This window comes from Camelus bactrianus, chromosome 19 (genome assembly GCF_048773025.1).
Source record: "Camelus bactrianus isolate YW-2024 breed Bactrian camel chromosome 19, ASM4877302v1, whole genome shotgun sequence".
NCBI lineage: Eukaryota > Metazoa > Chordata > Mammalia > Artiodactyla > Camelidae > Camelus > Camelus bactrianus.
In genome coordinates, this window is record NC_133557.1 from 8654085 (window position 1) to 8796866 (window position 142782).

General features: G+C 51.0%; 1 protein-coding gene across 2 annotated transcripts; it reads right to left on the reverse strand.

Moving 5' to 3' along the window:
- Positions 1 to 20572: 20572 nt before the first annotated feature.
- On the reverse strand, positions 20573 to 64531 carry LOC105083055 (tyrosine-protein phosphatase non-receptor type substrate 1). Of its 2 annotated transcripts, none has more exons than XM_074347038.1 (9): positions 64177 to 64531; positions 63222 to 63309; positions 44056 to 44409; positions 37810 to 38130; positions 36906 to 37232; positions 35035 to 35145; positions 31996 to 32020; positions 25544 to 25583; positions 20573 to 23083 (listed from the first exon to the last, which is right to left on the reverse strand). In XM_074347038.1, exons 2-9 carry the CDS (start codon positions 63298 to 63300, stop codon positions 22829 to 22831), a joined length of 1512 nt encoding a protein of 503 aa, XP_074203139.1. In that variant the 5' UTR covers positions 63301 to 63309; positions 64177 to 64531; the 3' UTR covers positions 20573 to 22828. The 2 variants fall into 2 exon arrangements, with proteins under 2 accessions (XP_074203139.1, XP_074203140.1); XM_074347039.1 differs by lacking the exon at positions 64177 to 64531 and adding an exon at positions 63790 to 63935.
- Positions 64532 to 142782: the final 78251 nt, after the last annotated feature.

Sequence of the window (142782 nt, forward strand, 5' to 3'; positions counted from 1 at the left end):
TTCTACAAGAACAGAATTTTAAGAACCAGTTTTTCGAATTGGTTCTGAGGTTTCTGGAATTGGGTCTCTAATGCGATTAGATTTATATATACTAATGAATCCCTCATAGTAAAGAGAACACTGACAGTCTGTGGTGTGAACTTCTTATGCAAAACGTCTACGTTGGAGAGTCCTAATAGGCCACTTATAAGAAACAAAAAGCTGGGTGACTCCGAATCTGATACTTTCAAACATTTTGGGAAAATTAAGACTATAATAATGTTGGTTGGTTGCTTCTAATGCTGCGGGTCAAAGTGGTGGAGGGAAAGGGTGAGCTCAGGGATTCAAATTCCCATCTCAAGCGTGGCCTAAATGATTGAAGAGCATCCAGGTGTGCCCCGAAGGGGCTGAAACTGCTACAGATCAAATGCAGAACATCATCCTACGGCTAGATGAATTACAATACAGTGCAAGTTGAACTCAGCCTCACCAGGTAACTGCTGTTAAAGTGAAGACATTGACTGGGAAAGAACAAGATCCTGTGAATTGGGATGTGGACGTGTAGGAAGACCCTGATGAAGGTGGGGACATTAAACCCCTAAATTCTGATGACCTTCTTTGCCAGTGGAAGACATCTCCCAATCTCCAGTGGAAGAGATCTTCCCACCCCCAGTGGAAGTGGCTCCCCACCCCCTTGGTATAGTCCTTTCTACCTGGGTTGAGGGAATTAACCCCATACTGCCTGGGGAAACTGTAATGGCCTCCCCTGAGGCAGATTTCATGCATGACAATGCTGATTCTTCTTGGGACCCAGCCCCACCACCGCTCTCTCCTTCTAGACGGTTAACTAGACTCAAGTTCCATCAGCCCCAGAAGGTGAGGTACAAAGCGGGATCCGAGAGGAGGTGAACCACACTCCAAAAGATCTAGGTGAGTTTTCTAGTTTATACAGACAGAAATCCAGGGAACATGTGTCGGAATAGATACTTAAGGGAGTGGGATAATGGTGGAAGGAACATAAAATTGAATCAGGCTGAATTTACTGACATGGGCTCACTAAACAGAGATTCTGCATTTAATGGTGCTGTTTGGGGAGGTAGAAAGAACTCTAACAGTTTGTTTGATTGGTCAGCTGAAACGTGGACCAAAAGGTGGTAGATGAACTGGAAATGCCCAACCTCCCTTGGTTTAATGTAGAAGAAGGGGCTCAGAGGCTTAGGGAGGGTGAGATATTACAGTGGATTTGTCGTTTAATACCCACTCACTCACATGAGAGGGTCCAGAAGACATACCTTTCACCAATACTTTGAGAAATGAATTTGTCAGAGGAGTCCCAGCATCCTTGAAGAGCTCCACGATCACTCTTCTCTGGAGGCCAGACCTTTTGGTGGGAACTGAAGCCACTCAGTTGGAAAAGCTAAATGCAATGGAAGAAATTGGGTCCTGGGGTGGCAGGGGACAAATGGTGACACTCAACCACCAAAGGCAAGGTAGGTGTGGTTACCATGGTGGAACAGCACCAAAGCATTCAGAATAGTGTGACTCATGTAGACCTGGTCAATACCACGCTAGTTAATGATGGTATTCCTAGAAGTGAAACAGACAGCGAACCTGCTGAGCTCTTACTTGAACCTCACCGAAGAGTTGAGGTCAAGTGAACACAAATCAAACTTGAATCATAAAAATGGAGTCCAGGCCCCTCAATTAATTCCCAGACTTGAGTCAATTTACAGACCCAGAACCCCTTAAATGAAGGGGAGGCCAGGTCCACTTGAAGAAGGATCTTGATATACACTCTGGAAAATGTATACTGTTAATCTTTTCTCCCTGCCTTCCCCAAAGGGACCGACAGCCTTTTCCCAGGGCAACTGTTCATTAGGGGAAAAGAAATAATCAGAACTTTCAAGGACTACTGGACACTGGCTCTGTACTGACAGTCATTCCAGGAGACCCCAAATATCCCTCTAATCCACAGCCAGAGTAGGGGCTTATGGAGGTCAGGTGATCAATGGAGTTTCAGATGAGATCTGTCTCTCAGTAGGTCCCCAAACCCATCCCACTGGTTGTTTCCCCAGAGCTAGAATGCAAAATCAGAACTGACATACTTAACAGCTTGCAGAATCCCCACATTGGTTCCCTGACCTGTGGAGTGAGGGCTATTATAGTGGGAACGGCCAAGAGGAAGCCATCAGAATTGCTTCTACTTAGGAAAATAGTAAATCAAAAGCAATACCACCTCCCTGGAGGGACTGCAGACATTAGTGCCACCATCAAGGACTTGAAAGATACAGAGGTGGTGATTCCCACCACATCCTCCTTTAACTCTCCTATTTGGCCGGTGCAGAAGACAGATGGATCTTGGAGAATGACAGTGGATTATCATAAGCTTAACCAAGTGGTAACTCCAGTTGCAGCTGCTGTACCAGATGTGGTTTCGTTCCTGGAGCAAATTAACACATCCCTTGGTACCTGGTACTCAGCTATTGATTTGGCAAAGGCCTTTTTATTCACACATTCCTAGAAGGCCCAACAGAAGCAGTCCGCTTTCAGCTGGCAAGGCTAGCAATATACTTTCACTCTCCTGCCTCAGGGGTATAGCCACTCTCCAGCCCGATGTCATCATTTAGTTTGTAGGGCTCTTAACAGCCTTTCCACAAGATATCACACTGGTCCATTACATTGATGAGATGCTGACAGGTCTTAGTGAGCAGGAAGTAGCGACTACTCTGGACTTACTGGTGAGACACTGGTGTGTTAGAAGGTGGGAAGTCAATTAGATAAAAATTTAGGGTCTTTGACCTTGGTGAAATTTCTAGGGGTCCAGTGGAGTGGGGCATATCAAGGCACCCCTTCTAAGGTGAAGAATAAATTGTTGCATCTGGCCCCTCCTATAACCATAAAAGAGGCACAGTGCCTACTGCACCTCTTTGGATTTTGGAGGCAATGTATTTCTCTTTTGGGGATGTTACTCCAGCTCATTTACTGAGTGACCTGAAAAGCTGCTCGTTTTGAATGAGGCCCAGAACAAGAGAACTTCCTGCTGCAATTTCTGGCTGTTGTGCAAGTGTTGCAGCAAAATATGTGTTACAGCTCAGTGGTAGAGCTCAATTGTGACAGCAACCTGAATCTGGGCGAGACACTAAGAAGCACTTGAAGAGTTAGAGAACTCAGGTTTATTATGCCAGCGGGCCCAGAGGAGTTAACATTCCAAGCTCTGGACCCCGTCTGTAGGTTTACACAGGCTTTTATAGGCTGCCAGTCTACACTTTGCAACGTCATATGCAAATATGGTGTAACAAAAGTTGACTAATTAGGAACGAGCTTTGTAGAAATGGACCAATCAGGAGTGATAGAAATGGACCAATCAGGAGTGATAGAAATGGACCAATCAGGAGTTAGCTCAGGGAACCAATAGAATCTTAGGGGTAAGTTCCACTTTCCTAGAAGTAAGCCATTTCAGAGGCAAAAAGTGAGATAATGCCACCGGGCCAGGGAACTGGATGGTGTTGGCAGGAGAGTAGTGGCCCTGCCTGGGGGTCCTGCTGGTCTTTTTCATGGAGCTTCCCACCTCACAAGTTCTCTGCCACTCGGGCCACATGATCCAGCAGATCCAGTTATAGGAATGAGGACTGTCATTGTCACGAGTATTTCCTCCTTATCTCATGATGAGTGTGTGTGTGTACATATATACAGATTAAGCAAATGTCTTTGTTTTTTTCTATTCTTACTACATTATCACGTAACATAAGACGTATTGACCTTACATAGTACTGACGTAAAGTTATGGGATATCAGGAGAAGAGTAAACATCACCCAAGAAATTTATCTCCTGGGGAAGACAGTAATGCATTTTGGGTTGTTTGCAGGGTGATTTTATCACGTTAGACAGAATCATGACCTTTTATTGTCTTTACTTGGAGATTAACTGTATGTGTGTCAAATTGACAGGTGATAGACTTATGACAGGGACAACCTCAGGTAGTTTCCACACATGCACGTCGTGATGTGAAGTTTTTGTGTCAGCATGACTGGGCTGAGGGATGCCCAGAGACCTGGTGAAACATTATTTCTCGGTGTGTCTGTGAGAATGTTTCTGGAAGAGGTTAGTATCTGAATGCGTGAACTGAGTTAAGAAGATGGCCCTGACGTGAGGGCAGGTCTCATTCAATCCCTTGAGGGACAAAGAGGTGAAAGAAAGGTGAATTTGAGCTGAGACATCCATCTTCTTCTGCCCTTGAACATCAGACATCAGCGCTCCTGGCTTTCTTCCTGGTTTCTTCCTGGCTTTCAGACTTGGGTCAGGACTTGCTCTTGTCAGCATCCCTGCCTCTCAGGCCTTTAGACTCTGAATGACTTCACTATCTCTCCTGGGTCTTCAGCTTGCGGACGGCAGATTGTGGGACTTCTTGGCCTGTATAACCACATGAGCCAATTCCTATACAAATCTCCTCTCATCTTATGTAAATGCAGTTGATTCTTGAACAACAGGGTAGTTCGGGATGCCAACCCTCCACACAGTTGAAAATTTGTGTAAAATGGACCCGCGCAGCTCCAACCCATGTTGTTCAAAGGTCATCTGTAAACATATCCTATTGGTTCTGTTTCTGGAAGACCCTGGCTAATACAGACATATTCATCAATCCTCAGATGGAGATTCGAGGGCTTCACTGCAGATCTCCAGAGCTGGCTCCTTCTCTCTCTCTCTCTCAGTCCTTCCCTCTTACACACTCTCCTTCTGTACAGCTCTCTCCTCAATGATACTCCGCCCTGTGAATGGCGGCCACCTTGGCCTCTTGGCTGCAGCTTCTCACTTAAGGAGACCATGGGGTTCCACCAGGATCCCCGCTCCTGCACCGTGGTCTGAAAGTTCTCTCCAGATAGTAAGCTGGGGGCAGTCGTAGGGCCCCCCTCTTTTGTTTTCTGTCTCTCAGGGATCACTGCCTTTGCTGTCAGATGCCCAATGTCTTTAAAACTGTTGTTTCATATATTTTGCCCACTTTTTTGTTTCAGGGAAGGAGATAAACTCAAAGCTCAATGAATGAGCCTAGATTTCTTCCCAGGGAACCAATATATCACAAGATGTTTCTGTTGGGCAACGAGGATGGAAAACTACTGACCTAAACCATCCTAATTCCTCTTTAAATTGTTTTAAAACACTGGATGGAGCAAACAAGATCTTCCACAGGCTATATTTGGCCTTTGGGTGACCATTTTGAGACTCTTAACCCATCTTTTTCTAGATATTTTTTTACTTGTTATTTTAACTAGTTTAAGCCTCAAAATAGTCTTCACCTTTTACAGGTGCCAAAATAAAGACTCAGTGAAGTTAGGCAACCTGCCCAAAGCTAGGAGCTGGAAGAAACAGCATTTGAATCCAGGTCCCCTCTGACTTCAAAGCCAGTGTCTTTTCTTACCTGAAATTCCCACCCGCTTGTCCCTCTCGACACTGTTATATTTTGCTGCATTTTGTGTGTGTTTCCTGTATGCTCCTTCCCCTCTCCCTCTGCTTTGAGATCCCTCTTTTTTTTTCATCTCCACCCATTCCTGTTTAGCAAAGGGCCTGACCTGTGGGAGATGATAAGGGAGTTTTGGTGGAACAAATGTCTTCTCTCCTTCTGTTTGCCCTCTTACTGTTCCATGCCTTCTCCAGTCCACATCTGTCTATTAAGTGGGAGCTATGTTACCAGCAGCTCAGGTGAGATTTCAGTCAGCAGCTGTTAACTGTGAGATGAAGCCTGCTCCCCCAGCGTGAGGAGCGCGGAGGATGCCAAGATGGGGTTGGCTCATTAGAGGGGAAAGGGGCTGGTTGACATCATGTAAACACAATCTTTGAGGGATTTAAAAAAAAATTCTTTTAAGTGCTAGGCTATCGGAGGGGGTCTATTCAACTTGAACAGTCATTGCAAAAACTCAAATTAACAAACAAAATATTAGCATAATTTAAAAAACAACACAGATATCGTTGAAAGTACAAGGAAAAGATGCTCTCATATGCTGCTCATGGCATTATAAATCAGAGCTATTTTTCTGGAAGGCCATTTAGCAAAGCTTATCAAAAGCCTTAAATACGTTCATCCCATTTGACTCAGCAATTTCACAACTAGAGCGTTCTATCCCGAGGAGATAATCGGACAGGTGCACCATGATTTATCCAGGAGAATGCTCATCACAGCGCTGTTTATATTATATTAGTTGAACACTGGGCTGTGATAAACGCATCCATTCAAAAGCCAAACCCACAGCCTTTAGAAACAAACACGCAGAAGAAGAATGACTTAGAATGTGTTTATGAACAATTGCTGAGTTGCAAAAACGCAATTAGAAAATTATATGCATATTAATCAGAACTAATTCTTCCCATGTGCTTTATTTATTTAATTAACCCATTTAATTCTTACAATAATCTTCTGAGGCAGGTGCTGTCCTTGGATAATAGAAGCTGAAGCAGGGCGAGGTGACTGACTGCCCCGTAGGCAGGTGGAAGGTGAAGGATTCCAGCCAAATCCCAGCGTCCACGACCTGAGTCGTCAGGCCGGCAGTTCCCGATATGTGGTCCTTGGGCCAGGAACTCCGCATCACCTGGACCTTGTTCGATGTGCTAATTTCCAGGCCTTCTGAGCAGCGCTGCAGGGGTGGGAGCTGTGTATGAGCAAGCCTTCCACCTTCTACCCAGTTCCACTTTTGCCTGCAGTTTTGATTTTAAAAATGTATATGGATATATAAAAAATGTCTTATGAGTTAGTCACTCAAATATCAACAGCATCATCTCTGGATGGTGGGATGCTGTGTGTGATTTTGATTTTCTTCTTTGTGAAATTTTTTTTTTTTTTTTGGCATTTCCAAAAGTTACACAGTAAACACTTGTGACCAGGAGGAAAAAAAAAAGAAGCCATCTTTAAAAAAAAAGAAAAAAGTCCCCAGGGAGAAGGAACTCTGTTTTAAAGCTCAGTGAGCAGGTATATATTTGCAAGGTAGGGTGATGTACAAAAGGAAATAGTTTCCCTAAATCATGTAGAAACTCAAACAGGGCTTCTTGAGTGCCTATGAATCACCAGGGGTTCTTGTTACTATGCAGACTCTGATCCGGCAGGTCAAGGTGGCTGAGATTCTGGTTTTCCAGCCAGGTCCCAGATGGTACACGTCCAGGGACCACACTTTGAGGAATTTTGAGGTGTAAGCTCTCAACTCCCAGGATGCAGTCTCCAACAGGGAGACCCCTTTTCTCGATCAGTGATGGATTCTCATCATTGTGAACAGAACAAAGAATAGTTATCAAATATATGCACGGAGAAATCGCAAGCTGGGGATCCTGCTGTTCCCAACCCAAGAAATTGGATTTGACCATGGTTCTGCACCTGTGGCCCACACCCTCCCAGGCAAGCTATGGCCTCCCACTGTTCACTGGGCAAGGTGACAGCTCTGGGTGACAGCCACCTTTTCTATGACCCAATGTGTAAGCCCCACTCAGTCTGGCCCCCAGGGCTGCCTGAGATTTCAGCCTTGCTCAAAAGAGAGTCCCCAAATTTATGTATGTATATGCATGACTGAGACATTGTGCTGTACACCAGAAACTGACACATAACTGACAGTATTTCAATAAAAATAATGATAATTTAAAAAAAAACCCAACAACCAAAAAAACCAAAAGAGTCCCAGGAACTTGGCAATTGGTGGCCAGGAGTAGTTCTGAGAAGCCATGGAAAGCAATTAGAAATGAAGAAAATCTCTACATTCAGGTTTCCGTAGAAACATGAGCTCATCCGCATAGGCTGCGAACTGCATTTGGATTACAGGTTAGGCTCGTAAGCCTGAAATAAATTATATACTCTTCGTATTATTCAGCACGGTACTGTATAATAATAAATTATACAGTTATAGGCCTGAGCCCAAGTTATAACAAATTATGCCACAGCATATAATTACCCTGCACTGCACCATATAATAATAAATTAGACAGCTACGAACCTAAGTTGTGATTCCAGAAAGAGATATGAGAGTGAACGTGAGCTGTGGCTCCATTCCTCTGATCGGAACCTTGTCAGACAAGCCTGGGGCGGAAGGAGAAAGAGATAGGGCCTTCCTTCCTTCTTTCCTTCCTTCCTTCTCTCTTTCCTTCCACATATGTGGATGCCTCCTCGATTCTCAGTAGACTTAACCTTGGAAATCTGGGCTAATTGGAACTAACATCTGTTCTCAAGGGGTCAGTTGTCGGGGGTAACCACACGTAAACTGAAAATGCAACACTGTGTGACAACAGCCGTATGGTAGTCAAACAATGAAGCAGCCAGGTATCCAGTGTCTTAACACAGATATTGACTCCACACAGCCCTGCAAGGTGGGCAGCTGCGTCTCCATTTGACAGGTGGAATGAACAAGGCTGAACTGACTTGCTCAAGGTCACACCCCTCGAAACGGCAGCATGGGGATTTTAACCCAGGACTACCTGCTGGTTATACTCCCCTAACGGTGCTATCCAGTGGAGTCAGCTTGGAAAGCAAAGTTCAAGTACAATAAATATTACACTTGACACATGCTTAGGAGACACCAGATTGGAGACCAACATGTCATCCCCAGTGAGTCCGGCACAGTCGATTTTTTTCTGCCGCCTTGGAGCAGGTGGCTCTTCCTTCCTAGAGCTAATGGGTCTGGTGTAATATGAGGTGGTAATGCTGTGAGCAGTCACGTGTTGTAAACATATTCTCTTAACAACCTTATGGAGTTGGTGTTCTTCTTACACCCATTTTATAGATGAGGAGCCTGAGGCACAGAGGGGTCAGCCATTTGCTCAAGGTTGCACAGCTAATAAGTGGTAGAGCTGGAATCTGAATTTAGGCAAGCCTGGTCATTCTATTCCTCATTGTTGACCACTATACTCCTAGTTTAAAAAGAAACAAAATGTATTTATCTTTAAATTCTACACTTATCCTCAGGGAGTTGTAAGATGAGAGACCAGGGGGACTGAGCCCCAGAGAACAGATTCCTACCTGTATTTTCCAGTCACTCGGGGTACGTATGTGCCCCCTGGGCCACTGATGCCTTATTTAATCATTCATCTTTCTTTTCTCTTCTTTTGTCTTAAAAGCATAGTAAACATGCATAAGTAGTGATTCCACAGTAATCGAGGTGAAAGAAGCCCAAAGGGACAGATAAGTGAAGGCAGGTGCCTCATTGCCTGCAGTGATCAGGGAAGGCTTCTGGGAGGAGGTGGCATTAAAGATGAAAATGGTGAATAGGAGTCTAAATGACATTCAAGGGATAGAGAGGCGTTCCAGGCAAGGAGAAGAGTAAAGGTAAAGACTGACAGGTGAGAAGAGACTGTCTTTTAAGGGGATAGCAGGTCCTAGGTGGGCAGGAGGTGAGGTGAGGTGGCAGGCCAGGCCCTTGGATGCCTCACTAAGGAACTGGGACTTTATCCTTAGGCAGTGATGATCAGTGTGTGGACTTGAGTTTCCTTGGGGACTTCCCAGCTTTACAGTGTAGTTTAAGAAGGGGAAACTGAGGACCAAACTCAGCCTGTCCTACTCCACCCTCCAAGGCTCTCAATGCTGATCAGGTACTTACTCGAATGTTCTTTGTGTCATGTCTGGTAAATGGAAGAGGCTCAGTTATGTGGGTCTCTGGAATGGCAGGAATGGAGGGGGATGGAGCTAGGCTGGCCAGATAAAACACAGGATGCTCTCATTCAATTAAATTTGAATTTCAAATGTTTTTAGCAGAAGTATGTCCCCAATATTGCATGAAATATACTTTAAAAGTATTCATTTTGTGTGTGTGAAATTCAAATTTAATTAGGCATCCCGTATTTTTATTGGCTAAATTTGTCAAATTTAGGGAGAGGGGAACAAGCCACTTTCCAAATAAAATTCAACAACTGGGCATCAGTCAGGGTCCCCTCAGAGGACAAGAGCCCTTACAAAGAAGTGATGCAGAAGAGAGGCTCCATCCTTCCATGACCTCATGCAGTGTGGGAGCTGACAGGGTTTCTGTGCGGGCTATCTCTGTGCATCTAGCATGAACCAGAAGTTTCTAAGGCTCAGCCAGTTCAGCAATCAAAAAGGAGAGCTGCTGTGGAAAAGAGAGAGGGGACAAACTGGAACCTGCGTCTTTCCCATTCCCGATCTCCATGCCACAGTGACCAGCAGGAGAACCTGGGGTCCTTCCCCATGGGGCTGCACATGCACCTCGCCCAGATCAAGGTGGTTTGGTGGGAGCTGCGGGGTCTGCGGGTCTGAGTGCTGACCCCGACCCCACGAGATGAGCAGCAGATCAGCAACAGCATGTGGGGCGGCCACTCTGCCTGGTGCCATGCGCCGGCTTCAGAGCATCACATGACTGTAGCTTCTTCACCTGTGCCTTTGAAACCTTGAGCCGAATGTCGCATATGATGAGTGTCAACCCAGAACCGTATTAGAAAGGAATTCTGGGACATCCAGGTCCAGCTTTGCTAGGCTGACCTGTGGGACCTGTGGGCAGCAAAAACTATGATTACAAAGGAAAGGAGTACTGGGTTTGCATCCCAGGTCTGCCCTTGACTACTAGCTCTGTAAGATTGGGTAAGTTAACTTCTTTGGTGTTTTTTTAATCGAAATATGGGCAGTTACAATGTGTCAATTTCTGGTGTACAGCATAATGTCCCAGTCATGCATATATATACGTGTATTTGTTTTCATATTCTTTTTTCATTAAAGGTTATTACAAGATATTGAATATAGTTTGCAGTGCTATATGAAAGAAATTTGGTTTTTTATCAATTTTTTATATATTGTGGTTAATATTTGCTTAACTTCTTGATGCTTCAGTTTCCTCACCTGTAAAATGGGTCACTTACAGAACTCCTGAGCAGATAGAGTGAGATGATGAGTCCAGTCTGACAGCTGACACCTCATAATCAGTTGATGAATAATAATGACTGCTCGTGTCAAAGAGTTTGCTATCCATCTATTTTGTTACAAAAGAAAAATATCACTTGCCTTGGAAGATAAAATAATGGAAAACATTCTGTTGCAAAATCCTCAGTTAAATAACTCACTAGGTCAGTCTTGGAAAGATAGCATAAACCATCTTCAAAAGCATCTCTGAATGCCAAGGTTAAGTCAGACACCGCATGCGCACTAGCTGTGAATCTCTGAGATCTTAGCAGCCCTTCCCCTTTCCCCAAGTAAACAGCACAAATAAGCCCTAAGTGATGAGAAAAAAGTTAAATTACGCCTCAACCCTGCTGCAGATGCCGTGCCTGCTGATGAAAAGAAATCGCCTTCTTGAACAAGGCCATTTATGAAAAGGAAAGTTTGGCAGCGGAGCAGGCGTGGAATGGAAGCCAGGAGTCCGGCCGGCAGGTGGTGGCCACCACCAGGGGATACGGACAAGGTGTGAGCCGGGGTGGGCTGGGTGGGGCCCAGGATGGGGTGGGAGGCAGAGGGCTCCCAGGGTAGCAGCCTTCTCGTTCCTGGTACCAGATAGTGGTCAGGAGAAAGCTTTTCCAACTGGCCCTTCAGCATTTGTAACCTCAGGGCCTGTTTTCAATGCCATCTCCGCACCGTGCCTTATTTTCACAGCTGAGCGAGGGGAGAAAAAAAGCAAATTCTCTGTGGTTGGAAGAATAGGGGTAAATTGGCCTTTTGGGGGTGTTGAAGATCTCTCTCTGACTCCCACTGGAAAAGGCACCCCCCGGGCAGTCTTTTTAGCCACTTAGCCTGATTCTGAGACTCTCTTCTTAGCAACTTGTAATTCCAGATTGCAACAGGAAATACAAATGCATCTGAGACTTTGTGGTTTGGGGCCAGGGCTGGAGAAGTTGGAGAAGGTGTTCCCAGGAGCAAAGCAGGTGGAGAAAGTTCTGAGTGGACATGGGAGCTCCTGCACGTATGTCTGCAGGGAGAGACGCGGAGGGCGCTGTGGCAATCTGGATACGATAGCAAATGTCCATGTATTAAATCCTACCATCCTACTCCTAGGAATTTCTGTGCAATGATGTTTATTGCAAAATTGTTTGCAAGTAGAGAAAAAATAAAAACAGCCCCAGCCTCCATCAGCGGAGAATTTGTGATCGTCCTCCTTCCTCCATTAGCGCCCCTTTGTCTGATTCATTCCTACCCAGCCGTCAGAGTGGTTTGTAAAAATGCATATTAGAGCAAGCTGTTCCTCTGCTCTGCTGGCTTCCTGTTTCCCTCCAGGATAAAATCCTAGCTCCCCGCCATGGCCAACGGGCTCCACGTCACCAGGCTCCAGCCGCCTTCTCCACCATCATTTCAAAAAGGCTCATTTTCTACTTCCAGCCAAACCACACTGAGCTCAGTCCAGCCTCGCTGCCTTTGTCGTTGCTGTTCCCTTTGCCTGGAATATTTTAGCCCAGCTTCTTCCCTTCCCTCCCCCCTTCTCCTTCTGCAGGGGGCAGTATAAATGCAAGGGAGTTACAGCGCTGGTTCTGAATAGTTTTCCGTCCCCCCTCCAGTGTCTCTCCATCACTTTGCCTCATCTTATTTTCTTCACAGAATTCAGCTGAAAGTGAGATGATCTTGATTAGTTATATGTATGCTTGTAAATTATCTCTCCCACTAGAACTGATAGCAAGGGCTCAATGGGTGGTGTGGCCTTGCCGGGTGCGCTGAAGCCACCACCGTACACGTTCTTGGCAAATGAATGAATGAATGAACAAATGAATGAATGAACAAATGAATGAATATCAGAACACTACAAGCTGTATAAAAGAATGAAGTCAATCTCTATGTGTCACTTGGAAAGATGCCCCACAGGCATAAAGTACTTGGAGATAAATCCACTTATGTTAAAAAAAAAGTCTATGTAATAAGAATACGTCCCAGTTTCTGAGGGCCCAGCTGTAACCACTTTTACATTTATTGTCTTGTCTCCTTTGATCTTCACAGCAACCCGTTGGGGTAGGCACAGTTTAGGCCCCTTTCTACAGAGGAGGAAACTGGCACAGAGAGGTTGAGAAACTTGCCCCCGTCCACACAGCTGGAAGAGTAGAGCCAGAGAGTGAATCCAGAGAGTCTGACTCCCACAGATATATTCACTAAATGGTAGAGAGTGATTAGCTCAAGGGGTGGAGAGGGGCTGAGCTGAGATTCAGGGGGCTCTGGGATGTCAGAGCAGGGGTCCAGTTACTAATGCTATTCCTACAGCGCTGTGTGCAGTCCTTTCTTGGTGCTCTCCTGGGAAGCCGGGTTGGTGGTCCAGAGCTACTGAGAAGAATAAATCGGATAATGGAGCTAAAGTGCTGTGAACAACTTGGGCCGTCAACACGTGGTAGCCACCAGCAAGGATTGTGAACGTGTGGGGAAGCAGACCTGATTGTGGCTGCCTGAAAGCCTTGTTCTATTTCCTGGAGCCAAAGGCCACATGGGGTCTCCGCAGGGCTGGTTGCTTGGCTCAAAGCAAAGCTCTTCCCCTGGGGCCCCAGGGCTCCCAGCTGTCGCTCTGCCCCTGGTGCTGCTCCCACCAAGCTGGAATGCGCCTCCCTGGGCAGCTCAGCCAGGGGAATTCGCAGGGGTCATTCTTGAAATAGCTGAGCTCCGGGCACAAGGTGCTAAGAGCAAGGCAGGCGATTTCAAAGGGCCTTTGCCGCATCTCTTGAAAGATGAGACTTTAAAACTTGTCCAGCCTCAGCAGAACACACAGGTTGGGAGGGAAATCAAGTTCGGAGCAGGTGGCTCTGGCCTTGGGTGCCTGTGGGCAGCGCTGCTTCTGCACAAATGGGTGAGAGAGTGGTTGTGGGCAACTCCCAGTTTGGATGGCGTATTTGGGTTCCCTGCACCTCCCTTCTGAGCTGCAACCTCGCATCCAGTTTTGTGATTATTTGGTGATCCCCTCCGCCCTACCCCCAGGGGCCTGGGAACCTGTCAGTTGCTCTCCATGTGTCCACAGTACGACCTGCAGTTGATGCTGGGTAAATATTTCTCAAATGAATCGATTTTCCCCTTCGGCCAGTTTCGTCATGTTGGAAAGGCCCTGGGATTTAATCCTGCTTGTAGGATTGGTTGGGTAACTTTGAACTTCACTTTCAAGGCTCTGAGGCTCCAGAGTCAGCCTATCTAGGTTTGAACCCAGGCTCTGATTCTTACTAGCCACATCTCTGTGCCTCAGTTTCCTCATCTGGGAAATGGTCCCTCCTCGCACCTACGTCACAGATTGGCAAGAAGGAGAAGTAGCTCAGCATGTGGCAAGTGCTTACAATGCGGACAGGCACAGAGTAAAGTCTAGATAAATATTAGCTTGTATTATTTTATTCTCACTATGAAGTCAACTTTATTAAGGTGTAACTTACAAGCCATGAAATGCACTCATTTTAAGAATACGGTTCAATGACTTTTGATTGATATATGCACCCATGTAAGCATCACTGCAATTAAAGGACATGCTCACCTCCCCAAGTGTTTCCTGTGCCGCTTCAGTCAACCCCTTCTCCGCCAGCCCCCACTTCTCTGCTCTTGGTCTTCATAGCTCAGTTTCGCTGGTTCTGAAACTTTATAGATTCCATTATAGAAATAGAATCTTACAGTGTGCACTCTGGCATCTGACTCCCTTTGCTCAAAATGGTTTTTAAGATTTGTCTACCCTGATGCATGTATTGCTAGTTTGTTCCTTTTTATTGTTGTAACTCATATTATTACCAATGATTTTCTCAGTCTCAGTTTCCTCTTCTGTGAAATGAGGTTAATAATTTCCACCTCAGAGAACGTGATGAAGAAGAAACAAGACCAAGAGCAACGTGGCCGCATCACTGATTCCCACAGGGGAGACTCTGCGTCTCGCACGCAAGCCGTGCTCCGCACCACCTCCCCCTGGTCCCCGGAGAGGGGTGCCTTCCATCGTCGCAGGAAGCCTGGAGCCCGATGGGTCAAGGGCTCTGCAGAGTTGAAGGAGGACCCTTTGGATATGCGCAGCCGCGAGATGATGGCCGTGTTTATAAAGCAGATTGTTATTTTTTAATTCTTTGCCTTGTGTCCTTTCCCCTACTTCTCTCTTTTAAGGATAATTAAAATGCAGGCTGGCACTCCCTGCGAGGAGACAGCTGAAGATTTAATTGCCCCAAGAAAAATTTTCCAGTGAAAGGTCCTGTGGTAATGGCAGCTCCCAGCCTGGCTGCCCAAACGCCTTTGCATCGTGCACATAATATTAGCGCTAATGCCTTAATCTGCATGGGCACAGGGTCCATTTACTGGCACGGAAGGAGCTGGGGCAGAACGGAGCCGATAGCCTCAGTCGGGCCACAGCCTTCTCGCCATTAAACTCTCACCCGGCCTCATTCTGGAGACAGGTCTGTGGCCCAGATCCACGCGACCGGCTGCCGCAGCAGCTGATCCTGCCCAGAGTGGGCCTGCGGGGGCAGGAGGTCCGGGCGCCTGGGAACGGCCCCTTCCACCACGAGGGTTTGGCCTGTTGTCCTTGAAGTGGGGCCAGGAGGACACGTCTGCCGAGCAGTCGAGCCCCGCCAGCTCTCCAAGTCGGGCCGTTTGCCAGCTGTGCCAGGGTTGTGTAATTTCAGGGTAGAGAAGGAGCTTTGCAATCTCATCCTGTTTTCGAAGTGCAGTCCCAGTTTCCCCAGATGAAGCATCAAAGGCTCAGACAAGGGTCACTGGCTCCTTGTCGGTTGGGGAGACTATATCAGTTTTTTAAAAAGCGATTTCTCTGAACCCAGGATCATGATGAAAGGCAGAGGGTCTCAATGCGGAAAGTCAGACACACTGGGGTTTAAATCCTAGCTCCAAACCTGCCTGCCAGCTGGGGTACTTTGAGTCTTCTTAGGATGCTGTGCAGTCTCCAAATGCTGGGCCTTCATGCATGCTATTCTTTCCTCACCTTCCTTCCCTTCCTCCCTTCCTTCCTTCCTTCCCATTCGTGCCTCCATCCTCCATGCACCTATCCACCCATCCAGTCACCCTCCCTCCCTCCTTCCCATCCATCCATCCTCTCATCCTCCATCCTCCCATCCCTCCATTCCTCCTCCCATCCATCAAACAAATATTTATTGGCTGAGCACAGGAGTCAGATGGGTGAGCTACGCCAACACCCCCTCGCCCTGAGGCAGCTCCCAGGGCAGTGGAGGAGCGGGTGTTAATCAAGTAATCACAAGGTCAATGTATACTTACAAATTGTGACCAAGGCTGCAAAGGAGAAATTCAGGACAGGGTTAGGGTGGTGTTCAACAAAGGAACTCGACCCATCTTTGGATTGGAGGACAAGCAGGAAAGACCTGGCAAGTATACCTGGCAGGAGGGAACAGCATGTGCAAAGCCCCTGAGGTTCATTCCAGGAACTGTGAGGAGGCTGGTGTTGCCCATGAAGGGAGTGATGGGGAGAGTAAAACAGGGCCAGTCCACACAGGGAAGGCTTGTTCTGCGGGCGCTGGTGCCTCTACACCCTCTTTAGCTCTGGCTCATTCTTTCTCATCCTTTATGGCTCAGCTCAGGAATTTCCCCTGCAGGAAGCCTTTCTGCCCTATCCAGGCCTGTGTACTTTCTTCTAATAATAAAGTGTCCAAAACTTGGAAATAAGGCAAAAAAGTTGTCTTTTCCTTATGTTGCCATACTGGATTGGGGCACTTTTAAAAATCCGTTATACTGGCCCCCTGAAGGATTCTTTAATTCTGTGGGAATATACCTGAGTTTGACTTTGCTTTTCTGGGTTTGTACATGTCATGTTTTATCATTTCTTGAAAATCACACCTTGACACCCCGTTGTTCTGGGGGCGATCCTGCCATGTTGGGATAACCAGATGCTCTGGCCCATCACACCTCATGAACTCACAAGGGTGTGGCCATCTTGTGTCAAACTTGCAGCCTCAGAATTTTGCACAGGGCCAGGTTCACAACCAGGAGCTTGAGGAATAATTATTGGCTGAATGAGTGATCTTGACCTGATCTCTTCGCCTCTCTGAGTGTCAATGTTCTTATCTGTGAAGTGGACGTCTTGGCACCCGTCTGCAAAGGAAGTAAAGGTCCAGTGAAATATAGAATTCCAGTGCCCATGACCCTGTCCGGCACAAGGTGGGCTTGAGTGCCCTTTCTCCCAAGGGCTGGATCCCAAAGGTAGGAAATGAAGGTCAGGCGTTGGGAGCTCCTGATCTGGTGTGGGCACTACTAAGTCACTGGGGGAAGGGAAGGTGACTCTCTGTGGGGCCAGGGAACTCAAAGGCAGCCCCACCAGGTATTTGGTGGGATAAGAAGACCAGCCTGGCCAGAGAGTCCAGTCTGGGCTGGGGAGGAGCAGAAAGTGTCCTTAAATAGACTAGGTGGGGAAGAGGATGCTGGAAACCAGGCTAGGGTGCTGGTTTCCCCAAAATTAGTAAGAGGGAGCCATTGCAGGCTAATGAGGGAGGGAGGGACTTGATACAATTATTTTGGCCAAGATAGGAGCACCACCATTGTTGAGCTCCTCTGATAACCTGGCTTTGGGGTGTGTGTGTGTGTGTGTGTGTGTGTGTGTGTGTGTGTGTGCGTGTGAGTGTGTGTGTGAATGTGTGTGTGTGGTGACTGCTGTCTCTTCCAAAGGGTCTGATCAAGTCTCCAGTTAACCTTCACTAGGACACCCCTGAGGGGAAGATGCTACAAGATGTACAGGTGACCAAAGGGAGGCTCAGAGAGGAAGCCATTTGCCCAAGGTCACAGGGTGAGGACTCTGCGCAGCTGTCTTGACACCTCTGGGTGGAGAGAGGAGGGCTGTGGGCGCGGGGTGAGCAGGGACGGGGGGCAGTAATTAAGGTACTCTCAGCAGACAAAGTGATGACAGGTAAATGGCTGACTGCTGTTCCATTTGCTATTTTGGTCACCTGGATGCTATCTTTCAAAGGAATTCAGTGACACTGGGCCAGGAACTGGGCTGGGCTCCTGGACAAAAGACAAGGTGTCAGCACCATCTTAAGAAAGTGTCAACTTGGGGCAGGCATCAAGGTTGGGAATAGGGTTGAATCCCCAGGGGGAAAGGGCACCAGTCTTCCTAAAACTCTGAGGTACAACTTGTACACAGAAAAATGCAGACATTGAGTGTGTACTTGATGGATTTTTACATCTGCAAGTCCCCATGTACTCACTGCTCAGGAGGGGACACAGAACAACACCGCAGGCGATGCCTCAGGTTCCTCTCCATCACTGTTCCCTCCAAGGATAGCCCTCTCTGACCTCTGTCACCAAGTTTTTAATCTGTTTTCGAACATCTGGGGCACATGTCTTTTTGGAAAGCATTTTTAGTATCATAATCCTGTATTCAGAAAACAAACTCAAAACCTAGTCAAACACAGTGCCATGTGTGGGGGAGAACAGAGGGGAGCCCAGTGGTGGCAAGGCTGAACCCCAGGGAGGCCCCAGGGTCTGTCACCTGGCTGGTGACCAAACAGAAGAGCGAGACCACCTTGACACTTTGGGGGTCAGACCACATTGTATTTCCAGCGCACCCCAACACTGTGAGCCCGGCGTCTCTCCTGCACTCCCCAGCCCCCCGTCAGGCCCGTCCAGGGCCCACCCACACCCACACCCACAGCAGCACCACTTCCCAGGAGGATGGCGGCCCTTGAACACGATGCATAATCTCTCTGTGCTTCAATTTCTCTATCAAATGGGAGATAATCATAAAACCTACCTTATAAGTTTGTCAAGAGGATGGAGTGAACTGATATTAAATAAGTTAATATTTGTACAGAGTTTAGGAGACTGTCTGATACATAGTAAGTGCATATGTTAACACTAAATAAAATAAACAAACCTCAATGGAACCTTGGCTGGTGGGAATGTGCCAGAAGACGCAGGGGTGTTTACAGTTGGGCCTTAGAAACATGAGAAGGGGCAGAAATTTCCCTGATTATCGTGTAAAGTGGGCAGGGCGGCAGAAGGCCAGGGCAATGGGTCCTCATGGATGGGGGTGAAGTTGGCGGGGTTCCTATCGCTCTTTTTTGCACAACAGGGAACCCAGAGGAGGTGCCTGGTAAATGCCGAATGCTTAACTGATTTCCTGGCAGGAGGGAGGGAGTTACTTGGCTCCCATCAACTTGGATTTCGCCTGCCAACCTCAGCCCTGGAGAGCCGGGCTGCAGAGAAGCGAGGCCCAGGTGCTGTGTCCCCAGGTCTCCTTGCCTGGGCACGCAGCCCTCCACCCACTGCCTCCCCAGAGAACGAAGGCACTTCCCTGGCCACTCGGCCTGGATTCCTGTCTGGAACACCTCATCCTGCAAGCAGCACACATATTTCTCAGGTTGGGGCCAAGGGAGGAGAGCTGGATTCTCTGTCACAGCCAAGGTCCTGGCCTATGGGGCAGGCGGCCTCTTGAAGCCCCGCAGGCAGCTTGGTGTCTCCTGTGTGATCTCACGGACCAGGCCTAGGGGGATCCAAGTGCATGTCCTAACTAGACTAAAGATTTATTGTACGAGATCGGCCAGTTCATGGGCACTTTTGACCCTCAACTTTCTTTCTCTGCAAGATGGGCACAACCTCCACTACTGAGCAGCTATTAACTTACAATTAATTACAATTAAATGAGGTATAATGGGGGAAGATCCACCAGACTCCTTGGGCTCAGCCATGGGGCATTGAGAAAATGACTTAACTTCTCTGTACCTCGGTTTACTCTTCTGTAAAATAGGGGTAATAAGAGTTCCTACCTCACATGGTAGTTGGGGGATTAGATGAGTTAATAACTGTAAAGCACTTGGCGTATTATTTACCATAGCAGGCATTAGCTATTATAATTTATGTATCGATATTAACTTGGTGGTTAGAAGTTGGGCACTGAAGCTGGCAGCTGAAATTTGAGTCTCAGCAATGTCACTCATTTAGCTGTGTGACCCCATATAAGTTACACAACCTCTCTGTGCCTTGTCTATTAAATGAGATCAGTACGATTGTTTACCTGGAAGTTGTGAGGTATAAAGGAGTTAATCAGTATAAAGTGCTGACACGCAGTAAGCATTAACTTTGAATGTTATGTTGACATCATTATACAATTGTCATTAAGATTATTAATATTCTTCTGGAGGGGAAGTAAAGAAGCTAACATTTATTGAGCATTTACTATATACCAGCATGAGGCACGAATCATCTGCAGGGATATTCTAAGACTAGCATTAGTTTCTGCATTTGGTAGAGGAGGACAGTGGGGGTCCAGGAAGGTGACCCACCTGTTCAAGATGCCACAGGTGGTGAGGGGCGACCTGACCACACTGTGCAATGATTAGGGCGGAAGGAAAGACCCAATGATTAATGAATGCCATGTGCCAAGCATGGGGTTCGGCACCTAGGGATCCCTTTAACCCCCACACTAGTTCTGGAGCGCATATGGTCCCCATCATGTCGATGACCAGCCTGAGTCTCAGAGAGGTGAGTGGTTTGAATCCCGTGGCAGAGCTGGGATTCAAACTCGTTTTTTTTTTGTCAGAATTCTGCTCCAGCGGGGGTTTTAGGCTGCCTTACACTGACTCCCTCTGAACCAGGGGAAGCAGTCTTTGTGTCTATAAAACCCAAGAGAGAGAGGACTAAACGCAGGGGTCGCTTTCAAGCCCTGGGGCCCTGGAGAAGCGATCTTCTCCCAGGCTCCTGGGGACGGAGACAAACTCACAGAGACAAGGACACTCAACACCCAAAGGGGCTGTTGTTACCCAGAAATCTTTATTACAAAAATATTTTGCAAGCCAAAAAGTTTAAGTTGCAACTATATACAAAATGGGGCCTGTTTCCTTCCCCGCAGTCTTAAAATAAACTCCCGAAACCACACTCCTTCCGCACTGTTGTTTCGACCTCTTCCTTTTCCTGGGGTTCGATACACAAGGTATGGAAATCTCCAGGCTGCCGGGCTGAAGCTAAACTACGTGACTTCCCTGGCCTCCATCCTTCTTCCCCTTCCAAAATTCAAAATAAAATAAAATGAAAACGGCACCAAGAAAACATTCTTTTAAAATTCTGTGTGCATGTGTGTGCTCACACACGTGTTCTCTGTGGGCAGAAGAGAGGGAGACCAAGGTTTACAAACCAACCTTTTGGAATCTGGAAATGGCCCGAGCCAGGTGGCCAGGCCACTGCGCTCCCAGATGCCACAGAGAAACTCTGGCTCGTGGGGCCAAAGCTGCCCACATGGCCTGTTGGCTCAGCTGATTCTTGGATGCAATCATGTAAAACACCAAATCACTGCCCCTCCAGAGAGCTGGGTGTGTGCTGGGCTCCCGGAGTTCCACCTGGAGGACCTGCTGATGGGCAGGATGGCTTAGCGCCTGGCTCTGACAGCCTGAGCCAGGAGTCCCTTGGGCATCAAATGGCTGGGCTCAGGGGGCAGTGAAGATCGGCATCTCAGCTCTGAGTTGAGCAGTCACACGTGAACAGGGCTTGCAACATCTGCTTGCCCTGGGCCCAGCCAGGCCCCCACACTGTACTGGAAGGGTGGGGGTCCAAGGGTAATGGGGTCACAGGCTCTGCCCAGCCTCCTGAGACAGAGGGACAGTCCTGACTTCCTGGCTGTTTTCAGTTGATTCCAGTTTGATCCCAGTAAGCTTTGAGAACAGAAATGGAAGAAGCTTCCTCCAGTGATGAGCTCAGAGAGCTGGAATGGGGGAAGGTTGCTAAAAGGCGGGGAAAAACAGCCAGGCACAACTTTCGACCCCACATGGACCTAAAGTGCTTGTGAGAGATGGAGTTGGGTCTGGCGTCTTTCCTCTCCCCTCTTTGCAGGTGAGCAGACTGAGGCATTAGGTCTCGACCAGGCTGCACGGAGGAGGCATCCTGGGGAAGCATGGGGCAGGTTCGGATTTACCACCCTGGGGGCTCAGAAGGCAGGAGTACCAGCCACGTGGAGGGAAGGCGAAGTGGCTCCATGCAGCAGCCAGCCTGGAACCTCCTTCCCCGCCCTCAGGGCTTGGGGACTTGGAGGAACTCTATTTCCTTAAGAGAATTCCTCCAGGACAACCAACCATTCGATCTCAGACTGCGCAAGACCCAACCACGTACTTCAACACATGACAAAGAGCCAGGATAACACTGCTGTTGTTTTAAGAAGAAAACAGAACAAAACACCACAGATCAAATTTTCTGACACCTCAGTTTCAAGATTGCACATTTCACATTTCTCAATAATTTACAGGCGTCCACAGCGAGATGTTGTGAGTTAGTGCTAGCTGGAGGAGGCAAGCTCAGGTCTGGAAAGGAGAGGTGGGGCCAAGTGGAGCATCTGGGTCTGGATGACAACGGCTCCTCCAGGAGTCTCGAGGGCTGGGAGGAGGAGGGAGGTTTTGTCCTTCGGTCCTTGGTGGTGGGGAAGTTCCTCAGAGGGTCCTCTCCTCCCCAGGGCTTGTGGCCCGTCAGTCCCGGGATGGGGAGACCAGAACTGATGGCAGCCACCTCACCAAGTCTTGGGATGCGGGTCCCAGTTTTTTCCCCCAACTTCTCCGTGGATGGGCAGTTTGATCTAAAGGGAAAGCTCTTCCCAAAGCCCAGCTGGGTGCTACTGGGAGGAGGAGGAGGTGGCTTTTCTCCCTCCTCACTCTGGAAGATCAGGCTGAGGAGCATCAAGGAGGCAGTCAGGGGTCTCCAAGACCATGACTGAGACCCACGGTTGATGAACAAAGGCATGAGAGTTCTTGCACCCCTGGAGGCTCAAGCCAGTTCCCAGGTCAGTTCCCCGCCTGGTCTGGCAACACCAGCCTCCATGTGTGGCAACACAGGGTGGGAGCACGGCCACCCCGGAAATGCTGGAGAGCCAACTGGGTTGGGGAGACAAGAGCGACCCTTACCCTTAGGTCGCAGGGCCTGTGCCACCCCAGCCCTCCGGGAACTGAGCTGGCCGTCCTCATCATGGCTGCCCCACATGGGACAGGAAGGCTCGTGGGGACAGACCCTAGAGATGACCGGGGCCCTGTTCACTTCCTCTGGACCTGGACACTGGCATACTCCGAGTAGGATGGCTCAGGCTTGGGGGCTGGCTGCTTGGGGGCCCGGTTGAGGTGGACCATGTCCAGGTCGGCATAGGTGAGGGTGTCCTCGGACACAGGCGGCTGGCGGGCCTGAATGCTGGCGTACTCCGTGTGGTTATTGGGTTCATCGACCTGTGGGGTGGACTTCCTCCCCTTGGGCAGGTTCAGGTCAGCATAGGTGATGTCATTGTTGTCCTGGATCTAAATGAGATGGAGAGAAGGTCATTCTGGAGCCCCCAGCCTCCCACTTGCCCATCGGTCCCCCTCTGGATGCTTCTGTCTGGTTTGGGCCTTTACTGGCTCAGCCCTGACTCATGCCCCCTCTTCTCTGGCCAAGGTTACTTTGTCTCCAGCCTGGCCCTTCCAATTAGCCTCCTCCTCGCACAGCCTGAAGGCTCTTCCTCAACTTCAGGGTGGTCCCTCGCCCTGCCTCAGTGTCACCCCCACCTGCAGTTCCCTGATGCCCTTCCCCACACTCTTCCCTCTGCCAAGAGCATCCATCCCTCTTCCTCCTTGTAAGGAAACCCAATCCACCCTGTAGATTTCATCCTAAGCCCCTCCCCTCAGCTGGATCCAGGGTCCATCTCTGTGCTCCGTCAGCCTGTGCTTCTCCATTTCAGCACCTGCTGCCTCGGACTGTGACTGCTTGGTGGTTTGAGTAGATTCGGATCCCCAGTGGATGGGGCCATTCATTTATCAACTCCTTTATTCAACAGATATTCACTAGGCATTTGTCATGATGCAGAAATCAAAGCTGGCACAGGAGAAGCCCAACCAACATTGAATGAATGAAGGAATGAAGGAATGAGTGGCAACTCCAGCCCCATTCAGGGTGAAGCTGGGGACTGGGAGACAGAGCACAGGGGTGTGTGGGAATGGGACCAGCAGTCAGCAGGAGGCAAAGGTTCTGTAGGCAGAAGCGGAGTGTGAATCCTGGTTCTGCTCTCTCTAGCTGAGGGACTTTGGGCAGTTCACTTAGTCTCTCTGGGTCTTGGTTTCCCCATCCGTAGAGTGGGTCTAATAGCATCATCTATCACCAGGGTCACCGTGAGGATGGGATGAGATGGTCTAGGTCAGGCTCTCGGGGCAGAGCCTGGCTCACCCGAGTGTGCACGCGTGATCAGCACATGTTAGCTGTCCTCTACCTCCTGGCAAACCTGAACCGCTCCCACATGCTCGTCCAATCACCCACAACGGCTGCCTGGAAATTACCCATCATGAGCTACACACTCGGCTCCTTCTGTGCCTGGCACCTGTGCTGTACAGGTGGAGGGGAGCTACCAACAACCGTGACTCCCACTTCATGGGCAATAATAATCACAGACCTCAGTCCCCAACGGCTGACGGGTGCGATGCTCTCACATGGATCATGTGACTTCAGCCCTATCACAGCCCTGCTTGGTAGGAATTTTTTACTCCATTTTACAATGAAGAATCTGAGAGCCAGGGAGGTTAAATAATTGCATCAGTCACACAGCTCAAAAAGAGCCGAAGTCTGCTGGCCTCGGAAGCTGTGGTCCGACCACACAGCCTGTCCTGAACTCGCTCATTCACTCAAGTCTCTCTGGGAAACCCACACCAACAGCATTAAACTCCCTGCCGGGCCAGGGCTGGCCCCAGCACTGGAATCCCAGTCAAAGGCCACAAGCGCCCCAAGAGCCTTGTTTGCTGGCCAGGCCTGGCATACAGTAGGTGCTCAGTAAGTCCTGGCTGACTGTAGATTTTGTACAGGTTTCAGTGACCAGCTCTTTGGCCATCATTCTTTCCCTGGAAAGTTTCAAAAAGAACTTTGACTTTGAAATTTCCAGAAGGTAAAATGACTGAGGAGAAGGCCTTCCTGTCCCATGATTGGAAAGGGTCATGTTTTTCTAATTACCACCTGAGCTCGTGCCCAGGGCCGCTGGGGGCCGGGCTGGGCCGGGCCAGGAGAGTCCTGGCCTACAGACATCATGCATTTTAGCAGCCCTGACTCTCCTTCAACAGATTCCATCTAGGACGATGACAACTGCCAGGGAAATGTCAGGGACAGCTGGCATATCCTCATTCCAGGTTCGGGGCAGGGCTGTCTCGTTATAAGACACAGAGAAGCCCTCTGCCTCCGAGGTCTGACAGCGTCAGCCGGTGAGGACAGGGCCAGTGTTCTCGGAAACAGGCCAATCATGCTGCCTGTGGCATCTCCTCAGAGATGTTGAGGCAAAATCGCCAGCTGGAGGGAGTGTGCCCTTGCACCAAGTAATTAATAGCACAAGGTCCTGCCATCAGCAAAGGCAGCGCGGCACTATGTTACTCTGTGTGAGAGCACAGGGCTGCAGGGGTGCTCCCGTGGAGGGACCGGCCCTGGCGAATGCACGGAGGCAGGGCAGCATGATGAGCCCCGAGCCTGACTCAGTCTCAGGAGCACCATTTACACAGAACACATGGCCAACAGTGCCCGCTTTGAGCTGTGCCATGGTTGGCGCTGAGTCAAGGGGGCCAGGCCGGGCTCTCCTGGCTGGAGTGGAAGGAGGAGGACCTCAGGAATGCAAGGATCCTCCGCCCTCAGCACCTCCCCAACCCCACCCCGGGAAGGAGTCTTAATTTAGAACAGGATCTGCAACTCCTGTTGATGCAAGGAAATCACCACCCAGCTTCCCGGGAAGGGCATCTCACTGAGGACTGTACCTGGGTTGTGTCTCTGGTGTTCTTCTCGGGCTCGTGCAACCTAAAAAGGAAACAGACACACAGATAAAAATAGCCTCACTATCTCCAGCGCTCATGCAAATTGGTAAGAATAACATTCAGGTCCCACTTCCTATATGGGTGGAGGACATGGATGAGCGATTCCCAACAGAAATACAACTGCTTATCAAATGTTTGGACAAATGGCTTTTCAGCAATGCACTACCTCTTTTTGTTTACCCTACATTACTGTCAAGATCTATAAAAATGATAATACTCGGTGCTGGGGCAGATGCAGTGAAACTGGCAGGTTCATACACTGCCGAGGGAGGGGCCCACCGGCAAAAGCCTTTCTGGAAGCAGCTCGGCAAAGTCAAAAGCTTGGAAGGTGTCCTCATCTTTTGACTCATAATCACACATTTTTGTGGGGGCTGGGGGGCGAAATTCAAAATATAGAAAAAGCTTTGTGCACAAAGGCATTTACCACAGAATGAGATGAGGGAAGTTGGTTTACATCTTACAGCTCTGTCAATTGGGACTGGTTAAGGAAATTAGGATAGATTTGTAGATAAAGATTTGAAAGGTTTACGAGGAGGGTTGTTTTTTCTTTATTACAAATGATTACATTAAAATGATAAGTGAAAAAGCAAAATTCTCTGTGGGATGATCTCAATTATGGAAAATGTGTGGATAACGCTGGAAAGAAACAGAGTAAAATGCTCACAGCAGTGGTCTTTGGGTGCTATTTTTTCTTCCTTTTAGTTTCCCATGTTTTCTAAATGTTCTATATTGTATACATCAAAGTCTTATCATTAAAAAAAAGAAAAGAGAAGGACCAAGTGTTCCGGTTGATCACAGAAGCTGTTCATGCACCTGATTCTGTAATTGGAGACTGTGGCTTGACTCACTGCAGGGTCACAGCCAAGGTGAGGAGCAAACCAGAGCTGCTGGTTCTGCAGAAGCTGTGTAAATTCTCAAGCCGGCCACTCTGGGGATGTTAGTCTGGATCATGTCAGAAACGAGCAATGGGGCTTGGCAGCGGGGTTATTCATGGATTTGGCATGAACATTTGGCTCAGAAAGCAGTTTGGGGGCATGGCGGGTCCCACGTGGCCCCAGAAACAGAGACATCGTCTGGTGGCGAAGATCACTCAGCTCCATCCACACCCTTCCCGCTTCCAACCTCTCTGGCTCCCCACTGCCTTGGGTTCAAGTTCAATGCCTTGCTCTGCTCGTAAGCCCTGTGTGGTCTGGCTTTAGGTGACTTCCCCAGGCTCATCCGCTCCCCTGCCCTCATTCACCCACTCACCCACCCACCAAACATTTCTCAACAGCTACTTGGTGCAACACACTTTATGGGTCAAGGACAGACTTGAATGACCCCCTCACCCACTTTCCTTCTTGGTTAACCTTTGTGTATCCTTCAGCTATGGACTCAACTATGGTGTCACCTCCTGAGAAGGTGTCTCTCAGTGCTGGGCTGGCTAGGCTGCCCCTCCATGGAAACTTCAAACCTCCATGCGTATCTTGCCTTCTGGTTTGTGTGTCTGTCTGTCTGCCATGCCTCCTCACCACATGGGCACAGGTGGTCCAAAGTGACTTGGAATGCATGCCCGCCGGGCTGCCCCAGGGCCTTTGCACACTCACTTCTCCTTGCCTTTTCATCTGATTCACTCTTTCTCTTCTCTCAGAGCCTGTTTCAAATAGTCCTTTCTTGGGGACACCTCCACTGAACCCCAAACTCCATTCTCAGAAAACTGGGCTCCTTTCTTTCAGATTAATTATCACAGACCAGAAGCAGTTACCCATTTTTCCACGTCTGTCTCTCCTCCTATCTCTCCTGTCTCAGCGAATAGCACTTCCGTTACTCATCACTGTGCTCAAGCTAAGGAAGTGGGAACCATCTCTGATTCTCCTTCCTCCTTCTTTACCACCCACTGCAAGGCTTGCTGACTCTGCCTCCAAAATACATATCAAACCCCTCCAGTCTGTCATCTCCACCATCCCAGGTTTTAGATCCCCGAAGGGCCTTCCCTCGGGTGTCTCTGCTCTATCCCTGCCCCTTGGCACTCCATCCTCCACGTGTAAAATGCATAAGTGATGTCGCATCATTTTTCTGCTTAAAACTCTCAACTCCTTCCCACCACACAGTGAAATCCATCTCCGTGTCCTGACTGGCCCAGCCCAAGGGATCTGCCCGCCGAATGTCCTAGTCCTCCGCCTCTCTCCCCCGGCTCACTGCACTCCAGCTGCCCACGGCTCCTCCACGTTCCATGAACATGTCCAGCTGCTCCTGCCTCAGGGTCTTGGCGCCGGCCCTTCCCCCCGCCTGGTCCACTCTTGCCCCTGATGTCCCCAAGGCTCTCATTCCTCAGCTACATTCTAAATGTCACCCCCTCAGACAGCCTTCCCTGACTGCGCAACACACCCCCTCCCTGCTCTGCTCCGTGCCTGCCTTTGTTTTATTTAACCAGCACCTGCGGCACATTGCGTATTAACCTCCCAGCTTGTTTGGTAAATGCCTCCCAATGGACCACAGCCTCCACACGGGCAGACTTGGCCTGTCTCATTCACCACTGGAGTGCTGACATCTCATAATGGGCCAGTGCATCGTCAGCCTACCATGAATGTTTGTTGAATAAATGAGTGAATGAACATCTCTCCCATCAGATCAAAAGTGCCAGGAGACCAGGCCTAGAGTCTTTTTTGCTCCTCTTTGTAATCCTTCAGCTTAAGGCCTGGCACTGAGCTATGCTCAGTCTAGATGAATAAGTGAAAGGATGAGGAAAGCCTTAAATATTCCAAGAATAAACGCAGTGAACGTCTGACAAGTGAACAAATGGCCGATCGAATGAACCTCGGTGCCCAATTAAGGGAGCAGAGACACATTTTTCTCTATCTAAGCTGCAGAAGATTACAATGTTCTGCCCAAACATTCCTAACCCAGGGAGTTGGAAATAGCCAGCCCCCTCACTGGCCCTGCAGCCTGACAGGCCCTTGAGTTCAAAGTGGTGGCATCTCCACCCTGGCACCCTCCCGGGGTGCTGGGTTGTTAGCCACAGTAACGTCCTCTGGAAAGCGTCTGATCCCAGGCAGCCGAGCCGACGCCGGCAGCTGCATGAGAAACCACCGCCGTTGCCGCTCACTAGCTATGACTTTGGTTTAGAGATGAAAGGGAGCAAGTGATCTCACGGCTCCCTCGGTAGGCTCAGGCTGGAAAAATAAAAAACAGGCGGAAAACGGTTGGCTTCTCTGGGGAAGGAGAAACAGGCAGCAGGAGGCACTGGATCAGTGACGAAGAGCCTCAGCTTCAGTGTGAGAGAAATCGGGGCTGAGCTGCAGTTCAGCGCTTAGTAAATGCGGTGGAATCTCGGGAAGGTCACCCGACTTCTCTGAGCCTCGTGTCCCTGACCACACACAGGGACAATAATCCCTGTAGGGCGGGGGTTCTCAAAGTCTGGCTCAGAAACGGCAGCATCAGCACCACCTGAGAACTTGTCAGAAACAACAAATTCTGCAGCAGAAACTTGGGGGTGGGGCCAGTAACCCGCGTTTTAACAAGCCCTCCAGGGGATTCTGCTACACGCGCAGGTTTGAGAACCGCTGTTGAATTAAATTGGGATAATAGTAAATCATAGGGGTTTTGCGATAATTAAATCACCAACAAGCTAAAATAGCATAGATCTGCGCCTGGAACACTCCGAATGCTCAATAAATGTTAGCTGCAGATGCTGTCTCATTATTACCGACACGGCCCTTTTCTTCCAGAAATGTATTGTCTAATTGAAGAGATAAGACATGCAAAAAATAATGACAACAAGAAAAACAAAACAACAAAACAGAGAGATTCGTCCATATTCGGGGCTGTGAAGCCACTGACGGGGCGAGGTTTGGGGATCCAGAGAAGTTAGAGACCAGGGACTGCTGCGGTCATCTGGGATGGCATTCATTCCCTCATTCGTTTGTTCATTCAACAAAACTTTACTGAGCACCTGTTCCAGTCCAGGCCCAGCGCCAAGTTCAGCAGCTCTTAGTGGTGACCGTGAGGGAAGTGGACTCTGCTTTCAAGAGGGTTGGGTTATACTATGGGGATCAGGGCAGAGACAGCTTCAACACATTGGGGTGTCAATGCAGGGGCACCAGGAGAGCTCGCAGGAGGGGCCTCTGCCCCTGGAGGAGGCAACACCCTCGCTGAGCCCAGAAGGAGGAGCAGGAGGTAACCAGGTGAAAGGAGGGGTGCCCGCCCTAGCGACCATGACGCACAACTGCAGGGGGAGCTGCTGTTCAGGGCCTGTGATTGCCACCCCCTGGAGTTGTGCAGCCCCTGGGTGGTACAGGAGCAGGGGTGGGGAGGGCACCTCAGGGAGAGAGGCCAGGGCACAAGAGCGAGGAGGAGAGCAAGGATGCAGAGGGAAGGAGGGGGTGCAGGGGCGCAGCATGGCTGAGTCACGGAACACAAGCATGGGGAGTGACCGGAAGTGAAACTGTCAAGCCTGCAGGGCCAGACCATGAGGGACTGGAGGGCCTCAGGAGGCATCTGGGCTATCTCGAGAGCCACAGGGAGCTGCTGAGGGCTTTTAGGTACAGGATCAAAGTCGGGTTTTGCCTTTGGAAAAGCGTGTACTTGGTGTGGGAAGTGTGACAGGTGAAGGCACGTTTCCCTGGGGGCAGTGAAAAGTCTGATTTGGCTGGATTGGTGGCTCTGCTTGTTCAGGGGAAGGGGAGGCTGGAGGTTGGCCAGGGCTCAGAAAAGGAGGCCACCCGTGGAGGTCAGATCAGAAAGCGGGGCTTTCTCCTATGGGTACCACAGACTCCACTGCTGGGCAGGAGGGACGCACAGGGCTTCCCAGGGCCCCTCAGACGGTTAGATGCTCCTGCTATGTGCAACCACCATGCCAAGCATTTCCCCATCACTACACCCATCACCTGCTGCCCCCAACACAGGACATAGCACCACCGTGCCCCTAACCTTGGGCTTGTCCTTGACCCTGCAACCCATTGGCAAATCCTCTTAGCTCTGCCTCCAAAAAAATATCCAGAATCTGATCATTTCTAAGCACTTCCCATCACCCTGGTCCAGGCCACCATCATCTGCTTGGACAATCACAGCAGCCTCCTCTTTAGCCTCTCTGCCTCCACCCTCACCTCCTATAACTTGGCTCCCACACAGTGGTCAGGGTGATACTTTTAAAACAAAGTCAGATCATCTCCCTCCTATGCCTCCTCATCCAACTGGGAATAAACTCCTGAGTCCTAATAGCCACAGGTCATACATAGACCACTGGCTTCCACTCCAGGTCATCAGTCAGAATTGCTTTGCAATTCTGAAATCCACAAAGCTCTAAAACAAAATCAAAAGATTTGCAAAAACCCATTTGGTTGCAAAACCTGACCTGAATCCACATGAAGCTATTTACAGTTTGTATTTATTGGCCTCAGTGAGGATGTGCACGTTTCCACGCAGGCACGTTCACGTGGTAGATGATGGGGCACTGCCTCTACTCTGCTGGGGGTGCACGCTGAGGGGGGTCCCCAAAGCAGAAAAGTCAGGGTTAGTAACTCATCCGCTGCATGGGCTTCACTCAGTGACCGTGGGCCTGCGCCTCCTGATCTCATCCCTTCCCTCCCCCTCGTTCCTTCTGCCCCACTGCTCCCCGATCCTCCTGGCACTTCCCACCTCGAGCCTTCACCTCACCTGCTCTCCCCCCCAGCACGCACCCCCTCACAGCTCCCCAGCTTCAGGTCTCTGTTCATGTCCCCTCTTCAGCGGAAGCCTCTCCCCTGCTGCCCCCCAACCCCCAGCCTCCACCCCCTCGATGTATCTGATTTGTCACCACTTGACAGGACTCGCCGTATTGTTTCACCTCCACACTCACTGCCTGCTTCTCTCACCGGTGTCTGAGCCTCATGAGGGCCCAGACTGACTCCTGTTCACTGCTGTATCCTCAGCACTCAGAACAGAGCTGGTGCCCAGGAGGGACTCGGCAGAAGTCACCGAGAGCATGAATCAACAAACTAATGTACCGCCTGCGATGTGATGTCACTGCCTTAGCCTCTGACCAGGGCACAGGCTTCAGAAGGGCCAAGATGCTTCTACCCATCCACCCCAGCATTCCCAGGGCCACCTGTGCCAGGGCACTCAATAAATCCTTAACGAATGAAGGAAAGAGCAAAGTAGACAACATGGAATGGGGGGGGGGCGCGGCACGTGCAGGGTCTCAGTGTCTATGGACAGCGGGCAAGAAGTCAGCGCCGTCGTGTGCTGAAACCCCCTCCCTTGAGACAGTCATTAAAGACGGACCTGACGCGAGGAGCTTACAAAGGGAAGAAATGGAAAGGCTGACCGGCACAGGGTGAGGGTCAGTGGGTGTGGATTATTCTTCGCAGTTTTGGGGGGAGCTGTCCAACAACCAAGTAGTAACTGCAAAAGCACCCCTAGCACAGTGATGCCCTTACCTTGTAGAAGAAGTGGAGCCCTTGGCTGAAAGAGAAAAGAAACAAAAGCCAGTCATTTAACCTAGAAACACAGTTTTGTCATATAACTTTGTTTTTGCAGGGTTGTGGCGGGGAGAAGTTTGCCTGCAGGGATATTGGGAGGGATGGTTGAAATCACATCCTCCCAACCACAGGAAACCCCATGCCCACCCCGGGGTGGGGGTGGGGGTGTCCATTATCCTCTGTGGAGGAAGATCAGTGAGCTGGGTCTTCCTGCTTCCCCACCTCTGGGAGTTGCCAAAGGTCAGATCCCAAAAAAGCAGCCTTCGGCCTGGGAGAGGCCAACTGCCCCACCGCTGTCTGAGCCTCACTTCCATCCACCACACACCTTACCTGAAACCCTTCAGCAAGCCTGGGTCCCCATCAGGGCCCTTCACTGCTGGAGAACAGGCTCTAACAGGACTACTAGGTGGGAGCAAGAGTGAATCCCACTTCTGACACCAACTCACTTGCTGTGTGACCCTGGGTGGCTCGTTTCACCTCTCTGAGCTTGGATTTCAGTGCTCTAACTCACAGGGTTGGGCTGGACATTCATTTGCATCCCACCACTTTCCAAAAAAGGATTTTGGGAGGAAAGAAAAGGTCCATCTGGCTCAGAGATTTTAGGCCTGTGATATGGGGCATCCCACAGAGAAGCCACTGGGGTTCAGCCACCATTTGACTCTCATTTTGCTGTAAAATTGTAATTAAAAAGCAACAAGCACTGGCGAATGTGCTCTGCACCACATTTTAACAGGCTGGAGGCTGCCACGATGCAAGAATGCTTACTGCCAGATGAATGCTTGGTGCCCGGGCAGTACTGGAGTTTTAGGTGAGTGGTACCAGTTAGCAAGCCTGAAGCTCAGCATCTAACATTTGAATGCAGGCTGATGGGCTGTCAAGTGCTGGGACACAAGTCATCACATTGAACCCAATGGTGGGACAGTGATCACCCCTATTTTACACTGAAGACACTGGATGACTCCATCAGGTCACAGAGCTGGTAAGTGACAGAGTTGAAATTAGGATATTTCACTGCAAGTACTAAGGTAGAGGATGAACAGTCCCCTCCAGGGACCAATGAGGGAGAAGAGGTGTCTCACTGGGGGGAGGGGATGTGCAGAGCGGTCTCAAACATGGCCCCTGGAGAACCACTGCCCAGGTTTGAATCCTAGCCTCCGCACCCACCAGTTGGGAGGCCCTAAGCAAGTTTTACAACTTCCTCATGCCTCAGTTTTCTCATCTGTGAAGTGGGGTCAGGTCTGTGGTGAGAACGGTGTCGGGCACATCAGAAGAGCCAGGTGAGTGCTAGTTGTCACTGTCACTAGAGCCTACGTTTGAGAGATGGCCTCTGCACACAAGCAGACCCACCACTTGGGGTGGCCTTCACCGGCGTCTGAAGCTCTTCAACCCCCAATTCCTCCTCCAGAACACAAATTGCCGATGCCTCTGCCCACACTAATGAGCTCACATGTGCCAGAGCCTGACGTGGTGCCCAGGGGTGAGGCTCCAAAGGGAGCTGGGGTTTCACTGACACTATGGATGCTCCATCAAAGGGCTGGCTCGTCACCCTTGGTGAGCAAGGGATCCTGCCTCCCCACCGAAGGAGAAGTCCTTCCTGTGTCGGCGGGGGTGCTCTAGGAACATTAGGGAAACCACATAGTAGGCAGAATCTTGTCCAGATTCCAGAGGTGGGGGGCCTGACAGCAGCCCTCCTGGACGGGAGCTTAAAGCTCAGTCCTTCCAGCCAGCCCAGCAGGGAGGGAAACTCGAGGGGCAGAGAAGAGGGGGTGCCGGAGGGCTGATGCACAGCATGCTTGTCGAGCTCAGCCTGCAAGTCCGGGTGCAGAAGCGTAGCTCAGGACAGCACTTTGCAGGCTGCGGCACGTGGTGGGTGACAACCAGCATTTTAAAGAGAGTATAGTATAAAATATGACAAAAAAGAAAATATCAGAGTTCCAATTTTATATATGGGATGTGTGTGTGCATTAGGGTGAGGCATGAAATGTATTTCTATCACTTGTAGCCAAATAAGTTTCAGAAACACTGGCTTAAAATTGTCTCCTCCAAGAGTGGGAAAGAGGACATGTATTTTTTTCGAGTCTGAGAATGTGTCAGAGCTGCTGTTTCATATGGGCTTATTGGTTTCATAACCATCCTCCCAGGCCAGCACTGCTACACCCATTTTATAGGTGAAGAAACTGAGGCTCGTGGAGGCCAAAAGGATTGTTTATAGAGTATATACAAGGGTCTGGAGGCCTGGTTCAACTGACTCCAAAGTCAGAGGCCTGGCCACAGCAACAACTACACACACCCATCCCCCCTACACACACAGACACACCCACACTCACCCACATGCATGCAAACAAGGGGACAATGTCTTGGATTTGAACTTGTACGTCCCTGCTGAGGAGTCAAAAGCCACACACCTTGCCACTATGAGGAGAGCTTTCCAGGGAGGAGGTTCTTGTTTCTGGGCTCATGTACAATACTGATGACAGGAGTTAACATTTATTGAGCACTTGCTGTATGCCAAGCACTTTCCAAACACTGTACCCGGAATCACCCATTTAAATCCTCCCAAAGGCCTTGGAGGCCAGTGTTGGTATCCCTGCTCCCTCCCAGCCTCCTGCCGGGGGCTGGGCATGTAGCCTGGACAGGTAAGAGGGAAGCAGAAGTTTGCCAGGGGCCCCTGGGAAACACTATTCCTCCCTGAGACTCTCTCACCACCATGGCAGCTCCTTGCTTTCCACCTCGGTAGCAATCCCATGGGGATGTGAGGTCTGGAGCAGTGATGGCCATCTTGCAACCACAAGGGGAAGGCCAAGTGGGGGGCCCACCCAGATCCCAGCCTGGTGGAGGGGCCACACAGCCCTGGCACCACTACCTCTGGACTTGTTACTGGGAGTAACTGGATGTCCTTCTGGCTTAAGCTACATGTAGCCCAAAGCAGAGGCCTCCCCCTCTGGGAAGGACAGCCCAGGGGCAAAGTCTTGGGGAGGCAGCGGGGAATCCACTTACCTTTCTTCTGTCTGACTCGGAGGAGGTAGAGGGCCGCGATCAGCAGGGCCACCAGCAAGGCACATACCACGCCCACCGCGATAAAGATACTGTGCCAGTTGTCAGGCTTGTCTAGGACCACACAAAACAGAGGCGTCATGTAGGAGATGTAAAACAAAGAAGATAAAAACCCACTGTCCCTTTCCACTACGAGACAGGCATCATTAACTGAGAACCTCTGGCTCAGACATTTTGGGCCACGCGGGCACCTTCGTGGGTCTGCACACACCTCCCCTTGAGGGTCCCCCACGGGCAGCACAAACACCAGGCCAAGACGCCAGGAGGGATGTGCTGCCAAAGGCCATGGAGGAGCCCCGGCTGCAGGATGTGGGCGGGAGTCTCCCTCCCGAGGAACAGAAGCCTGTTCGCCCTCATCTGAGTGAGCCAGGCACTGCCGCCCTGGTGACACAGGTCTACCAAAACTCCAAAAAGGCATCACACGCACAGCGGGAAGGGGTGGTGAGGAACAGTGGTCGTGCTACTGGACTCTGCAGAGCTCCAAAGATGTGCACTGGTCTGTGTCCGGGACCTGGACACGGGAGTGCCGAACCCAGGACACTTGGATTGGAGACAGTGAGGATGGGGCTGGCATCGGGGCACAGGGAGGGGATCTTACGTAAGAGGGCAGGGCTCTGAGCTGCAGAAATGCAGGTTCCAATAAATGCCCCTCATGTGTGACCCCAAGAAGCTTATTTAAACCCCTCTCCACATATTGGCTTCCTCACATGTTACTGAGGCCAATTATAATCTCTACCTCACTGGATAGCTCTGAGGATTACCTCACTAACTAACCAATCAACCATCTCACTCGTCCTTTCTAAAAGTATTCCTTGAGTGTCTACTATTCCTTGTGCCTAGCCCTAAAGCTACGATGCTGAGACAGCCAGGGTCCTGGCAGCTTGGGTCGTCTCCTTCAACACCGCCAGGGGCAGGCAGAGCAGCCCTGACAGAGGCACTGACTCGTCCAAGCTCCCCAGGACTGTGACAGCCAGAGTGGGTCCACACAGCCTGCCTCCCAGCACAAGGCTCGTCCTGTGAACACCAGCCATTGGTGACATCCAAGGGCACCCTGACAATGGCCCCAAGGCTTCTTCAGAGCTGTTCCCTTGAAGGATGCATGAAGGAAGGACATGGCCTCTACGCTAATCCATTCAAAGAGTCTGCTACGTACAAGGGTTCAGGTGATGGAAACTTCCAGAGAGACACCAACTACGTGCTGCCATTTTGAAAAAGAAGAGAGATAACACCAACAACAGGCCGGAAGGGGGCTGAGAAAATGACACCCTGACACCTGTCACTCTCTCACACGGGCACGCACTTTGGCCTAGACATGCCCTTTGGAAAGTCATCCCACAGAAGTAGCTGCATGTGTAACAGAATACGTCCCAGGATGTTTAGTGCAGCCTTGATTATATTTGCGATAAGCCACCGACACCCTGCAGCCCCGGCCCCGCTCCCAGTAGGGCACCCTTGCGATGGCAGCCAGCGAGGCCAGGCAGAGGTAGGAAGGAGCAAGGCGGAGGGAGGCGGGCAGATGGGGAACGGTGACCGTGATCTTTGCTAGTAGAAGAAAGCAAGAGAAAGGACAGGATGCTCTCCCTCCTTCCCTGCTTCCTTTCTTTAATGTGTAATTATTAAATTCAAAAGATCTATAAAGAATGTACCAAACTGTTACCAGTGGTACTCTTGGAGTGTGGGATTTGGGGGAAGGGAGCTCATTTTAAAATTCTGTATCCATTGACTTCTAGACTGTTCTATAATAAGCATGAGTTACTACTTTTAACATTAAAAACAAAAGTTAAGAGTCAGGTGAGTTGGAGTGGAGGCCTCACCAGGGTGTTCATGTGTGTCCTGGTCCTTCTGGGGAGCAGAGGCCTCCAGGGTGAGGTTGGCGCTGACCGCTGGCTGCCCGTCGTGCTCCACCCGGCAGGCCAGCACCTCCCCCCTGTGGGCGGACGAGTTCACCAGGAGCCAGCTCGTCCGGTTAAAGGTCCCGTCCTTGTTCTCCGTGAGGGTTGACGCCGTTTCTATCCGGGACACGTTTCCGTTCTCCACCCAGCTCAGCTGGAGGTCTCGGGGGTAGAACTGCTTCACCTGGCAGGTGACGTTCACCTGGGTCCCTGCCATGGGCTGTTGGGTGACCTCCAAGGTGGGCGGAACTGAAACAGCACAGGGCAGGAGCTCTGACCTTGTGGAACAGAGAGGTCACAGGGCAGGGGCTGGAGAGCAGCTCCCAGCCCAGCAAGGGGGTGCCTGAGGACAGAGCCAGGCATGCAGCAGGTGCTCAAACACTGAGTGTGCAATTTGCATATCAATGAGATCCTAAGCACCGTGCAGGGCACACAGCAGGTGCTCAAGGACTGGTTGCTCCTGTTAGGGTTATAATGTGGGGAATCAGCAAGCAACTGGCATGCAGTTGGAATATAATAACTGCAGCCAAGTAAGTGAAATCCTTAGGCACTTAGGGGCTTGGCTTAGAATAGGTGCTCAGTAGTTGGAGATGCTGTTGTAAGTAAAGGAAACTGCTGAGCACAGTGCTTGGCACGTGGCAGGTGTCACCTGGCAGCTGCCATTAAATCAGTAGTGAGTGACCAGCACATGGAGGTGCCTGGTGGTCGGGAAGGACTGTCAGGAATTCAATTCCAGGCAATTCAAGGCCTGGAGCCAAAAGCAGGGGGAGGAGCAGGTGGGGCTTGGGGGCAGGTGTGGGCTCGGGCTGGTGTGAGGGACATCTACCTCGGATGGTCTCAGACAAGTTGGCAGTCCCACGGAGAGGAGGGCCCCCCTGCAGGGTGACGTGGGCCACCTCGCAGATGACCTGGGAGCGAACATCCCCCGGGGCCAGCACCACCTTGGCTGTGCTGGAGACGCTGTAGGAAACGCTGTCTCCCTCCGGGTCCACGCTGGTCTGGGAGGCTGCGATCTCATTCCCGTTTTTGAACCATTTCAGGGAGATGTTTCTGGGGGAGAAGCCGTGGGATCTGCAGGTGAAGCTCACTGTCTGCTCAGGTGGGGCCCTCGTGGTGGGGCCTGATACCACGGGAGGAGAGGGTTTGGCTACAAAAGGAGCATTTACAACAATGAACATAATTGTCATTATCATCACTAATGATAAGCTTGCGACGCAGTTAAGAACGTTCACATATTTTTTTAAGATTTTGTTTTCAACTTTATTTCAATTCAATTTTGTTGCAGGGGGAGATAATCAGGTTTATTTAATTTTTTTTTCATCTTTTTTCTTTAGTTTACTGAGGATTGAACCCAGGACCTCATGCATGCTAAGCATGCGCTCTACCACTAAGCTATACGCTCCCCACTAAGAACGTTTACATATATTATGTTTTAATCCTTCTATTAGGTCTCGGAAGGCAGTGTCTTCATCCTCATCTGAGGAGACACACAGGTTCCCAGAGGTGAGCTCTGAGTCAGGGCCAGGGCCAATATGGTTTCCAGGCCTGAGTTCAAAGTCCACCTTCTTTCCTCTGCCAGGTAAATTCCCACCAATCTGGGCACAGGAACAAAAGACCCGATGGCTGCCACTCTCCTATTAACTCTTCCTAGCTGGGCTCCCCTGGGAAACTTAACTCCCATCAGAGAAGCGTTTACAGAAGTAAGTGCAGGGGAAGCAGGGGTGGGGCGGGACCACCACGGATGCTGGACCATCCTGGGCTGCAGACGAGACATGTGGCCGGGGCCCCTCCCAGCTCCTTATCTGTGAAACGGGACAGCAGGCATTGTCCTTCCTGGGGTTGCAGTGAGGGTTCAGTCTGGCAGTGGAAGCATCCTTGCTGTGAGTAAAATCAAGATGCTTCACAAAACTAAACAAAGATTTCTCTTCAACCTGGACTGTATTTATATCCAGAGCTCTCCCTTCAGGTATTTATTAATTTACTCCATAGTTTTCATTCTCTCCACAAATATTCCAGTAGGACAAATGTGCCAATCCCTGAATTTCAAAGGAAAAGGGTGAAGGGATGTTTTTCTGAATCTGGGTTCTTCTCTTGGGTCAGTTTTGAGTTGAAAGCAAAGGTCACTGAGAGCTGAGAAAGCAGAGGTGGTTAATTTCTTAATTGTTATTAAGTCAGAAGAGACACAGACACAGGCCCGTGAAGCAGGCAGAAGCAGCTCCCGTGTCCTGAAAACACACACAAATCAGAGAATCAAAGTGAGGGTGCAGGGAGAGGGCTATAGCTCAGTGGCAGAGCACGTGCTCGGTGTGTACGGCGTGCATGAGGTCCTGGATTCAATCCCCAGTGCCTCCGTTAAAGAGAAAAAAAATGTGAGCACAGTTTCTTCCTGTAGAAGTTCCTATAGGGTGTCTTCAAATTGTTCATTATTACCCAATATTGCCTGTAAAAGTCAAAAGTCGACAGACAGCAAATATTATAAATATTTGCATTTGTCAATAGTTAACAGGCTTCCTAAAACTCATGGAACATTTTAAGGATATAGTAAGAGGGTGTTACTTGAACATGTGAAGTCATAAAAACACCAGCATTCTGGATGCCCCCAAAAGGACGAGAAGCTGCGATCAGCCTGAGGCTGGCTGATCCACCCACGACCTTCAGCTCTTCAGTTCCCTCCACCCGCCCTGAGAAGGGTGCCCAAGTGGGGTCCCATTTACAGGACGAGGCTCAGGGAGGACGCAAGGACAAGGACACCAGCGAGGAAAGGTCGGAGCTCATCTCAGCACACACAGGGCTGATTGATTTTAGGGTCTCTGATCTTTATCCTTGAGCCTCAAAATCTGATTCTGGACAAACCTAGTCAGACGAGTGAGGATGTATGTAAAACACAGAGCCTGGTGTACAGTAGGTGCTTAGTGAACAAGACCTGTGATTGTTATCACGTGATCTGGTCATTCCTAGTTCTGAAACTACCTGTCTATTCCTTAGGTGGTAAGAAGGCAAAACAAAAGCTCAATGGAAGCACCAAGAAGAGTCTCAAATCCTGCTCCATGCAGCTGCCACGTAAAATCCACATGAAAAAAGGAGGAGAAACACCAAATTATGATTTTCCCCCTATTTTTAATAGTCCCCTCAGAAAACAAGTTTGGGGAATTGGCTCTCAACACATGTGAGATCACAGGTGTTTTCCTGGTTACTCGCTCTTTACAGAAAGCTGGAGGCATTTTGAAAGGAGGGAGGAGAGATTCCATCAGTGCCACGTTGGTGTGTTGAGGCAAGAGCTCTGGGCTGAGCAGGAAGTGTCTGCGGGGATCCCAGCGCCTGTTTAGACACAAGTCTCTAAAGCTGGGGAGGTCTCCCCATCGACAAAACTCCAGGCTGAGGGTGGTCTGGGCAAGCCCCTCCTTGAGGCTGGAGAGGGCAGGAAGCCACGCTCAGGGAAAGCGTGCTCCCGGGGGTGGGCTCTGCCTGCCACTCCACTGGACTCACTTTCTTGGGCTACTAACGGCTGGGGAGTTGGGCTACCCAGGCACCACGGGGACCCGCCTCTGTCAGGGAAAAAGCCCAGCTATGCCTGTGACCTCAGAGAACACGGAGCCCAGGGCTTCTCCGCCCGGGCTGTGGGCAGCATCCCCTGCAGGAGTTAATGAGTCAGCTGCCCGGGCCCACGTGTCTCCAATTAAACCAGGGTTTCTAGGGTGGGGACGGGGGCTGGGGATAGTGTCAGCGTTACCTAGGTGATTCTGATGGGCAGCCAAGGTGGAAAGCACCCGGCCCCAATCCAACCCCAGTTATACTCAGTCCCGGAGGGAGTGAGCCATCTGAGGCCTCCGGCTTCGGCACATCAGAGCTAACGCTGGTGGAACACATACTCCGTGCCGGGCTCTACTCTAAGCTCTGTACATGGATCCCCCATTCACCCCCTGCAGCTGCTCTGGGAGGTGGGTGCTGACAGGGACGCACCAGGCCCCCGAGCCCCAATGTGGGGAGGGACGCGTCCGAGATCCCAGAGCCGGGACCTGGCGGAGCTGGGATGGGAGCCCAGGCAGTGGGGCTCTGCCCAGGCGGTCAACTACTGTGCACTGAGGCTCAGTGACACCTTAGCCCACCCCATCTAGGGCTTTCTAGATCCTCTCCAGTCATCACAGACCTTGAAAGGCAGCCAAGATTACCACCATCTCACAGGTGGGGAAACTGAGGACTAGAGGGAACTGAGACTTGCCCAGAGCACAGCCTCGGGGGACAACGCCATGGCTCACTGAGAGGCTGCTCTGTCACCAGGCTCATTGTACCCTCAGGACATCCTGCAAAGTTGGTGTGATTGGCATCCTTCTACAGGCCAGTAAGCCCTGCAAAGGGAACTGGGTCACAGCCTTGAAATAACACTTGTTCAGGGAGATGCCTACTCTGTGCCGGTGATTCAGACAGAGGGCCTCAAATCCTTTCAACTCTCCTAAAAGGAGACCCTGTTATCACCATTTTACAGATGAGAAAACCGAGGCTGGGAGAAATGAAGGGACTGTCTCCTCAAAACCCCACTCGGTGTCCCAGAAGTACCTCCTGTCACCTCCAAGCTTTGATGTCCATCAACAGAGCAGGCGCCCACCTTCAGGAGCCCTAACACTGACCACCACCCTCCCCCTTTCCCTCTGAGATTTTGACTTCAATCACGGATAGGGAGGAGTGCCCTCCAAGGGCCCAGGCCTGGGGACCCTGTAGCAACAAGGGGGAGACACGGGCTTCTGACACCTGAGTCTAGAATATGAACTCTGTCCACACGGGGATCCCAGCATCCCCTAGGAACTACCTCCCCCTCCCCATCCTCAGTCTGCGGGGCCAGGAGTGGGCGTGCCCGGTGCTGCTGGGATGCAGCGGCCCCTCTGCTCTGTCCTCGCTCCCCTTCCCGGAGCTGCTCCCGCAGGCCGCTCAGCGAAGGGGCGACATCACAGCAACAGGGAGAAAAGGACTCCTGGGGCTTCTGAGTGCGCTGAGCCCTGCCTCCTAGGAGCAGGTTCAGGATGTCAGGAGACACTGCAGTGTCTGTCTGTCTGTCTGGTATGGGTTGTAAAGCTAGCCCCATCTCTCATATAGGACTTTTTAAAATGCTTATTGCTGAGAACAGAACAATACAAGATACAAAAGGAGACAGTGGAGTTTTCTCCCCACTTTGACAAGCACATCAGCTATGCAGAGAGCTGAGTGTGAGTCAGGCTGCTTGTGGTTCCATCTTGGCTCCCCTACCTGCTCACCAGCCAGGTCCCCTCTCTGAGCCTCAATGTCCTCATCTGTAAAAGGGGCACACATGGCCTCTCCCGCAGACTGCTGGTTATAGGCAGTAAATGCCAGGGGGAAGACTCAGTATCTGACAGGCTGCTGCTCCTTGGCCCCTCCTGCCTCCCTCCTTTCTTATCCAGGGAATCGCCCTGGCAGGTGGCTTGGGGAAAAGGATGACAGTCTCCTGGGAGGCAGCAGGTCTGAGTGGTGGTGGAGCTGGTTACTAGCTGCCATCAGCTGGGGAAGGGATGCACTATCTGGGAACTTTAGTAATATCTGCAAAAGCCACCTTCCTGGCCTATGTTGCAGGATTTAGTTAGACTTTATTGTACCATGTCTAGAAGACAAATCTGACAATATCCACAAATTAAAATGCACATAATCTGTGACCCAGCAATGCCACTTCCAGTGGGTATTTCCCCCTTGAGTAGAGTGATGCATGGACAAGGTTATCCACTGCAGCCCTGTTTTAATAGCCCAACATCGGGAACAACTTAGTACACATCAACAGTAGATGCGATCTCCATCCAATGCAGTTTCTGTAGCTGTGGAAACAATGGGCAGCTCTAGGAAGGGGCAGCTCCAGTTGAGATGGAATGCTAGACTTGGTATCATGTGGTTGAAAGTTGGGAGAGGTCCCCACTCACCTATGTCCTCAGAGTCTGAATGAGACGGGCATTCTGAACCTTTGAGAAACTGATAGAAATGTTCCCTGTTCAATGGTTTGGTCTAACAAGCTTTTAATCAGCACCTACTATGTGCCAGGCTCTTCCGTGGAGCCAGTGTCCAACAAGTGCAGGAAGGAGCCTGGCCTCGGTCAGACTGGGTTCCGGAAGGCTCCCCTCACGCACTGGCCATGCGACTGTGGTCTGGGCCCCTGTCATCTCGTGGCCTCAGGCTCCCCAACCGTAGGTGGGGGGCAGGGCAGTTGGTGTCTAAATGTCCTTCCTGCCCTGACAGTCCAGGATTCAGGAGTTAGAATGAGGATCCTGGGCCTCTGGCAGAAAACCCTAAAGGAGCACTTTTGTTACCTTGATGGGGCAGCGATTAAGACAGTCACATGGGGAACCTCTTCCCTGGGTCAGGACATTCTGAGACGAGCCAGCTCTGCTGGAAGCCTTCAGTGACTGAGTCACATGAGAGTTTTCCCAGCAAACACCAAACCTCTGGGAACCTCCTCCAACCAGGGCCATCAGAGTCAACACTGAATCTGTGCCTTTAGTTATTTCTTCTCAGTGTGCTGTCTCTGAGGATGAAATGAAGAAACACATTCTCCCCCCGCCCTTCCCTGGCCTGGATGGATTTCTCCTCATTGGAAGGGAAGAGACATAAGCTTCCTGGGAGAAGAGCGGTTTCCTGCTTTGTCACTGCTGCTTCCATGGCATCTGGAGCAGGGCCGGGCACACAGTAGGTGCTCAGTAAGTGCTCAATAAAGTGAAGACTCAGCTGCACTGAGGGGAGCACTTTCTGGAGGCAAGAAATGAGGTTTGGCCTGTGATGCAGCAAGTAACTCAGACTTTCAGTTCCCTCATCCCTAGAATCAAAGGGCTGGAAGGGACTTAAGAGACAAGGGCTGTGGAGCCAGGCAGCCTGGGCTTCCAGACTTTTCCCACCTCTACCAGCCGTGGGACCTTCAGCAAACAGCACGACCTCTGCAGGCCTCAACTTCCCTGGTCTGTACAAGGAATGAAATCAGATCATTACATAAACACCCACTGCTGCACCTGATTCTTACTTTTGCTCAAAGAGAGATGGGTATTCTTATCACAGAGCAGGGGACGAGGAGCCCACGTGTACTCACCACTCACAGTGAGCCGAGTGCCTGGTCCAGACTTATACTCCACGTCACCAGGGCTTCCTCTCTGGAACTTCACACAGTAGTAGGCACCGGTATCTGCCGGGGTGATGTTACTGATGCGGATGGAAAAGTCCATGTTGTCTCTCCTTGTGGTGTCTGAAGCATTTGTTACTCGGGGGGAGTGGCTTTTCTTCAAATCATAGATGAACTGCCGGCCTGGCCCTGTGCCCCTGAACCACCTGATGGGCCCCACGGGGATCAGGGAGGTCACGGTGCAGCGCAGAGTGGCCGTCTCTCCAGCCGCGACCGACACTGACGTCTCAGGCTGAATCACCTGCAGCTCCTGAGCCGCCACTCCTGGAGGGAAACACAGAGTAGTTATTCATTCCTCCTCATGTGATCAGGTAGGTTTTCTCACGTGTTTACCAACAGCAGCTTTCACTGACCGAGAGCACCGTGAGCCGGCCTTGAACTCAACCCAGCGCAGCTACCATGGCATGTGACTCTCACAAAGAGCCTGTAACGTGAGACCCCAACACAAATGAGGAAACTGAGGGACAGAGAGGGTAAATGACATGGCAGCGAGCAGGTCTACACTCCCAAACTTCCTCTAGAAGACTCATGTCTCAGCTGGGCTCTGAATCCAAATCTGAATTCTCCAGGAGGAAAGGGCACAGTGTTCCTGACAGAGGGAACAGCCTGGGCAAAGGCCCAGAGGTGGCAGCACGGTGCGTGGGGGGCTCTACTAAGAGTCTGGATTCTGTTCCGGGTCTGGCCCAGGAAGCAGGCCCTGAGTAGGAAGCCGTAGTCAGCAGCCGGGTTTGGTTCAGGCTGTGGACTAGTGAAGTAGGAGGACTTGGGTGCGAGTCCTGGCTCAGAGCTGACTGCTGTGTGACCTTGGCTTCACCTGGGCGACCGAGAAGATTCTGCAGGTACCCTTCCGAGTGTCCGGGCTGCATCCTGCCCGGCACCGCGTCATCTGAGTGCTGCCCTTAGTTTGGGCAGGTCCCTTTACCGCCCCCTGAGCTTTAGTCTCCTCATCTGTCAGTTACTATGGCCCTGTCTTGATGGATCCCTGGTAGGAACAGACCACACGTCTAGGCTGGGACAGTGTCAAAAATAAAGTGTCTGGTCTTTGGAGCCATCCAGCCTGGTTTCAGACCTGGCTCACCTTTTATTCACATCTGATCTGAGTTTCTCACTGCTTTAGAGTCTGTTTCCTCATCTACAAGATGGGCAGACCGCCCCAGCCCTTCGCGTGTTCTGAAAAGAAAGTGAGATCCCACGTGGACGTCATTTAGCACCAAGCGGGGCACAGGGAAGCTGCTTCATCACACACTGAATAAATGAGGATGAGTCCGCTGCTCAAACTTCACTCCCACCAACCCTTTCAGATGCAGGCCGGGCCCGGGCTGGATGCTGGGACACACAGGGGCTGGACCCAGGTCAGGCCTCAAGTGCTCCAGGGCTGGACAGCTGGAAGGGGTCCTAGAGGTCTGTGCTGGGGAGGGGCCTGAGCCCCAAATTAGAGAGGACTGGGACACATGAACAGGGGCTCCCAGGAGATAGGGGGAAGGGGGACACAGTAAGAAGGTGGACAGGTAGGGTGAAGATGCTGTGAGAGGTGTTACCAATGCTCAGGGGGAGGTGCGGCTGGGGCCCCGATTCAGAACAGGGTTGAGGAGGAGAAAGTACCAATCATGAAGACCTTGGAGAAACACACACACACACACACACACACACACACACACATGAGATAGGCAGAGGGAGGGGCAGACAGACAGAGATGGAGTGAGAGACTGAGACAGAGGGAAAAAGAGAGAATAAGACAGTGACACGGTGTTGTGTCAGCCTGGTGGAGGTGCAGACAGGCCATCTGGCCTCTGCCTGGTCACGAAGTGACCCTGTCTTGGCATGATCTAGTCCACCTTTGCCTTGGACATCAGCCAGGGTTGCAGCCGATGCCCTGAGCAGCCCCCTCGCCTCTGGCTGAGCAGGAGAGACACTGTGAATTTGCCCACCAGCCCATGGCCTGGAACCACCTGCTGAAAAGGGGCAGGGCATCCAAGGGAAGGGAGGCCCACAGATTCCCGCCTGCCCTCACTGCGGGCAAGCCCAGGGCTTCAGGACCAGCCTCTCATCCCCCTGCCCACAGTCCCAGCCCTGACTCCCACGCCAGGGATTGCTCAGTTCCCTCAGCAGGTGACGGTGGCCCCACCCTCATGGTGCAGGGAAGAAACCAGAGTCCGCAGAGGGCAGAGTTTCAGGTGGAGCTGGTGGCCAGGTGTGTGAGAGGCACACGGAGGAGGCCCACAGAGGCAGGCAGGACCCTGAGACATCCCAGGTGGCTCAGCAGCTGCCAAGAACATCCAGCCAGGAACATTCCCAGTGGGCCCACATTCCACATGGGAGACTGAACTGGAAATGCGGCTTGGAGGAAGCAGGGGCGATGGGGCCAGCAGGCCTGGGCGCGAGCACGGTCCCGCCCCAAGCCAGCTCAGTACCTGCCCTCCATGGGCCTCCACTCCATCCTCTGCAAAGTCACCCCCCAGGATATGACTGTGATGACTGCAGACCGTGACACGTTGGACATAAGTGCCTCCATAGTTTCTGTTCCCATTCTTACCAGATGCATTATTATATACTTGATCTCCTCTGGACTGTCAGGTTCCCCCCAACCAGGGCATAGTATCAACACTTTTTGTGTGTGTGTGTGGTTGGGAGGTATTTAGGTTTATTTATTTATTTGTTTTTTAACGGAGGTTCTGAGGAGTGAACCCAGGACCTCACACATGCTAAGCACATGCTCTACCACTGGCTACACCCTCCCCCGGACGTAGGATCCACAAGGAACTGTTTCCATCCCCCTGCCTAGAACACTGCCTGGCACACACCAGGCCCTCAATAGATGCACGTTGAGTGATCACATTAGTGAAGGAAGGAAGGAAGGATTTCACGTGCTCCCAGGCAAACCCTCTCCCTGAGCCTCTCTCTCCTCATCTGTTTAAGGCGCTGCTACAGGCAGATCTGGGAGACGGCGCGAGCCTGGAGCCTGGGACAGCGCCGGGCCCACAGACGCGGTAATAAATGGCAGTTATTATTACCCATATCAATACCACGGCGCGGGGCTGTGAGTCAGCAGCTGGTGCGGGAGCCGTGGGAGCCGGAGAGGAGGTGCCACGGCGGGCTGAGCCAGGCTGAGCTGGAGGCCCGCAGTCACACCCGGGGAGGCGACAATAAAATCTGGAGTGGTGTAGGGCTGCTCCCTACCCACCCCCCCCCTTTTTTTTTTTTAGCTCCTCTCAAGCTCTCTCCACCAACTGCAGCCAGATTTAGGAGGCTTAATTAATTAGCTAGTGTTTATAAAGCGTTTGAAGAATTTTAAAAGTGCGACGTAAGTGCCAAATATTATTTTAATCTGTGTGAGTGTGTGTTTTTCCAGCAGAGTTTTTCCCTCGCTCGCTTGCTTTTCTTTCTCTCTGCAGGTTCTGTTCTGGGAAGCGGGCTTGTTAAAAAATCCCTCCTGCGGTTCTGGGCTTGGGGTCATCACGCTGGCATCACTGACAAACCCATTTCCTGCTCTCTCCTGCCCTCCTGGCAGAGACAGTGACTATCCAGGGGCCAGAACCGTATCCAGGAGAGAAGGGAAGCTGGACAGGCAGCCTCACACGCTGCTGGTGAGAGTGGGAACATCCTTTCGGGAAAGCAGTGTGGCAGGATGGACCATAGGTATGAAAGATGTTCACCAGCCTTTGCTGGACTGTTTCACGAGGACATAACCTCAAATATGGTGTGGGGTTCCCACAGAAGAACTGTATAAAAGTTGGAGAAAAACCCAAGTGGTCACTGACACCGGATGGTTCAGTGAACTGTGGCCTGTCCCCTCCATGGAATTACAGGTAGCCATCAAAAATCATCACCATGAAAACTGCAGTAATCTGGAAATTTCTGCATGGTATAATTTTAAATGACACGGTGGTTATGCAAATAAAATTTGTTCATTGCAAAGTATTTAGAAAAAACAAAACAGTATAAACAGAATAATAATCCCATAGAATACCATCAAAGATAACTGCAATCAACACTTTGATGTTGTTAAAAGTACAAGTGAATAAAAGCGAAGTAAAATCATACTCAGTTACGAAAGATATGTGCAAACATTTTGCTTCATTCATTCAGGTGTTCTTATAAAAATGAAAAATTGGAAATATCCTAGTTTCCAAGAAAAGGAGACTGACTGATGCCATGATGGTCAACCCACGTGATGATCAAGTGTACATGTAATGAAACGATTATAATTATCGACACAGAAATAGATCATGAGATCAGAGTCAGTTACTGATCTATGTTTTCAGTGTGATCCCAAACTTCTAATTTTGACAAAAATGTATATCTGATACTAAAGATTAGCAGTGATTAATTGTGAGTAGACTTCCAAGGGCTTTTGCTTTTATGGTTTCTGTTTGTGTTACTTGTGCCATAAAAAAGAAGAAAAACTGCTTTCAGTATGATCGTGACTTTGTAGACTAAAACTATGTATAAACTATGTACGTATAAAATAAACTATGTATAAATAAACCACTGCAAATACCATACAAAACTATAAAATGCAACTCTCTTTGGATCATGAATCTAAAACTGATGGGGTTTTCTTTTTTTCCTTCTATTTTGGATATTTTCAGATTTTCTAAATGGATGAATATCAAAGAAAATTTACAGTATCCCATTTTGTAATGAGAAAAATCTATACATGTAATGTGTATGTTACATGTGTGTTTATCACGTGAATGAACCTCCCTTGTAGGAATTCTGTCTGTTTTGTTCACTGCTATTTTCCCCAGCTCCTGATGCAGTGCTTGGCACAGAGCAGATGCTCAGTAAATATTTACAGCCTGACCAATCAAATTGTCTAGGAAAAAGGCTCAGAATGATAAACCCCACGATATTCAGGTGTGTTACTTCTGGGAAATGGGACTGGGGTGGACCGGCACAGGAGAAGCCAAGTTTTCTACTTCATAGTAAATAATATATTGAAGTCTCTCTCTCCCTCTCTCTTTCTTTGCATGAACATTTATTGCTTTTGGAAAAATATTAAAGTAATGAAATAAAACCAGTGAGTATCTAATGGAAGAAGTCAGCATAGTGGGTGGAATTTGTTGTAAGAGGAACTCAGTGACCACAGCGCAGGGCCGGTCAGTGATGCATTACTGGAATCTATTATGCACCAGGCCCTGAGCTCAGGGCTGCTGAACGGCTGGGTCCTGGCCTCACTGAGCCTGCACACGAGCGGAGAAGATAGACTTTAAAGAACTAACTCCAATGCTTACACTTGGAATGAGCCCCAATCCTTTAAACAAGGGACTCCTGCTGGCATCTCTGACCCCATCTCCTGCCCCTCCCCATGACCTGCTCTCCCACCACCCATCTACTGGGTCTTCCACGAGAAGGCCAAGGAGGGTGTGAGAGACGTGGACTGACAATTGACCATCAGACTTGGGAAGATATCTTTGATTTTTCTTTCCAACATTCACATGTAGTTTTTGAGATGAAGAAAAGATGAAAACAATTTCATCAGAAGTGAAAAAATAAGCATGGATGTTTTTCTAATAGAAAAAAAAAATCAACTTAGAACCAAAACTTGCCAGGAGGGAAACAGGGCCACTGCAATCTCTGGCTGTGATTCCCCCAGAGCCTGTCTCATCAGGACGGGGAGGAGGAGCCAGCCTTTCCCTGACAGGTGCTCACTGCTACTCGCATGGGAGCTGGCCTGCCCCCAGGAAGTGGTAGGCCCCCACAGCAGGGGCCTTGGGAACAGGCTGGAGGCCACCCCTCAGGTTTCCACAGACTCAAGGAGCCTGGGACCTGGGAGGCTATGGCTGGAGGTCTGGCAGTGCCCGGTGTTCAGCAACCCCCTTCCCTGACTACAATTATTACTGGCCATCCTCGGGGAGCTGCTGGTTTATCCCCCCAACACGGCAGCACCTCATCAGTGCCACCTTTGGCATCTTCTGAGTTATGATTTGACAGCTGTGTGAGTGCGTAGTCAGGAGTGTGGATGGGAGTACGCACACAGGAGTGCAAGAGGGCAGATGCGGGAGTACGTACACGTGTGCACATGTGCTGAGCACAAGCGTTTGCACACGTGTGCATGGGTGCACCAAGTGGGAGTGTATGCACATGAGCGTGTGCACAAGATGCCTTTGTGTGTAGGAACGTGCAACAGTGCAGCTCAGGGGTGTATCAGAGGGGAACAGGGCCAGAAGGGGTTTGAACTGTGCATAGGAGAGTATGTGAACGTGGATGTGAGCCCGTCAGTGGCGTGAAAGGGTGTGTCTGTGCCCGAGGTGTGAACAGATAGGTGTCTGGGAGGGGTATGAGTGTGTGGGAGCATGCGGATGTGTGTGCGGGCAGGGGTGTAGGAGTGGGATGAGCACATGCGTGTGTGTGTGTGTGTGTGTGTGTAGAGGGTGTGCGTGCAGGGAGGGCACATGTGCGATGGGAACGGCATATACATGAGTGAACACGAGGGTGTGTATGCTGACCTCAGGGCTGGGGGGCAGGGGCCACAGTGTGAGTGGGGACCACGACATACACCCATGTGTCCACACACCATGCTCGTAGGTGTGCCCAGCTGTGAACGTGCTGGCCCACGCAGGGCGGTGGGAGACGAAGGAGGTGGGGGGAGAGGCTTCCTTCAAGTCTGTCATTGGCCCCTGGTGGACAGGGGTCTGCGCAGCCCCGGCACAGGGTCCTGCTCTTGACGGGAGGCTCACACCTTTACTGAGCACCTGCTTACTGGGCGCCAGCCGCAGGGCACAGCCGTGAAGAGGCCAGCCCGGAATGGGAATGCCCTGCTGGAGCTCAGGACCACGGGTGGGGCAGATGGTCCCCAGGCTGGATTCAGGACAGGGCTGCGTGGGCGGAGGACTATGTATACTCTGCAGATCCCAAGCAGGGAGCTTGGGGCTCTGATGCAGGAGTAGCAGGGCTCTGACTGCTGCAGCTGGGAGCTGATTTTCCTCTGGAGTCAGAATGATTCATTCACGCCCTTTCAAAACTCATTCTACTGCCAGGCCCTGTTCTAGATGTCACAGGACACAGAGCCAAGTAAGATGGGTCCCCACCCTTGTGGGCCAGAGTCCTGGACACAGACAATGAACATGTGCAGGGTGATCAGTGAGCAAGAAGAATCTTGGGTATAGGGTCTTGGAAGAGGAGTGGGATCTGGGAAGCCTTCCTAGAGGTGGTGGCCCCTGAGCTGGGTCTTGAAAGCTGACAGAGGCTGGGGAGAAGGGAAGGCATTGAAGATGAGGGAATCACATGAGCAAAGGTACAGAGGAGGGAAAAGGGCTCGGCACAATTCAAGGACCAGAGCAGAGTTTTGGGGCACGCTCAATGGCTGTGAGCAAGACGAAATAGGGCCAGCCTGGACTAGGCTAATCTAACACCCAAAAGGATGGCTTCAGTTGACATTTGAACAGCAGGCCATCACCGGGAGCATTCTACGGGTACCACCCGATAAATGTGATCTCTTCTCCCTGTGACCGGGTCCCCTCCAGTTCCGGCCTCTGGATTCTCAGGCTGCCAAAGATGCGCACACATTTTCCCAGCTGAGATAAAGCCCCCCCTTAAAAGTGACACACATTTAATAAATGACATTTGCCAAGGTTTCCACCAGTGCCCCAGGTGCTGCGGCGGAAACTACCACCTGCCTTGGAATCAGTGCAAATGCAGATGCTCATGGCCTTGAAATAAGGTGGGGGTGGGCCCAGTGGGCCAGGGTACTCTCCCTCCAGGCAACTCAGAGAACTGGGCACTGTCCATATCCTTGCGGGGACAGGGCAGACCCTGGTAGTCCCCTCTATGTAGCAGGTAAACTCCTAAGGTGCCAACCAACAGTCTAAAGCTTGTGCTCTGGGACCAGAGGACCCATATATCTCAGTCTTAAGTGGGGTGACTTGGCAGAGTCGCTTTTCTCTAAGCCTGCACTTTCTCACCTGTAAACAAGGGGTCCCTCGTCTCTCTCCTCCCAAGGCCAGAGGTTCAGCAGTTAGAAGAGCTGGACTGAGATCTGCACATTTCCTCGACTCCCCGTCCCACGACCATGTATTATTAGCAGAGCTTAGTGGCTCCACTTCCAAGATCTGGCCAGACTCTGCCCACTTCTTACCACCACTTCCGTACCACAATCCCTCACCTAGATCCTCATCTCAGCTTCCAAACTGGCCTCCCGCGCCACCTCACCTCTTTACAACATGCCCTCCCCCTGCAGCCAGAGGAGCCTCTAAAACCTAAGCCAGGTGACATCCTTTCTTTGCTCAAAACCTTCCAGCAGACTTCACCGCACTCAGAGTGAGACCCAGGGTCCTTCCGGTGGCCCCCAGGGCCCTGCAGCTCTGCTCTCAACCATGCCAGATTTCTCTGCTCATCTCAGGGCCTTTGCACTGGCCACTGCCTCTACCTCACGCTCATCATCAACATGTTGGCTCCCTCTCCTGCTTCAGGCCTGAGAGGCTTTCTTGGTGCTGCGTATAAAACACTACCCACCCCCCAATATCCCTTCCTTTTCTTTATTTTTCTACATATTACCCACCACCCAACATATTATGTAGATATTTGTCAATTTCATTAGCATCCATCTCCCTACCCTAGACTTACTTATAAGCCCTTTGAGAGAGACTTATTTTGTTCCTCGGTGTATGTTCCAGATTTATATCAGTGCCTGGCATTTGTTAAATGTATGTTCTGGTTTGGAATCTAACTCTGCCACTCATGAGACCCCAGGAAATTAACCCACCAGACCTCTGGTTTCTCACCCGTAGAACAAGGAAGATAATAATAATAACACTAGGGTTGTTCTAGGATGAAACAGGCTCATGTGTGTAGAGAGCTCAGTGCTGTGCTGGGCACAGAGGAGGCACCCGGTGCAGGGCAGCGTTTCCAGGCAGCGGACATTTAAGGATGAAGGGGATGACATATGATCACGGCCTTCAGCCTGAGAAGCAAAGGATTCTCTCCGAGGCAGAACCAGCTCTGCCCAATGTTTGCACAAGACCACCTGGAGCTGGACCTGTGAACAAGCTGTGCACACTGTTGGCAGGAGTCTGGGAGGCAGGGAGGGCTAGAGGCATTTGCTGGGTTCAGGGACCTGGAGGTGATGAGAAATGTTCACAGTGCGCCCTGTTTGCAAAGCAGCAGGGAAAGAACTATCAAGATGTGTGTGCTGTAAGCACCCCTCGTATTCACCATGCCTGGGGGTGGGGGACAGGTGAGGTTGCGAGAGCACGCACAGGCACCAACACCCACCATCCACTGCGTTTGGTACCTTGACAACCTAAGGACCTTCTTCCCACCTCCCCATTTTGCAGAGGGAGAAACTGAGGCCCGGAAGTAAGGACTGGAGAGGCTGAGAATCCAAGGGTGTCCTTCCCAACCTCCAGGCCCAACTGTTCCTCTAAGGCAGGCCCAGGCGCTGCCGGCCATGAGCCCACAGGTGCAACATATGGATGAGGCCAGATAAGAGGAAGCCCTCATTTAACTGTCATGAGCCCATGAGGCAAGTGCTGTTGTCAGCATCTTCTTCGTACAGGTGAGACCCCGCGGGCCAGGGAAGGGGCAGAGGCAGGACTCAAACACAGAGGTGTCTTGTGCGATCTCTTCTCCCTGCGGCCGGGTCCCCTCCGGCTCAGGCCTCTGGATTCTTAGGCTGCCAAGGACGCGCACACATTTTCCCAGCTGAGATGAAGGCCCCCTTAAAGGCGATGCGCGCTTATTAAACGACATTTGCCAAGGTTTCAGCACACTCTGCTGCTGACAGCAGATAGTCTCCGGACGAGATTTCTCCCCAAGCTGACACTATTCGCTGATGCCTTTTATAGCGCTTTTTGCAGTTTGCAAAAGCACTTTCCACAGCTCTTAGTTCCCTTAACCCTCCACAGTCCCTGTGCGGGAGGAAAGAGTGGTCGCAGTTCCATTTTGCCAATGGAGAGACTGAGGCTCAGAGCAGGGAAAAACAGGCATCTGGGCTAGAGTCTGAGAGCTGGAAGGGACCAGCAGGAGAGCAGCCAAGTTGAGTCTGCTTCACAGAAGGGGAAACTGAGGCCCAGAGCAGCAGTGTAGTGGATTCCAGGTGACGGAGGGGGGCTCCACCTGCCCCTTAGAGCCCCAACTATGAAATGATGATCACACAACAATAACAGTAATAGTAATGATGGCTAATGAGCATTGAGCATGGGCATTACGAGGAGCACAACGGACATCACCAACCTCCTCAAGGACCCAGCAACACGGGGCTGTCACCACCCCCACCTCACAGAGGGCAAGACTGAGGTACAGCCACTTGGCCAAGGTCACGCGGCTGCAGAGCAGTCTGACTCCACCTGCGTCCTCACCCACTGCATCAGACCGCCTTGTGCAATGAAGGGCCCTTTGGAGGAGGCAGGCGCTGACTCACGCCCTCCAAACCGAGCCCGGCCAGGAGAGTGTAGCCCAAACTGCATCACATGTCATGGTTTGCCTGCCCGTTCACCGCGGTGCCTACACTGGGGAAAGCCGTACTATAGAGATGAAATTTCAAGTACCCATTCTGGGGTTTCTGGACCCCCCCTTCACCCCAGCTGGCACTGATATTTTGTGCCTGCTGATATCTTAGGGATCCCTGTTTCATCACAATGGGCAGGGATTTGTGGTGTGGTCACGGCCCCCGCCACAGAGGTGGGATGCTCCAGTAGCTAGGGTACAGCTCTGCTTTCCGACCAGGTTTACTGTCTCTAGGACCTCATGGTTGAGCCTCCTTTTTAATAGGAAGGTCTTAGTACCTACCTGATCCCTCATTCAACCAATATGCATTAACACGCCTACCATTACCAGGCTGTGTGCTAAGGTCCCAGGAGGCCCAGGAGAATTTAAGACAGACACAATCCTTCCTCTCATGTAGCTTATATTCTAGTGGGGGAAACAGGGCTGAAATAATGAAATAAATACGGAAAAGGCTAGGAGTGCTAAGAAAAAAATGAATTTGTTTCTCAACAGAGACTAACAGGGGAGTCACTTTTAGAATGGGGCAGTTGGGAAAGGCAACTGTGAGGAGGTGAGATTGTAGCTGAAACCCAAAGGAAGCAAAGGCCAGCGGAAGTGTTCCAGCCGGTGAGAAGAGCAAGTGCAAAGGCCCTGAGGTGGGAAAGCAGCTGGTGCAGATGAGGGCTGAAAGCTGGTACAGAAAGAAGACCGCCATGGCTGAAGCCCATGGAGGAAGGAGAGTGTAGTACTAGTTGGGGCTGGAGAGATGGACATGGTCCAGAAAAGGCCATGCATCATGGATCATGGTAAGGAGTCTGATTTTATTCTCAGAGCAGTGGGAACCATTGGAAAGTTTGGAGCAGGACCAAAGAGGATTTGATTCATTCCAGCTGCTATGGGTAACAAGACTGGAGGGGGCAAGAGTGAAAATAGGAATGCAGCAATGAGGATGTTATAGCATTTAGGGGTTTGGGCCCAAATCCTAGCTCTGCAGTTAAAAGCTCTGTGACCTGAGGCAAGTCACTTCATCTCTCTGAGTCTCCATCTCATCATCTGCGCAGTGGGTATAATAATACTTCCCATCGCACAGAACTGTGGTGAGAATTCAATGAGATAATGTACAGATCCTATCACCTGACCTCACATGTTCAAAGTCAAGTGCTCAGTGAACCAGATCCTACTTGGTCTGGCCCTGACCTCTCCTAACTCTCCCACTGCCTGTCTCCCTTAACTCCAACCTCATTGGCTGTTCCCAGAACAGAGCTAATCCATTCCAGCCTCAGGGCCTTTGCACTTGCTATCCCTTCTGTGCGGCATGCTCTTCCCCCAATATTCCCATGGCTGCTCCCTCAGTTTTATCGAAACCTCTGCTCCTCAGAGAGGCCCTCTGTTCCCACTCAACCTTCTATCCACTTTATCCTGTTTAGTTTTCTGCATAGACGTTGTCTCCACCTGCTGTAATGTTTACTTCAATCTGTGTTCCTTCCTCACTAGACTCAGCGCCATGAGAGCAGGTATTTTTGTCTGTGGGTGTATCCCCAGCACCGAGAGCCAGCCCTACACACAGCAGATGCTCAAAATTACTTGTTGAACGAATAAAGATTAAAATGACCATAACAAGGATGGAAAAGTGGTTAAGAGTAAACTGAGGTTTAGATCCAGCTTTATTTAATTCTCATTGGCTATGTGGCCTTGGGTAAAGCCCAGCTTGGCTTTGGAGAGCCTCAGTTTCCTTACCTGTCAAGTGGGGATGAAGGACTCTATGCTTTTCAGCTCATTGTATTAGACATTGGATTAGACAATGGCACACATCCAAGTATTGATGGATGAAATGATGCCTCATGTCCAGCGTCTGCTTTATAATCCTCCCCACAACCCCAACCCCAGAAAAGGGAGGGGCAGGTGAAACCCAAATGGCAGGTGAGTGCTGAAGCTGGGGTTCCTCACACCATTCTTCATTTTGCAAATGTTTGAAATGTTCCAAAATAAAAAGATAAGGAAGAGACAGCAAGGATTCACAGCTCGGCTAGCACATCGTGCATGATTTCCCTCCAGCACGGGCTGCCACTTCTGGAGGACACTGTAGGCTTTGAAGAAGAGGGGGGGTTCTACATCATTAAAAAGTCAACAAATAAATGCTGGAGAGGGTGTGGAGAAAAAGGAACCCTCCCTCACTGTTGGTGGGAACGTCATTTGGTGCAGCCATTATGGAAAACAGTATGGAGGTTCCTTAAAAAACTAAAAATAGAACTACCATATGATCCAGCAATCCCACTCCTAGGCATAGCCTCAGCGAAAACTCTAATTTGAAAAGATACATGCACCCCAGTGCTCATAGCAGCACTATTTACAACAGCCAAGAAAGGGAAGCAATCTAAATGTCCACTGACAGATGACTGGATAAAGAAGATGTGGTATATTTCTACAATGGAATACTACTCAGCCATAAAAAAGAGTAAAATAATGCCATTTGCAGCAACATGGATGGACCTAGAGATTATCATACTAAGTGAAGTAAGTCAGACAGAAACAGACAAATATCATATGGTATCACTTATATGTGGAATCTTAAAAAATGACACCAATGAACTTATTTATGAAACAGAAACAGACTCAGACATAGAAAACAAACTTATGGTTACCAAAGGGGAAAGAAGATGGGGGAGGGATAAATTAGGAATTTGGGATTTGTAGATACTAACTACTATATATAAAACAGATTAACGACAAAGTCCTACTGTACAGCACAGTGAACTATATTCAATATCTTGTAGTAACCCATAATGAAACAGAATATGAAAAAGAACATATATATATATAATATATATGTATGTATAACTGAATCACTATGCTGTACACTAGAGACTGACACAATATTGTAAACCAACTATACTTTAATTAAAAAAAAAAAAAGAATGGGGGCCTAGAGACCACCTGGCTCCGTCATCCACTCGCCCCAGCTCTGTCCCTTCCGCCTACAGGCTCATCCCTCACCCCCGGCTTCCAAGCTCCCTCCTGATCTGCGCACCTGATCTCCCTCAGCTCCTGGCACTAATCTGCAGCCATCCAACCCCCGGCGCCCCCAAACGGATGTGCCAGGAAATCTTACAGACACAAAGAACCAATTCTGTACCACGGCCAACTTCCGCCTCAGCTGTTTTGCATCCCTGGACAGAGGGCCTGGCAAGACACCTGTCAGGGAAAACCCACCTTGTGGAGGGCTCCATCAGAAGACCTGTCCCAGGAACGCCCCAGTCAATAGGAAAGCAGTTTCGGCTGTGAAAATAGACACTTCCTTCTTCCGTATGGGACGGAAACACATCTTGGGAACACGCACCACCTCTGCCTCCCAGAAGGATACACTGACTGACAGAAATATGAGAGGGGCCAAGCGGGCAGGATGCCCGCACCCCTGGGCCTCAGTGTCTCTACCTGCCAGGGCGAAGGGATGCCGCGTGAACAGCGTGGGCGTGGCAGTCAGGCTGCTGGGAGTCGTCATCCTGGCTCTGCCTCTCACTGTGTGGCCTTGAGCAAGCTGCTGTGTCTCTCTGAGCCTAGTTTCCTCACTGGTTGGATGGACTTGATGATAACTAGGCACAGTACCCAGGGTATCCGTGAGTACCACTGGGATCTTCCATGCCAAGCGCTCAGCCCAGTAAGTGGCCAGAAACGATGGGTTCCATTATTATTACTTTGCTATTTCCCACAGAATTTGGGATCCTGTCAGATTTCTAGCTTTAATGATGGAAACTTCCAGCACAGCTCAGTTTTAAAAAGCCTTGGTCTGGATGACAGGGGGCCTGGCATGCTACCCAGGCCTTGCCAGAGACCCGCTGTGTGAGCCTGGCCGGCCCCTTCCTCCCTCAGGGATGCTCTTTTCTCAGCCCCACAGAGAGTGAGGAGCGTGGACTGACGGCTCTTTCGGGTCCCCTCAGGCCTTCTAGGTCTGAGAATCCACGATACCAGACCTGTGGATCCCACAGAGACACCTAGAGGCAGGCTGGGCCCTCGGCGCTCAGTCCCAGTAACTATTTAATCCCACCAGCCAGGTTTCCGCTCAATTTGCCCTCCCCTGATCACACAAAAGCCACAGGGAAAAACACCAAGCTCTTGTTCACTCTCAACAGCTTGTGTTGTTTTGTGAGCACCTACTATGTACAAGAACTGACGTGGGTCATTTCCACTCCCAAAGGTAAGGAAAACCCAGCAGCACAAAACAAGGACGCTTACAGCACTGGCTAGATGTAACGTGCAGTGAGCTGAGACTGAGCGCCTCCTACGTGCCAGGCTTGGCTTCAAGTATTATACCTGCATTAGCTGACTTAATCCTCGAAATACATTTGTTGCTGTCATCTCCATTTCACAGATGAGGAAACTGAGACACAGAGCTCAGGAAATTTATCCAAGTAGGTAGCGGCACTGGGAGTCACCTTGAGGGGTGAGGTCTGACTCCCAGCCTGAGTCTCAGCACCAGGCTATGCTGCGTCTCTACCTGGAGAGGCTACATTGCAGGAGCACTATTTGAACCAGAGTTAAACATGCACTCATATGTGATAAAACAAGGGGAAAGCGACAAGGAACCTCAGATAAATCCGGGGGTGACGGTTCAGAGGAGGAAGCAATCCCATGGAACACGAGGTAGCACAAATGGAAGGCTGAGTAGTATGAAGACAGGGAGGTACAGGGAATGGCATCTCTGGTGGCAGGAACAGCATGAGCGAAGGCACAGAGATGAGAAAGTTCAGCTGAGGGTGTGGATTTGTACAAAAGCATTTACCAAACTGGGTTAGCTTGCGTGTTAATGGGCGCTAAACAAACCAAATGCCTCCTACTCGTATGTTTGGGGAACCATGGAGCAAACAGGGTCCGGCTGGAGCTTCTACTTCTAGAATCTCTTAGGTGCCAATTTCCTTAAGCTGCCGGGAAAGCTCTGGCTGCAGGGAGGAAGCCTGGTTATCCTGCAGCATTTCAACAGGTCAGCTGCTTGGAAAACACGTGGCTGAGAAACAGGGTCTGTCGGGGAGGGAGCGCAGGCCCTGTTGCAGGTTTGTTTTTCTTTTTTTTTTAAAGAAAACTTGGACCCACTCAACAGTTTTGAGCAGGGGAGTAACATGATCAGAACTGTGTTGACAGACCAGAAATCTGAGTGCATTAAAAAGAGGCGGGGGAGGGGGGTACCTTCCATCAGCCAAGGACTACAAATAAGAAAATAATCTGTCGTGCAGAGCCACTGGGAGCAGCGAGCAAGCGCGTGTGGGATCCACACAACAGTTTTAGACTGCCTTCCTCTCACACACCCCCTCTCCATCTGTCGCAAAGGGCACCAGGAAGATGCAGGAAGATTCCAGCTCTGGGGGCTCCAGAGCTCGGCAGCCCAGATGGGGGGCTCTGATGGGACCCACCTTGCTCCCATGAGCTGTCATTTAGGAGGGCCTATGGGGTGTCAGTGTTTCCATCCTCAGGGCGCTTTCAGAGAAATGACTGTGACTCAGTGAAAAACTTCTGTCCCAGAAGAAACCCTTCCACAAACCTCCCTCTGAGCTGGGCGGGGGCCCCTCTTGCTCCCTCCAGCTTCGACTAAGTCACCCTGATGAAATCATTGAACTTCCTCAGCCACGAGGCCACGAGGCCAAGACTAAAAACCCAGGCTCCCTACCATTCACTCCTTGGACAAGTTACTTCTCCAGTTCTGGGCTCTATTTGCCTCCTCTGCAAAATGGGGATAAGAGCCAATTCATGCTTTGCTTTGCTGATGGATGAGATTACGCAGATCAAGTGCTCAACACATGGCCTGGAATACAGTTAACATTCACGGAACTTCGGTTTCTCCTCCCTTCTCTCACACATGGTTCCCATCAGGACTTCATACATGCCGAATGACGGCAAGTAAAGGAATGATCACATCACGCGTCTCCCCGGGGTTGGTAGAGGAATAATGAATGGCCAGAATGTACCCAGAGAACACCGAGGCCTTAAAGGACCTTTCACAGACTGAGCCCTTTAGGACCCAAGTACCCCTGCCTTGCTCTTCTCATGAAAGAGGAAGTGAGATGAACTTAGGAAAGCACAGAGGAATCACCAGTATGCTACCCTCTACCCAAGGGTCAGTTTCACTAGAGGACGCAGCTGTCCCCCAAAGCCCGAACCCCAACTTGGCCTGGCCTTTTCCAGGTCACAGCGAGTAGTGAATGGAGGTTTAGCTGAAGTCTGCCCATTAGGGGTCCCAAAGGTCCTGGGGGGGGTCACGTGAGGCACTGGCAGGTTCGGTGTCAGTCTCTGCTGCTACTGCAGAATCCGGCTGCCCAGGTGTCCCCAACCCCTGGCCCCTGCCCTTCTCCCAGCCTCAGAATCTCCCAAGGAGAAGTTGTTTCAGGAAACAGGCCTACGTTGGCTCCAAGAACACAGGTTGGTGACTTCACCCGCATCTTTTTAGAATTTCCCTTTGGCAGCATTTGTGCTGAAGGCAATCTTTAGAAACTTCTTTCCCTGCCTGCCCCCATCAAGATAATTCACATGACCAGCCCCCTCCAAACAGGGATCATGTGAAACCATAGCAATCATGTGACACCTCCCAGGCTGACAGTTCTGCCTGAGACACTAGCAGTCACTCAATCCAAAGCTGCCTTCCTAAGCCTGACATTTGAGTTTCTCACTCAAACAAATCTATTTTCTTAGAAAACTGGACAACCTCCTTCTTCCACCTTCCTGCCTCCTGTCCTGCCTCTCTCCTGCTTTGTCATAAATTCCATACCCAGAGCCATAAGAGAAAGGCCTGAAGCCCCATCCTTCAATCAAACCAGGTGAATTCCATGCCAGGGCCGAGAGTGACCAGGACCCCATAGGACAGAGTGAAGGATCCTGGGAGCCCTGAGCTCTGGCGGTGACACCCCTTCCCCACCACTCTTAACCAAGAAATTTATTCTTACCTCCTAAGATTTATTTATTTCAAAGTTAATCTTGGCCTCTCTGCTGCTCCCACTTTTTCAGGCTATTGATGCTGAATGGATTGGAACGGAAGTTTTACAGCCTAATCTTTACCATTTTATAGATTGTTTTTATAGGCAAAAGGGGGAGAATTTGCTCACGAAATGGGTGTTGGTGCTCCTGGGCAGCCGTGGGAAAGGCAGCTGCCCATCTGAACACTCGTTAATCAGCGTCACCCTTCATTTGCCAGGGACGGAAGCACAGGGTCCTGGTTGGAGAGGGGTCTGGAATAGACATTTAGAAATTAACTTGGGCCCAGTTCCCTGCTCCAGGAAAATTTAACACTTGTGAGAGCCCCTCGTGCATTTCCAGGCCAGGAAGGACGGCAGCGCAGGGCAGGGACTGGGACTTTTGCTGGGTGTACTGGCTGGCTCAGGCAGGAAGGAGTAGATTGGAGATGCCACTGACTCACCAGACAGACATGAAATTTATCAGTGCTTCCTCCTGCCCAGCAAGGACCCAACTGTAACTGAAAGACCCAGGGGTGGGGTGGGGGAGTGCCTGTGTAGATTCCGGGGGTTCACGGGAAACTGCGGGGCAGAGAGAAGCTGCTGTCCACCCCCACTTCTCCCTCCACCCACTCTTTGCTAGTTCTCCCTTTCTCACTGCTATCAGATGGTTACCAGTCTCTAGGCAAATGCAGAGGGAGGGGGGGAGGTGGATACTGAGCTCATCTTTACCTCGCTCCTCAAGGGAGGGAGGTGCAGAGACCCCTCTGCCGACAACACAGCTTCAAGGAGCCAACAAACAAGATCCCCATTCTCCCCTGCCACCAAGTCCTTTAACCCCCCACACCCTCCCAGGAGACTCAGGATTCTACAAAATCCCTTTAAGAAGCAGGGCTCCTGAATAGTGACCTCACCCCTTGGCGAACACACGGTAGCCTTCAGAGCCCGCCTGCTGGAGACAGCCAGGTGTTTGATGTAGGCCAACAAAAAGACTTGCTCAGAGCCACAGGTAACAGCCCCTCAGAGCACCTGAACTGCAGGGAGCTGCCGGGAAGCCTGGGGAAGGCAGGAGGAAGGGGGAGGGGGCCAGAGCAGCAGGGGGCACGACCATCTGATGAAAGGCTTGGGCAAGCTGGGAGACAATCCGCCGTGTGTTTTCACATCAGGATCTGTTGATCGCAGCAGCTCACCCCAGGGTTACCGCGGCCTCCCTGCCTCTCTCTGCCCTAGACTAACACTGTTTTACTCTGCACACAAGAGGGAGAGCTCACTCTTCCCTAATTGCAACAGCCGGCTTCTGTTCCTTCCCAGACAGTACTGGAAGGACCTCTGCCCCCTTCTCTCAGACCCTGAAGTCAAACATATGGAAAACATAAGTCTAGGGAGAGAGCTTCTAGAGAAGCCAGGGGCACCCTTCTCTGAAAGCCGTTGACAGCCTGCCTCCCCCATCAGATTGGACAGGGACTGGCAAACCAACTCATCTGGGTACATCGCAGTGCCCAGCGCTGTGCCGCACAGTCCGACTCGAGAAAGACTGGGTTCCGTCTTCCATCCTTGGCTGTGTGACCTTGGGCAAGTCTCTGACCCTCTCTGGGCCTCAGTTTCCGCATCTGTAACCCTGGTTACGGCTGGACATTAGCCGAGTGGCTCCCAGGGGCGGTCTGAGAGGCCTGAGCCCGCAATCTGGGAACAGCAGCGGTGGGGGGTAGGGGTGCTTACCTGTCCAGGCGCTGGACGCTGCGAGCAGCAGGCAGAGCAGCGGCCCGAGGCGGCCGGGGGCCGGGCGGGCGGGCTCCATGGGCCGCGGCTGCGGAGCGAGGAGGCAGAGCGGCCGTGAGTGCGCGCTCGGGCGGGAGCGGGCTGGAGCGGGGAAATGACTAAGGCTCCCCCCTCTCCCCCCACCTCCCCTCCCGGCCGGGCTTCCCCCCATCCCCGGAACGGGCGCCCGGAGCCGCTTAGGAGGCGCCGTCAGCGCCGCGATTTTCGGAGGAACCCTTCCCCCCTCCAGAGAGCTCGAGAGACAGAGAGGGGGAGAGACCCCAAGCGCGCGAGAAACGAAGCCAGGGACGGCCCGAGAGAGGCGGCGGGAGAGGGAAACAGACCCAAGGGAGCCAGGCAGAGAGCCAGAGACACAGATAGGGGAGAGAAGGGGAAAGCGAGGGAGAGAGAGAAAGAGCGCGGAGTGAGCGAGGCGGCGCGCAGATCGAGACAGACAGCGCGGGAGAGGGGAGGACCGCGAGGGCAGGGCGAGGGGCAGCGGCGCCGGGCCGCCCCCGCCGCTGCCCACCTGCCCCGCCCGGGCTCCTCGCGGCGCCGCGGATCGCCTCCTCCGGCCCGCAGTCCGGGTCGCAGCTCGCGCCCTCCTTCCCCTCCCCCTCCTCCCTCCCGCCGCGCGGGAGGCTGCGGGGCTCGGGCCCCGCCGGCACCTCCGCGGAGCGCCTGCCGGCTGCGCGCCCAGGGGAGGGAGGGAGCGAGGGCGGCGCGCGCGGCCCCGGCACCCCTGGCACCCGCGGCCAGGCCCTGGCTGCGGCCCCCACCGCCGGCGCCCCGCTCGGCTCGGGACTGGACGAGCCTCGGCTCCAACAATGTGCCAGTTCAGAAGCCCGCGCGGCTGCCCCCCGCCCCGAACCGCCGCCCCCCGCTCTCCCCCTCCCTCGGCCGGCCGGGCTCGGACCTGCGCCGCCTGCGAGGGCTGCGAGACGGTGGAAGCGCCGCCGGGGGCTGCCCAGAGGCCGGGCCCCTCGCTCCACTTTGCGCAAACTTGTTTTTCTAAGGTCGGCGCCGCGAGCTGGCTACATCGTCCTCTTAAGGTGGACTGGGGAAGTTGCGGCCGGCCTCCCCCGGCCTCCGGACTCTGGCCGCGGCCAGTCCCCGCTTCCCGCCGCAGGAGGCTGGAGGCAGCGAATGAGGGGGAAGTGGAGGAGGGAGGCTGTGTGCCTTTCGCCCCTCCCCAGCGGCCCTGCCCCTGTTCCCCAAAGCTGAAGGCCCCTCTGGGGTGGGTGAGGGCCAGGGGGGCCGATTATCTCAGAGCTGGGCCGAGGTAAAGGAAAAGCAGGAAGTAAATGAATGTAGGGGGAAGGGGAGAGGAAGGAGAGAGTGATGGTACAAAAATAGCGTGTGTGTAGGAAGGACTTCAGTACCGCCTGGAAAAGAGGCGCAGGGAGGAGAGGGAGCGACGAGGGGGGCTGTGGCCAGGAAACCGGAGGGGAAGGGTCTGGGCCTCCCTGGGGAGGTGGGCGCTCTCGCTCTCTCTTTCTCTTTTTTGGCCAAGTGCCTCTCTGTCAAGGATGGCTGATTCAGAGGTGGGGAAGGCCCAGGCTGGGGTGTGGGGCGGAGGGGGGGGTGACTTGCCTGCCTGGGCTTCAGGAAGATGACAGGCGGTGAGGAAGGTGAGGGGATGGGAGGAGAGCAAAGACAAGAGGCCTGGAGGCAGGACAGAGCCTCAGTCTCTCTTCTTCTAGAGGGAAAGCTGTGTTCCCAACAGCAGCCAGATCAGGCATAAGGGGTGGGAATGCTCTGGTCAGAGGCCCAAAGAAGCTTCCAGCCTGTGGGAGGGAAAGGAGTCCAAGACCCTCTGCTAATTGGAAATAAGCAATGACCAATTTGGCTTCAAAAAGCCATCAAGACATATGAAAGAAGCAAGGTGGGAGAAGGGCCGGTCCTATAAATCCAGCAGGAATTGAGGCGCAGAGAAAGAGTGAGCTTGCCTAAGGCCACACAGCAAGGCCTGGAGTAGAAACAGGATTTTAATTCCTGGTTCCCAGGCTAAAGATCTTTGCAAAGTGACCCCCACCCCACCCTATCTCAGCCTCCCTGTCACATGCCTGGTGCTGATATTGTGCAAGGAGGCAGGTAGGGTGCCACCATGGACCTGAGTCCAGGTTTGAATCCTGCCAGCCACTTCTTGTGAGCTGTGTAGACTTGAGAAAATACCTCCTCATTTTTGTGCTTCAGTTTGCTCATCTGAAATGAGACTAACTGGAGTGTGAACCTAAAAAGTTTGGGGTGAGGATTAGATGGATTAATATTTGTACAACACTTTGAAAAGCACCTAGCATGTACCAAGAGCCACAGACATTTGATAAATGAGTCAAATCTTTGACAGCAGTCCTTGGGAACCCAAAGGGTTCTGGGCAGTATTTGAGTACAAGAGGATTTTCTTTTCTTTGGGTGCGGGAGATATAGCAGTGACGCACACAATGTCCCTGTCCACAAGGAATTTACATTCTAATGAGGAGACAGGTAAATAGCCAAGCAGCAGTAATTAATGAACAAGCAGGTTGAGCTTACAGAGCAAGAAGGGTGCCTTCATTTAGATAAGGGGAAGGCCTCCCAAGAAGCTGGGAGCTGAATCAAGGTGAGAATTTGGGGATTTGCTGTTCTAGGAGGAGGGGACAGCACATACAAAGGCCCAGGGGCCAGCTTGGCTGGAGGGGAACCAGTGAAGAGTGGTCCAGCTGGGTGGCCTTGCAGACCTTGGTAAAGCGCCCACATTCATTCTGCAGCGAAGAAATAATTGGAGGGTGTTAAGCAGGGGAGCTCCGTGGTCTAATTTATGTGCTTAAAAGGCCACACTGCTGTGAGTGGAGAGTGGGCGGGAGGGAGGGGAGCCTGGAATCGGGGCACCACTGAGGAGGTTGTACCAGGGTCCTCCTAGTGTCTGAGGTGAGGGTAAGGAGTCTCCCACTGTTCAGGCCACATCTAGCTGAGACCATGAAGGTGACCAGGGGTTCCTAGGAAAACCCATCTCCCGAATACATCTGGGGTGGGAGTAGGGGCTGGGGTTGCTGCTGAAGCTCAGAGATGAGGCGGCCTCCTGGCCTGGGCTTCCAGAAGGCGGGGCCATTCACCGTTCCCCAGGACGGACGGAGACACACACACACACACACACACACACACACAAACCTGCCTGGGATTAGGAAACTGCGGATTAGGGGAGGATAATAATGGAACCGGCTGCTATTTATATATAGCACTTTCGGCCAAGGCGCCCAGCCAGGCTTCCCAACACCCTCACCTCCACCCCAGGAGGGGGCCGTGGGCCTCGTTCTCCTGACCCAGTGTCCGCATTAAAGTCATGCTTGGCTGACTTGGGAGGTCACTGAGACCAATGGGCAGCTGGTTATGCTGAGGTTGGGGGACAATTTGCCTGAGGTCACACAGGCAGATTATGGCAGGTAACTGAGGTGAATCAACCACCTCCATAGGCGGCATCCTGGGCTGCCCTGGACTCATATCAAAGCCTCCATACCTATCCCAGCCATTCATGCACTTGTGCATCATTATAAAGCATCTACTGTGTGCTGGGCACTGTGCTGGTCACTGGGGATGCAGCAGTCGGAAAAAACAGACAAAAACGCTGCCCCAGGGAACTGACATTCTAGTGAAGGCAAACTAAGTCAGTATGTAGAATAGTCTGTCATCGGATGGGAATAGGCTATGGGGTAAATAAAGCAGGGAAGGGGCCCAGGGCTGATGGAGGGGCGGCTCCATCCAGGCATTGGTCCTCGAATCTTTGTTACTCCCTGGTGTAACCTGTCAGCACATCCCCCGGCTGGACCGTCCCTCCACATCCAGAACCAAAGCACTCCACAGCCCCTCTCCTGCCTGGGTCTGAGCCTCCACCATCTCCCACCTGGGCATCCTCTTCCCAGCCTTGTCTATTCTCCACTCAGCAGCCAGAGGGACCCTTTGAAAGAAGTCAGACCTCATCCCTCCCCTGTTGTCCAGAGTCTTGGCTGGAAAGAAGACTTGAGTGAGTGCGAGGCTGGGAGGATTAGAGCCTTGAAGCCAAGAGAGCCGATTTGATTTACGTGACTTGGGGAAAAAATATTTTTTATGAGCCTCAGTCTCTTCACCTGTGGAATAGGAATAACAAGATCTACCCTGATCAGGGGGTCGGTGGTGGCACAGATGTGAAAGCAACCGTGGTGGGAGCACATCTGGAGTTTGCCACCGCAGGTGGGGAGATGGCGCCCCTGGTTGTCCCAGGCCCCTCTCCAGGGATCATCTCGTCCAAGCCTCAGTAACTCCACTGTGTCCCCAGAGGTGAGAAAATAAACCTAAGGACAGAAGGCGACTGGACCAGGGTCACCCTGCCAGGGCATGCCAGGACCTGCAGGGACGCAGCTCTGCAGGCGCCAGCCCTGCCCTCTCGGCTCCTCACTTCCCGTCACCCGGGCTGGGCTGGCGTCAGCAGGCAGGCCCGCCAGCCGCCTTTGTGTGGGGCCTTTCAGGAGGCCGGAGCTGCCAACGACCTATTTTCCTGGGCAAGAGGAACCATTTGGAGTTGGAGGCCTCAGCTGTGGAGCCAAACAATAAAAATAAAAACAGCAAGGACTCCTGGGCAGCCTGGACCAGGGAACCCGCGGGCCAGGAGAGGAGCTGCTGCCGGGCTGGAGAGAAGCGGGGTGGGGGCCAGAGGAGGGCGGTCCTCACTGTGCCCTGCCCCGGTCCCTGACCCGCAGGTGGGTCACCTCCAGGGCTCATGCAGCCATTGCATAGCTCCAGAAACTGATGTTCAGAGGGATGAGCTGACTTACCCGGGACACGGGACACACAGCTGGTGAGTGGCTGAGCCAGTTCAGATTCAAACTCAGTTCTCCAAATAATAGCAGTTTGCATTTGCTCTGCATTGACTGTGCTTTACAAGCGTGTTTTGTGCCGTATTTATACCACACCCAGGAGGGGTACTAGTAATTCCTCTAAGCTGCCTTAGAGGGGTCTCTGCTCACAGGTCACCTTGCCAGACCTCCTGGTTAAAGTCGTCACCTCACCCCACCCCAGTGCGCTCAGTCTCCTTCCCTGCTTTCTCTCATCTTCATCCTGTGCATCCCGACCTGCCAGGCTGTGTGTCTTCACTGCATTTTGTCCATCTCCTTAACTAGCTACAGGCCGGCCTAGCCCCGTGGCCCAGTGCCTGGCCCTGGGAGCACATCCTCTGGCTCCAACCCCAGTGCTGCTCTCAGGCCAGCCGTGGGGCAAGTTCCTCTGCCCATCCGTGTCTCGCTTGCCCAGATTCAGGGATAGCTAGAACCAGACCTGGAAGGTCCTTGTAAAGGTTCAATGAGTTAATCTGGGAAAAGATGTTGGCTGTTGCAGGCCCAGGGCCTTAACAGTAAACAGTAGGTTATTAATAAATATGTTTTTAATTTCAGAAGCGACCTGCCCAAGATCACACAGTAAGACATTGGCAGAGCCTGGATTTGAAGACAGGTTTCTCTGGGGCTGCACCTCCATGCAGCCACCTCCATGGAGCCTCCACCTCCCCGCCACAGCTGCCCAGAGATCAGAGCTGTGGTTCTCCAGCTGAGCAGATACCATCACCTGGACAGAGTGTTAAAACACAGATCCCAGGGCTCCACCCCCAGATTTTCAGATTCAGTAGATCTTGGGTAAGATCTGAGAATTTGCATTTCTAACAAAACCCCAGGTAAGGCTGGTGATGCTGGTCCGGGGACCACACTTTGAGAAGCCCTGAATAGACTGCTGGGATTGTTTCGTGCGCCCAATCTCAACTTGGGATTGGCCAGCCTGTAGTCTGACTATCTTTCTGTTTTCTGTCCCCCCTACCCAGGAGAAAGCAGAGGGGGCAGGAGCAGTGGTTCAGAGGCTGCAGCTAGTGCCCCAAAGCTGAGGGACTGTGACAGGTCACAGAACCAGGGCCTGGGGAGCCACACTGTAATCAGTGCTTTCCAGGGGAAGTCAGTGACTAAGCAACTTGGCAGGCAGGCAGGCAGGCAGGCAGCTCGCCTGAGCTCATCAGGGGTGGGACCGCGCTGTTAGGCCCTAAACACTGTTCTCAGGCTCTGGGGATCTGGCTCTGTCTGGAGCTGAACCCAGCTGTGCAGAGCCCAGCCTCCCCCGACACCTCTGGGTGGGGGTCCCCTGCAGGGTGGCGATGCAAGGGTGGCATCAGGACAGAGTTGATTGCCTCAGCTTGCACTGGGGGACCTGAGGTCAAGTGCTGACTCTGCCCTGTGATAACACTAATCATAGCTTAAATGTAGAACTGCTTACGGTAGGCTTGAAGGATTCCAGCGGGTTCTCTCATGTTCCACACTCTGATTCTCTTATGTGGACATAATTCTTATCCCCATTTCATAGATAAGAAAACTGAGGCACAGCAAGTGTAAGGGGCTTGTGTGAAAGCACGCAGCTTGTGAGTTGCAGAGTTAGGCTTTGAATCCAAGAGTTCTCATTACCCTAACCTCCAAACCTCGGCATGTTCTGACTTCTCCTTTGCTGTGAGCCTGGAGGCCCCACTAGGTCTCTATCACCACCCAGGGGCTTTTTGACTTCCAGACCCCTCTGTGATGCTGAGGACGGGGTCTGCTGGTGTGTTTCAGGCATGAAAATATCTAGTGAGTGAAATAACGACTGAGCAGATGAGTCCAACTCTTTCCAGTTGTGATGGGACAATACCGTTGAGTGGCTGAGAGGTGCGATTTCAACTCCAGGCTCTGTCCCTCACTAGCTGTGTGATCTTAGCTGGGTCTCAGCCTCAGTTTTCTCATCTGGAAATAGGTTGAGGGCAGGATTAATGGATAAAAGGGGAGTGAGGGAGGGAGAAAGGGACAGAGCCAGCAAGAGAGCAAAAAGCAGTGAGAACCATGTTTGGTATCTGCCTCTGTCCGGTCTTCTCCACCTCAGTTCCGCTCAGGTTCCACTCAGGCAGATGCTCAGGCAAAATACCTTCATGTCTTCCTTGAGCCCTCTCTTTCTCTGCCTCCCCCTCACGGTCCTGCCAGCCAATCCTCTTGGTTCTACCTTCAAAATAGACCTGGAATCTGACCACTGCTTACCACCTCTACCACCCTCTGGTCCCACCCAGCTCCATCTCTCACCAGGACTAGTGTACCCATCTCCTCACTGGTTTCCTGTCTCCTCATTGGACTTCCCGTCTAGTCTCTCCTTCAGTCAAAACCCCCAATAGCCTTGTGTCTCATCTCTTGGAATAAACCCCAAAGTTGTCAATGTGGCTTATAAGGCTGCTTGTGATCTTGCCCACTACCCCCTCTCTGACCTTGCCTACCCCTTCTCCCCTGGCTCACTCCACTCCAGCCATACTTGTCTTCTTCATATTCCAAGAATATGTTGAGCAGGCACCCACCTCAGGGCCTTTGCACTTACTGCTCCATGTGCCCAGAAACTTCTCTCCCCAGTTGACTTGCTCCAACACTGTCTCTTCTTTTGTGTCTCTGCTCAGATGTCCCCTTCTGGGAGAAGCCTGTCCTGACCACTCTTTCTAAAAGTGTCCTGTCATTTCTTAACCCCCAACCCACTTTGTCTTGATAGCATATAAATATAGTATACTCTTTGGTTGCCGTGGCTTCCCCGTCTCCATTTGAGCTCCACGCGGGTCTCTGTGTTTGCTCTTCAGCACCTGGGGCTGTGCCTGCCCGGAGCAGGGGCTCCGCACCCAGCTGCTGACTGAGTGAAAGGAGTCAGGCAGGGGGCAGCTCTGTCCACAACATGCTGGAAGCTCAACCGAGGCATGTAGGTTCCTCTGCTCTGATGGCCCTGCCTGGCCTGGGTTTCCTCGAGAAACAGATGTCCTCCTTGAACTTGGGTTTCCTTCCCAGACTCGAGGACTCCAGCTGACCTCATTCCTGTTCCCGAGAGGAAGTATCTTTCCCTGGGCAGGAACTGGCCTGGCTCTCAGGGGAAGCCGAAGTCACACACACCACTTTCTCTGCTCCCGGCTTCGGATGAGGTGGCTCCTCGGCCTCTAGGCAGCAGGTGGCCCTGTGCTGCCGCTGCCACTGGGGCAAGGATGACGGTGGGATGGAGCCCCCCTCGGAGCTCGTTGCCAGAGCCCTTTGGCCTCTTACCTCTGGGGAGACTCACAGCCATGCTGTGCGAAGACTGGGCTTGGATGGCAGCCTGGCCTGGCTGGAGTTTGCTCCACTTAGGCCTACCCATTTGTACAGATGGGCAAACAGAGGCTCCAGGGTGACACATTGGGCCAGTGGCAAGCAAGGTGATAAGCTCAGATCCTTTACTCAACATGTCATCTTTATCCCTAATCCACCCTCCTCCTGGACCAGAAAGAAAATAGTAACAGTCCCCGCTGGATGGATAAGAGGCCGAGGTGCAGAGAGGGAAGGGGAGTAGCCCAAAGTCTCCCCGCCTAGAAGCCTGAGCGGCCACATTAGAAGGTATTAGTCTGTTTGTTCGCCTAGTATTTCTTCTCTCCCGTTTCAAGCAAATACCGGGGCTTAGTAAACAGGTGTTTACTAGGGATTTGGCAGAAGGATGCCCGGAGTGAGGCCCTCTTGGTTTTTGTAAACTCTGAAATGGAAGAAATTGCCAGAGAAAAGTGGGAGAGACTCGGGGGAGGCAGCTGTGTTGGAGAAGCTGGAGGGTCCCAGATTGGGGGGTGCTGCCCTCCCCCCAGTGGGATGGGGATGGGCAAGGCCTGGGGCAGGCTTCATGTTAGCCCCAGGAAGCCAGACCTAGGTTCTCAGGCCTCTGGCCTCCCCACAGGCCCTGCTACCCCATGGGACTGCTCAGCCAGTGGGGCCCCCCCTTGGGGTGGGACAGTGTGCGCTGCCTGCATTTAGTCAACAGATATTTCTTGAGTACCTACTATGGGCCAGGGGCCGTGCTGGGTGCTGGAGGCATTCACATTCCAGTGGGAGAGGTGGAAAAGTGAACGCATAGGTTATGACATACACGGCATGCCACGTAGGTGGTGACAACTGCTGAGAGAAAGGAAGCAGGTGGAGGGATGCACATTAATGGTGGCCGGGTCCAGGGGGCAGGAGGGGGCTGCTGTTCTATGCAGGGTGGCAGTGAGGGTCTTGCTCAGGGAATGGAGTTTCCAGAAGGATGTGAGAGGGAGAGCCTCAGAATGAAAGGAACAGCCAGTGCAAAGTCCCTGGGGTGGCATGGTCAAGGACATCGGGCAGCCCGAGACAAGAGCAGAGGGAGTGAGGGGGTGGGGGAGACACACTGGAGAGGAAGCAGGGCTCGGCCCTCGCGCTTCGCAGGCTGAGGCAAGGCCTGCAGTGTTTACTTGGAGCAACAGGGAAAGCAGTGTAGACGGATTCCTGGAAACCACCTCAGACTTCCTGGGACTCTCTAAGACTCGGGAACTGATCAAGTTCTGGAGAGGAGGGGGCCCCCAGAATGCCCAAGGGTGAGCTTACTTCCCAACATCCCAATGGAACAGGATCACAGACCAGGGCTTCCCAAACTTCAACCTAGTTTAGTGTAGATTCTGACTCAGCAGGTCCCAGTGGGGCCTGAGATTCTGCATTCTTAACAAACTCCAGGTGAAGCCGAAGGTGCTGGTCCACAGACCTCACTTCTGGGAGCACGTGCCCAGCTATGCATGTGGTTGGGGAATCCTATCTGCTGCTCATTTTCAAGCCTAAATCCTTGAGGTGTTCTCTGACACCTGCTGCAGCCCTCCCCCTCAGCCTGGGGGCAACTGTGGCCCAAGAGAACCAAAGGATCTTCCCCGCCCGCCCCGCCCCATGCAAGCCCCACCTCTTCCCTGGATGACAAGGGAGTTTGGGAAGAGGGGGCGGGGAGCCATGGGCTCCAGGGCCAGCCTGCTTGGGTCCAAATTCCAGCCCGGCTGGGCACGGGTGGCGTGACTTCAGGGAAGAGACTTTGCCTCCCTGTGTTCAGTTTCTCATCTATCAGAAGGTAAAAACAGCCTTTCTCCAGGGTTATTTTGAAGATTTAAAGAAATAATACATATCACATATCACCTCCTGTCTGGCACACAGGAGGTAGTCAGTATGTGTTATATCATTCTCTCCACATCTACCTGTTCTTTAGGGCGTCTGTGTACTATTTTGGGGGGGAGGCAATTAGGTTTATCTATTTGTTTATTTTTAATGGAGGTACTGGGGATTGAACCCAGGACCTTGTGTATGCTAAGCATGCGCTCTACCACTGAGCTACACCCTCCCCCCTAAGATGTCTATGTATTTTCATCTTACTATTTCAAGTTTTTCTATTTTCATGTCTCTTCCATAAAGTGTATATTAGTCTAACAGTATATAGTACATTTATAAATAAATACATGTACATTGGGGTACATGTACATTTTACTGATAGGGAATATGATTTAAAATTTTTTGAAGACCACTCTTTTAAAGCCCAGTGGAGCTGACAGAAATAGGCAATTTGAGCTGGAAGAAATGTTAAAGGCCTTCAGTTCCCCCCGCACTCCCTTTCTCACCTGATGCACAGTCTTCTATGTGATGCTAGGTTGCCTCTAGCAATGGGGAGCTCACTACCTTTCTGGGTAATCCATTTCGTACAGCTCTGGGAATAGTTTCAATGCCTGCATGTGTTTCAGCTGCTCTGAGTTCCCACAGCCTAACTTAACAGATCCCTCCCTCTCCACGTGTCATAGCTCTGGGGTCTCCCAAGGGCACAAAGCCAGGCTGTCTGCATAGTAGGGCTTCAGTAATGTCCCATGAATGAGTGGAAGTGGCAGAGGGATGAGAGGGGGATGGGGAGGGTGACTTTCCTGCCACCCCCCACTAGGAGAGCACACTAACAACTCAGTGCTGTATCCCCCGGAGGGGGGGTGTGTCCATCTATGCAGTCTGCATCTGTTTGGATTTGTTTGCATGTGTTTTTCTGTACATGTGTGTATATGTGAGTGTCACTGGGTTATGCTGTGTAGCCACATCTCTATGGATGTGTGTGTGTGTGTGCTGCACTGCAAAAATCCATGTGTGCTGTGCGTGCCTTTCTCTCAGTCTTTGCGTGTCTGTGTGTTCGGGGTTTAACACTGTGGGGTTGTGTGTCTGCCTCTGGTTTGTTTGCATGTGTGTGTGCTGCACACTTGTGAGTGTGTGCTGTCTGCAGATGTCCACATGTGGTGTGCTTGTCTCTCTTTGTGTCTCTGTGTGCCTGGGGCCTTTCTTTGTGTGTTTTGCTGTATGTGTGTCTGCATGAGTGTGTCTCCCCGCCCCTGCTCTGTCCTTTCGGGGAGCAGGTGACTCTCCGCAGCCTGGTCGACTTAAGGCGGTCTGACTGGCAGGCAGCAAGGGTTCCACACCCCTCCTCTCCTGCTCGGCTGCACTAATCACTGGGTTATATGCAGATGGCAAATGTGTGGCTGCCAGGCTTGGAGGAGGGACTGTGGAGGGGTATGCAGATGAGCAGACACCGAGGAGGAGTGAGAAGACAATTTAAAGGCAGAAAGGGAAAAACAAGCCTGATTGGCTTTGGAGTTAGGGTCCGGGTTCTCTCTAGGAGCACGATTTTTATTAAGAGGACATGATGGTTAATGTTTTCCTTCCCAAAATCAAGCTGGAGTCTTAGAATCACAGGATCCTCGAATCCTAGAATTTTATATCTATAGAGTTCTAGAACCTCAACCTCATGCAACTCTAGACTCTTAGAAACATATTCAAGAACTCTAACCCCCCTGGGATCTCAGCATCTTCAATTGTAGTTCTTGTCACCCTCTCCCTTCTCTTGCCCTTCTTTGTATGGAATCATGGTCAGGGAATGACCTTGAAAGTTCATCCCATCCACCCTCCAGCTTAGGCAGGGCAGTGGAGAGGGAGGCCCAGTCAGCTGGGACATTCTTGGGACGGTTGAACTGGAATCTTCCCTTGGCAAGAACTTGTCTCCTGAATGGTCTGGGCTCATATTACCCCTCCACCTTCCGCAAGCACAGAGACAAAGGCGCCTGTGTTCGCAGGATATGTTTTCAGCCCTTCAGGAGTTGGTGTAACAGGCTGCAGGTGTGAGGGGAGCCAAGGGACAGGGCTCCTCTGCTAGCCTCTGCAGTGGAAGCTCAGTAACCCAGCCCAGAGTGGAGTAGGCGGCCAACCAGGCATCCATCCTTCCCAGAATGTCCACTGTGGTATCTCCGTCCTCTGCATTGCTTCTCAAGATGGCAGCTTAAAAGGCCAGACTACGTCCTTTCCCAGGGACCCTGGGAGCCATGGATGGTCCCTGAGGGAGGTCACTCCACTGTACTTTGAACTCCTCCAGGACTCATTCAAACTCTTCAGCACAGCAGCTTTTCAGGCCCCAACTACTAGATGTCCCATTTCTCCCCACCACAGGTGTCGAGCCACACTGAACTCCCTACTCACTTTGAATCTACTTTACTTCTTCATGCCTCCAAATATTTGCATGGACTTGTTCCTCTCTGCCATCTCTTCATGGTGCATGCAGACTCATTCGCCCATGGAATGCAAGCCCCCACTCAATTATATGTGCCATGAAGGAGAAAGTTTGTCTTATTCAATACTTTATTTCCCAGAATCTACAACGTTTGGCATATGGTATGTATGCAACAGATGTTTGTTGAATGACTAACTGATTGAATATATTCTTCACAGTTTCCCCTCTGAACCCTCTATTCCTTAACCCCTTACAGGTGTTTCTCTGGGGTCCCGAACTTACCACCTGAGGCTGTTAGTCTTTGCTACGTGGTCTGTCTTCTTTACCAGACCAGGAACCCCTTGAAGCTGAAACCATGTCTGGTCAATCTTTACCTGCAGCGTCCATTTCAGAGCCTGGCACCCAGCAGGTGCCCAGTAAACACAGGGCAGTTGCCAGCAGCCAGGCTTGGTGACTCACAATTCCCTTTTGGTCCCAACTGTGAGCGCTGGTCCAAGCTGTAGGCAACATCTGCTTCAAAGTCTCATTTGCAATTATACATTCCTAGGCTCTCGCCACTTAATATTTAATAACCAGGCGGCTGGCCTTCTCTGGCAGCCACTTAAGCCCCTGATTGCCTCTTGTCTGAACTTGGCCCTGAGTGAGGCAGGGACTGCTCTGGGGTTAAGTGTAAAGCCCGTATCCTGAGTCTGGGGCCAGCACGAGGCTATAGCCGCAGGGACAGGAGGAAGGAATGCCCACTGGCTTGAGGCTCCTGGATGACCTTACCAGGCAAGGCAGGGTAGGCATCGGCTCCAGCTGGCTCCACCTCTCCTGCCCACCATGTAAGGCTGTGCCTGCTCATGCCCTCGTGGGCTGGGGAGGAGGAGAGAGGAAAATGTCAGTGGGGACCTTCTCTGACTCACATCCGAGCCAGGCGAGAAGGAAGAAAGGGAGATTCCACTCGGACTGTGTCCCAGCAGGAAAGGTGGGTCTATCCTGTGTGGCTCCACCCCCAGGAGCCAGGGTCAGTCCACACTGGGGCTGATGCTTAGTGGATGTTGGCATCCAGGCCAGCCTTTCCTGGCATAGGGCTGGGGAGTCCTTCCAAGTGGGCTGTGGAAGGAGATGAGGCAATGTTAATGACTTGACCCTTAGGTTTGCCTGAGCAGCTGCCCAGCCCTGGGAAATCCTGCAGACCATGAGGCTGGGCCCACTCTGCGGGCCACCTCTACAGGGTAGCTGGGGTGAGAGGCCCAAGAGTAGGGATGAGAAGGTTCTGGAAGAAGCAACAGCTAACACAAAGGCTCTGAGGTTGGGCTGCTGGCACCGCCGAAGCCCCAGGGTCCAGAGAAGGGTCAGGAAATGGATTTCAGAACCAGTTTCTCTGCAGATGCAGGGGGAGGTGCTGCTGGAATTCTTGCCTGGGAATTGTCAACTTTTTAGATCCCAGAGGGGATTTTTCAGGGTCAGGAGGCTTGGTTTCCGGGTCTCACGCTGCCCCTACCAAGCCCAGTGACCTTGGGCAAGGCCCTTCCTAGTGCCTGTGCTGCTGCTTCTGGCCTGGCCCCTGCCAGGGCGGAGAGGCCTCCTGCTCCCCTAGGAGGTCCTCTGACCAACCCAAGATGCTGAGATCAGAAACTTCACCAGCATAGTCGGCAGGGCAGGTCCCGGGGGCAGGTTGGGCTGGGTGCCGAACGTTCCGCTTTTTGATGGGCAGTATTTATCAAGCACTTACTACATGCATGGTGTCATGCTAAGAAAACCCTTTAACTTCATACATAATCTCATTCCATCCCCGTCACCCCTGGCCCCTCTCTCCCTCACCTCCTTATCCATTTGCAAATCTGTTGACCTTTAAAACCTAATTCCAGCCCACGTGCCTCTTTCCACCTCCCCCAGTACTACCCTCACTGCCCGCCATCTGCTCACACCCAGACGCTGTACCAGCCTCCTCTCAGCTCTCCCGTTCTGCCGTGGCCCCAGCAATCCATCCCCAACCAGTCTCCGGGAGGCCTTTGAGCAATCTAAATCGGATCACGTCCCTCCCCTGCTTTTGAACCTCCAGGGGTTGCCATCCATGGTGCTTAAAATCAAGCCCAAATCCTACAGCCAGCACTGCTTGATATGCCCTGTCCCTCTGTCTTCTCCATCCTGAGGTGGTACCGTCCTCACTGCCCACGCTGCTCCAGCCACACTGGCCTCCTTCCTGTCAAGTCAACCCAGGGTTTCTGTGCTTGCTGTTCCCTCTTCCTGAGACCTGCCCAGGAATGCTGGTGCGGTGAGGCCAGGGATGTGTGTCTTGATTCTGCCTCCAGCAAAAGGTCTCCTGCCTTGAGGCTGGGGACTGAGGGCTTCACTCTGACCCCTCTGCCCAAAGGCCACTCCCTGCAGCTCCTGTCAAGGCTGCCAAGCCCCCTAGAAGCCCCTGGTCTGATCACTGATCAGTGATCTCGGCTCCTGCCCACCCTGTGGGTTTCCAACACTCCATTCTCTCTGCCGCAGTCGTTGCTACACGAGTTAATGGAATAACAAGACACTTTACCCATTATCTGATGCAAATACCTTTTGTTGCCAGTGCCAGCTCCACTGCTCAGCTCTCCCTGAGACCTACCCATGGGCCTCCCGCTCTAGGCTCCAGCCCAGTCCAGGCCAGGGGGGACCCCCTAAAAGCCCCTGCTCAGGTCGAGGAAGGAGGATGGGAAGGACTGATCCTCCTTCTTGATACTGTGCAGTGAGCCCACTGTGTGCTGGCCTTTTGCATATTTAATCTTTACATGATTGCATGCGGTTCTACCCCACATTGTTCAGACTTGGAGGTGAAAGTCCGTGTTGCCTTCAAATGGGTGTCCAGTTAAGGTCTGGACACATGCTCCACAGCTTGACCCCACCCCCATTCATTCCCTAGGGCTTTGTCTGCGTGATCGTTTTAGATTTTTTTCTCTATTAGTTACATATTAGCATCTCTACAAACGGATGAAGATGAGAAGGAAACTTGCTCATTGTTGGTTAGTGGGACTGTGTGCCCTGGCCAGGGAGCCCAAGCAGGTGGACTTGTGAGGGTGGGGGTGCGGAGGGGGTAGGAGAGCTCCCAAAGCTTGCTCCCTCGGAAGCTTCCTTCCTGTAACCCCACACTGCCAAAACTCACCAGTCTAGTTCACGTTTAGTGCCTCAAGCATGTATAAGGCACCTGGAAGTTCACCAGAAGAGAACAGGACAGACATCTCTCCAGATAATTGTGTGAGCTTCAGAGGACAGACAGCAGGACACGGTGATGCCTCCCCCTCCCACCCATTATCTCCTTGCCGACCACCCCCCTCCCCCTTAGAGGATGCAGGGAGGAGAGAAAGGGTGTGAGGTCTGCAGGAGAGAGGTTTGATCTGGGCAGGACACCCAGGTAGGGGCAGGCTGGGAGGCTAGGACTTGAGGACCTTCCCCATTCACTTCACTTCTCAGTGGGTGATCTCACCCACCCGCAGCCTTGAAGCTCCACCCACCCTGACTCCCACCCAGCGACGCCCACCTTCTGCCTGGTCGCACTCCCAGATGCCCCACAGAGCCTCAGACTCAAAGCGCCTGTAAAGGAACTCACCGTCTCCCACACCTGCTCCTCTCCCGGCTGCCTCTGTCCTCCCAGTTTCCAGAATGTTCACTCACCCTTTGCCTGCCTCTTTCCCTCTCCGTAGCCACCCGGCCCCAGTCCTGCCCCGTCTGTCTCAGAAATGTTTCTCTTGTCAGTCTGTCTGCCCCATTCTCACTGCTGCTGCCCCAAGTCAGCCCCATCTGCCCCCTGAGCCAGGGGCCTCCCTGCCTCTAGTGTCTCTGACTTCAATCCAGCCTCTCTGCACCATAGGCAAGGCTTCCGGATTCAAGGCTGCATCTTCTACCCTTTTGGGGCATCTTAGCTCTCCTCAGGGTGCAGTCCAAGTCCTTAGCCAGGAGTTCTGGGCCTTCCAAAGACACCAAGTGCTCCCCTAGCACCATGTAGCTGTCACATGGCCTTTTTCCAAATATGCCCCCTGGTCTGTGTAAGAGCACCATTCTCATCACATCTGCCTGGCAAACCCCTGCTCATGTCTCCGAGCCCAGCTCTCTAGGACCTCATCTACGGAGACTTCTAAACAAGCTACCCTTCTGGGTTGGGGTACATTTCCGGTGCTTCCCCCGCCCATGCACGCCCCTCCCTTTGTGAACGACCCTATGAAGTTGGCGGCCTGTGCGTGCTTCTCCCTTGCCCCCCAGACCTGGGCTCCAGGATGAGGCTGTGGGTGGGGGGCTGAGCAATTGGAGATGGGACCCTAGATTTAGCTTAGACTATGAAGGCGGGCTCTGGGGCCCCCAACTCCGTGGATCTGGGTTCAAATCCTGGCTCTGCCACTTTCCAGCTGTGCAACCTTGTACAAGGGAACTTAAGCTCTCTTGGCTTTTTCATCTGTAAAATGGGCAAAATAATCATATTACCTCCTCTGTGAGGTTGTTTTGAGGATGAAATGAGAAGGAAGCACTTTGAAAAGCACCTGGCACATAGTAACTGCTCAGTAAATAGTAATTCTTATTGTCACCTCCAGATCCTGCAAAGGCAGCTCTTCTGAAGGTCTATTCACCTAACAAATAAAGAGCTAGTTCTGCCAGCTCAGAATGATCTCCAAGCCAGTGGTTCTCAAACTCGGATGAGCATCAGAATCAGTGAGGATTGTATGTGAAGGCAGATTAGTCAGTCCAGCAGGTCAGTGGGGGGGGGGGGGGCCCTGGGAACGAGCTTTTTGAAAAGTTCCCCACATCCCATTATGATGCAGGTGGTGGGAGGCCAGACTCAGGTGTGCTGCTCTGCAGGGTGATGAAGGAGGGCTTTGCCATGGACACATGACTTCCCTGATCAACCTCTCCTCACCCCATCCACTGCCCTAGCAGGGAGGTTTGGGGTGTGGCTGAGCAAGTCAGAGCCCTGCCTCTCAAGCCAGGAGGCCTGAGTTCTAACTGGCTTCCTTCTTCTGGGCAAGTGGCTTCCTCTCTCTGTGCTCCATTCCCCTCTCTGGGAAGTGGGGTTCCCAGTTCCCCTTGGTGAGGGCTGGATGCTTCTCCATCCCAAGATGCCCTGAGAAGGAGACACGGCGAGCGCTCTGCAAGCCAGGGTGGGTGTTACCTTCACCCTGCAGCCATTTGTCTTCTCAGGCCAGCTCTTCCTGAGTGTTTTATTTTCTGGTGATGGATTCCAGCTCATGTCCGGGGCCTGCACCTGCATACAAATGCTAAGAGGACAGGCGGCCCCCGGGATCTGTCCTCGCCTGCTCTCCGCCAAGCACCAGGCTGTGAGTTCCTAGCAGGCCCGGAAGTCCCAGGATCTCTTGCTAGGCTGGGACCACCATGCCACATCGTGGCCGGAAGCAGCCAGAATGCCGGCCCCTTTGAGAGTGGTGTCCCTGTGAGAGAGTGGCCACTGTGAGGTCTTCAGGGAACTTGGGAGCTGCTGGGACAATCAGTTGCTGTTTGGGGCAGTGAGGTTGGCAGGGCCTTGCCCCTCGGCACCGAGCCTCTGCCAAGCCCGTGCCAAGCCTGGGTCTGGTTTTGCACTGCCTGCCAGTTCTAGGGCACTCAGGGAGGGGGCCCAGGGGGATTCATTGCCCCTCACCCGCAGAGTTTTAGTTGTGCTCAAGGAGTCCTGAGCAGGTTTGCAGAACAGCAGGCATGCTCTGTTGAGGCCCTGCTGTCTGCCAGGGGTCTGCACAGGCCACGGGGACGCACAAGGCCGTGTGCTTGGGTGGCCCTAGTCAAGCTGGGGAAACAACAGTGAACAAAAGAAAGTGTGTGTCCCTGTGCAGGCTGTGTTCTTGTGCAGGGAGATATAAAAGCTGGAGACAGTGCCAGGAAGAAAAATAAAGCAGCGTGAGAGGACGCAGGTGATGGTGCAGGGGCTATTCTTGCCAGAATGATAAGCGAGTGTCCCTCTGAAAACATGACATTTGAACAGACCCAAAGGGCGCCGTAGGGTGAAAGTGATGTGTAGATTTCTGGAGGAAGAGTGTTCAGGTGGAGGGAATGGCACGTGCAGAGGTGCTGAGCAGGGAGAGGACCTGGCATGTTTGAAACTGGAAGCCAGCAGTTGGATGCAGGGATGGAGAGGAGAGGGAAGACGATGAAGCCAGAAGGGTGAAATTCCTCACAACCACCTGGGCAGTGGTCCCACCATCATCTCCATCTTACAAATGAGGAAACTGAGCTCAGAGAGGTTAGACGTTTTGCCTGAGGCCACACAGCTGGTAAATGGAGACACCTGATTGGACACACATTCGTTTTGATGTTAGAGCCTCTTATCATCATGTTACAAAAATGCTCTATAAGGAAGTACAGGTGGTACCTCATGATCAGTGGGGCTTATTGGGTGCTGGTCATTTTCTCTTTCACATTCAGTGGGGCTGTGTGCTGGGCAGCCAGGAGTGGCGTCATCTCTGAGGACCTTCCTGGAGATCGAGGATCCTACAGGCCAGGGTTGTTAACCCTGCTCAGCACTCGCTAGTCATTGGGCTTTCCTGGGCCTTGGCTTCCTTATCTGTAAACTGAAGCTTTGGCAAGAGGTGGATGAGCTCAAGATGTGGTGGGTGATTAGAAAACATGGACCCTTCCCTCACCGTCCAGGGACCTGAAACCATGATCCTCACATCCCACAGCAGCCTTCCCTGGGCGTGCGTTCAGGAGAATGCATCTCTCCCTGGGGATGCTGGTCTGCAGGCCTGGGGGGCAGAAAGGGGCTTCCCAGGGGATGCTGACGCAGGGGGCTGGAGGACCATGCTGTGGGTAAAATCTTATACAAATGGGAGACATCAGCGACCCCCTCCTGGCCCCTCCCAGGTCTCTCTCTGCTTTTCCTTTGTGGCATCCATCACACTTGTAATTACTTGTTTGGCATCTGTCTGTTTCTCTGGGCTGCACGCTCTCTCTGCTGGCCTTGTTCATGGCTGGGTCCCCAGCACTGAGCAGCCTGCCTGGGGCATAATAAATGTTTGCTGGGAAAACAAACAGACACCCGGCTGGCTGAGTAAAAGCACGGATGCTCTTTGGAGCAGCTGGACTCAGGGTCCCCCAAGGCCTAGGTTCTTCAGCCACACACTTCCTGTGTGATCTTGGGCAAGTCACAGCGTTCTCTGAAAAACTAGGTTGGTTAGTGAGGAGGGGTGGCGCACAGAAGACTTCTGGAGGAGCCTGTGGGAACAGATTCCAGGGAGAGGGAACGGCATAAGCAAAGGCAAGGGGGCTTTTTCAGAGGACAGCGGGACCAGTGCTCATCCGCACCATGGTGTGTGCGGGAGCGCAGTGCGTGCAGGAGTGTGGTGTGTGCCGGAGTGCCGTGTGCACTGTATGTGAGGTGCTAAGGCACAGAAGGGGGAAGTCCTGGCCGCGTGCTCTCAGTAGGTGGGTGGCAGGCAGTTCCCACCCTCTTGGGGACCAAGTCGAGGGGCTGATGTCATTCATGGAGTGGTGGGTAGGGAGGTGGGCAGCCTCTCTGGGGAACCTTTCAGGCCGGCACTGGGGACCTTGGAGCTGATGAGCCCAGACTTAAACCTGGAGGCCCGAGGAGTCCAGGGTGCCAGGGAGGCGGGGGTGGGGGCAGTGCACCCCCAGGGAAGGGCCCTGGCTGCGGTGTTGCGGATGGAGTCATCGCACAGACCCCACACTCATTTCTCCTTCCCTTCCTCGCAGAGGAACTGTGGGGCAAGTGTTTCTCAACTGGGGTCATGGGGGTGTTTGGGCAGCTTAGCTCAGTGACTGGTGTGTGCGTGTGTGTTCGAGGGTGACTCAGAGGCGACCCTGCTCTTCTGAGAGACAGAATTCTATCATGGAAATCGTCTGGTGGCCCTCGAGTGGCACGAGGTCGCACAGCAAGCTGGCACTAGAATATTTCGAGCTAGCAGTAATGAAAGCAAACGGCAATTTGGCGTGTCTTCAGGCTTGAAAGCCGCAGCACGGCGTTCGGTCATTGAGGCCGTTATTACCCGCTGCTAATGGGGGCTGCTGCTCCCAGGCCAGTGAGGGAGAGAGGGCTCAGAGAGGTTAAGTGACTTGCCCAGCGTCACACGGCCAGTAATGGGAGGGCAAAGTCCAAGGCTCGGTTTGGCCTCTCCCCCTCCCCCAAGGCCAGGCTGCTCCCCGAATGGATCTGTTCTGAGCAGTTCCTAAGCGCTGGTTTCCATAGCAGCAGGGCCATCCCTGCACAATAGCTCCCCCCTTCTTCTCTGGGCTTTGCTGCCATGGGGGCTGCAGGGGAAGGAGATGCTCTGCTTGGGGGGACAGCCAGGGTGCCAGGCAGGGAGGAGCTGACAGGCCACTTGGATGGTAGGGGGTGGGGGGGGGTGTCCAGCACTTACAGAAAAACCACTATTTCAATTCTTCTATTTTGGCACTGGAGTTGGGTTCACTTCTAGGTAGAGGGTAGGGAGAGAGGAGAGAGAGAGAGAGAGAGATAAGAAGACACCAGAAACAGAGAATGGGAAAGACAGAGACAAAAGAAATCATGCAAAAGCCAAGACAGGGAAAAAAAATGAAGAAGCATGCACCGTTTTCCAGACAAATCATTTCATCTCATCTTTACAATCCTGGGAGGTGAGTTCTGTTTACTCCCATTTTACAGATGAAGAAACTAAGGGCAAATACAGTGCTTTTCCAAGTATAGTCCAAGAGCCAGCCTATCTCATCTGGAAGGTGACGGGAGAGGGTGCTGGTTAAAATGCAGGTTCCTTGCCCTACCCTGAACCTATGGAATCAGAATCTCTGGCATGGGACCAGGAATCTGCATTTAGTGAGTTCCCAGGGGAATTTTCTAGAGAGTAAAGTTTGAGGTGTCCCCTGTCAGATGGCTGCTCTGCCCTCTGCTTAAGTTTATGCGGCACGTAATGCAGAGCCAGGATTTAGGACCCAGAAGGGAGTGAGAAAGCGAGGAAAGTGACAAAGAGAAGCTCTTCAAAGCCAGACAGATATGCCTCGGAAGAGAAGGCAGAGAGCAGGAGCACAGTAAGGCAGGAAGAGACACGTGGGGAGGAGTCCGCAGACCAGAAGGGGCCATCTGGTCGGAGGGCGAGCACTATTGACCATGGACCTCTGTCCCTCTAGACATGGCCTTCGCTTGACCATCACAACAGCCCCGTGGGATAGGTCCCATCCCTCCCATTCTGGACGAGGAAACTGAGGCTTGGAGAATAAAGGGCAGAGCCAGGCTTCGAGCCCAGGTGTCTGGCTTTGGAAGAGGTCATGGCTCTAACCACCAGCCTAGGCTGCTCTGGAGCAGAAAGCTTCTGTGGGGCGAGGAGAAACCAGGTGGAGAGTGAGGCTTTAGCTCATCCCACCTCCAGGCCACTCTGGCTCGGGGAGCTGCTGGCTGGTGGCCCCAGCGGGCAGACAGAGCAGGGGCTCCAGTGCTTACTACCTGTGGGACCCTGGCAAGCTCCTTAGCTTTTTTGCTCCTCAGTTTCCTCACCTGCAAACTGGAGACACTAGGAAGACCTATTTCAAAGGGCTATTGACAAGCCGCCTCTGAGATGGAACGGGAAAAGTTCACAGAGCAGCACCTAGAGCTAGTAAGTGCCCGCTCACTCTTGCTTGCTGTCAGGAAGTATCTAGATGCCCAGGGGTCATTCATGCAGGAGGTCCCAGGGAGACCTGCTCTTCTCTGAGCCCAGGGAAAGCCTACCAAACACAGAAGCATTGATGGAGCAGAAACAATGAGTCTCTTACGCCCCCACCTGTTGCTATAGGGCCCCAGCCCCCGCGAGCCTCACTGGGTCTTGCTGGGAGCCCAGCCTGTGCCTCCCAAGAGCTTTCTCTGCCCGGATGCTGCCAGGCTCTAATGAACCACCGTGTCCACTGGACTCAGAGAAGTAGAGTGACTCACCCCCGGCCAAATAGCTGGGAAACGGGTACAGCTAAGACACACACACACACACCTCTAGCTGTGCTCTGGTTGCCTCCAATGAACATTTATTGAGCCCTTGCTGTATATCAAGCATTGGTGACACTTGTGGTCATTTCCTGCATCTCTCTCACAGGCTGGGGGCGCGCCAAGGAGGAAGGGAGTCCTTACCACGTGGTAGGATGGGTGCCGAGACAGCAACTGACATTCACCTAACACGCCAGGCATACCCGGACGATGTTGCATGCGTGGGCTCGTTCCCCCTCTCCGCAGGTGGTGAGCAGAGTTTGAGTGGTGAGGAACAGCCAGCCTTGGTCCAGCACCTGTTCCGAATTGTGGACAGCCTTGGGTTGGCTGGGAAGCGGGGCGAGGGAAGGTTAGGAAGCAAGCCTTGCGTGGCGGTGGGTTGTGTGAGTTTCATGTCTTTACTTTTGTGACAGCGCAGACCAGCTAAAGCTCTGATGTTCATGGACTCTGTGATTGCACTGCGCTGCATTTTGCACGGTTGGACCTTGGGGATTCCGCTAACATGGGGGTGAGTCTGTTATCATTACCCTCATTTTATAGATGAAGGACACTGAGGCACAGGGATTCTAAATAGGGAGGATTTGAACCAAGTGCTTGGATGCTGAGACCTGTCCCCTGATCTTGCTTCTCTGTTCTCTGGGAAGGGAGGGCTGAGGGCAGTTTAGGGCTCTGGGCTGGCTTCCCAGAGGAGGTGGGATGCAGCCTAGATCAGAAGACAAGCAGGAGTCAAGACAGAGAAGTGGGGGAGGGAAGTGGGAGCAGAGCCCCAGGCGGGGGCCTGCCAGTTTGGTTGAGGAGGGCTGGAGGGCAGAATGAGCGGAGCGTGTCTGCCCAGGCGGGCAGGGCCTGTGGGCCCCTCCTCCCTCCCGCAAAGGGGAGGAGGCTGCTACAGTCCCATCTTGTCACCTGGGTTCCGCTCTGCTGGTAAGATGAAAGGGAGGTCTCGTCCTCTTCTGCTGGGGAGGCTCCTGTGGCTCCCAGCGCAGGCGGGAAAGAAGCCCGGGTCCCTGCTGTGGCCGGCCACGCCCTGTCCTGCTGACTCCTGCCACTCCTCTGATCTCACCTCCAGCCAGTCACTTCTCGCTCACACAGCTCCAGCCACACGCCTCGGAACAGGCCAGGCAGCATGTGGCCCTTCTGCTTGCAAAGCTCTTCTCTGAGCTGCGTACGTGGGCCCCTCACCTTGCCAAGTTCCTTTCAGAGAAGCCTTCCCTGGCCGTCCTATTTAAAAACTGCACTGCCTCCTCGCCTCACTCCGTATTCTCCTTTTGGTTTAATTATTGCTTTTTTAGAACACTTATCACCATCTGATATGCTACATAATTTTACTTATTTGCTTAGTGTCTGGCAGCCCTTGTGGTCACGTCAGCTGCATCAGGACTGGGGTCGTGCCTGCTTTGTTCACTGCTGTATCCCCCGGAGACTAGAACAGTGCCTGGCACCTAACGGGTTCTCAAAAAGAGCAATTGTTGAATAAATACAAACAGCAGCAATGGTCTCATTTTATCCTCATCATCCCTCTGCAAGACGTTTTCTCTATTTTCTGATAAGGAGACTGAGGCTCAGAGATGGCAAAGGGCTTACCCAAGGTCACACAGCAAGCAAGGGGATGTAGTGGGAGCTCAGCTCCTCCACAGGAGGGAAGAATTTACTGCCTACCTGCTGAAATGTACTAAGTAGAATCCTAAAGATCCAGTCATATACATACAGCATAGGGCAATCGCAGAGTTAATGAAAGCAGAACTTTTAAATGGTTTGTACTCTCACAAGAGTAAAGACATGAAATTCGCATCACCCACCACCGGAGAGAGCAGCCAGCGGTCAGAGTGTCACACACATGACTTGTATTGACCATTTAATTTTCCTAACAACTCTCTAATGTGGTTACTATTATTATTATCTCACTTCATAGATGAGAAAACTGAGACTCCTCTAATCTAAGTAGTTCAAAGTCTCATAGCTAATAAGTATCCAGAGGCAGGATTAGAACCCAGGCACTCTGGTCCAGAGCTCAAGCTATTAGCTACCACATTATGCTACTTGGACACCTGCCTTTGTCCTCAACCCAGGCGTGCAGTTTGCATGTTATCCCCTGAGTCTTGGGCTAGATCCCTGGACCCTGCCTCCAGCAAGTAGGGTACAAGGAGTTAACCTTTCCTGAGATGAGATTTCAAACTGTTAAAAGGGAAGCTTTACCCTAGAAGTGTATCAGACATCCCACACCCACCTCTAAACGGAGGCAAGGGTGAGAAGTCTGCTAACACTGCAAGATCTTTTGGAATATGATTTCCTGAAGTGTCACATCACCTCTCCCACAGCCCAAACCCTCTGGGGCTGGGGCTTCCTCAGAGAGGCAGCGGGTCACCTCCCCTGCCCCGCACTGCCTGGGCACCACCTCCAGCAGGTAGTCTGGGGCCAACCAGGGACAAGAGAGAACTGACCCTGGAGGGCTCGGGGTAGGACAAGTCCAAGTCTAAAGGCCTTCGCCAGACCATATGTGTCTGGGGCGATTTGCTGTGGATCTACTGTGTACCATGTAGCATCACCCTTGGAACCTCACTTAAGCCTCACAACAATTTTGTACGTCTGATCATTTTGCAAAACCAATCAATTGATATGTCATGAGCCTGGCACTAAACTAGATACCGGAAACGCAACACTGAAGGGGTAGATAAGGACCTGGCTCTTGGGGAGCTTATGGTCCAGGTGGAGAAGACGGATGAGGAAGGAGGCAATCTTGGGCAGAGTAGAGTGAAGAGAAACCCAGGGGCTTGCAGGCACAGAACAGGAGCTCAGTATATATTTGTGGCTGAAAAGCTCTGAGTCTCTCCAGTACGATCTCCAAAGTGTTCCCATACTATATTGTTCGGGGCAGGACAGCTGCTGTAACAAACAACCCCCAAATCTTAGTGACTTAATACGACATTGTTTATTTCTCATGCATTTCGGCCCTACACAGGTCAACTCTTCACAGCCATTCAGAGCTCCAGGGCCTTTCCTCCAGTGCCTCTGTCATCTTTTGGGGACTGGAATTCTTTCCTGGATCTTCTGCATCCCCAAGTGGAGGGGAGGGGATGGAGGACCCTGTAGGAAGTTTTACAGGCAGGCTTGGAAGGGGCTTACATCCTGCTCAGCTGGTCCATCTGGGGAGCCAGGTAGTGACCTGGGAGTGAAGGAGGGAGTGGTATGGTCATCCAGAGATTCCTCCAAACGTTTTCAGTGATAGACAATTTTCCTAAACAATGAGGCTGATTAGGAAGGGGGCATGGATTTGGCCAAACTTCTAACCAATAGATGTTCACTTCACAATGCTGGTCTGGATTCTTTTGGATTCAATGGACAAAAATCCAACTTGAATTCACTTAAAGGGAAAAAAGGAAAGGCATTGGTTAAGGAAGTCAGTTTCAGGAATGGCTGGACAGAGGAACTCAACACAGTCCTCTTTTCTGCTTGGCTTTATCTTACAAGCAGGCTCTCAGTGTGTGGTAGGAAAGATGGCCGCTAATCGGGAGTCCCAGACCCGTGTGCCCAGGATCAGCAAGCCTGAGCAGAAGAGAGGACTTCCTTCTTTCACACATCATATATCCGTAAAGAAATAACGTGTGTGTGTGTGTGTGTGTGTAATATATATATATATATATATATATATATATATATATACACACACATATATATACACATATATATACATACACATAGCTATAATATATGTGTATATATATATATATACACACAGGTGTATATAAATCCATATGCCAAGCCCAGAAAAACCCCTTTGGTCCTGCAGGGGACCTGTGACCACCCTTGTCTGATTGGTTTTCGTGGAAGCCCCGCAAAACCCACATGGTGTGGGGGAGGGGCCGTTTTCTCAAGAAGGTACTCAGACAGGTAATCCCATCAAGTTCACTAAAGGGGGCCTTACTGGAACTTTCTAAGAGCCTTGGGCCCATCACACTGTTCTAGATGTCAAAATGGGTAGAAAATGAGAAACCTCGGTGGCTAATTATTATCTGTATTAATAGCCCATTTCCGGGAGCCAGGTGTGGACCATGTGATTTTATGGTATCCAAAATAACTGCTTTCCCCCCTGCCCCCCACATCAAATCATACTGAGTGGAAGGAGACCCAGGAGCCAAGGGCTGAAGAACAAACGTGGAGAAAGCCACTTAGAGAACGTGGCTTGGGCCTGCCGGCAGGTGGAACTGACCCTCAGCGTCAGGCTCCCTTGCCTCCCCCGTCACAGGTAGACAGACACACACAGACCCCTGTCCTCAGACCCCAGAGGCAGAGCAAAGCACTTCTTCACAGTGATCATCAGTCCAGGATTGTCGCTCTCAGGTTGCCCCGCTCCCCTGTCCCGACAGGGCGCTGCCGGGGGGTGAGGCCAGGCCCCGGAACCCTGGGGTGTCCCAGCAAGCATGCGCTAACGTGGCAGGGGAGGGGAGCTCCCACGGCGTCTGGAAGCAGCGGATGAAATTTGTGGGGGGCAGGGAGTCCCAGAGAGAAGCATGTTTGTTTTCCTTTTCTTTTCAGAAAATGACTATTCAAATAATACAACCCATTGTGAAATTCTAAAAGAAAGGAAAAAAAAAAAAAACCCAGAACAGCATTGTAAAAATGCAAGCCCACCTTCAACTCCACCACTCAGTGTTAACTGTCCTTACATGTTGGTGTCTGTCCCTCAGGCCTTCGTGAATGTGTGCGTTTAAACAAAATTAGATTCGTGCTTTATGCATAATTTCCCATCCTGCTTGTTTTAACGTGTCACCTAAAGCATTTCTGCACGTCCGCGAGGCTGCAGGCAGCATGAGGGCAGGGGCAGGAACCAAGTCTGCTGGATGCCCCCAGGGCCCAGCATGTGTGTCTTGCTCAAAGACTATTGCTGAAAATAACAGTAATAGCAGGTAATGTGTATTAGGTGGCTTCTAGGCATCACGATACATCATCTAATTACACCCTTACAACAAGCCTATGCAGTAGGCACTTCTGTGAGCCACGTCTTATTACAGATGAGGAACTGAGGCCAGGGGAGGTGATGTCCCTAGCCCGAGGTCACACATCCCTGCCAAAGACACGTCCTTGAATGTGCACTGTTCCCACTCGACACATTTTCTTGCATGTTCCACTTTGAATCAGGGACTGAGGGGGCAGCTCTGTTTCGCTGGGACAGGACTCCATTTGGAAAGAAGGTCTGGTCTACCCAAGGCGGGCCCTGAGGGCTGCCCTGGGACTGCCGCCCAGACTTGGCCTCCCCGATCCAGGATGGCCTCCGGTCCTTCCTTCCTTGGGGTACGTCGCCTTATTCCTTGAACCGGGATGCAGATGCCAGTGTGCCTGCCCACCTCCCAGACATCAGGCTCTCCCATCATGGACACTCGCCGTCCAGTAGAACATCATGGGGGCAGAAGCCGATGGGGCCCCACCCTTGGCCCCCAGGCTTTTCTTTCCTGTTTCGGGGCACACTGGCCTTTGTCCAGCTGCAGGCCCAGGAGTCTGTGGGCACCTTCTCTGGCCCCTGATGGCTGCCCTGCTCTCCAGCCTGCGTGGCAGGTCAGAAGTGCCAGGGAACTCCTAGCCCCTGGGAGTGCGAGCAGCCCTCAGCCAATTAATATCGGAACTGCCCTTCAGATTCTCCAGCTCCTTTGCTCTCAGGAGGCAGGACTCCGAGGCACCCGGGCACTGGCTCCCTGAACTCCCCGGAGGGCTCGGCCCAGCTGCCCAGGGAGTAATTGGCTTGATAATAACCACTCCTTGGCATCTTGCTCTTCCCTGTCTCACTTCCCCAGCCTCCATCACGGCTTCCTGGGGTCACCTCCCACACCACCTTGAATCCTTGGCTCCGGGTCTGCTTCTTAGGGAGCCCAAACTTAGACATCTGCCCTCATCCTCTTCCCTGCAGCCACCCCCACTTCAGGCCTCTCCCACCCGCCTTCCCCACCGGCTCTCTCCCCTCCAATCCACTCCCCATACTTGTCCCCAGAGTCACCTTTTGAAATACATTTTGTCCATCCCCAGTCTTTTGCTGAGCTCCCCTTGCCTCCAGGTGAAGTCCTCCCAGGTAATTTGTTTCTCCTCCATTGGCCTCTTCAGCATCCCCCTGAGACATGACCCTGGCTCTGTGCTTGTGCCCTGCAAACCCGTCTCTTGTGTCTCTGTCTTCGCACTTGCTGTTTCCTCTGCCTGGCATGCCCTTTTCCTATCTTGGTCACTCAGAAAACTTCTACTCATCCGGCAAGACCCATCTCAGAAGTCACCTCCTCCCTGAAGCCTTCCTAGACCACCCTAGCTATCAATAACCCCTCCCTTCTTTGGTGTCCCTTTGTACATTATTCACCATTTTACATTCAAGTTTTGTCTTATTTTCTTATAATCATCTGTTCAAATGACTGTCTCCCCTTGGAGGCAGGCTCAGTCCCCCTCAGTTCCCTCTCCCCAATGCCCAGCACTGTCCCTGAATAAATTAGGCTTCCAGTGAATCCAAGTATTCCTTGCTCATCAAACTCTTGTCCCTGTTTACTCAAAACCTAGTAACCAAATAGTTGAGGCTAACACGACATCCCTCGAGATTCTGAACCCCTTGTCCCTCACCCTGACCCCTGAACTGAGAGGTGGCATGGGTTTGGGTGGCAGGAGATAACTGTATATGAATGAACTAATTACTTAATGAATGAGAGTGTTCAAAGCTGAGAACATTCATCAACTCTGGGCACAGACCTGCATGAAGTTGGTAGAGAGGAGGGAAGGAGGGAACATGGAGATGCCAAGCTGGAGCCAAGAAAGTTGTTTTGCTTTGGAATATATTATTTTTGCAGGTTGCTATAGTTACCGCTGTGAAATTAAAAATTAAAACCTTGTGAAAGAGAGAGGGTTGACTGAGATGAGGCAGTTCCTTGACAGGCTGAGTTATTTATCTTTTCCCCATGTAACATCTGGTTATGTGCTTGCAAATTTATTTTTAATTCAGAGCTCCAAAAAGGATTTCGTGGTGGTGCAAGGTGCCCGGATGAACGGCTCGGGAGGGGAAGGTGCGGCGGGTGGTATTCCGGGGCAACGGGTGATCCTTGGCTTGTCCCCTGCCCCTTGTTCCTGCTTCTGACACAACATCTAGGAACCAGGGGGTGGCTAGAAGGCGTTCCAGACCCCCTGCCAATCAAAAGGCAGCCGTAACCATGGTTCCCAGATGCAGAGCGAGGAAGGGGGCACATCTCTCTCTGTTCCCCGCGGTTCTCTGAGCACGAGGACAAGCACCACTGAGGGTGGAGGGAGACTGAGTTTCTCTCTCTCCCGTCTGTCTCTGAAACTGTGTGACCCCCTGTGTCTCCCGGTATCTTCCCGGACCCATTAATTCCAGAAAGAAAATGAGTGGTTTTATGGAAACAACACTGGCTGGAGTTAGGACATGTAAGATCTGGGTCCAACCCAGCCATTGCTGGCTGTGTGACTTTAGGAAACCCCTTCTCTCTCTGGTCCCTGTTCCCCCAATTCATCAGGAAGGGGTTGGAGTCTGGGATACCCCCTCAGCCCCCTATCCTAGGGCTCTAAGTGAGGCTAAGGAGTTGCTAGGTGTCACTGGTGCCTCGTTTTGTGCTTCTGCCTGACGGCCCACTGTGGCAGGATCGGGACCCAGGGCAGCCTGCCCCACCAGCTCCCTCTCCTTGCCAGCCTTATTCCTGGCTCAGACTTGGCACATACTATTCCCTCTGCCTGGAGATCTCTTCCCAGAAGTTCACAAGTCTCCCTTCTCCACTCCACCCAGGTCTCTGCACAGATGTCACCTCCTCATCTGGGACCTTCCCTCACCGGCTGATCCAAAATGGCGCACCCACCCCACTCTTTTCTAGCACCCATCCCGCCTGTGTGCAACGTGTCCTTTCTGTCTGTCTGCTATCTGTCTTCCCCTCTAAGATGTAAACTTCAGGAGGGCAGGGACTTCATCTGTCTCAATTATAGCAGGAACTGGCACACTGTAGGACTAAATAAATGCTTGTCAAAGAAATGAATGAATGAATGAGTGGGTGAAGAGAATGTTTACTGGTTCCTGGCTAAATGCCAGACTAGGTCAGGACCAGTTAGAATAGGTTAGGACTCAGGGGAAATAAATGAGACAAAAACCTCACAGGCTAGGAAGAATGGATGTCAAGGGCAACTTCGAAGGAGGAAATAAATTCCCCCAAAATGGCTGGTGTATGTGTGTGTGTGTGTATGTGTGTGTGTATGGGGGGTTCTTTTCTGCTGTGATAAAAATGATCATATGGGGTGGGTGACAGAAAATAATAGCACACATAAAACCTATATTCTCTTATAATAATAAAAGTAATAATAATGACCATGCATCGAGTCCTTATATATGGGACACAGTGCTTTAGACATATGAACTCCCATCTTTACAAAAGCCCCACTGTGAGTTCAGGGGCTTGTGTGCAACTTTCACTACTGTATCCTCACAACTCTATCCAGTGCATGGTGCATATTAGGGGCCAAATATTCATTTATGATATGAATGAATCTGCACTTTGTAGTCAAGGTACCTGATGAGAAGGGGTGACTGACTCATCCAAAGACACACAGCAAGTGACAGAGCCAACATTTAAGCCAGATCTGTCTGGCTCTGTCCAGGTTGGATCTGCTTAGCTCAGAGTCTGAAAGGCCTTGGGCCAGAAGGAATGGAAAGCAGGCCTTCGAAATCACAACCCAGCCTGGGCCCTGGTGTCTTTGAAGCATCCTGGTTCCTTGTCATCCTCCTCTGTGCCTGACGGTGCTGCTGTGGGAGGACCAGGGAATATTCTGTGGGCAGACGTGTCCCAGACTTCCTGATAGGCCTGGACTCATTACCCAGCCGCCCCACAGGCGAGCTCTGGAAAGCAGGCCGAAGCCCCGGGTCTGCACTTTTAGCAGGGTGAATAATTAAAGCACCATCAGGCACCAGCAGCTTGGCCAGGGGGTTGCTGTGTAGCTGGCAACCCTGTGTCCCTGCTTGATTTTCTTTTTGGGTTGAAGCCCTTGTTTCGATGGCTATTTTGGTGGCGCTTGGAGCAATTGATCCTGGTGGCAGTGGGGCCTGCTCTGATCGCTCTGGTGGACGGAGGGCACACCTTGGGGACAGGGCAGTTGCAGCCAGACCAAAGTAGGCTCAAATCCTTGCTGCCTCTTTGACAGGGCTGGGTGGTTTCGAGGATGTCTCCTGTAAGTTCCCATTGGGTGCCTTTGTTTCTTTCTGTAAAATGGAAAAATGGGCCCTATTTTGTGGCATCATTGAGGGGATGAAGTAAGGTAATATAAACTGTAAAGTGCCTTGTAGAGGTGAGGGTAGCATCAAGAGGAATAAATACATCACTTGCTTCCTTACTGTCTGCTTCCCCCGCTAGGACGTGAGCTCTGATGGCTTGTTGATCCGGGGACGCCTGGAATTTGTCCTGCCCTCCGAACATATTTGTTTAACAGTCAAATGAAGGATGGGTGCTTGTGGTAGTTGTGGGCAGTGTCAGATGTGCTGCCTGGAGGTTCAGTTTGCCGGACACGTGGACCCAAGGAATATCCATGATTCAGGGCAAGACCCCCCTACTCCACTCCTCACAATTCTCAAGTGTGTTCACATTGGTCGGCCTGCTGGCTGGTGACAAGTAGCCTGAGAAACAGTGGCTCAGTAGCTTTTTCTGAGCCCTGAGCCAGGTTGAAGCTATGGTAGTGAATTTGGGGAGAGAAGGAGGGAGAAAGTGTGGTCCTCAGAAGCAATGTGATTCCATGGAGGGATTGTGGGCTTGGGGCCAGCCAGGCCATGGGTGCCATCTCATTCCCACTGTTAGGAAGGATAGGAACACCCTCAGCCACAAATCACAGGATCCTTACTATTGAGGCATAACCCAGTTATGCTTATTGTCCCATGCGGCAAGAAGTCCAGGGAAGGCCATTGGGACTAAAGTGGCTCTCACTGATTCCACTGGGAACCAGGCTCTGCTTGCCAGTGTCTTTGCCATCTTTGTCCTCATTCCTAGTGCCTCATGGTTCCAAGATGACTGCCACGACTCAGCCCTTGCGTCTTTGTTGCAAGTAGGCAGAAGGGAGAAGGGATAAGTACAAAGGAAAGGGCCTTCTAATTGTGGAGGAATGCTGTCTCTGGGATTCCACCTCAATCTATCAGCCAGATCAGTGTCGCATGCTACTCCTAGTCCAAAAGGAAGCTGGGAAGATTAGTTTTCTGGGGTGTTTCTTCTAGCAAGTGTAAGAAGAGCTATTTTCTGAGTGGAAAGTAGCTGCCCACACATGATTTCAACAGCTCTAGAATGGTTCCCCAAACCTTGAAGTTCCTTGCACCCAGGCTCACAATTGCTTGAACTTCTTCGGTAAGGTCCTGTCCCCGTGGATAGAGTAGTGATCAGAATGTGGGTTGTGTCATTCCCACCCCACGGAGTGCCAACAGTGTGGTCTCAGGCAGCTTCTGTTACTTCCATGTGTCTCGTGGGGCTCATGGTCCTTCCCCACTGGTTTGTTTTATGAGGACTTAGAATTGTGCCCATCCTATAGGAAGCATTCCCCCAGAAAATGTACCTCTTAAATTATAGTTGCTGTTGTTGTTGTTGTTATGACCATGTTTCCTAGGATAAGGCTTTGGTGCCAGTGAAAACAATTAGGCCCTAAATATCTGAGGGCTGGTCTCAGCTCTGCCCCCACCTGCTGTGTAACTTTGGCTAAGACGCTGCCCCTCTCTGGGCTGGTGTCCGCTCTGTGTAATGAGGGTCTGGAACCTGACAGTCGGTTCAGGCTTCCCTGATGGGACTCAGACAGGATCCCCTCAGACACCACACCTCAGGCAGCCTATGGTCACCCCTCCCCTGCGACTGGGTCTTGCTGTGGTCCCCGGGAAGAGGGATCTTGGCAAATGTGGGGGCTCTTCTAGATTTACTGATTCCGGGCCCCTCTCTGCCAGGCTGGATGTCTCTCACGGCCTCTGGGAGGCCTGAGCCACCCCACCCCCAGCTTCTCAGACCCCTTGCATTCTCAGGCTCCTGCCACCCTCTTTCCTTCTCTAAAAAGTACTTCCTCTTACTGACTTCCCAGCAGGGTAGCTGTCCTCTGAGCCAGTTTCCCTGCAGGGGGAGGCCCTGTCCTGGGGAGGGCGTGTCATCAAGGCTCTTTTTGTCCAGAGAGGGGGCTGAGGCGCCACTCTGCCCTCCTGGGGGCATTTGTCCCTCCACCGGCTATGACCTCAGCAAGCTCCCACCCCTCTCTGGGCCTCTGTTTCCCCATCTGTGAAATGGGGCAACTGAACCCATCATGTTGAGAGGACTTGGCAGACTGGATTTTATTGGCCAGGAGCATTTCCGAGCCTCTGGGGTTGCGGGCCTGCTGGGGCAGAAGCGGTGGTCATCACACGGGCCCCGCCCACCCTTGAAGTGGTGTTGCCTGTTTGGGAAGGGGAAGGATTTGACAGGGCTCCTGGGCCCCCGGCCCCCACCTCCTCAGGCAGGCAGCTTCTCTCTGATCTATTTCTTGTATTGGCATCCACTGAGGTTTGAAGGGAAGGCAGCACTCGAAAGTTAAAATTAAAAGTTTGAAAGTAATCGCTAAGGCTTTAGACGTCCCTTGTGCCAGGCACTCTGCTTAGTGTTTCACACATATTAATTTGTGTAATCTGACAGCAAGGTGGTGAGGTAGGTTCCAGTACTAGTTCCCTTTTAAAGGCAAGGGTATTGAGCAAAAAGAAGTTCAGTAACTCTCCCAAGGTCACCCAGCAAAGTAAGTAAGATCTGAGCCCAGGCGGCCTGGCTCTCCTGAGAAAACAGAAAACTAGTGTTTTCTCCCAGAAAGCCACGGATTTTGCTCATCCTCTCTGCCTCCCCATCTGATGTTGGAATCTCTGCTACAACATTCTCTCAAATTCATTGCCTGTTCTCAGCTTGCACACTGGCAGGGGTGGGGAGCTCACTCCCTCTCTGGGGCTCAGTGGTCAGCTGTACCAGTTTGAAATCTTGTCCCCAGGCTCTTGGACTCCTTAATAAGTCCTCAGGGCTCAAAATGGTTTCCTGGCAAACAGAGGCACTTACTCAGCCTCCAGGGGCCTGGTGTGGCCTGGATTACGGAGGAGAGATTTAGAAGGGGCCCAGAAGCCTCATGCTTTGGGGCCATGGGAGAGGATGCAGGGTGGACCTCAAGGTGGTGGCTCAGATCATGTGTTCTGGAGTCATTTCCCACCCTGAGCCTTAATCTCATCTTCTATGAAATGGCACTTACAATACCACCTTGTTTGTAGGGTTGGCCTGAGGATCAAACAAGACCATCCATATTAAGTGCCTGACACAGAATAGCATCAAAACAGTGTTAGTTGGTACTTGGTATTGTCACCATCCTCCTCCTCCTCCTCATCACCATCTCTGAAGTTTGTCTTCTTGCTCCAGAGTTTAGGATTTGGTCACTGGCTCCATCATAGAACTGATGAGGTCAGGAATTTGATTCTTGGGTCTAAAGAGTCCTCTTCGGCATAGAGGGGAAATCAAGCCCCAGGGAAGGATAGAGTCTTGCTTAGAGCTTGAACCTAGTCAGTGGCAAGAGAAAAGAGAGTTTCATAATGAAAAGTGAGAGGTGATGGGTCAGTCTCATTTGAAGCTCTCGGAAACCTGAGGTCAAAGGTCAAGAGCAGGCCCCGTGGGAGAGTGGAGCTGGTTCGTGGGCACTTGGTTCTGGGAGGAGGAAGGAATTACCTCTAGGAATGCGGTCAAGGGGGCTGGCCAGGTGTTCAAATCCAAGCACCTAGATGTGCTGTCTGACTAAGGGTTTCTGTGCTCCATCTGGCGTGAGACACAGTTTGGATGTGTGTAGCCAGGACTGGGCAACGAGAGACTTTCTGGAATACTTTTAGGGAGTTTGGGAACACAAGGGCAGGGTGCCTGAGCAGTCGAGTGGAGTCAGCAAGGGCTCAGGAAGCACGTATGGGCTTGGATCCCAGCTACTCCACCAACTCGTGGGTGAGCGATCACTCTGAGCCTCACTTTCTCTGTAGAGAAGATGGAGATGGGGTTGTTGAAAGGATTAACTCCAACAATAGCAGCTGAGTCGCTAGAAAAGTTGCCAACCCCGAATCTGTCTTCACCAGATTTAAAAATTAGGAAATTGGACACATTTAAATCCAGTTTGCCTCTATCTTTCAAAAACTCAGAAAAGATCTCGGCACCTTGAACTGCTGTCTCCACAGGCCAAGCCGCGCATCTCTGACCCCCTAGAACTGGGTGGAGGAGTGCGTGCTCACTAATTTGTCCATCCACCCTATGCTTGCCTGCTGGTCAGAGGTCAGCTGGTCCATTGTCCAGTCCCAACAAGTCTGCTCCAGGCTGTGGAGGTGGCTCCCTGCTCCAGGAAGAGAGGTCCTGGGAGAGGAAAATTCCCCACCCCTGGAGGTGTTTGCTCAGGGCTGCTACAGGATGAATATTTCCTTTCATAATGTTGCTAATCATTTTCCCCTCCAGGCAGGAGTGGAGTTTCTCCCCAGCTCCTCACAGCTACAGTGCCCTGTGGGCTCTTAATCAATGATACATGGTAATTAATAATAGATCCTCCTGCTCCAAACTCCATCACTCCCAGCTCCCCGCTCCCTCTGACAAGCTGGCATCTTCTCGGCCAGATGAGGCCTAAATCAAAGGCCTGAAATTAGAGCTGAAAACTTTTCCTCCAATTGTGTGTGGGAGGGAGTCAGGAGAGCTTGAACCCCTGCCAGGTCCAGGGCTGGGTGAGATTCTCATTTTACCCTCACCACAACCCCACTGGATAATCAGCCCTGCTTCAGGAACAGGGCAATAGGTTGCAGGTCCCCATTCATTTATCCCCATGGTTCTCACACTTATGTGCCCATTGGTGTGATTCAGGAGGTCTGCAGTGGGACCCGAGAACCAACATTTCTCACCATTTCCCAATGCTGCTGCTGCTGCTCGTCCAGGGACTACACTTTGTGAACCGCTGATTTATTTAACTAATACTCATCCAGGGCAAGTTACTCGGTGCCAGGCAAGGGGAATACAGTGACGAACAATGCAGGTGTAGCCCCTGCCCTCTCACTGGGTGGCATCCACTTGGAGCATCACGTGGTGGGTAGAGATGTATGTTCTAGAATCAGACACGATTGATTCAAGACCTGGCTCTGCTGGTTACTCTCTCTGATTCTGGGCACTTTACCTGACTTTTTGGAACCTCAGTCTCTGCAGTGGTCTCACGGGGATAATTATGTTTCCTGCCTTGGATGGTTGATGTGGGGATTAAATGAGGAAAGGGATGTAAGAATACATGCCCAGAAATGTTAGTTATAATAATGTACCATTAATAATGATGGTATTATTATCGTTGGGTCATTGTTCAAGGTTGTGTAATTTGGTCCTGGGGGAGCTGAGATTCATTCACTGATTCATTATTTATTCATTAATTCATTTGACACATGTGCCTTGAACATCAAGTATGTAGCAGGTGTTAGAAACACAGACGTGAACACAAAAGCTAAACTCCTTACTCTCATAGAATACACTTTCTTACCATAAGCAATTATTTATGTACAATAAGTCACAGAGGTGATAAGTGCTATGAGGAGAAACCAAGTAGGGCAGGGTACTGAGTCGGTGTCTGCATCACACCCGGATGGCTCACGGCACTGCACCGAGGGGTTCTGGACCTCTGTGCTCTGTGCGCTCCCAGCAGCCTGAATCTCTCTTCTCCTCTCCCACCCTCCCCATACAGACCTTTCCAGGGCTGTCATACGCTTATTTATACGCACTCTCTTTCCCCCAAAGCTAAAGCAATCACAAGCACCACCAGCTTGGGAATTGGCAAATCCCTCTAACCTGCACTTAATTCACCTGCAAACTGGAGATGATGGTCTTATCTACACCACAGGTACGGTGAGGGTCAGAAGAGCTCCAGGCTGTGAAAATGCTTTGCAAGCTGGGCACTTAGTAGGTGCTCAGTGAATGGTGGTCATTACTCTTCCCTTCTCTTCCTCTTCCCTTCTTGCTCAGCTCCGTGAGACCCTCAGTGAGGATTCCAGGTGGGAACTCAGACCCAGAATTCTCACTTAGCCAGTGAGTGGGTCTCATTTGCATAGATTTGCATAAGGCCTGGAATGGTGTATACCTCTTCTTGCCTTTAGATCCTGTGAGCTTACATCACCATTTAAAAATAGGGTGTTGATCTTCCCCTTTTCCCACCACTCCCTTTGCCTGTTCAAAGAATTTCAAGCTATTAATCAAATACGTCAGGTTTGGAAGCTGTTTGTATTTTGGCTCAGTGTGGAAGGAGTCACCCATTCTAGGAAGCCCTTGATTATCTGCTTTTTTACTGGAGGGGAGGCAACAGCAATGATCTCACACAGTAGAGGGTCCTGGAAGCTTTAAAAAGAAAAGTCAGTTTTATTCTTTCTGCTTGCAAAAGTAGAACATATAGGCAAAATGGGAAAATAAATGTAACAGCAGGAAAAGTTCCCCCCAGATACCCATAATACCCCAACCAGGCACAATCACTGCTAACACATCAGTATATTTTTTTCCTGGTATATTTTTTCCAATGCAATATTTATATAATTGAGATCATACCATATATATAAAATGATGGAGCTGGCTTTCTCATTAACAAATACCACGAATATTTTCCTTTACTATGACAGACTTTGTAAACATCATTTTCATGTCCATGTAATATTCCATCAGTTTCTTAATCAGTCCACTGTTTTAGGACATTTAGATTGATCTAGTTTTTCTGGCTGTTGTATATGCAGCTATGATGGTAGATTCTTGGCTTTTTCTCCTCTTATTTGGGGTTTTTTTCCTAGGAGAGATTCTAGAAGTGAGATGACTGGAATGGAAGGGGGAGATGAGTTTGAGGCTGTGGATAGATTTTGTTCAACCCCAGCTGGTATCTGGATTCAAGAATATGCTTTTGTGTTGGTATCACTAAAACCTCTGAAATAAGTCCCAAAGCAACCCAGGGACACCCTGTGATGGCAGTGGATAAGGCAGCGGCCCCCTTCTGCTGCTTCACAGCTCCTGACACCCCACTCAGCTCCCTGCTGGAGTGGATGTGAAGACTTGGATGACCTGCTTTCTCACAAACATCCCTAGAGCAGAATGTATTTAAGAAAATATCTGGGACTCAATGAAACTTGAGCTGTGTCTCCAAGGCTGTGTCTCTATGCTCTTACAAGTCCTAATTTGCAAAAAATAACTTGGCTTTGTGTCAGTTAGGAATGCCTTTGGCTTAAACAAATAACTAATTTCTAATTTTTTACATAAGATAGCAGTCCAGGGTATGCGCAGCTGCCCGACAATGCTGTCTAGGCCTCAGGCTCCATCTTTCCCTTCTGCCATCTCTGGCACAGTGGCATTTGTTTTCATAGTCATTGCCTCATGGTCCCAAGATGGCTGCCACACCTCCAGGTATCAAATCCTCATTCTAGGTTTGAAGAAGAAGGAGTGGTAAAGGGGCAAATGGACATGCCAGCCAGGTCTCGTCTTTACATTAACAAGGGGAAAACTTCCCTAGCAGCTCCATCCAGCAGATTTTTGCTTGCATCTCATGAGCCAGAACCAAGTCATATGGCTATTCCTGAACCAACTGCTGCTGAAGAGGGATAAGATTACATGGCCTTTGGAACAATGAAGATTCACCCCCAGGCTTCAGGTGGGGGCCTACCCTTCTTGAGATCAGTGGATCACCAGTGCCATGGGAACAATCAAAGTTTTCTTAGGAAGGAAAAGCGGGGTGGAAGTAGGTGGGATGAATGTTAATAGGGAGAGGACATTGCCATGGGCTTTGTGGAAGATGTTATTTCATCCCTGGGGTGGATTCTCATTGGCTGATACCCATTCTTCTTGCCCGGTGATTGGCTCAGGGATGAGTACTGGGTCTACAGAGGGCAAGGACATCCAGTCCATAATGGGAGAAGAGAAGGCTGCTCCTCTGTGCATTGGGGTGCTCAGATGTGATGCCTAGAACTGCTGCAGCCATTTTGTTGCCATGAGGGAAGCCGAACTGAAGATGAAGCTGACAAATGCACAGGGGAGGAAATAGAGATCCAAGGGAAATTCCCAGGAAATGGAGCTAAGGCCTTGATCTAACTATACATGAGGCCTCATGACTGCCAGACTTTTCAGTCACAAAAGCTAACATAGTCTCCTTGTAAAATTGAGCTCAACTGAGGTTTCTGATGTAACTAAAAGAATTGCAACCAACAGAGATGCAAACAGGAACTTTGAAAAAAAAAAGAGTTGGTGGTTAAATAAGTTTGAAGAACCAGATTAAGCAAAGTTTGACAAGCTTTTTTTTTTTTTTTTTGAGTTAGAATCTTTTAAGTATATGCTAATGTGGAAGGTGAAGCTTTACAAGGGGAAGATCTCACACAGCGTTTCCAGAACATGCTGTCTGCAGAGTGCTTTTATCATGGGACATGCAGTCCACTCACCCCTACTCTATAGACCTTGGCTTTTAACATGACATGGAACTTAATAGTTAATGTAGACAGGGTTGAGAGGAGAGTCAGAGACAGTAAAGGTTTCAGTTCCCCAAATTTTCCCCAAATGGTTTGTGAGTTTCCTCTGAGGGACGCCCAATGTCAAATAGGTCAGACACACATGCTAATTGGAATTTAGCGCAAGGGAAATTCCAGGAAGCTCAGTGTAGCGCAGAGAGCTTCAACTGGGCAGGGGAGGTGGAGGCGAACGGGGTTCGAGTCCTGGGTGGCACTTACTTGTCTTTCCAGGTAGCTTTGGGCTGATGTCTTCTCTCCAGACCTCAGTTGTCTCATCTGAAATGTGGGGAGAGGGCCAGTTTGTCAGTGACGTTCTTCCCAGCTGTCCCCAGGGCTTAGGCTTTGGTGAGCACTTCCTTAGTGCCAAGCTCTCTGTGGCATCCTAGAGCAATGGATGGCATACTTAACCCTGCCCTCCTGGAAACAGTTGTCTAAAGGTGCTGGTGTGGGCATGCGTGTGTGTGTGTGTGTGTGTGTGTGTGTGTGTGTGTGTGTGTGTGTGTGTTACATATAATTAACAGGCAATTGGAGATGAAATAAAAAGTTTTAACCGAACTGTTCACCTCTTTCTAGCACTGGTAGTCCTAGAATGCTGTCATCCTGAGCCCACATCCAGGCTCGGTGAGGAGGAGGGCCCTGACCGTTAGTGATGTCTGCCGTGGACAGTGGGGCGGGGCACGCCTGCCTATTTGTCTAGTCCTTGTAATACAGCGTGCATGGAATAAAGGGGAAGGAGCACAGGGGCTGTGGGAGCCAGGAGAGCCCAGCGGCGGGGTGGCTGAGGAAGACCTTCTGGAGAAGGATGGATGAAAGGGAGTTTGCTGGGTATAGACGGTGGAAGAGGATCCCATGCTGTTGCCGTATTTTTCAGAAAGGCCCCTCTCCTGCCCTTAGGGGGGTGGAGGGGAAAAAGGTGAGATGGATACAAGAGGCAGCAGCAAGGGGCCGGTGACAGCCAGCCAGGCAGAGCGGGGCCAGACTGAGCAGTGCGGTGGAGGAGGAGCGGGAGGGGCCTGGCAATCAAGCGTGTTGCGGTGTCTGGGAGAGGTTGCCCACCTCCTCTCTTCATGTGGGTTTTGGGGGAGAGGGGGCTGCCAGGCGTTGCAGGTACTAGCTTCTTCAGAACCTGCTGTTGACCTTTGCTGATTCTCAGTAAACCACTCAGCCTTGCGGCTGTGGAGTGAGGGCTGTGTGGAGCAGACCTCAGCCTGCCTCCCGCCCGGGGCTGCCTGGGGGGCAAGGAGCCTGATGCACCCAGCATCCCAGTGTCGGGAGATGGCTCTTGGCAGCTGGCCACCCAACAAGATCAGTGAGATCTCCCTGGCAGAAGGGGCCAGCTGGGCACCTTGGCTCCTGCTTGTTTGGGTGGGGACTCCCTGAGAAAGCTTGCATAGGGGGTGGGGGGCGGTGGCTGGTTAGCTCCAATAACAGCAACAAGAGCAATTACGACTCTCCTGACATCACCCAGCCTTCGAATGCACCATGAACCTAGAAACTGCCAATGCCTCCCCTGCCATCACCTTCATTCCAGGTGCCCTAATCTCACCTGGACAGTGACTGGAGACCTCCCACTGGCCTCCCTGCTTCCACCTGGCCCTCTCCAGTCCATTCTCCACATAGCAACCAGAGGGAGACTGCCCCTCTTCAGATCAAAATCTCCCAGAGATTGCATCTTACTCACTGTTGAACTAAAAATCCCAGCATGATTATCTGGGGCATGCCTGCCTAATTGTCTAGTCCTTGACCAATCACCTGGTGCCCCTCACCTCCCATTTATCTCTCTGACCTTATTTCCCATCATTCTCCATCACTCAGCTCTAGTCATCCTGGCCTTCTGGCCTTTCCACTAACTGACTGTGAGCATTCCTGCCTCAGGACCTTTGCACTAGCCATCCATTCTGCCTGGAATGCTCCTTCAGATAATCACATGGTTTCCTCCATTACTTCCTTTAGAGTTTTGTTCAAATGTCATCTTCTTATTGAGGGCTCCCTGCCAACCCTATCTACAGGCCATATCACCACATAATAGACTATAAGTTTTACTTATTTGCTAGTCTGAGTCTCCCCTTTGGTGTGTGCTCCGTGATTGCAGGGACCTTTGTCATCTGGATTGCTGTTGAGATCCCAGTGGGAAAACACTGTCTGGTGCATGTTAGGAGCTCAATATATACTTGTTAAAAAGTGAAAAAAAGTACCACTGTGCATCACATGTCTGACACTGGGCTTCAACCGTCTTAGCAAATCTAGGAAGCCTGCACTATGAATTTGTATTTCCAGTTTGGAGAATTTCCCTTGACCCATCACCAAGTTCCCTTTTCTCTCCTGGGTGTAGTCTGCTGATAATCTCATCAGAAGAGTTCTTCCTCTCTGACATCATGTTTTTCTTTTCTAGTATGGTCAGCTCCTTCTTAAAAATAGTGTCCTTCTCTCTTCCTAAACTCCCCACCTGTTTATGCATGTTATCTACCTTTTCCCATTAGATTGTTTAAGTTATTTTAATGTCCTTGCTGGTAAATGATCATTTATTGAGTACATTTATTGTGTAAGGCATTAGGCTAAGGACTTCTATCTCTTCAACAAGTTGATGCAGATGAGAAACTTGAAGCTCAATAACAGGAGGTGACTTGTCCCGAGGTCCCCTGGGCAGGAAGCAAGGGCACTGGGATTCCAACTGCAGACTGACAGCAGGACTTTTGTTCCAATCAACTGTTACTCCGCCTTTAGCCATGTGCTCTCCCAGAGGCCTGGACTCAGCTCACAAATTTATCCGCAAAGAAAGTCCAGGTGGCCTGTCCCCATGGCACTTCACTGTGGCCAGGTCTCTGAATAGCGGAGCCAGCTCAGATTCAAACCCCTCTGCTTGACCTTTGAGACCCCACCATCTGGTCCCATCCACCCTCCCGTCCCATCCCCAGGGCTTCCCAGCCGGGCACCAAGCTGGTCCCCTCCTCTGCCAGAATCACTACCCACCTTTCTCTTAGCCTCCTCACTGCACCCCACATTTCATTCTTTTGTCTCTCGTTCATTGATTCACTCATTTAACATATACTTATTTAGTAAGTTGAACTCAGTAAAAGAGACATGATAAAAGATTGCAGCTTGTGGACCCGCAATCCAACCAGACAGCCTGGTTTGAATTCTGGACCCTCCACTTACCAGCTGTGTGATTTTAGTAAGCAATTCATTGCTCTTTGCCTCAATTTCCCCATCTGTCAAGTGGGAATAATGGGAGGACCTATCTCAATACACTGATTTGAAGATACAGAGAATTAGGCCATGTGTGTGTACAGGGCCTGACACTCAGCCAGCTCTCAGTAAGTGCCAGCTGTCACTAAGAGCGAATGCTGTGACGTGGGGACACAGAGGTGGCTCACACATGACCTTACCCTCTGAGATCCCCCAGTCCTGAGGGGCATCAGACATGTAAGCTCAGTCCCTGTGGTCAGGACTAGAGATGGCTCCAGCACAGGCCTGGGGCAGCCCAGAGGAGGGGCCCCTCCTTTGCTCACCTGTCTAACCGCTTGGCTGCTCAGAGGAACAGAGTCACTGGGCTGTGAAAAGTCCAGCTGGCCAGGCCGTGGCGGGAGCCCCCTCCTGCCCGCCCCACCCCAGCCCCTACGCCAGCCAGCACGTTTGCTCTCATTGGCCAGAGAGGACAGTAGTGTTGCAAACATGGGAATAAGACTGAGGCTGTGTCCCTGGACAGATACACAGACTGGATGTGCACTCAGACAGACGCACACACACATGCAGACAGAGCCCTAATGTAACCACAGCTCACACATTATTCTTCACATGTGCTGGGCGCTGTTCCAAGCATTCCACATACGGTAATTTATTTCATCCTCACAACAACCTTATGAGGTATGTCTTAGAAATATTCCTATTTTACTGATGGGGAAACTGAGGCCGAGAGGGGTTAGGTCATCTGCCAAGGTCATACCGAATAAGCGGCAGCCCCTGGATTCCAACCCAGGGAACCACACCACAGAGACAGAGCTCTTAACCACCGCACACACACAGACACAGGTGCAATGACACACTCCTTGTTTTAGATGTGCGGGCGCAGATCTGTGCCCCGATGCACATGGGGCCCTTCCAGGATGCAGGAACATGAGAGCAAGACAAGGATGTCCACTCCTTCCCACTCACCTGGGTGTGTGTTAACCACCGTCCAACTCGAGACCTCTGCCCAGCTGCTCAGGAGCATGTGCGCTCATGCAAACACACGTGTGCCCCCCTCAACACACATAGACATGAACACAACAGTCTTGCAATTCTTGTAAAGTCTGCCTGGCTCTCTGCCAATTTCCCACTGGCTCCTCTCCCCTCTCCATTGGAGCGGGAGCCCCAAGAGAAGGGGGCTTCACCCCCCTGATTCCCCAACATGCCTGGTGCAGTCCTGGCACCCAAAACATGCTCAGCCTCTCCAGCCTCCCGCCCAGAACCAGCATCAGGCCATTTGTAGTTAAGAGCCCTGACTTTACAGTCAGATGGGCGCCCCCCTACTTCACCTTTCTGAGGCTCCCTCCCCAGAGCGTGCCCCCAGCCACAGTGGCCTCCTGGCTAGGGCTCCAGGATGCCAGGGATGGGGCACTCCCGCCCCAGGGCCTTTGCACTTGCCTTTGCCCGCAGGGATCCACCTGACTTCCTCACTGGCCCCTCAGGTCTTGGCTTCTTCCCAATGAAGTTTTTCCTGATCTCCCTCCTTCAACTGTAGCTCCTCCTCCGCTGCCTTCCCTGCTCTCCCACTTTCGCCTGTCACTCCTTTACATCCTTCAGAGCATCCTTGCTCCACAGGCAAGTTTTATTGCCCGTTTATTGCTTGGCTTCCCCACAAAAGTATAAGCTCCGTGAAGAGAGAATTGTCTCTTCACTCTGGCATCTCTGAGCCCAGAACGGTGCCTGGCATGTAGCAGGAGCGCAGGGACCCTCTGGGGAACAGAGAATGGGATTCGTTGTGAAATGGGGATAATATAACAACCCGAGGGCTTACTGAGACATGGCATGAGCATATCACACATGGACAGTTACTACATGGGACAGAGCATCGCTATCTCAGAGCTCTTTTTAACAAGTACATGAGTACCACATGACCACGTTCTCCACTGTCAGTCAGTCTCAGGCAACACCTCGGTGCATGGAGTGAACAACAAAAGGTCCTTGGCCACACACTGCCTGCAGCCCCTCTGCCCTCTCTCCTTCTTGCTTCACCGCTGTAGGACTGTGGGCATCCTTCTGGGTCTTTCCTATATGGTTACATCTGCACTGGCATAACAAAACATGTATGTCATAAACAAACATTGTGCATCAATGGAATCATCTTCCATTCAGGCAACAACTGTTTACTGAGCACCTACTATGTGCCAAGTATTGTTCTAAGGCCACTGTCCTCGGGAGTGGAAATTCTAATTGAGTAGACAGCGGATACGAATAATGTGTTATTTCGGGTGGTGATGGATGCTGTGAAGAGACATAGATTCAGGTAAAGGGATAAAGGATGTCAGGAGTTGGGGGCTGTGAGTCCAGGTGGTCAGGGGGCACCTCTGAGGAGGTGACATTGGACCTGAGAGCTGGAGGGGGAGGAGGGACAGGCCCTGTAGATGGCTGGGGTAGAGCCTTCCCAGCAGAAGGGACATCAGGTGCCAAGGCCCTAAGGCTGGCATGAAATTAGTGGGTTGGAAAAAGAGCAAGGAGGCCAGTGGGGCTGGAGCAGATGAGCGAGGGGCTGGGGAGGAGGCTGGTCAGAAAGGCCGGTGGTGCAGAGCATGTGGGGCTGCGGGAAGCTGGATGTGTGGCGGGAGCCGCGGAAAGGTGTTGAGCAGAGGCTTTATCTAGTGGTAGTGGTGGTGTCTGTGTGTGTGTGTGTGTGCCAGCAAATTGTTTTATAATGGTAAAATATATATATAAAATAAAATTGACCATTTTAACCATTTTTAGGTGTGCAGTTCGGTGGCTTTAAGTACATTTGCATTGTTGTGCAACCATCGTCACCATCCATCTCCTGAACACTTTTCATCTTGAAAACCTGAAACCCTGTCCCCATTAAACAATTCTTCCCCACACTCCCCTCCCCCTGCCCCTGGCAACCAACATTCCACTTTCTGTCGCTATGGATCTGACTACTCTGGATACCTCATATAAATGGAATCACGCAGTATTTGTCTTTTTGAGACTGGCTTATTTCACTCAGCATAACATCTTCAAGGTCCATCCACGTTGTAGCCTGTGACAGGATTTCCTTCCTTTTTCAGGCTGAATAGTACTCCATCATATGTTTATGCCACACATTGTTTATCCATTTATCTGTCGATGGACACTCGAGCTGTTTCCACCTCTTGGCTGTCGTGAATAATGCCGCTCTGAACATGGTGTACAAACATCTGTTTGAGTCCCCCTGCAATTATGATACTCATTTGACAGATCACCAGACTGAGTCTTAGAGAGGTTGGCCAATGTGCCTGGCTCACACAGCTGGTTAGATGTGTGTGTCTGTGTGTGTGTGTGTGCATGTCTGCTTGTGTCTCTGGGTGTCCTCTGTGTGTGTCTCTGGACGTCTATGTGTCTGGGCACTGGAGTACCTCTCTGGACTTCTGTGTGTCTGTGTACATAGGTACATAGACCCTGTGGCTGCTGTGTACATAACTCTGTCTCTCTGTGTGTGTCTGAGTCTGTGTGTGTCCATGTATACCATTGTGAGGACCTTTGTGTTGTCTGTCCTTGTGTCTCTGTGTGTCCCCAAGCATATGTGTCCACCCCTCTAGCTCTATCGGCTTCCCATGACCCCACTTGTTGGCCCACCTCACTTTCCAGCCAGCCTCAGGCCCCTCCAGGATGCTAACGGCCCTATGATCTCTCAGCTGTGAGGTCCCTGAGCTCCTTGGCACCTGGGAGCTGGAGCAGGGTAGAGCAGCAGGCATCCCTGAGGTCCCATAGACATTGACCCTTGGGCCTCCCACTCCCCACCCCCACCCCAGGATTGGCTCCTGACTTAAAATTACCAATCTCAGATCAGTCTGCCAGGAGCCTGCAACGAACTGGTTCCCATGGCAACGTGGAAGCTGCCAGGCCGGGCTCATAAAACAGGTCATAAAGCAGAGGGATGGGAGGAGGAGCGGGGGCTGCAGGGCTGAGAGAGCTGAGGAGTAGGTGCTGGGGCCTCTTTCCTCGCAGACCTCGCCATCCACCTAGTGGGCAGCCAGACCTGGGTCCTGTCTCTGCCTCCCCGTTGAGTGACCTAGGAGAGCTCCTTCGTCTCCTAAGCCTCAGTTTTTTCCTCCATGAAATGGAGTAAAACAGCCCCATAGCACTGCCTCCAGGTACCTGGATTCAGGCAGGCCCTGGTGAAAGGCCCAGCAGGACTCGAGCCTGGATTGAGTTCCCTGAGCCTCAGTTTCCCATCAGTAAAACAAAGCTAACGGAAACAGCATAACGAGTGGCTAGCTTGAGGGAGCACTGGGTTCAAACTCAGCTCCATCTGCAAGCTATGTGACCTTGGGCAAGAGGCTTAAGTCTCCGAGCCAAACTTCTTCACCTCTAAAATGGAGACCAAAATGTCACAGGATATTTTTGAGAATCAAATCAAAGTTTATGAAACACTCAGCTTGGTCCTGGTCCAAATACTGGCTGCAGCTGTCAGTAAAAATAACAGCTAATAGTAATAATAGTGGTTATTTTATGCCAAAAGCACTTGTTTAAATACTTTGCACATAGCAATTTATTTCATCCTCACAAGTTATAATTATTCCCGTTTTACAGATGAGGACACCAAGGCACAAGAGGTTAAGTGACTCACCCCAAGTCGCAAGGCTGTGGGAGGCAAAGTTCCAGTTTAGATCTGGAGTTCTGGTTCTCTCAGCCACAACCCTGTCACCACCCAGGACTGCCTCTCCTCCCTGCCAGGGGCCCCCACAAAGAGCCTGTGTGGTGGGAGAAGACAGCATGGGGACGAGCCAGCCTGCTCAGCCCAGGGACCTCACAGAGGGCTTAGTAAGCCTAGACTTCGGGCCTGGTTCTCCAGAAGGACTTGGGGAGGAAAGCTGCAAGGACCACGGAGACCACCTTCTTCAACACCTCCTACTCCCATTGCTCAGCTGGAGAAAGGGAGGCCCAGAGAGGCCTCCTGACTTGTGCAAAGTTGCCTAGCAAGATGGCGGCTGCTAGGACTCAAGCCCAGGCCTCCTTTCCCCAAAGCCAATTATTCTCTTAATAAACCCCTTGCTGCCCAAATACCCCAGGCCATGGGGTATTCGATTAGAAGAAAGTAAAATAATAGCAATTTCTGTGTGTCAAGTGCAGCTTCACATGCCCCTTACTGAGTCCTTGCAGCAGTCTGATAAGGTATAAGGCACACATTATCAACATGTCCCCATTTTAGAGATGAGAAAATTGAGGATCAGAGAGGGGAAGTGATTTGCCCCAGGTGACAGGGCTGGACAGTTGGAGAGCAGAGACGTGAACCCAGACCTGCTGGTTCTAGAGCGGCGGGTACACAGAAGCCGCAGCTCTTAATGCTGGGCCCTTTCTGTGATGTAACTCTTGGCAGGGCCCGTGGGGCAGCCTTGTGCTGGGTGCAGCCAGGGCCCTGGGCAAAGTCACTGACACTAGGAGCAGGCAGGAAGGGGCACCAGCATTTACCTGTTTGTTGTTGTTGTTGTTTTAATTTATTATTTATTCATTCATTCACCCAACAAATGTTTATTAAGGGCCTATTCTGGGCAGGCACTGGGGATGTAGCAAGGAACAAAACAGCAGTCCCTGGCCAATAAACAGAAGAAACAACAGAGATGCATGTCAGGTGCTGATAAGTGCTGTGGAGAGAAACAAAGCAGGAGGTGGGGACCGTGCATCATGGCGGGGTCAGAGAAGGCTTCTCCGAGGTGGTGACATTTGAATGGTGATCCGAAGGAGGTGAGGGCATGTGGGGATATCCAGAGAAGGGTTTGTAGCAGAGGAAACAGCTGGAGCCAAGGCCCCGAGGTGGGAGCGTGTCTGGCACATTGGAGGAACAGAGGGCAGGTCCTCGCAGCTGGAGCACAGCAGGTGAGGGGAGGGGGCTGGCGGGGAGGAGGTAGAGGGGTCAGTGGGTGTCAGCCCTAGCAGGGACCATAGGATTTTCTTCTGAGTGAGACTGGAATCATTGCAGATTCTGAGCAGAGGAGTGGAATAATCTGATTTCGTTTTTCAGAGATGCTTCTGGCTGCTGGGGTGAGGAGGGACCGCAGGGAGCAAGGGCAGGAAGATGGGCTAGAAAGTTACTGCGAGTGTCAGAGGATGGAGGCTGGGGCGGCAGGAGTGGAGGAGACGGTGTGGAGGGGGCACCTTTGGATATATTTTAAAGGTTCAGCCACAAGCTTGGGGTGGGAAAAGCCTGATCCAGGATGACTGCAGGCTTTTTGTCTGGAGCGAGAATGGAGTTGTCATTTACGGAGGTGGAGAAGCTGCCGGGAAAGCAGGTTTGTGCCTGGGCTTCGTACATCTCAATTCATTTAAGCCTCACTTCATACCCACGGCTCTTACACTTGAGCGAGCCTCAGAGTCACCTGAGAGACTTGTTAAAACCCAGAATGCTGGGCCCCACCGCCAGGGTTTCTATTCAGTGGTTGGGGCTGGCGGGGGTGGGGGTGGTGGCAATGGTGAGACTTTGCATTTCTAATCAGTCCCTGGCGATGCTGCAGTTCCCAGGACCTCGCTTTGAGAACCACAGGGTGACATGACTGTTACAGCTGAGAAAATAGAGGCTGGGACAGGGACAGTGACTGGCCGACTCCACACCGCTGGGTCACTGGTCATAGAGCCAGCAACTGAGTCAGGATCTCTTGGGTCCTTGGCCAGCTTCTGGCTCCTGATGGGGAGAGAAAGGAGTCCCTAGAAGTTTAGGTTCAAGACCATCCCTCACTCCCTGCCCTCCACATACACATATTCAAGGCTGAGTCCTAAGGAAAGGACCCAGGGCCCGTCTGGTCTCAAGGTTGTTGAGAACTTTCTGCCTCTGTTTCCATACATACCAGAATTAAGCTGGTAAGAGAGGCTGGTTGGCCACGTCTGTTGGCTCCAGTTTCTCCCTGCCCCCGCTTGATCCTGCCTGGCTGAGCAGAGCTCTGCGCCCAGTAGGAAGTCTGGTGAGGTTCACTGTAAAACATGGCATCCTCATCCCCTTGTTTCACCCCATTTGCTGTGTTCACGGGCTGTGGTTGGCGGGGTGCTGTCGGCCATCTGTTTCCTGTTCTCCTCGTTGTGAGCACGTGGAAGGGTTGTGCTTTCCTGCCCTTTGAAGTTAGGCGCAGCCGTGGGACTTGATTTAATGAAAGATCTCTGAGCAGAAGTGAGGCACGTCTCTTCCTCATGAAGCCTGAAGAGCTGCTGAGCATTGGCTCCCTCCACCCCCCGCCAGGGAGACAGGTGGGCTCTGGACTGGAGGGCTTGCCAGCTTGGGTGCTGACTAGGACAATGTGGAGCAGAGGCCCTGCCAACTGGAGATGGACGTGTAACATGAGTAAGAAACAAACGTTTGTGTTTCATTTCGTTTTGTTTTGTTTTATTTTTTAAGACAGAGGTTGGCAAACTTTCTTGGCCAGAAAATGAATACTTTAGGCTTGTTGCAGCCGCTCAACTCTGCAAGGAAGCAGAAAGCACAATGAGTCAACGAGTGTGGCTATGTTCTAATGAAACTTCATTTACTAAAACAAGTGACCGGCTCGCAAGCTGAAAGTTTTCCACTGTTTGAAGCCTTGAGAATTGGGGCTTGTGTGTTTCTGCATCGTGACCTTGCCATACTGACCATTCCAGGTTCGTGGTGGCCTTGCTGGTATAGGCCATGGAGCCCACAGTGTCTGCCCAAGGGCCAGGGCGGTAACAAGGGGAGCACATTTGACGTTGCCTGGAGATCTTGTGGTTTCCCTGCCGGGTCCTCTTCCCGCTTGCTCCCTGCTCTCTGTCCTGGGAGGTTGGCCCTCAGGAACCATGTCAATGGCCTCCCTTGTCCTTTGGCCTCTTGGACTTGGCCCATGGGGTACACTGGCAGGACACGGGAGGGAGGAAGGGGAGGTCGGGGTATTTATTCCCCAGTTCACTCCCTGCAGGGTCATCTCAGATGTACTGTGTCCCCCATCTGAAGGCCACGTCTGCAGATTCTCTCTCCTCTCACCCTTTTGGTTGATAATAGATCATTTACACCAAACCTGGGGTACTGCCTTATCCTTCCTGGGTTCCTATATGCTGCCCATCCCCTTGTAAATCATCCCTTTGTGAAACTAGCATCAAATGATGACCCAGCTGGATGGTGCCAACTGCTCCTGCGAGGACCCTGCCAGGACCCTGGCTGGGACCACTTTGAAGCACACATGTCAGGGCTGGAATTCTGATCTGGTCACTACCTTGGGTGAATCACCTCATCTCTCTGAGTCCCCTGGGTTTTCTCTTCTGCACAATTGAGCAAAAAATAACCTCCAGAAGAGGAGGAGGGGTTTCATAAACTGTGATGTCTGTACAATGTCAGGAGGCACTGTAATTAGTTTTAGGAAAGAAGGGAGAGAGGGAGGGAGGAAGAAATCTCACAACAGTTTGAAAAGGGCGGGGTCCTTAGTGCATCTGCCAGTTGGGAACTGAGGCGAAGGCTGCATGGGACGGCACGTTCAGGGGCTCTGAGTGGGTCTGAGCCCTAGATGGACACCAGAGCAGCCACGTCTGGTTCAGTCCATTCTGGGGATATTGCTGGAAAAAGGTCCCCAAAAGCAGGGGATGAGGCCTCAGCCAGGCCCAGGCTCAAGTATGGGTTTTGCCATTCCTTGCTGTGTGACCTTGGACAAGTGACACCATTTCTCTGTGCCTCATCCAAAATGGGGATAAAAATACCTCCCTCATGTGAAGATTAGAACATCACCTCTAGGAGGGCAGGCATCCTGCCTCTCTTCTGACAGCTGTATGCCGATGTCTGACATAAGGTTGATGCTCAGTGTGTATCGGGTGAGTGAATGAATGCATCTGGGTAGGGCACTGAGCACAGCACCTTCCACTATGAAGCCAATGAATGGCAGCTTCGAGTAAACAGTTGTTCTTACGAGCTGAGTTTTGTCTTGGCCTGTTTTACAAGAGGCAGGTGCCTGGAGGTTACCTGCGTGGGCCCTGGAATCTTCCTGCCTGGGTTGAAGTCCTGGTTTTACCAGTTTCCAGCTCCGGGCGTTTGGCACCTCACTTAAACTTCCTCCTGTGAAAGATGGGATTCAGAGCACCACCTGCCTCCTAGAATTGCTGAAGACGCGCACTGTCAGAGTCAGTGCTGATGGAGGGTACCCATCGCTCTCCATGCTTTTGCTGGGGGGGCAGGTTCTTAAGCACCAGAGGTCTTACTGACATTACCCCTGGCCTGAGGACAGGAGACCCCGACAACTTACCATGTGACATTGGACTATCCCTCTCCCCCAAGAGCCTCAGCTCTCCCCTCTGTGAAGTGGGAAGTGGGGGTTGAAGCGGGGGATCTCTGAGGTCCCATGCAGCTCTCACCCATACACGGGCTACCCTCCTGGCCAGCCCCATGCTCACCATGACCTCTCGTGCCCAGGAGGTGGGGCATCTATCCACAGCCCTCCCCGTGTACCTGGGCCAGCGGCAAGAGTGATGATGTCACAAACACTACTGCTAATGGTTTGTGTCCTTGGCGTTATTTCAAAGCTGCAATGTGGGGAGGAAGGCCTCCTGGGAGTGGGGAGCCCCTGCCCTTTCCAGGCCCCTCCTCCTTTGTGCCCAATCCCTCAACACCCCAGTGGTGGCAGCAACTGCTGGTGCAGGGGAGGCGGCAGCCCCTTGGCGCCTGAAGCTGGGAAATGTGTTCCTCACAAGTGCCACGAGGCTTCTTTTTTTAACCACCATGAGCTGACTAATGCCTGAGAGTGTCAGTCCTTCCCTGGTGGCAGTGCAGGTGCCCCAGAGAACGGTGTGAGGTGCGCCACCCCCGGAGGGGAAAGGAGGCTGCTGCCAGGAGGCCTGGGACCCCTGTGTGTCCCCAGAGCCCGACCCCAGCCCCTGGATGTGTGTCCCTCCATCAGGGCTCCTGTCTTCTGAGCCCCACTCCCCTCTGACTCTCCACCCCCTTTTGAAGCCCTCACCCCATCTCTGAACCTTAGCTTCCCTGCTCAGTCTCCACATCCTTTTCTGGATGTCACCCTGTCCCCTCTTTGGGCACCTCCCCCTCCCACATCTGCAGGGCTGGCCGTAGACGACTAAGCCCTGCCCTGGGAGTCAGCGAGCCGGGCCAAGACTCAGTTCAGCAGCTTGTAACTCTTTGTGCAACTCTTGTCCCCATTTGGGTCACAATTTCACCATATGTGTCATGAGAAGATTGGACCTGATGAATGAAAAGGTCCCTTCCCACACTGAGCAGGGAACTTTTCCTGGAAACTCAAGTCCCTTCCACTTGGGTGGGATCGAAGCACCCCAGCAACCTTTCCTCCGTGGCGGTGGAAGCCCCGCCTCCCCCCAGAGTTCATTTCCTCTGAACAGCCAGGGCTCTCAGCAGCTGTCTCCTTGGTGTATTTTTGGATTCACTTGACTTTTGCAAGAGTAGTGGCAGCTTCCCCTTCACAGAGTCAGCAGTGTTTGGTCCAAACGGGCCTCCGTTTGGTCTGGTTCCCATCCTACTTTCCACCTTGCACAATCTAAAACTTGTCCAGGGTGTGTGTCTCTTGACAGTGGCCAAGGAGCCTCCCCGAAGTTCCCCTGGCCAGTGAAGTTGTCACCGTGAGGGCACAGCACACTGAACTAACTTATTTTGATGGGCCAGTGCAGGATTTGGGGACTCTGTGGTGCCAGGGCCAAGCCCGGTTTCTGCAGCAGCCATGAAAATGCACCACTCAGATCCGCTGCTGCAGGGAGCGTGTTTGATTGACAGCCCCAGCTGCTGCCCCTGGGGACACAATACCTTGTTCAGGCGGAGCCCCCACATCCTGTGGGCTGCTCTCAGCCAATAGACTGCATGTGGTGGGCTACTGAAGCAGGCCATCCTGCAGAGATGCACAACCCCTGCAATAATGACTTTGGCTCAAGGACTCCCCAACGGCATGGCTGAACCTTTCTTGGGATTGTGCTGCAGTCTGAGACTCTTCCTTCCCGCCTTATCTCTTCCTCCTCCTCTTCATCCCTGAGGGTCAGACCTGCATCATTACGGTTCTGAAGACTCTCTGCCTTCTCCTGCTCCCTCTCTCAAAATCCCTTGCCTGTCGAATCCAATCTCAACATCTGCTTCTCTGTGGACCATGCTAACACAGTCATCAACTGGTAGGCTGTTGAAGTTATGTTACTCACAGCAAATGATAAAAGCAACACCTAATATTTAATGAGCACGTATTGTGGGACAGGGAATAGCTAATCTGATCCTTAAAGCAGCCTCTCGGAGGGAGACACTCTCCCCTTTTACAAGGAGGAAACTGAAACTCAGAGAAGGAAGTAACTTACTCAAAGCCACAATTAGAAAATGACTGTAGAGTCTTAATAATTTTTTGTTAATATCTGTCTCACCCTCTTTACTTTATAAGCCAGTGAGTGCAGGCACTAAGTCACTTTTTGTTCATTGTTGTGACCCCGCTCCTCAGAGCCTCGTAGGAGTCCTTGGCTCTCAATAAATACTTGCAGAAAGTACAAATGAAAAAATGAGCAGCAGAAGAGCTGTGAACATTGGTCAAGAGGCTTATCACCACTGGAAAAAGGAAGTACTTTAGATTGTAAAAAGAAGGAGCTTTTGTTTGAAAAGTCCTCAGCCCCAGTTAAACATGAGGTGAGACTTTGACTTTCTATATTTATTAAAATATATTTAGCTTCTCTTTCGTTCTCTCACTCCTGTTATTTCCATACTTAGGAGGCAGAGCAAAGCAACAACGCGAGAAATTAGTCAAATCTAGTACGACTCCTGGCTTGGCCACCCACGACTTTCTGGGCCTCAGTTTCCTCATCAATTAAATGGGGGCAATAATGTCTATGGCACCAGGAAAGGGGATTAAGTGGGCACATGGCAGGTCCTGTTCTCCTGTCAGTGCCTCCTATTAGCCCACGGAGGTTGGGCAGAGCCCTTGGGCCGGGTGGGAAGACACGGTGGTTGTAGCGGCCAGAACATCAGTCCCCATAGGGGCTCGGGAAGCCCAGTGCTGGCAGCCTGCTCCCTCCTCCAGCTGCACAGTGGCATCCTGCCAGCCTTTCCGAGCCTGCGGACGATTCTCAGGCCCCTGGCTGTCCCAGTTTCTGCTGACAGCAGAGGTACAAGTGTGAGTCACCGCATCAGCACCGGGTTTCCACAGCTGCCCTGGGGCCAGCAAGGCCTGACTGGATTAGTAACTAGTGAGAGCAGTACCCACCCCTGATAGCACCAGGGGCTCAGGAATCCAAGGTTGGTTGTCCCTGGGGCAGAAGACCTTGGCGTCAGCTGTCCCAGCCTCCTTGGGCCTTACTTCAGAGACGGGGAAACCGAGGCCCAAGAGGGGAAAGGATCTGCCCCAAGTCACACTGAAACTCAGTGGCAGAATAGGAACTAGAGCCTGCATGTCCTAGTGCCCACCTCAAGTGTTTACTCGTTCACTCATTCATTCATTCAGACTGTGTGTCCCAGCTCTAAAAAAACAGATCTCCATTCTGCCCACTCTCCCCACCACTGTCATCCCCATGGGCCCAGCCATGGGTAGCTCCCACCTGGATGGCTGCCGCAGGCTCCAGCCAACCAAGGGGTGCTTTAAAAAAAATAAAAATTAGATCATGTTACCCCCTTTCACACTCTTATAGTTTCCCATCTCGCTCAAAATAAAAATCCAAGGGCATAACTAAGAGCCCTCAAGCCCTGTGGGTCTCGCCCTGTCCCTCTGGATTCTCGCTCTTACCCCCTCAGGCACTTGGTTCTAATCATATTGGCCTCCTCAGTGTATCTGATTCCAGGTCAGTCCCACCTCGGAGCCTTCCTATGTGCTGTTCCCTCTGACGGGAACACTTGTCCCCCAGCATCCCCATAGCCAGTTCTTCCCATCCTTCTCATCTCAGTGCAAACACTCCCTCCTCAAGGAGCCTGGCCCAAGCAGCTCACCGACCCCCACCCCCACTACCTAGCCACCTTGTCTCATCCTCATAGCTCATAGCACCATCACAGTGATCGTGTTGTCATTTGCTTATTTGTCTATGGACAAGCATCCCCACAGTGGATGCTTCCTGAAGGGAGGGGTTTTATTCTCCACTGCAGCCCCAGTGCTTGAAAGAAGCTCTGGCACAGAGTAGGTGCTCAACAAACATTTCTTGAATGAATGAATGAATGAATGAATGAATGAATGAATGAAAAGACTGAACGATGGAGTTGGTAGACGTGGAGGGGGAGGGCTGATCTCGGGGAAAAATTACCAAAGAAAAAGTCTACTTATGTTTCTTCACTGATTCAATCCCATTTTTTCTGTGAGTAGTTACCCTCTTACTTTTCTTCTGGGCTCCTAGTGGCCTCCTTTCTGCAGCTTGCTCTTTCTTGCTACTGACTCATACCTATCCTCACGAAAATTAATTTACACCCAGGTGTGATAACAGAGCACTCTCATCCAAATGAAGTTTTATTTTTAGCTACCTTCAATGGTTGAAGCCAAAGAAATGAATAGCTAATAGTGGAATCCACTAGTGAGGTTGGGGGATTATCCTAACTCCCTGAGAGCACATTCAGTGTGCAGCTACCCTTCTGTCTCAGGTCAGGGGTAAGTGCCCACCCCCAAGTCAGGCTGGACTCCACGGCCTTCTGGGCTGTGCTGGTCTGTATCACCTCATTCCCCTCCCTCACCCACCACTTTCCCAAGATAAATCAACCAGGTCAGTCAACACGTTTTGATGAAAAAGAAACAAGTTAGTCTTTTGACTCGACAAAGTGGGCCTTTCTCGAGGCAGAGGGGCTGGGGCAGTCAGGAGCATGTGGAGTAAGCACTGCCGGGCCAAGACAAGGCCTCTTTTGTGCCCTGGGACAAAGATAGAGTGTCCCGGCAAGATGGGGCCAGGCCTTTCCAACGCCAGCTCCGGCAGCCCGGATTGGCTGGCGGTCAGACAAGCCCACCCCGTGACTAGGCAGCCCAGGCTCCTAGCCACCAGCTCCCCCCACAACCCCTCCCTTTGGCAAACAATTGGGCGGGAGTGAGATAAATCATGAAACCAGACTGTCTGCCCTGTCCTGGCCACCTGGTACTCATGGAGTTGGGAATTCTCAAACCTTACAGACCTGATAGTTGTAGGGTCGAGAGGCCTTGAGGCTTCCACGGCCTTTGGAGATGAACAGACTTCTTGGGTTTGGTTCCACATTGGATGACCTTAGACAAGTCACCTATCTTTTTGAGCTTCTGTTTGCCCATTTGCAAAATGACAGAATAATAGCTCACCTATAGCTACTGCATAGACTCAGTGAGGTGGCATTTCTAAAGAACAAGGCCCACACTGGGCACAGAGAGGACTCTCAGTCACTACGCTGCACTGCACTTTACATCTATTATCTCAATATATGCCCAGAATACCACCACTCTCCTCCCCAACTAGGAAGAAACTGAAGCTGGATGGAAACTTGGAGAAGCCAGACTCCTGGGAGGCATTCTAGAAGGGTAGAAGGTAGGAAGGTTTTGAGTAGTACAGATCCTGAGATGGTGAAAAAATCTCCAGGGCAGAAATGTTGAAAGAGCCAGAGACTAATGCTGGGCCATACCTCAGGGCCTTTGCATATGCTATGCCTTCTGTAGGGAATACTGTTTCCTTTCCTTTTTTAGGGGTGTTGTGGGGTGGGGAGTAGGGATAGGTTAATGCTTTCTTGCCTTTTGATACTCAACAGCCTAGGGAATGAGAAAATTCACCTTTCACTGGGAAATATTTTATACTGTTTAAATTTTTTGCTACATGGAAATGTTCGGTGGAATGTGTTTATTCACTTAACAGATGCTTACTGAGCACCTATTATTCACCAGGCACCTTTAAGAAGATGGAAGAGATCCTGGCCTTTTAGGGGCTCTCAGCCTTGGCTGCACATTGAAATCACTAGGGAAGAGCTTTAAAAATTCCCTGATCCCTGGGCCTCACCCCAGTGATTCAGTTTCAGCTGGTCTGCAGTGGGGGATCAGGATTTTAAAGAGCTCCCCAAGTGACTCCAGTGTGCAGGGGTATTGAAGAACCACAGGTTTGAGAGAGGAGACAAATGAACAAGTCACCTAAACCCCACACTGGGCAGGGGTCCATCCTGTGAAGGAGGAGGGCTCAGGGAGGTGGGGCTGCTGTTTAAGACTCTCAGTCCTAGAGGGCTGCTCAGGGAGGTGACATTGGAGTAGGAAGGACCCAAAGAAAGTGAGGGAATTAATCATGGGAAATCTGGGGAAGAGGGAGCAGCCAGGGTAAGATTCCAGATGAACAGATGGATCCTCAGCCAAGAAAAGTCCTGAAGCTATTCCTCTCACCGATCCTTGAGCTCCAGCAGCGTGGTTTCCCCTGGCCTGAAGGAACTGACTCTGTTTTGAGGTCCTGACTCTCTTCCTCCTTTCTGTCTGCATCTCCGGGCAGAGCCTCTTAGCCCTGGCCCTAGTAACTTGGGTAGAAGGCGGCAAGAAAAGCCGCATCCAAATATTAGAGTTGTCTTCAGCTGTTGCCAGGTGCTCCAAGTGGAATCAGAACCAGCCTCTTCCTCCCTCTCCCTCACCCACCCCGCCTCCACCCCAGCCCAGAGAAGCATGGGGCTTGGAGGAGAGGGGGAGGGAGAGGTAGCCACCAGAGGTCAAGCAGCCCCACCTTGCCCCTTGGGGAAGCCTCTATGAGGCTGGGCAGCTGGGTCCATCTGACTTGGGTCCTGGGAGCCCCCAGAGCTAACGGGTGCTCCGGCCTCACAGATCAGAAGCAGGTTGGGCGTGGCCAGATGTGGGGGAGGTCGCCTCCTCTGTACCTAGGCCATGAGCACTGGTCAGCCTGACTGGGGCTCTCCTGTCCAGAGGAAGTCAGAGGCTTAGACTCTCACAGTCCTCAGTATTAGAGAAACAACTTAGAAAGTTATTTTAGAGTGTTGCATTAGAATTGCATTCAAATAATGCAGAAATGTCACATCCTTAGATTAGAATGTTGTGTTACAATGTCTTATAATATTGTAGCGGGATATTATGTAACGTTGTGCGTTAGAGTAGTATGTTGCTTCAGAGCATTAGATGAGAATGTGGGTTAGAGCTGCGCTAATATGTGGCAGCAGAATATTAAGCTGTGTTGGCGTATTGTATTTGAATATTATAATAGCACGTTAGAGCATTACATTAAAATATTGTGGACATGTTTTGTTAGCATGTTATCTGAGGGCGGCAAGTGGAATCTGGAAATCACAGCCAGCTCAGGGAATTGCCAGTGCTCGGATGAGGTGCAGAGCGACGCCTGGCCCAGCAATCTTGGGAGAGCCGGATTTGGGTTGAGCTCTGCCACTGACTCTTTCCCAACTCTTCCTCGCTTGGGACCTCATTTTCCCCATTTTTAAGACAGGGCTGCTGGACAGTGTTCCGTAGAGTCTCTCTCACATTGGCTGTTTATGAAGCTCCAAGTGCTAGAATTTTGCTTTTGGCCTCCTCCCGGGCAGGAAGTGAGAATTCTTGTTAACAATGAGGTTGATCTTATCAGGGAATAAATGACTTTCTGAGAGTAAACAGCTTCCTCACCGACAGGAAAAGTAAGAGGATCAAGGACCAGGGGAGAGACACTCCAGGCGGCTGGAACACGGGGCCTCCAGCCTAGAGTTCATTGCCACCACCTCCCTATGCCTCGGCCAGATTCCTAGCATCTCACATTTCTGCCCCCTTCCCAACATAGATCAGGCCCCTTCAGAAGTAGGTCTTGAATACCTGGTTTGAGCAAAAATACCCTGGGCCTCCTCAACCCCAAGCCTCACTGCTCCTTACTCCTTACTTACAGACGCCAAGGTGACCTGGGAAAATCCACATGCTCAGACATACTCTGTTCTGTACATTTTCAGGGTTTTCACACACCCCCACCTGTAGACCCCAGTGACCCCTGTGGTCTCTGATCTAACACAGTTAAGAAGTTAAGAGCATGTCCGGCCGGCAAGCTAATGACCATGAGTGTCTTGTGCAAGCCACTTCCCCTTCTGAATCTGTATCCTCAACTGCAAAATGGAATGAGAGTGGGGACTTTTATTGGGCATGGTGAGCATGAACTTGAGGTCATATCTGCAAAGCATTTAGCTTGGCTCCGATCAAGTGGCAGCTGCACTGAGCTTATTGAGGTTGAGGTTGTCCAGACGGCACACCTCACAATCTCACCTACGCTTCTAGCCTGGAGTCTGGGCCCCAGCCTCCCTGCATGCTCCAGTTTGGAAATTAACATCCATACCTGGCATCCATGGTCATCCTGAGATGAAAGGGGAAATCCAGAGAAGAAAGGGAGCCAGGAGTCTTTGTGGTTGGAAGAAGGCTTTCCTAGGAAGTTGGCAGCGAGCATGATGGGTTTCGCTGAAACAAGTCTCTTGGTATGTGCAAGGGCATCTGAAAAGGCAGACAAGGTCTTTAAACTTAGAGAAAAGTCTGGGCAAGGTTCTTGCCCCACATTGCTTCACTGGCTGACCTCTTCCTATCTCAGGGATTCAATTATCTGTAAAGTGGGGCATAAAAAGGCACTTCTTTCACACGGCCATTGTAAGAGTCAAATAAGATGGTACAACTCGTGAATCCACAAAAGGCCATAAGAGGCTTCGTGTGGTATGGAGATGGAGAACAAAGCATCATGCAGAAATGGAGAAGAAAGAGAGGAGTGAAAAGGAAATTGGAGGGAAAGGGGATGAGTTAGAAGAATTGCATGTTATGGACAGCCCCTTGGGCAGTCCACCGGGGAACTTCCAGAACTAGCATGGGGTAGGCAGTCAGCTGACTTGAGTGTGGAGACTAGCTTTGCCATCAGCTTCTTTTGTTAATCTGAGCTGGTCCCCCACCCTCTTTGGGCCTCAGTGTTCTCATAGGTCACAAGAGCCAGTCAGACTGGATGACCTCCCATGGTGCACCCTCCCTTGGGCCATTGAATTCTCTGTTGTGCAGCCACAAGTCCTTGATTCCTGGAAATGCTTGGCTGGGGAGACTTGAATTGCTCACAACTCCTAAATACCTTCATTCTCATCTTTATGATTGGCCCAAGGATGGCAAGGAAATGATCTCAAGCTCTTGGAGGGGGTAGTTGAGAAAGCTGGGGACAATCAGTGGTCAGCATACCTGCCTGAGGCTTGGTGACAATTCTCAGATCCTGTCTGCTTGCTTTCCCTGTGGTCACCTGCTGGGAAGAGTGGGAGTTGAATAAATATGTGCTAGACATAGTACCTGACACTGGAGCAAAGCAGTGAGTAATACAAATCCTGTTCTTACTGTCACAGGACTAACATTCAGGGAGTAGGATGACCCATACATTAGAGCTCTGCTGTTTGGTACATATATGTTTAGTATTGTTGTATTTTCTTGTTCAACAGACACTTCTTAACGTATAATGCCCTTCTTTGTCTCTTACAACAGTGTTTGGCTTAAAGTCTATTTTGTCTGATATTAGTTTAGCCACCCCAGGTCTCTTTTGGTTACTATTTGCATAGAATGCCTTTTTCCATCCTTTCACTTTCAGCCTATTTGTGTCTTTGGATCTAAAGTGAGTTTTTGTAGACAACATATAGTTGGATATATATATATTTTTTTAAGCCATTCTGTCAATTTATGCTTTATGATTAGAGAGTTTAACACATCTTCATTTAAAGTAATAACTGTTAAGGAAGAATTTACTTTTTTCATTTTGTTGTTTTCTGTATGTCTGATAGCTTTTTAATCCCTCATTTCCTCCATTATTGCCTTCTTTTGTGTTTAGTTGGTTTTTTATTGTGAGATGTTTCGATTCCCTTTTCATTTCTTTTTGTGTATATTCTATAGATATTTATGACATCTATAGAAATATATTCTATACATAATCAGAAATATCTATAAATATAGATTTTTAGAATAGTTACCATGGGGATTACATATAACATCTTATATAACAATCTAATTTGAATTGATACCAACTTAATTTCAATTGCATACAAAAATTCTACCCTTTACAGCCCTGCCCATTCTCCCACTTTAGTTATTGATGTCACAAATTCCCCCTTTATACATTGTGTACCTACTAACATAGATTTGTAATTTTTATTCATTTGTCTTTTAAACTTTATAAAAATTAAAAGGTGGAGTTACAAGCCAAAATTATAATAATATTTGCTTTTACATTTTCCCAAGTATTTACTTTCACCAGAGATCTTCATTTCTTCATATAGCTTTTAGCTACTATCTAGCATCTTTTTATTTCAACCTGAAGGACTCCCATTTGCATTTCTTACAGGGCAGGTCTAATGGTAATGAACTAACTCCCTCAGTTTTTGCTTATCTTGGAGTGTCTTAATTTCTCCTTCATTTTTAAAGGATAGTTTTGTTGGGTAAGAATTCTTGGTCAAAAGGTTTTTTTCTTTCAATACTTTAAATATATTCTCCTAATCTTTTCTAGTCTTGGAGGTTTCTGTTGAGAAATAGGCTGATGACCACATTGAGGACCACTTGTAGGTGATGAATCAATTCTCTCTTGGTGCTTTCAAGATTTTCTCTCTGGCTTTGGCATTTTGCAATTTGACTATATTGTGGCTCAGTGTTGGTCAGTTAGAGTATACCCTCTTGGAATTTGTTCAGCTTCTTGGATTTGTAGACACATGTATTTAATCAAATTTGGGGCATTATAGCCATTTTCTTCTTCAAATAATCCCTCTGCTCCTTTTTCTCCTCTTCTTCTAGGACTTCCATAATGCATATATTGGTCCTTTAATGCTGTCCCACAAGTTTCTTAGGTTCTTTTCATTTTTCCTCATTTTTCCTCTTTGTGTTCTTCAGACTCAATGATTTCTGTCTTCAAGTTCACTGATTCTTTCTTCAGCCAGCTCAAATACATTGCTCATCATAGGCAGCAGAATAGCAGAACAGGAAGCTCCAAGCTCTCATCTCTCTCATGGAAGCACCAAAAACAGCAACTAGAAACTGCACTGAACTAATACAAGAGCTCTAAAAACAGTCAAAGGTTTACAGCAACCAAGTGAGTATTCAATCAAGATGCCTGGGGCAAGAGACTATGGGTGGACACATACACTAGATCATCTGTGGACCCAGGCATCTGTGGTTCTATATTCTCCCTGAAGCTTCATAAGCAGTGCCTGCCACTTCTCTCCACCTGAGATCCAAATTAGATGGAACAGGAACCAGTTCTTCATGCAGCCCTCATCAGGTTAGAATGTTGTAGATGAGGAGGTCTGCTTTGCAAACTCTGATTTGAGGGATGGACCTCAGAACTGGGCTGCTGCTTCCCCCAGACCAAGACCATTGTTGTGCCAGGGCAAAGACCAGACAAGAGCTAGTAAAAGCAGCACAAAACATTTCCTATTGTTGAAGGTGGGTTTTTCTTGATTGGGTGTTTACTTGGTTGTTATAAACCTTTGATTGTTTTTCAGGGCTCCTATATTAGTTCAGTCCATTTTCTGGGTTTTTGCTTTTGTTTTTGATGTTTCTGTGGGAGGAATGAGAGTTTAGAGCTTCTGAGTCTGCCCTTTTGCTGCCTCTAATGGACAACTCATTCGGAACACTCAAATATTTAACTGCAAATTACAGGGAAAGCGAATGGTATTGTTAGTTGTGAATGTGTGCAGGGCAGAAGCTACTATGAATAATTGGGATAAGGGAAGACCTTGGGGAATGGATGATTTTTGAACTGAAGGAGAGGAAGGAAGAGGCCAGGAAAGGAATTGAGGAAAGAGAAAAAGAACAAAGGCCCCAAGGTGGGGAAAAAAAAAAAAGCCTGGTTTTTCCTGGGTTCTGTAGAAACGCTGATTTTGAAGTCCAGGGAGGCCTAGGGGTCAAAGCACACAGGGTCTGGGAGCCAGGATGAACATTTGGGCTTTATTCTAACTAACATGGAGAGTTTTAAGAACTAAAGAGACCTCGTGATTTCTATTTAAAATGACAAGGCCACTGTGTAGATAAGGCTTAGGGTGGAAGCATGGAGACCAGTGAGGAGGCTGGTACAGTATAGATACCCTAGTGAGAAATGAAGCCAGAGTCTGGGAATCAGGGCCAGCCCTTGGCAGGAGTCACATAAGGCTGAGTTTTGTGGGAACAGCCTGGCAGCCTCCCTGAGGCTTTGAGAGGTGGACTAGGGAATAGTTTTGGCTGAGTCAAACGAGTCTGGTGCCAGGGCAAGTTGGGAGTGGGGGGAAGCCCAGTTTTGCCCCTGTGGGCTTCTTTTGAAGTTCTGTGCTCTGCCTCTCCCATCTGTGCCTTTCTCTAGGGAAAAGAAGGCAGGCTGTGCCCTTGGGGTTTGCAGAATCAGCATCTGAAAGGTCCATGTTTTTCAAACAGAAACTGGCTCATTGAGCGATGAGGAAGCTGTGTCCAAAAGAGGGGCTATGGCCGTGGCCTCACAGCGAGTGGGCCTCCTTCAATGGGGATGAGTCAGGGACCACATCACTCAGTTTCTGCTGGTACTGAGGTGTCAACATTCTCAGGGTGTCTGAGGTTAAACACGAGGATACCAAAGCTGGGCTGGCCTGGCCAGAGTCCTGACCCTGTGACTCACAGTGTCCTGTTGTGCAGGCTGCTGCCCCTCTCTGAGCCTCAGTTTCCTCATCGGTACCACTGATGTGACACTAGTCTCCACAGCATTGGGTTATCATGAACTATGTGAGATATCGTGTGCACAACACTTAGCAGATGCTTGGCTCATGAAGTGCTCAATAATTGATCTTTGCAATGACATTGCTAATTACTTTGATAACTGTTATTATTAGCAGGGGATCCTGCTAACAATTTGAAGCGCTCATCAGAACCACAAAATCCAGTTTGGTCTGGTTTGGGAGAAAGTCAGAGGGAGTGATCCCTTCTTCTTCTTCTTGTTCTCTCAGTCTGAGACACAGAGCTCTTCTGCTCTCAGGACCTGCAAGCCATCTCATGTTCAAAGTGAAATGTCATGGGTCGAAGAGAAGGAAAGAGACCCTTCAGAAGGAAGAGTGATGAGTGATTACGTCCATTCCTCGTAGACAGTGGATGACAGTTGAGATGGACCTTGAGGTTAGGTTGGAAATACACAAGCCAAGATGGCAGGCTGGCATTCCAGGAGAAGGGAGGAGTCCCAGCCAAGGTTTAGGGGGTAGAAAAGTGTTTCTTACTCCTTTTGGGTAGGCAGAAAAGAAAGTGACTCATTTTAGCCATATGAAAAGAGAGAGTGGCTCATTTTGTGATGGGAGGGTGACTACAAAGAAGTAAAGTTGTTAGGTTGTGGCTGGGTCATGGTTGCAAGGGTAGGGGAATTTGATCTGCATCCTGCAAGTGGTGGGAGATGTGACTGTTTCTGAGGAAGGGAGGACCGTTCTTAGAGATGGGCTTTGGGAAGACCCATACACAGACCAGGGGCCCCAAACCCTGCCCAGAGCCCTTTAAGCAGTCTATGCCAGGGATGCTGAGGCCCAGCCTTGGACAATGGGAGTGTGGATGGAGGGAGATTCCAGATGGGGTATAAAGTCAACACGGCTTGACAACTAACTAGAAGTGACAGGGGAGAACGAGGACCTGAGGCAGGCTCCCAGTTGGCAACTGGATAGTTGAGATGAAGGCCAAAGCCAGAGGAGGTCTGGGGAGGAAGACGGTGGTGGTGGCTCTAGACATGCCTGGCTTGAGGAGCCTGTGACCCCTTGGCAGGCGCAGTTGGCTCTGCAGTTCCGGACTGAGAGGTCTCAGGGTCAGAGGCGGGGATTTGATGATAGTTATGCCCGAGTTTGTTGGATTTACTGAGGGACACAGGCTGCTGCTGACCTCTCGGCCCACGTGTGGCCCCAGCCTGGCCTGGAACAGGCTTGTCACTTCCCTCAGTGGCCATCCCTCCTTCTTCTCATCTTTCACTTCCTTTCTGGCCCTCACTTAGCTGTGTCATTTTAGGGAACTTGGAAACCAGGCCTCGTGTCTTTAACTTACGAAATTATACACTCCAATGAGCCAGAAAGGGGCTTTTGGAATAATTCTATTGAAAATATGTGGGTTTTCGCCTTGAAATGATCTTCCTGAAATTATCCCCTTTCTCTCTTTATAAATATTAAAAAGAAGGAATCAGAGGCTTAGTGCTTTAAATCCCTATTCAGGGATTTCTCTTCTGCCTCCCAGGAAAGCAACCAGTCATTTCTGGAAGAAAAGGAAGAGGCTGGCTCAGTTCCCTTTTGCATGACCCCCCACCCCCAGCCCACCTTGGGAGTACCCCTGACCAGTCTCTTTTTGTCCCCCTACAGCTAAGCTGGGATGTGCTGGAATGTTCTGTGTCAATGTGGGGATGTGAGAGGGAAGGAGCAAGCTTGGCAGGGGTGGGGAGAAGGAAGGAGAGAATGGCTGCAGAGACAGAGGCAGAGAGAGACACAGAGAAGTAGGGAGAGAGACGCGGAGTGAGAGTGAGAGAGACAGACTGAGACATCAGGGAGGGAGAAAAGAGAGACAGATTGAGAGAGAGGAATGGCTCTCAGGAGGAAGAGAGACACATAAAAATCCAGAGAGAGAGAGACAGAGATGAGCTGGGGCAGGAGAGGCAGAGACCCAGAGCCAGAGCCCGAGGAGTAAAGGAGACAGAATACAGAGAGAACGTAGCACCTGGACGCAGAGAGAGAAAGGGGAGCCGCGAAATAGAGAGACTGCGCGGAGGTGATGGGAGCCTGAGGCAGGCAGCGATGCAGAGCAGGGCTCACTGAATGGAGACGACACAGATTGACAAGTGGGGCAGGAAAGAACCACAGAACAGGAACACGGTGGGACAGTGATACACGGGAAATGACAAGGAGGCTGTGCTGGAGACGAACGTGGGACTCGTGTGTGGGATGGCATCAGATGGAAGGAAGCCCCTCGTGCCCAGCCTGGCACCTCTGGGCCTGTCTCAGGCCCGCGGCTTGGGTTAAGCGCTACTGACCTTTGACACACAAGGGAGGTGTCAGGGAGCAGGAGCCTGGCTTAAGAGACAAGGGAGTCCAAGCATCAGCTCTGCCAAGTTATTGCTGTGCTGTCTGGGGCACTTATTTCAGCTTTCCGGAGCCCTGGTTTTCACATGTGAAAAGTGGGGATAGGGTACCTGCATCATGGGGGTGCCGCGCTGCCCACACGAGGTACCACCTGATAATGCAGGTACTCCGCCTTGTGTCGATCAGGTGACGTCATCCATCCTGGAGTCTAGGGCTCAATTACAATACTTCTGTGATCTCAGAACTGACCAGCACTGGCCCTGGAAACCTGGAGGGGAAAACCCCGTACCCTACAGGCCTCTCGAAAGGGGAAATCTGCAGGAAGAAGGGAGCATGTAGTTTCATGGCTGGGAGAGTCCTTGAGAAGGCTTTCCCAGGCAGCCACGGTGGGTGCAAGAAGTAAGGGGAGAGGTTAGGAAACTTAACTGGTTTCTACCCACCTGAAAGGGGACCTGGTAATGAGAGACGTGCGCTGGCCCGTGGCTCCCACTGTGACCATGAGCCCTCCAGGGCTTCTGCCTGCCTGTCTGACTAAGAAGGTATCAGATTTCAGGCTCTATAGGGTGTTTGAGACCCTAACATTCAGGGGTTCTAGAAGTCTATGATGGTAAGCAGCCTGATCTGGAGTGGGGAGGGGGTGGCGAGGATGTCCCTTGTGCCTCCCTGCCGCCCCCAAAGCTGCAGCAGGAACAGAGCCCTCTGCCTTCTGAAGGATCTGTCACAAAGCACGGTGGTGGGTTACTGGTTACCACATAAGCCAAGCCCTTGATCTGCCGTGTTTGAGGAAACCCTTTGTTCCTTTCAAGTCTCTATTCTCTCAGCCTGGGCTGGCGCAGAGACCGAAGCAGTGTTTTCTCTTTCTTCCTTTTCTTTTTGGAATTTTAAAAATAACTGGCTTGTACATTCAGGCAGCGTTCCAGAATTGGGTTCCCAGGCTGGGGTTCAGGGCCAGGGACTCCAGCTGCCCCTTTACTCCTGGGGAGACCTGGGAGGAGGGCAAGCAGACAGGCTGGGGGGATGGGGAGGGCATTAAAGCATGCCCTCGAGAGAGGTTCTGGGTCAGGCACCAGCCCTGTGAGGGGAGGCTGGAGAGCACAGAGTGATGGGGGTTCCTGGCTATAGGTCCCCCAAGCTGGCTCACTCCAGTGTGCTCCCATCCCCTTCCAGACCTCAGTTTTGTTAAGTGTGACATTAGTGGTCAGAGCAGAGATGGCTGCCTCTCTCCCTTGCTGGGTCCATGCCAGACATTACTAATCAAGCCCCCATATCCTCTCCCCACCCTTCACCCCTCCCCGCCAACCAGGTTGGGTGTTTCTTACCAATTGGATATGAGCAGTGCAGAATGAGACCTCCCTCCCATCCTGGGACCAGATCATTTCCAAGGGGCCAATGTAAAGTGAGTACTCAAAAAATAGTTATTTGATGAAAGGACAATTTTTTTTTTAGTCCTTACTACATGCCAGCCATTGTTTGAAGTACTTTCTAAGCAATGAACAAAACAAGAGTTCCTGACCTCAATCCAACATGTGGGGGAGACAGGCAATAAGCAAATAAGCAGAGAAATATATCAAATGTCAGGCGGTGATCAGTGCTATGAGGAAAAATGAACCAGAGTAAAACAATAAAGAGCGACACAGTGTGGGTGGGTGGGTGGGGTACATCGTGCACAAGGTCACCCAAGAAGGTCTTTTGAGGAGGTGACAGTGGAGCAGAGAACTCAACAAAGTGAGAAAATCTCTCTTTCTTTTTTTATGGAAGTATACTTGATTTACAATGTTAGTTTCAGTGTTAGTTTCTGGTGTACAGCAACGTGATTCAGTTATACATATATACATATATTCTTTGTCATATTCTTTTCCATTATGGTTTATTGCAAGATATCGAATACAGTTCCCTGTGCTATACAGCCAGGACCTTGTTGTTTATTTTATTTCTAGTAGTTTGTATCTGCTAATCCCAAACTCCCAATTTATCCCTTCCCCACCCCCTTTCCCCTTTGGTAACCATAAGTTGGTTGAGAAAACCTCTTAAGATTCCATCACTCTAAGACTATGAGGGATCTGACACTAAGATTCTAAATTTTGATGTGTAAGATTCTAGACTCCCATGAATCTAGGAACCTATAACTAAGATTACAGATTTTTACTGCTCTCACATTCCATGACAATGATTCTAGAATTTTGCTACTGTGAAATTCTAGGATTCACTGAAGCATCTTTTTGCTTGAATAGACCAGGATTCATTGCCTACCCTTTCCCTGCTACCCCTAGGAAACGGAGCTGAAAATAGAAACCATCAAAACAACAAGCCATTCCAGCACTAAGTGCCATAGTAAACAAATGGTACAATGTTGCTCTGATGGTTTAATTGCAGCAGTTCCAGACAAGCCCATTCATGAGAGGATCTTTAGTTGATGAAGAGGGGGACTGAGCCCTCGGGGGAAGGGGCAGCTTGTGGTTACCCCTGGGGAGAGGTCTGAACCACCCCAAGGGAGCTGATGCTCTGGGGAGCCAGCTGGATTTTAGCAGCCCAAGCCCTGGTTAGCTGGATCAGACTTCCCTTGCCTTTGGGAACCAAGATGGTGGACATTTTAATGAGGAGATTAAGAAAGCCCTCTCTTAATGAGGAGGTGGTGTTAGAGCTGGATCTGAAGACTAAGAGAATGTCAGGCTCACAGACTGCCAGGGGAAGTGTGTTCCAGGCAGAGGGAACAGCAGATTCAAAGGTCCTGAGGTGAGAGAGAGAGCTTGGCTGGTTCCTAAAGCAGTTGGAACATAGGAAAATGAGGAGATGAGAACAGAGGGCATAAAGGAGCTGGATACTATATGAGTTTGTAGGCCAGAGCTAGGAATGTGGAAGTTACTCAAAGGTTTGAAACAGGAGAGCGATATGATTTGAATTCCATTTTTAAAAGATTCCTAAGTGCTCTGAGTAGAATGGACTACTGGGGGCAAGAGTAGAAACTAGATGACTAGTAAGAAACTGATGTTTGTCCCAGTGAGAAATGATGGTGTCTTGGATTTAGATGGTGGCAGTAAATCCATCTATTTGTTTCTCCCTTCTTTCTTCTCTCTCTTTTCCTTCCATCCCTCCATCAATCCATCGAACACTCCATCCATCCAACCATCCATCCATCCAACCATCCGTTCACCCAACCATTCAGCCAGCCAGCCAGCCAGCCAGCCATCTATCAACCAAACATGTATTAAATGTCTATGGGGAGTCACGCATAATGCTGGGATTACAAAAATGAGTTACACATGATTCCCAAACATAAGGAGCCCACAGAATGGCAGGGTACACAGCATTGCAACGTAGTGGTATGAAGGCTCCAGTCAAGGAATGCACCAAGCACCGTGCGAGCTCAAGGGAGGAAATGTGTTGGAACTGGGAAGTTGGAAAAGGCCTCATGGAGGATGTGTTGATGTTTGAGTTGGGCCTTTTAAAGGACACAGAGGAATCGGGCAGGCAGGAGAATGTCCTTGGCAGGGGGCAGCTTGAGTAAAGGTGAGGAGGTAGACTTGGTGACCTTGGCGTGTGCTGGAAGCGTGTAGATGTCCAGGGAGCTGTAATACATGCTTGTGACTGGGCCTACCCCTTGCGGCTCAGCTCCGCCTGCCCCTACCAAAGCCAAGTAATTTAATTAAGTACCAGCTCTTAAACAAGATGCAGCTGTTTAGCAGATGTTGCCTTCCACCCCAGATGGAAGTGCATCTTGGCGGTGGGCACAGTATTTCTAAGGCATCTAATTTGTGAAACTGCAGAGAGGAAAGAAATTCAAGATTCTGCCCTTATTACCTAATGGGCATTATTCATTCCACCCCACCCTCACCCCCCAGTGCCACCACCACACATTGGATGTTCCTGTTGGCTTCAGACAAAGACAGAGAGGCAGGCTGGCAGTTGGACTGAGGAGATTGACTTGCCGGTTTTCATTAAGAAAACAAGAGAAGAAAAGTGAACGAAAAAGTCGCCAACCCACAGAGCCCCGGAGAACTTATATGATAGCAGAAAGCAACGAATCCCCCTATTTTTTCATGAAAGGGACACAGATAATAACTGCTATCGGTGGGGAGGGTATAGCTCAGTAGTAGAGCGCATGCTTAACATGCACAAGGTCCTGGGTTCGATCCCCAGTACCTCCATTAAAAAAAAACAAACAAAAAAACAACCCTGCCATCTATTGACATCCTACTCAGAGCCAGGCCCTATGCCTGGCTTCACATACCATGTCTCTGGTTCTCCAGTCTTCTCATGCACTGTCCTGCCTCAGGGCCTTTGCACTGACTAGGAATGCCCTTCCTCCAGATGCCCACACAGGCAATTCCCCTGTGTCTTTCAGTGTCACCTCACAGAGGCATTCCCCAGCCCCCTACACAAAATAGCACCTTCTCTATCACTCTCCACCCGCTTACCTGGCTTTATTTTCCTTCATTGCCTGCTTGTATGTGTTTGTGCGGTGGCTGTTTCTCTCCTCCAGAGTTTAAGTTCCCAAGGGCAAGGGTTTTTGTCTGTTTTATTCATTGTGTCCCCACCCAGCCCTCAAAAGAATGCTTGACACTAGCCAGAACTCTATAAATATTTGTTCAACGGGCGGATGAATGATCAATGGATCATTGATCCTGAGAAACGCGTCAGGGAGATAAAATCATTTTCTCAAAAGTTACACAGCCAGCAAGGGACACGCTGGGGTTTGAATTCGGGTCTGTCTGATTCTAAAGCTCTGCCCCTTTCCTTAAAGATTTCTCTTTTTCTCTTTCTCCTGAGCGTTTATCACCACTTACTTATTATTTATCTGGTTCTGTGTTTGGTGTCTGGCTCCCCGGCTAGAAGGACAGCTCCACTGAGAGCACAGTTCATCCATTTTGTTCACAACTGACTCTTCTCACATACAGATTTCTTCTTTGGTCTTGGAAGCAACTCTGCAAGGTAGGTTTCATCCAGGCCATTTTACAGATGGGGAAATTGAGGTTCAATCAGAGGAATGATGTGCCCTGCCTAAGGTCACCCAGCTAGTGAGTGGAGAGCTGGGATTTTCATTTAAAAGGGACCCCATTTAACACTTGCTGGCCCAGTTCCCCCAAAGGCACCAGCCACCTGGCCGGAAATTGTGCTTACAACCTACCAGGGCCGCGTTTTCCCCTCAAGGTCAGCAGTGTCAGGGCCAATGTGAAGCTCACCCCTAATTCATAACTCACCGGTTTTGTCCATGTAAGTGAAGACTTTGATGTTATTTTAACCCAAATCCCCTGTCGACTTCAATGGAAGCTTTGAATCCATGAGGAAGGTCGGTTTTTGGAGGTAGCACAGGCACCCAACGGAAATCACATTAGCATACTCATTATCGCAGGGCCCTTTGAATGTGTTTTTTCTGCTGTTCCTTTAAAGTGACTCAGTGACAATGGATCCTTTCTATTCACGAATTCCTGGGCCTGAAGTGGGGGTGTGGTCAGCTCCTGGGTTCTTCTCTGTGCTTTCCAGATGGTGACAATGATGATGTGAACCCAAGTTGCATAAGGTGATGGGAAGAATGTCACCCAGGAGGACACCCTGGAAGAAACAACTCCTCTAGTCACTTAGGCAGGTGTGATGGGACCCCCAAAGGGGGATGTGGAGGCTCAGGTAACAAAAGCTCTTGCTAAACTGCCTTCCAAGGAGGCTGGATCCTGTTAATAGGAGGCCCCTGGGGGCAGCAAAGAATCAGGGAAGGGTCTGGGTTGACAAGATGGTGGCTCAACTCTGGATAACACCAGAATCACCTGGGAGGCATTTATCAACACTCAGTGTCCAGCACCCGCACCCCAGACCACTTGCTTCCAAATCTCAGGGACTCGGGGGGACAGCTGGACGTTAAAGGTTTTTAAGCATCCCCAGATGATGCCAGTGCGCCAACAGGCAGCTGGTAAGTGGAGCTAAAATGCTTTCTCATCAAACCAGAGGGGAAGGGAAGAGAGAAGTTGTGGGATGGCTGAGGGGGGGTCGGGGAGTGGGGGGGAGTAGGAAGTCCTCGGAGGATGTGGAAAGAAGGAACTTCAGAGAAAACACTCCGTTTTTGGAGGGGTTTTAAAGAAAATTTTCAAATACAGAAAAAGTAGAGAGCCTAGTATGATGACCACTTTACCTGTTACAGTCTCGTCAGCTATCAACGTGGACGTCCTCCTGTCGGGGCTGAGGTATGTGCCGTGGGGAGACCAGGTGCCCCAGCTTCCCTGGGCACCTCCCGGGAAGCCCGCAGTGCTCACCTGTGGTTCTGTGACAGCGGATCCTCGGCGGGAGCGCAGACCCCAGCGCCATGCTGGCAGGGTCGGACAAGCTTTGACAGGAGAGCCGACAGATGGGACACAAGGACTTTTGTATTAAGGGGGAAAAAACGTTATATTTTAAAAGAAATCCCCCCCTACTTGGAATAATTTCTCCTTGGCTAGTTCCTTGGTTCTCACGTTTTGGGACACGTTTTACCCCTAAAAGGATTGTTGCCGAAAAACCAGCATCTGGCCAAACTGAGACTTGGAGGCAGAGTTCAGGGAGAATTAGAAAAGAGCAGCTTTACTGCTTTGCTAGGAACAGGGGAGCCACAGCAGGCTCGTGCCTCTGAGAGTGTGAATCCATCTTGGGGTTGGGTCCTGAGGTTTTATAGAAAAACTGGATGGAACAGAAAGGTGACAACACTCGGGGCATTTTCCAGGATGCTGAATTCCCCTTAATCATGATGAATCCACCTGCGGAGAAATTCCAGAGGGTCTGTTCATTCTTCTGCGGCTATCAGCCCGTGCCCACCTTTCTGAAATACAGCTTCTGGGTTAAAGGATAAGCTATTCTGGGTAAAGAATGTATAGGGAAGGGGGACGGGGAGGGCATAGCTCAAGCGGTAGGTAGGGTGCATGCTTAACGTGCACAAGGTCCTGGGTTCAATCCCCAGTATGTCCTCCAAACATAAATAAATGAATAAACCTAATTACCTCCCCTACATAAAACAAAACAAAACAAAAGAATGTATAGGGAGTGGGAGTGGAGAGTGTAATGGAAAGGTTAGGGGCTGTTTAGCACAAAAGCAGTTGAGCAAGTGAAACAGAGATGGGGGTTTGTCACAGAAAAGAGAAAAACAAGTTGCAAGAATTTTAAGTCAGAATAAATCAGCAATCAGCTTTAGCACCAGGGAAGCCATGTTTTTAGTTTGCTATTCTTTCAGGATCAAAGAAGTGAGAGGACTAGCCTGGGGACACTCAGGGGATCGTCGGGGGAGTGGGAACTGGGCTAGGCTGTCTCCAGGAAGTCCTCTGCTGTGTGCTTCTTTGTTCATGTGACAACGCCTCACTGAGCACCTACTATGTGCCAGATGTTGTGTTCTAGATCATGGGGACACAGTGGTAAGCACGATGGACGAAGATGCCTCCCCACAGGCAGCGTACACTCTAGTGCAGGAGACAGACAATCACAAGAAGTAAAATACACAGCATGTCAGCTCTCATGCAGTGCTACAGAGAGAAATAAAGCGGGGGAGGAGATGGGGGTGGGTGGCAACCGTTAATATGGTGCCCAGGGACTGCCTCTCTGCCAGGTGACCCAAACAAGATGAGGGAGGGAGCTGTGGGGGAGGAGCACCCCAGGCAAAGGGGGCAGTGAATGCAAAGGCCCCGGGGAGGAGGGGGGAGGAGTATCTGGCAGCCATGGACCTTACCTCTGTGGAGCTCCTGAAACCTGCCTGGAGGCCACCAGGTAAAATGGTTTCAGATGCAAACATTTCATTTCTGCTTTGTCCCAACAGGACCGTAAGAAAAACAATCTTGGTCCCTGCTTTCTAGGAGTTTACAATCTAACCAGAGACAGGTTGCATGCTGAGAGTTCCTGCTACATCTGCTATAGACATGCCTCATGTCGTCCCCTGAACCCCAAGGGAAGCGCTATCACCCCATTTTAAAGAAGGAAAGAGGCTAGGGTAAATAACCCCTAAAAGTGGCATCTCTATATCTCCATCACTACAAGTGGAGAGTAATAATGTTAACTACATCTTTGGGTTGTGGTGAGAAGGAGTTTGTAAGCTGATCAATGAAACACATAGCACAGTATTTAATTAGTGCTCAAAAAGTGTTCATCACTGTTGCCACTACTTTAGGGGGGACAGTTTATCTGCACTAAGTTGGGGGCTTTAAAGACATACACATTCTCATTCACTTCTTCACAAAATCCCCAGGACACAGGTTGTCTTTTCAGTCCCATCATACAGATGTGGAAATGGAGGCACAGAGAAGTTAGCTGACTTGTTGTAGGGTCCCTCAGCTAGTAGGGGATGGAGCCAAGATTCAGCACGGGTTTGTCTGGCTTCAGAACCATTGCTCTGAGTCACTGTGCCCCCTGGCAGGGCATCTAGGTATAAACGCCCACCCTTGGCCGCTTCTTCTGCAAAGCTGTGGGCAGGAGTCCCCCAGAAGGTACATTACTCTCCCTGACCCCAGCCCTCCAGCTGTCCCTGCCCTTCAAGGATGCTATCTGCTAAAGTGGGGACTGTATCCCTCACTGGCTCTGGTCCGCAAAGGAGGTTCCCATCCCTTATCCTATGTGGTCCTCAACACCTGGATGCGTTAGCAAATTAGGGATCATTTCTCCCATTTGACAGATGCAGAAACTGTGACTCAGTGAAAAGATGGAATCAGGATTTGAACCCTGGTCTGTTTGTCCCCTTCCCCTCCTCCATCCCCCTTGCAGGGCAAAACTGAATCCAAGGGGATGGGGAGCCACTGTAAGTTCTTGAACAGGGTAAAGTAAAGGCAAGAAGAACCTGGGGTCAGAACAGAGAACCTCAGAGCTGCAAGGTGCCTCATTTAATTGGGTCTGCAACCCTGATCATTGTGTAATAATTAGCCAATTCTGCAAAGTTTCCTAGGGGGTTCATTCTGGGTGTAAAGGAAATGGAATGACAAGAATTCCATTCACTCCATGAAGTTCTGTATGCCTGCCTGAACCTGGGGCTTGATGCAGGCTCCCCTCCCCATTGAAGGATTACAGGGAAGGAGTAACTGTCCCCTCTGGGCTCACATTTGCCTCTTCTAACACTCACACACCAAGAAGAGCCTTGCCCGTGCTTCAGGGTGATTACCAGTAAACAGTCCCTGGGCTTCACATGAGTGGGTTCCTCAGCACATCCCTGGAATCTGACAGACAAGGATCTGAATCTCTATCTTGCACCTACTCACTGTGTGACCTGCGGCAAGTCACTTAACCTCTCTGGGATTCCATTTCCTCATGTATGATCCTCTTTCTTTTCGTTACTGTGAGGATGGGGAAAGATCTGTTCATGTCGTGCTTGGTACCATGCCTGGTATGTGGCAAATGCTGTCATTATTATTTTAGGCATGAAAATCCCATGGCCCCCACACAAAAATCTTCAGACACTTGCTATTGGCATAGGAACGATGAAAAGATTTAACTTTTAGAAACATAAAAATAAATTAAGAAGAAAACATTATTTTGGTGATAATGTGGAGGATGTATTAGGAGGAACAAGACTGAAAATGAAACATGCCCATTGGGAATGTGTTTGGTTGTCGGTAGCAAAAAATCCAATAGTGGAACAGATTTCTAGTGTTTCCTCAATATTCACTCTCCCTTTCTTCCTTAGTCAATAATATCCCTAATTTCAGCTGGGCACATGGCAGCCTGGAACGAAGACTACAGTTCCCAGCTTCCCTTTCATATTCTAGGTATGGCCACATGAGTTCCTGCCAATGAGAAATGTTTTATGTGACTTCTAGAGAATGTCTTAAAAGGGAGGGCATACACATTATTTCTCTCTTCCTCTTTGCTGGCTAGAATTTGAGATGCAATGACTGGATCTCAAACAGCCATTTTGGACCATGTAGGAATTAAAGACAGTTACAGACTCTTTGACCCCCTTCCTTTGAGAAGAGTTTATTTCAAAGAGTCTGTTTCCTCTTCATTTGATTCTGGGCTGGCCTGTGACTTCTTGGACCAAAAGAGAATAGTGGAAATGATGAACTGCCAGTTCTGGACCTTGCCCTTAAGAGGACTGCCAGCTTCTGCCATGGCCTCTTGGGTCCATGAGCTGCCATGAAGAAGGTCAAACCACTCTGCTGGAGAGACCACCTGAGGAGGCCCTGAGACTACACGGGAAGGGAGAGGGGCCCAGCTGAGGTAAGCATTGCCATCATCCCCACCAAAGCACCAGGAATCCCAGTAAAGCCATCTTGATCCTCCAGATGCACTCAACCATCAGCTGACTATGACCAAGTGACTAGCTGATGCCTATCGATCAGAAGGGTCACCCAGCTGAGCTCTGCCCAAATTTCTGACCCACAAAACTATAGAAGATAATAAAAGGTTTTTGTTTGGGGGTTTGTTTGTTATAGAGCCAGAAATAGCCAGAACAGACCAAGCTATTTGCTGAGAACGTGCACCAATTATACCACCTCTGGTCTGACCACCTCCAGATTTCTTGTTATACAAGAAAAGTAAATTCTATTTGTTTAAGCCTTGCTGATGCCTTGGATTATTGTTCAAGACCTCAGTTTCCCCACAATTGTTAAATGGAACATAAGCTCTGGCTCTGTTACCTCCCAAAGTGCCTGAGAGGAGATACAGTAAAAATTAACAGGAGAGGGCCTTTTTCATGTAATATAAACAGTGCTTGTATGCAACAAGACCAACAGGTGATGTGCATAAGCTGCTATAATGTATCTAATGTGTTCATGATGGGTGTGAATTGGGAAATGAACCAATTACAAAGGATTCTGGAATCAGATGCATTAGGATATGAGGTTCAGCTCTGCTACTTCTGAAGTATGCAAAGAGCTGGGGCCGTCACGGAGTCTCTCCACACCTAGTTTCCTCATCAGTAAAACACAGAGGATGCTACTTGCCTTGTAGAGTCTGTGTGAGGATTAAATGAGATTAATCCATCTATTTGATAAATACTGAATTTCTCCTATGTTCTAGGCCAGACCAATTTCTTCCAATATTGGCGGGGCCTGGGGCCCGCTCGCCCCCCCAAATCTAAATATTTAAATGTTATATGACAAGCTCATACATTGTTTTTAAAATGTTCTATCCTTCTTCTCAGTGAGCGTAATTTCGTAACAACCTGGAAGGCCTCAATTTGGAAACCTCAGGCTCCTCAGACATCTGCACTGAGATGTAGAGTGGTGGTGGGCGGAGCCAGCCCCTCCCTTCTCATCCCCAGCTCCACGCCACACTCTGCACACCCACATGCACCCCAGGCTACCCATCCAAGCTCCCTCCACCCCACACTCCACGCTGCCCTTTGGCCACATCCTGGGCCTAGTGTTCTGCCTCCAAAAACAAAACTGGAACCAGCCTACACTGGCCCTGGAAGCAGGGAACTCGGGGATCCTGGGACCCCAGAGTATGTCTAGAAAGGGGGCAAAGTCTTGGTTGGCTATGTCTTCTTGGCCCTGTGGGGGCGTATGCAGCTGGAGGGGGCCAGAGAGAGGCCTTTTAAAGAATGAGAACCAGGTACCAAGGCAGAATTTTCCTTGCCTGAATCTAAGGCCGTGCTGGAGGGCATATATCAGTATATGAAACAAACACCATCCGTGCCCACACCTGCAGCCTGGGCGTCAGTCTCACCCCTACCCGTAAGATGAGGAGATAGCTGATCTGATACCTCCAGGTTTGTGTTGGAGACCAAGTGCCAGGGACTTGGTGACTGTCAACGTGAATCTCCTAGAGGCCAGGTGATCAGATGCCAGGGGGCGTGTTCAAGACCTGAGTGATCAACTTCCTTCTGCAACCCAAGCCTGGCAGAGCAGGAAGGGCCTCTACCAGCTGGTCCATTATCCGCACAAAACTTCAGCAGCTGTAACAGCAGTACCTGGACGTGGAATAAAATCCCAGCTCCTTGCTGAGAGCTGCAGACCCCTGCCCTCTGGCCGCCCATAGTCTCCTCGCTTAGCATCACTCTTACCACTCTTGCTCACTGAGCTGCAGCCCCCTTGACCTTCCTTGTGTTTGGGAAATAGGAGTCCACTCCTCCCACTTCCAGGCCTCGGCCCTCACTGTCCTGTCTGCCTGGAGAGCCCAGCTACGGCCCCATGACATAGAGACGCCCTGGGACACCCTTTTGGGAACAGCCCTCCTCTAGCCCAGCACTCTCTTTACAATGTTCCCATTTTCTACCCTTTTTAGCAGGGCCAGCAGAGGAAGATGGAGGCCTAAGAGGCCACACTTGGAGCAGGACTGAGTCCAAAGCTAGTCTCCAACTGGACCCCCTTGAGTAAATCGTTCAGCCCATTTCCCCATGAATATATTATTCAACTTCTCATTTTCCTTGAATAGTCAATTCAACTTCCACTTTGCTAACTGTGAAAGGGAGTGGTAATCAATCTATCTCAGAAGTCCGCTGTGAGATTAGAGAGGAAACGTACAGACTCACAGCATTTAGAACAGAAGCCTGCCACTGGCAGTATAGTTGTGTTTGTCCTTGTTTTAACACTTGTTAGTTGACATTATCTTGTCTATTTTATTTCTTTACTTCTTTATTGTCTCCCTTCTCTCTCTGAAAGGCAAACGGCCCCCACAGCAGCCTCCTTGTCGGTCCCCCAGTGTCTGGATAAACCGATGCCGGCACGGCGCGGGCCCCGGCGGGCCGAGCCCTTCCGCACATCTCCGCGCGCGCACGGGGAAGCCGAGGCAGGCATGCAGGGCGGGAGAGAGGGCCCGCAGGGACCAGCCCGCCGCGCTCCCGCAGGCC

Coding starts and splice junctions, on each gene's coding strand:
- LOC105083055 (XM_074347038.1), bottom strand. CDS start 63,300: ATGGAGCCCGCCCGCCCGGCCCCCGGCCGCCTCGGGCCGCTGCTCTGC. Junction 38,131..44,055: donor CACTCGGCTCACTGTGAGTG/GTGAGTACACGT, acceptor CTCCTTTTGTAG/CCAAACCCTCTCCTCCCGTG. Junction 35,146..36,905: donor GGACACACATGAACACCCTG/GTGAGGCCTCCA, acceptor GTGTGGTCCTAG/ACAAGCCTGACAACTGGCAC.